This window comes from Nicotiana tabacum, chromosome 6 (assembly GCF_000715075.1).
Source record: "Nicotiana tabacum cultivar K326 chromosome 6, ASM71507v2, whole genome shotgun sequence".
Lineage (NCBI taxonomy): Eukaryota > Viridiplantae > Streptophyta > Magnoliopsida > Solanales > Solanaceae > Nicotiana > Nicotiana tabacum.
In genome coordinates, this window is record NC_134085.1 from 110,267,792 (window position 1) to 110,402,949 (window position 135,158).

The 135,158-nt window shown below is 40.5% G+C and overlaps 2 protein-coding genes, 1 long non-coding RNA gene and 1 other non-coding gene across 9 annotated transcripts; 3 read left to right on the top strand and 1 right to left on the bottom strand.

Moving 5' to 3' along the window:
• Nucleotides 1–48,871: 48,871 nt before the first annotated feature.
• On the top strand, nucleotides 48,872–71,870 carry LOC107819570 (uncharacterized). Of its 5 annotated transcripts, XR_012710626.1 has the most exons (4): nucleotides 48,872–49,374; nucleotides 49,870–50,124; nucleotides 61,892–62,252; nucleotides 71,366–71,870. XR_012710626.1 is itself a non-coding variant. In XM_075255151.1 (2 exons), exon 1 carries the CDS (start codon nucleotides 63,202–63,204, stop codon nucleotides 64,189–64,191), a length of 990 nt encoding a protein of 329 aa, XP_075111252.1. In that variant the 5' UTR covers nucleotides 62,261–63,201; the 3' UTR covers nucleotides 64,192–64,594; nucleotides 71,366–71,870. The 5 variants fall into 5 exon arrangements, 1 of the variants encoding a protein (XP_075111252.1); XR_012710627.1 differs by lacking the exon at nucleotides 61,892–62,252; XR_001655730.2 differs by lacking the exons at nucleotides 61,892–62,252; nucleotides 71,366–71,870 and adding an exon at nucleotides 60,614–60,989.
• A 10,535-nt stretch (nucleotides 71,871–82,405) lies between these two features.
• LOC107819569 (uncharacterized) lies at nucleotides 82,406–85,501 on the top strand. Its single transcript, XR_001655729.2, has 2 exons — nucleotides 82,406–82,830; nucleotides 85,105–85,501. It is a non-coding gene; the product is annotated as an uncharacterized LOC107819569 (long non-coding RNA).
• Nucleotides 85,502–99,060: 13,559 nt separating this feature from the next.
• Nucleotides 99,061–99,165, bottom strand: LOC142182366 (small nucleolar RNA R71). The gene has a single exon (XR_012711202.1). It is a non-coding gene; the product is annotated as a small nucleolar RNA R71 (small nucleolar RNA).
• A 10,567-nt stretch (nucleotides 99,166–109,732) lies between these two features.
• Nucleotides 109,733–112,141, top strand: LOC107825599 (uncharacterized protein At1g28695-like). 2 transcript variants are annotated; one of them, XM_016652476.2, is made up of 3 exons: nucleotides 109,733–110,057; nucleotides 110,146–110,523; nucleotides 111,383–112,141. In XM_016652476.2, exons 1-3 carry the CDS (start codon nucleotides 109,881–109,883, stop codon nucleotides 111,881–111,883), a joined length of 1,056 nt encoding a protein of 351 aa, XP_016507962.1. In that variant the 5' UTR covers nucleotides 109,733–109,880; the 3' UTR covers nucleotides 111,884–112,141. The 2 variants fall into 2 exon arrangements, 1 of the variants encoding a protein (XP_016507962.1); XR_012710144.1 differs by lacking the exons at nucleotides 109,733–110,057; nucleotides 110,146–110,523 and adding an exon at nucleotides 110,540–110,991 and having other exon boundaries at nucleotides 111,383–111,519.
• The last annotated feature ends 23,017 nt before the right edge of the window (nucleotides 112,142–135,158 follow it).

The following is a 135,158-nucleotide window of genomic DNA, read 5'->3' on the forward strand; positions in this document are numbered from 1 at the left end:
GGGAAAAGGATTCATGTGGAGAGTATTTGATCAAAATCTCCTTACGTCATTCCTAAACAAAAGTGAAGGGGGCAAGATTGGAAAGAAGGAAAGACTACACGAAGGTGTCCTTTCCATTATGTTAATCAAGACAGTGGATTGATGTAGAGATTTACAGACTGGTTAAAGACGGATGCCCGTGAATATAATTCAAAGCCATTCATATTTACTGGAATTGATATTCCAAAGTCATTCTTTACCGAGCTTGTGGACCCTACCTCTGATCTTTCAGATGAAGTAAGTTATTAAGTTTGTTTTTTGAATTGGTTTTCAATTGTATTTCCTAAAACTGTAACCTTATGTTTGTTTTAAGTTTTTGTACAGTAATTTGGTAAACTTTAGGCTTATGCATGCTAAAACTGCTGAAGTTGTTGTCACGACCCATAATTCCCACTGTCGGGATCGTGATGGCGCCTAACATTTCACTTGCTAGGCAAGCCAACGTTAGAACAATTTACTTCCTTTAACAGTTTAAGTGATAGCATTAATAACGAACTGAAATAACAAGTATGTTCTAAGTATAAATGCGAAAGTTAAACAACCAAATGTTGATTACAATTCCCTGAACCCGGTATCACAAGTGCGCGAGCTTCTAAAGTAATACACATAAGAGTCTGAAATAAGTACAAGTTGTTTGAATGAAGTTATACAACTAAAAAAAGAAAAGAGGATGGGGACTCCAGGAGCTGCGGGCGCTAAACAGTCGTACCTCAAGTCTCCAATAATGTCCAATCTGAGTACACTAGTATCTGTCACTGGGACCGACTCCAAAATCTGCACAGCTTGCAGAGTGCAATATCAGTACAACCGACCTTATTTACTGGTAAGTGCTGATCCTAATCTCGACGAAGTAGTGACGAGGCTAAAGCGAACCACTTACACTAAAACCTCTATGTAATGTATAATAATGACAGAATAATTCAAATACAATATAGAATTAAATAGCCAAAAGGAAATAATAACCACATCCTAAAAAATAAACCAGTGTCGTCTAGAATTTACCAATTTTACCAGTTCAAACAAAATATCGGAAAAACCACGTAGCTCAAGAAATAGAAACATATAGGTTGTTGCGGCGCGCAACCCGATCCCACCATATATGAATATCAATGTCGTAATTTCACCCTTATTTCACCAAATCAATCCACCCTTATTACACCTATTTCGGCGTGCAATCCGATCCCACCTTATATATATATATATATATCCACCCTTATTCCACCATATCAATCCTCCCTTATTACACCTGTTGCGGCGTGCAGCCCGATCCCACCATATCAAAACCAAACACTCAATGTACGCAGTCAAATCAACAGGCTAAATCACAAGGCCTTTATGATAAATAATTACCAAACTGAACCAAGAAAAGAAAACTCAATCAATATAAAATCTGCACGAATAATACTGCACAGTGAGACCAATCCAGAAAATATGCCTTGAAAGTATCGACAACAACTTAAGCAAATCAAAGGAGACAACGAAGTTACGATAGAACTAATACTTTCAACAAAGAGAAACAATGTCTAATAAGTAGCAATTAGGCATAGTCTATTATAATGTTTAAAGGAGCAACTGAAATACAACTGGAAAGTAAGATGGAGAGCCAAGGCATGAGAACGCCGTGTAGATACCTCAATAATCTCCTAAGTCAGAAACCACGATCAAGCACCATCACTGGATCCAAAAGGTGCCTGAATCTGTACACAAGGTGCAGGGGGTAACGTGAGTATACCAACTCAGTAAGTAAGAAGTGCAACCTTTGGACTGATAGGTAGTGACGAACTCAACCTCATTAAGGATAACAGAAATAATGTACAGAAACATAGGCATGCTTTCAATTAAATAAACAGCTCGAACAGTAAAAGAGAGCAAGTATGAACAGGGTAAAGAAGTGCAACTCTGCTACATCTACATGCCTATGCACATGCTATATGAAATGCACCATGCTGAGTGCCTCATGTGCCTAAAATCTCAATTACTCGTCCACTCAGTATTGTATATGGCTCATACGGCCTTGGGAAGATCCATCTCAGAATATATACTTCTCTCACAGCAGTCACTCAGTACTGAGGAAGGCCGATCCAGCCTATAGAGAAGATCCATCTCCAGATAATAACAATAACAACCTCACAACCACTCGGTACTATATATGGCTTACAAGGCCTAGGGAAGATCCATCCCGGAATATATACACATCACTGACCATCAGTCTCTAGTACCGAGGAACATGCCAATCCAACCTCACAAAGAAGATCCATCTCCATACCAAGGGAATATCCATCCTTGAATATAATCACCGCACTCACTAGGGGTGTATAGACTCCGGAGGGGTTCCTTTCAGCCCAAGCGTTATAAAAGCCAACAAAGGCATAATCAATAATTTTCTACGGCGTGCAGCTCAATTCCATAACTGTCACTCATAATTAGGCTCTCGTCCTCACTCAGTCATCATCTCCAGTCTCTCCCACGGGCTCATAATACCAGGAAAACTAGCCCGGAAGAATGATATGATGTGCAAATAAATAACAACTGAGACTGAGATGTAAATTATATGCATGAACAAGACTGAGTACAGAATATCAATGAAACTAATAAGATGACAGCAAGCAATGACCATTCGGGTCTCAACAGTATTGGCATGAAGCCCTAACATGATAATTAGCATGATTTACAGTTCATTTCCTTAATTATATAATCACAACACAGATATCAACAAAAAAAGGCCAATAATCGGTGCCGTGGAATGAACCAGGCAACAATTCTTATGGTGTACGCCTACTCACCCGTCACTTGGCATTTGCGTCACCTCAATACAAATCATATAGCACAACGTTCGGAGTTTCGAACACTCAAAACCATGTTTGGAAGCATTACTTACCTCAAACCAAGCCAAAGCTCTAACCCACGATGCCCTTGCCTCTCAATCGGCCTCAAAATTCTCCGAAACTAACCAAAATCAGTATATTATCATCAATATACGCTAAAGGAATTAAACCCATACAAAAATTATCAAATTAGATCAAAATCCTGAATTCGCTCAAAACCAGCCCCCCGGGTTCACGCCTAGGAATTCGATAAAAATCACAAAACTAGAAAGCTCATTCACTCACGAGTGTACCCATATCAAATTCACCAAAATCCGACGTCAAATGACCATCCAAATCCCTAAAATTAACTCTCCAATTCTCCTCCACTTATTCCCCAAATTCCCAATTTGGATGTTGAAAAATCAAGACACAATCATGGAATTTAACCAAAATTACGTGAAGAACACTTACCCCAATCATTTCTCTGAAAGCCCTTCAAAAATCGCCTTCTACCGAGCTCCCACTTCCATTTTATGTTATGAACTCGGAACCCTCGTTTGAATCTTTTAAATCTATCCAGATACATATCCATCGCGATCACAGGAAGTACCATCGCGATCGCGAAGAGGAAGAAAAAGATGCCCCTACGCGGTCTCATAATACACTTCGCGATCGCGTTAAGCACCACTAACTGAACTACACGTTTGCGGAACTAACCTCTCGAACGCGAAGAGATAACCACCCTGCCTCAGCTGAGACCCAACATTACGCGAACACATGCTCACCTACGCGAACGCGATGCTCCATCTGCCATACCCTATGTGAATGTGGACCCATGTTTGCGAACTGATCGAAGCCAACCCTAAACCACTATAAAGTGGCAAGAGAGGTCGATGCAGCTTTTACCCGAGAAGGTCGAGATCGAATCCACATGGAGCTAAGATATATTTGGAGTTGGATTCCTATCTAATCTAGCACTGTGTAGTGCTCTTGATTGCACTTCCAATCATTCTTGGTTTGCTTGCTAATTCTAATTTTATACTAATGATGTATGAAATTAATCTAAGTAGATATTTCTGTAGGGTTTTCTAAATTGGTAAAGAGGCACTAGGGAAGTGACTTACTCCTAGGTGAGTATCTAACGAGATCTAGAACTTAGGGCAATAATGTTGTAGTTGGGATCATGATATAGCCAATGCACGTAGCTACTCACTCTATACCTCTCGGTGGTTTGAGTGACTTTGCCCTAATTGGCTTTCTCAAGCCGAATTGGGTGTTCAATTTGTGCAAGCAAAGTTGTCTCAAGTCGGATATTACTATCTCTAGGTTTAACCCTTTAATTGGGGCTATCAATCTCTTGAATGCACCCCAATTCCTTGTTGGCCTGAATTTTCTAGACTTAATCTCTCTTTCTCAAGAAGAGCCTAAGTTAAAAAGGCAAAAATCAGTATTCACAACCACTAATTTAACATTTAAAGCATAAATCAGGCCAAATATCAATCACCCATAAATATTTAAGCCCTAAAATAGAAAATCCATTAAATACCCATTAAATACCCATACTAGGGTTTAGCCACAACCCTAGCTAATGGGTTTAGCTACTCATAATTGAAGAAGAAATCATAGATTGAGATGAAATAGAAGCCATAAAAATTAATTACAAGATAAAAGTCTAAGACTAATTTTTAAACAAGCTCCAAAATTACTCAAAAAAGTAAAAACGGTGGTTTCACGTGCTCAGCTAAACAAAAGATGATCTAAAAATCTAAAAAAGAAGTATTTATACACATGGACAAAAATGCCACTGATGAAGGTACCGCTGACAACAAAAAATGGACCGCTGTAGCGGTGAGGCTACCACGGTCGCATAAAATCAAATTTCGGACTGCGGTCTTCAACTTTCAGCTCAACTTCAGACTCTCTGAATCTTTCCTCCGCTGACCACAATAAAAGGACTGCTGTCGCGGTAGAGGCATCGCTGCCGCACAAAAGCACCACAGGCAGCGGTAACTTGCAATCTCAAAAATGTAGTGCTCTGAACCTTGCCACCGCGGACCGCGAGATCAAGACTGCCTCAACGATGGACCCTCCGCGTCCGCGGTTGATTTTTCGCTGTCAGTGCTTAGTTGACCTAGCTTTGACTTGTGCAGGTTTCACTCCTCTTTGATCTGATTTTGACTTTCTTGTCTCTTTTTAACAAAACACTAAAAACAAGTACAATAAGTTAGTTTTGGGAATACTTATACACACTTTTAATCCCAAACTCAAGCAAAAAAGAGCACAAAATAGATTAGAATCCCTAGTTATCATGAATGCGAAGAAGAAACAAGCAGCCTCAGACCTTTCCCTTACGCGACCACGTCCTTCTCTCCACGATCTCGAAGAAGGACCTTCTGCAACAGAAATACCAGTAAAACTGCCAACTTTTCAAGTCCAAACATGTCCTGTTGAGCATCCGAAACACACCCAAGGCCCTCGGGACCTCAACCAAACATACCAACACATCCCATGGCATCATTCAAACTTAGTCGAGCCTACGAATCACTCAAAACAACACCAAAACACCGAGTCAACCTCGGATTCAAGCCTAAGAACTTACAAATTTTCAAATTCCACAAACGATGCGGAAACCTGTCAAATCACCTCCGAATGGCCTGAAATTTTGCACACACGTCACAAATGAAACTATAAACCTACTCCAATTTCCAGAATTTCATTCCTACCCCAATATTAAGATTTCCACTACCGACCGAAAAATGCCAAATTTTCAATTTTGCCAATTCAAGCCTAATTCTACCACAGACCTCCAAATCACATTCCGGACGCGCCCCCATGTCCAAAATAACCTAAAGGATCTAATCAAATCTTAAAAATCCAAATCCGAGATCGAATACTAAAAAGTCAAATCTTGGTCAAACGTTTCAAATTTAAAACTTCAAGATGAGAATAATTCTTCCATATCTATTCCGATTAACCTAAAAAACCAAAACCGACGATTTACATAAGTCATAATACATCATACGAGGCTAGTCATGCATGAGAACTGGCGAGCAAAATGCAAATGCTCAAAATGACCGGTCGGGTCGTTACATCCTCCCCCACTTAAACATACGTTCGTCCTCGAACGTGTCCATAGTTGTTCCAAAAGCCAAAAAATTGCTGTATAACCTTACCGTGCACATACCCGGGGGTGATCCCACGTCACTCTATCTCATATAGGTACGATATCACAATGTAACTGAAATTTCACAATCCAACCTAGCCCATACTTAGAACTAAATTTCCGCTTCTAAAATTATCTATAAGATCAGAATCTCTCATCTACACACCGAATAAATCTGAACACGCTGTATTAAGCCATAACCACAATTCAAGATGAAAATCACATGATATAACACACAACTCAAATACTCATAGCAATAACTTCTAATCACAACAACTGCCCAAACAACCTAATTCTGGTGATAAACCTCTTATCAAACCAAAGCCTCATTCCAACACTTACGTATACTACCAATGATGAAAGAAACATACATAAATCATACTCACTCCTCCGATCAACCAGCCATGGAGTCCCCTCTCTGTCGGCACGGACCGTAGTAAATCTCTAAGCCGAAATCTAATATTACCTTTCAAACATGCTGAAATCGAATCCTATAGTATTCATTCTAGGTTCAATGACCTCATCTCATCCAACACGACTACTCTGGTGACATGACACATCAATACGATCTGAAGCCACAAACCGTGCAATCCGTGCACCAAAAAGCAACAACCCAAATGTACTCAAATCATGGGAAACTCTCCGATGATGCTGCATTGCCTGAAGATATAGTTGAGAAAATCCTTCCAGAGAATACTCCAATGCTCCTGGACATTGCTGCACCACTGAAGAAAGCTGGAGCTGCTGAGATCGACAAAGGTATACAGTCTGGCAAAACCGTAGTGGAAGTCAAACGTCAAGGTATTATACAAATCACGAATTTATTACATTTGATCCAAGTATATATTTTCAGTTTGAAATTTTACGTACTTTCTTTTCTTTTTTATGCTTTTTGATGATTTAGAACGACTCAATGTTGCGAAAAAAGAAATTGGTGAGCTCATTCGGCTCTATGAAAAAGGAGAAATACATCTATTCACACCCGTTGGTTCACAAACAAGTATGAAGTGTCTTTGTAGTATTTTCAAAATTTAGTCAGTATTATTTAATATTTTTTTTGCATGAAGATAGGCAAATCTGAGGGTAATGCAAGTGGATATGTTGGAATGCAAATAGAATATGTGTTGTAACACTTAGACCAGGTAGTTACTTGCTGCAATTCGATTACAAGGTATTTTTTTCCTAATGTGTGTTTGTATCATTTGTATCAATGTATATATTTTCATTGTTTTTTGCAGATCTCATATGATGCATCACAACTTCTTCCAAATCCTAAGAGAAGGAAAATGTCCAGTTCTCCTAATATTTTGCGTGACACCAGTGATATCCCCAACTTCAAGTTATGTTCATTTTCGTTGGGTAGTAGAGAAGGGACTGGTTCAGAAGGTAATTATGCTGTTGTTGTTGTTGGCGATGAGAGACAAGAACAACATGAACAGTAGGGAGTTGGTCAAGTGTTTGCCGCTATGGCTATGGATATTTCAGCTGCTGGTGAACCGCAACAGTTAGTTGTGACAAAACAACAGTAAGAGCAAGCAAAAAGAAAACCAGCTAAAATAGGGAAAAGGATTCATGTGGAGAGTATTTGGTCAAAATCTCCTTACGTCGTTCCTAAACAAAAGCGAAGGGGGCAAGATTAGAAAGAAGGAAAGACTGCACGAAGGTGTCCCTTCCATTATGTTAACCAAGACAGTGGATTGATGTAGAGATTTACAGACTGGTTGAAGATGGATGCCAGTGAATATAATTCAAAGCCATTCAGCTTTGCTGGAATTGATATTCCAAAGTCATTCTTTACCGAGCTTGTGGACCCTACCTCTGATCTTTCAGAAGAAGTAAGTTATTAAGTTTGTTTTTTGAATTGGTTTTCAACTGTATTTCCTAAAACTTTAACCTTATGTTTGTTTTAAAGTTTTTGTACTGTAATTTGGTAAACTTCAGGCTTATGCATGCTAAAACTGCTGAAGTTGTTGTCACGACCCAGAATTCCCACCATCGGGATCGTGATGGCGCCTAACATTTCACTTGCTAGGCAAGCCAACGTTAGAACAATTTACTATCTTTAACAGTTTAAGTGATAGCATTAATAACGAACTGAAATAACAAGTATGTTCTAAGTATAAATGCGGAAGTTAAACAACCAAATGTTGATTACAATTCCCTGAACATGGTATCACATGTGCACGAGCTTCTAAAGTAATACACATAAGAGTGTGAAATAAGTACAAGCTGTTTGAATGAAGTTATACAACTAAAAAAAGAAAAGAGGATGTGGACTCCAGGAGCTACGGGCGCTGAACAGTCGTACCTCAAGTCTCCAATAATGTCCAATCCGAGTACACTAGTATCCGTCACTGGGACCGACTCCAAAATCTGCACAGTGTGCAGAGTGCAATATCAGTACAACCAACCCTATGTACTGGTAAGTGCCGAGCCTAACCTCGATGAAGTAGTGACGAAGCTAAAGCGAACAACTTACACTAAAACCTGTATGTAATATATAATAATGATAGAATAATTGAAATACAATATAGAATTAAATAGCCAACAGGAAATGAAACCCACATCCTAAAAAATAAACCAGTGTCGTCCAGAATTTAACAATTTTACCAGTTCAAACAAAATATCGGAAAAACAACGTAGCTCAAGAAATAGAAACAGATAGGTTGTTGTGGCGCGCAACCCGATCCCACCAGACAACACATAATCCTCCCTTATTCCACCATAAGAATATAAATAACAGTAAATAATATATTTGTTGCGGCGCGCAACCCGATCCCACCATATATGAATATCAATGTCGTAATTTCACCCTTATTTCACCATATCAATCCACCCTTATTACACCTATTTCGGCGTGCAATCCGATCCCTCCTTATATATATATATATATATAGATAGATCCACCCTTATTCCACCATATCAATCCTCTCTTATTACACCTGTTACGACGTGCAGCCCAATTCCACCATATCAAAACCAAACACTCAATGTACGCAGTCAAATCAATAGTCTAAATCACAAGGCCTTTACGATAAATAATTACCAAACTGAACCAAGAAAAGGAAACCTCAATCAATATAAAATCTGCATGAATAATACTACACAGTGAGACCAATCTAGAAAATATGCCTTGAAAGTACCGACAACAACTTAAGCAAATAAAAGGAGACAACGAAGCTACGATAGAACTAATACTTTCAACAAAGAGAAACAATGTCTAATAAGTAGCAATTAGGCATAGAAATACAAGTAAAACATGTAGTAGTTAAGGTAGGAAAAGGCAATATAAGAAGAACGGGAAGGAAACAAGCAAAACAGATAAATTGGCAGCGCATAGGTACTCGTCACCTCACCTATACGCCGCTCACATGGATTTCACATTGCAAATAAGTCAATGGTTCCTAATCCTTCGAGTCCAAGTTAGACACGACACTTACCTCGCTTCGCGGGTCACTCAATGCTCAATTACTGTGTTTCCTCTAGTATCCACCTCCAAACCACTCGTATCTAGCCACAATTAACTCAATAACATCAATTATTGCTAAAGGAATCAACTACAATGCATAAATTTAGATTTCTCAAACTTTCCCCCAAAAAGTCAAAAATCGACCCCGGGCCCGCTTAGTCAAAACTCGAGGTTCGGACCAAAATCCATTTACCCATTCACCCCCAAAACGGTTATATAATTGGTGTTGGAATCCGACCTCAATTCGAGGCCTAAATTCCAATTTTACAAAAATCCCTAATTCTACCCAAACCCCCAATTTCTACCATGAAAACCCTAGATTTTAGGTTGAAAATTCATGAAATATATTGGGTAATTGAAAGAAAGTAGGTAATCACTTACCAAAAATTTGGGAAAGAAATTCTTGTGGAAGAATCGCCTCAAGGTCTCTTAGTTTTGAAAAATTTGAAAGAATGGACAAATTCCCATTTTGATTATGTTTTAAGTTATAGGCATTAGGCCTTCTTCGTGTTCGCGAAGGGCCTGCCGTGTTCGCGAAAGGTAGTGGTCCAAAAGGCATACGAGTTCGCGAGTCTTACAACGCGTTCGTGAAGGCTTCTCCCCTGGCCTTCGCAAACACGATCCAGTGCTCGCGTTCGCGTAGAAGAATGGTTGTCCCCTTCCCCGAGTCCCTAACGCTACGCGTTCGCGAGATGTCGGCCACATTCGAGAAGGGTAAAACCCCCACTGCTCCGCGTTCGCGACCAAGCTTACGCGTTCGCAAAGAATAAAATCCACCCAGCTCCAGTTCACTCTTGGCGTTCGCGAGAGTACCTTCGTGAATGCGAAGAAGGAAACAAGAAAATACTAAAGTTGAAGAAAAACCAAAATTTTCTAAGTCCAAACCTCCCGTAGCCTATTCGAAACTCTCCCGATCCCTCGGGGCTCCAAACCAAACATGCACACAAGTCCTAAAACATCAAACAAACTTGCTAGTGCAATCAAATCGCCAAAATAACACATAGAACTACGAATTTAGCACCAAATCGAATAACGAACCTATGCCGGGCTCCGAAACCAAAATACGGACCCGATACCAATAAGATCAAACATTAACCAAATTCTTAAAACCATTAGATTTTCAGTCTTTCAATTTTTAACAAAAAATCATATCTCGAGCTAGGGACCTCGGAATTCGATTCCGAGCATACGCCCAGGTCCCATATTTCATTACAAACCCACCAGGATCGTCAAAATACAGCTCCAGGTCTGTTTACCTCCGAAGTCAACTAAAATCAACTTTTAAGGCAAAAATTATTATTTTCATCAACTTTCAACATAAAAGCTCTTCGGAAACACACCCAGATTGCGCACGCAAACTGAGGAGGGTATAAATGAGATTTTTAAGGCTTAAGAGTGTAGAATTGAGTTCTAAAACATAAGATGACCCTTTGGGTCATCACATTCTCCACGTCTAAAACAATTGTTCGTACTCGAACGGACATAGAAAAGTACCTGAGCTGATGAAAAGGTGGGGATATCTGCTCCGCATATCGGACTCGGATTCCTAGGTAGCTGCCTCAACAGGCTAACCTCTCCACTACAATCGAACTGAAGGATACCTCTTCGACCTCAACTAACGAACCTGCTTGTCTAGAATAGCTACCGGCTCCTCCTCGTAGGTCAAATCCTTGTCCAACTGGACAATACTGAAATCTAACACGTGGGATGGATCGCCGTGATACTTCCGAAGCATGGACATATGAAACACTGGATGTACTGCTGATAAAGCTGGTGGAAACGCAAGTCTGTAGGCCATCTCTCCCACTTGCTCAAGGATCTCAAAAGGCCCGATATACCTAGAGCTCAACTTGCCCTTCTTCCCAAACCTCATTACACTCTTCATGGGTGATACCCAAAGCAACGCTCTCTCTCCAACCATGAATGCCACATCATGAACCCTACGGTCGGCATAACTCTTCTGTTGGGACTAAGCTATGCGAAGTCTATCCTGAATGATCTTAACCTTATCCAAGGCATCCTGTACCGAATCTATACCCAATAACCGAGCCTCCCCCGGCTCAAACCATCCCATCGGTGACGGACACCGTCTACCATATAATGCCTCATAGGGAGCCATCTGGATGCTCAACTAATAGCTGTTGTTGTAGGCAAACTCCGCTAGCGGCAAGAACTGATCCCACGATCCTCTAAAGTCTATAACACATGTGCGGAGCATATCCTCCACGATCTGCATAGTACGCTCGAACTGTCCGTCCGTCTAAGGATGAAATGCTATGCTCAACTCAACTCGTGTACCCAACTCACACTGAACTGCCCTCCAGAAGTGCGAGGTAAACTGCGTAACTCGATCAGAAATGATAGACATGGGCACACCATGAACTGAAGGATCTCACGGATATAAATCTCTGCCAACCGCTCTGAAGAATAGGTAACTGCTACGGGAATGAAATGCACTGACTTGGTCAGTCTATCCATAATAACCCAAACTGCATCAACCTTCCTCTTAGTCTGTAGGAGTCCAACAACGAAATCCATAGTGATACGCTCCCAGTTCCACTCAAGAATCTCTAACTTCTGAAGCAAACCACTAGGTCTCTGATACTCGTACTTTACTTGCTGACAATTTAGACACTGAGCTACATGTGAAACTATATCCTTCTTCATCCTCCTCTACCATTAATGTTGCCACAAGTCCTGATACATCTTGGTAGCGCCTGGATGAATGGAATACTGGGAACTGTGGGCCTCCTCTAGAATCAACTCACAGAAGTCCATCCATATTTGGCACACAAACACGAACCTGCATCCTCAAAACTCCATCATATCCAACTATAACCTGCTTGGCATCACTATGTCGCGCTGTGTCCCTAAGGACAAGCAAATGAGGGTCATCATACTGCTGCTCCTTGATGCGCTCAAACAAAAAAGACTGAGCGACTATGCAAGCTAAAATACGACTGGGCTCAAACATCCAACCTCACGAACTGATTGGCTAAGGTCTGAACATCTAATGCAAGCAGTCTCTCACCGACTGGAATGTACACAAGGCTTCCTATACTAGCTAAATTCCTATCAAAGCATCGGCCACCACATTGGCCTTCCCGAGATGATACAAGATGTTGATATCATAGTCTTCCAATAGTTCCAACCACCTCATCTACCTCAAATTGAGGTCGTTTTTCTTGAACAAATAATGCAAACTCCGATGATCCGTGAACACCTCACACGACATGATAGTGCCTCCAAATCTTCAACGCATAAGCAATGATTGCCAGCTCCAAGTCATGAATAGGATAATTCTTCTCGTGAACCTTCAGCTTCCATGAAGCATATATAATAACCTTGCCACCCTGAATCAATACCGCACCAAGTCCAATACGAGATGCGTCATAATATACTATATAAGGCACTGAACTTATAGGCAACACCAACACCGGCGCCGTAGTTAAAGCTGTCTTGAGCTTCTGAAATCTCGCCTCACACTCGTCTGACCATCTGAACGGGGCACCCTTCTGGGTCAACCTGGTCAACGGGGCTACTATAGATGAAAACCCCTCCACAAACCGACGGTAATAACCTGCCAATCCTAAGAAACTATGAATCTCTGTGGCTGAAGTAGGTCTAGGCCAATTTTGATCGGCCTCAATCTTCTTCGGATCCACCTAAATACCCTTTGCTAAAACAACGTGCCCCAAGAAAGCGACCGAGTCCAACCAAAACTCGCATTTTGAAAACTTAGCATGCAACTGGCTGTCTCTCAGCATCTGAAGCACGATCCAAAGATGTTGCTCATGCTTCTCTCGGCTGCGGGAGTAAATCAAGATATCATCAATAAACACAATTACAAAGGAATCCAGGTAAGGCTCTAACACCGGTTCATCAAATCCATAAATTCTACTAGGGCATTTGTCAAGCCAAATGACATCATCAGGAACTCATAATGCCCATATCGAGTCCGAAAAACTGTCTTAGGGAGATCAGACGCCCTAATCCTCAACTGATGGTAGCCAGACCTCAGATCGATCTTTGAAAACACTTTGGCACCCTGAAGCTGATCAAATAATTCATCAATCCTCGGCAATAGATACTTGTTCTTGATAGTGACTTTGTTCAACTGCCGATAACCTATGCACATCCTCATCGATCCATCCTTCTTCTTTACAAACAACACGGACGCACCCCAAGAAGAGACACTAGGTCTAATAAAGCCCTTATCAAGCAAATCTTGCAATTGCTCCTTCAACTCTGGCGGGGCCATACGACATGGCGGAATAGAAATAGGCTGAGTTCCCAGAACCAAATCAATACAGAAGTCAATATCCCTATCAGTGGAATCTCCGGCAGGTCTTCAGGAAATACCTCTGGGAACTCTCGAACAACTGGTTCAAAATCCATTGAAGGAACCTTTGCGCTAGAATCACGAACATAAGCCAAATAAGCTAGACAACCCTTCTCGACCATCCGTCGAGCCTTCATATAAGAGACAACCCTACTGGTAGAATAACCAGGAGTCCCTCTCCACTCTAATCGAGGCAACCCCCGCAAGGCTAAGGTCACTGTCTTGGCATGACAGTCTAAAATATAAGGTGATAGCCAATCTTTCCCCAAAATGACATCAAAATAGACCATATCGAGAAGTAGAAGATCTACACTAGTCTCAAGATCCCCAATAATAACCACAGACGAATGATAGACACGATCTACAATAATAGAATCCCCCACAGGTGTGGACACATATACAGGGGCACTCAAGGAATCACGGGGCACAACCAAATATGAAGCAAAATAAGATGACACATAGGAGTAAGTAGACCCTGGACCAAATAGAATGGAAGCATCTCTACTGCAAACTAAAATAGTACCTGTGATAACTGCGTCAAAAGACTCAGCCTCAGGCCTAGCTGGAAAAGCATAGCATCCGGGCTGAGCCCCACCACTCTAAACCATATCTCTAGGACAACCTCCTGCTGGATGGCCTCCACCTCTAATAGCCTGACCTCCACCTCTAGCGGCCTAACCTCTACCTCTAGCTCCCTAACCCCTACCTCTAGCTGGCTGAGTGGGCGGTGCTGCATCCGATGCCGGAATTATGGAACGAGAACTCTACTATTGTGGTAGAACGCCCAATAATCTCAGACAAGTCCTCCTAATATGCCCATAGCCACCACACTCGAAATATCTATCCTGATAATGTGGCTGCTGAAACTGAGACTGGCCCGAGCTGGGCCAACTGACCATGGCAATAACTCTGAATAGGAGGTACACTAATAGAAGATGGTGGTGCACTGTAAGCTGGCTGCCCAGAATGAGGCACATAAGGACCACGACTCCTTGAAGCACTGTGGGAAGTCTGGAGCGCTGAATGAAATGGCTTAGGAGGATGGCCTCTACTAAAAGTACCTCGACCTCCAGATGAGGCCCCACTGAATCCACCGAAGTGACGCGGCCTCTTGTCAGACCCCTAACCACTCCCCTAAGCTAAAACCATCTCGACTCGCCTAGCAATATTAGTTGCCGCCTGAAAGGAAATCTCGCTCCCAGTCTCCTTAGCCATTTGAAATCTGATAGGCTGGGCAAGTCCCTCAATAAACCTCCTTACCCTCTCTCTCTCGGTAGGAAGCAGAAGGATAACATGACCGACCAGATCCACAAATCGAGTCTCGCACTGAGTGACTGTCATAGAACCCTGTTGCAGACGTTCGAACTGCATCCGGTAGTCCTCTCTCTGAGTGATAGGAAAATACTTCTCAAGAAACAACTGAGAGAACTGGTCCCAAGTAAGAGCCGACGACCCAGCTGGTCTGGCCAACATATAATCCCTCTACCATTTCTTGGCGGAACCCGACAAATAAAATGCAGCAAAGTCGACCCCATTGGTCTCCACTATCCCCATGTTCTGTAACACCTCATGACAATTATCCAGATAGTCCTGGGGATCCTCTGAAGATGTACCACTATAGTGAACTAGAAAAGCTTGGTAAACCTATCCAATCTCCACAAAGCCTCATAAGACATAGCTGATCCGTTACCGGTCTGTGCTGCAACACCCAGCGGAACTTCCCTAACTGGCTGAGCTCCTGGAGTCTGAAGCTGGGGAGCCATTTTCTTTGGAGTGTGAGCAGAGGGAGTCTGGACTCCTCCCCTAGCTCGAGAGATGGCTGGTGCCACAGGAAATGTCCCGGTCTGAGCAACACTCTCCATAAGGCCCACTAGACGGACCAAAGCATCCTGAAGCACTGTGGTGGTTATAAACCCCTTCGGGATCTGAGCTGGTCCGGCAGGAATAGTCTGGGTTGGAACCTCATCATCAAACTCTACCTGAGGCTCCACTACTGGTGCTGCTACTCGAGCTTTGGGCTGAGCCCTGCCTCTGCCTCTGGAACGGCCTCTGCCTCGACCTTTGCCCCTCATAGGAGCTACCACTGGGGGCTCTGGGTGCTACTCAGCTGAAGATGCAGTGCATATTCTCTCCATCTGTGAGAGAACAGAATAGAAGAGTTCAATCAGCAATGATAGAATAAAAATCATACGACAGAGTAGAATAGAAATGAAATTGTTCCTAGCTCCATAGCCTCTGGAAGATAAGTACAAACGTCTCTGTACCGATCCTCCAGACTCTACTAAGTTTGCTCGTGACTCGTAAGACCTATGTAGCCTAGTGCTTTGATACCAACTTGTCACGACCCAAAAATTCCACCGTCGGGATCGTGATGGTGCCTAACATTTCACTTACTAGGCAAGCCAATGTTCGAACAATTTACTTCCTTTACCAGTTTAAGTGATAGCATTAATAACGAACTGAAATAACAGCTATGTTCTAAGTATAAATGCGAAAGTTAAACAACCAAACGTCTATTACAATTCCTTGAACCTGGTGTCACAAGTGCACGAGCTTTTAAAGTAATACACATAAGAGTCTGAAATAAGTACAAGCTGTTTGAATAAAGTTATACAGCTAAAAACATAAAAGAGAATGGGGACTTCAGGAGCTGCGGGCGCTGAACAGCCGTACCTCAAGTCTCCAACAATGTTCAATCCGAGCACGCTAGTATCCGTCACTGGGACCGACTCCAAAATCTGCATAGTGTGCAGAGTGCAGTATCAGTACAACCGACCCCATATAATGGTAAGTGCCAAGCCTAACCTCGACGAAGTAGCGATGAGGCTAAGGAGGTCCACTTACACTAAAACCAGTACGCATTATATAATAATGACATAACAATTTGTAGTACAATACACAATTAAACAGCCAACAAGAATGATAACCACAACCTCGAAAATAAACCAGTGTCGTCCAGAATTTACCAATATTACCAGTTTAAACAAAATATCGGAAAAAGACCGCAATTCAAGAAATAGAAACATATAGGTTGTTGCGGCGCGCAACCCGATCCTACCAGACAACACATAATCCTCTCTTATTCCACCAATATCAATTATAGTAAATAATATATGTATTGCGGCACGCAACCCGAAGGGATATTCGATAGCATTAAAGGCTTTTTCGTTAGCGAAATCTCTTTCTACCGGGAATTCAAAAAGTTTTTTTGTACGCCAAACAAAAATAAATAAGTAATAAAACGTTAAAATAATTTGAATCAACTTGAAAAAAGAATTCAATTATTATCTAATTGAATAATTTAACGATTTCCCTTTCATATTTGATATTGATTAGCTCACCAATCAATACGTAATGGAACTCGCTTCGCTTTTCTGATTGATAGATAAAATAATAGAATTAGGAAATCCTCTATTTACTGAATAATAACTTTTTTATTGACAAAAGAGTAAACATCATTTCTATTCCAAGGTGGGGAGTTTCAGTTTCCCCATCGACCTATTTGCAGAATTCTATTAAAAAAAATCTATATTTCTATTCTATTTCCATATCTATAGAAGAACGTATATAAAAATCTTTACTGAAATTAGTGAAAGTTAAGAACTCATTGAAACTAATTGATTCTATTTTGAAACCTTTTTTTCTAACTCTTTATTTTCTCTGAATTATTATATAGATCCCCATGTATATCTTGCCCTTAACCCAATAGAGAAAATTGCTTAATGAAATTCTGTATGACTGGTTGTCAATTTTGAGCGATGCATAATAGTTTCTTTTCTTTCTATTTTGTCTGCAAAATCCATTTTTTGTTTTAGATTTTTGAAATAAAATAAATAGGAAATAGCTGATTAAATAATGAAAACAAAAAATTTTGGAACTCTATTCCTTAATTGAGTATAGAACGGTTTAGTTACAAGAGTTCAATACGAGGAAAGCATAAAATATAGGAAAGTCCTAGGTTAAATAAAAAAAAACTAAGACTCTAAACTCAAATCTAAAATAATGAACCTTCAACTTCAAATTCCTATTTGAACAACTTTTTATTGTTATTGATCCATTTGAATCATTACGAAACTAAAATAGCTTCCTCAATCTCGACGATTGCTTATTCATAGGCTATTATGAGTTCAAGATAGGCCGCTATGGTGAAATTGGTAGACACGCTGCTCTTAGGAAGCAGTGCTAATGCATCTCGGTTCGAGTCCGAGTGGCGGCATTCAATTCCCGATTTCCTTTTTAGAATTATGTAATTAAGGGACTCTTCTTTTTAAAGATTTTTTTATGATATTTTCAACCTTAGAGCATATATTAACTCACATTTCTTTTTCGATCATTTCAATTGTAATTACAATTCATTTGATAACCCTTTTAGTCGATGAAATCGTAAAACTATACGATTCATCAGAAAAAGGGCATAATAGTTACTTTTTTCTGTATAACAGGATTATTAGTTACTCATTGGATTTCTTCTGGATATTTCCCACTAAGCGGTTTATATGAATCATTAATTTTCCTTTCATGGAGTTTCTCCCTTATTCATTGTAACGACCCAACCGGTCGTTTTGAGCTTTTGCACTTTGATCGCCAGTTCTCGGGCATGACTTGCCCTGTGTAATGTATTATGACTGATGTAGATCGTTGGTTTTGATTTTCAGGAAAATCGGAATGAATTTGAAAGAACAGTCTCAAATGAAAGCTTTGAATTTGAAAGGTTTGACCAAGAGTTGACTTATTTGTATATGAGCTCGGAACGGAATTTTTATGATTTGGTTAGCTTCGTTGGGTGATTTGTGACTTAGGAGCGTAATCAGAATTGGTTTTGGAGGTCCGGAGTAGAACTATGCTTGAATTGGCGATGTTGAGATTTTGGCGATTTCCGGTTGGTAGGTGAGATTTTGATCCAGGAGTCGGAATGGAATTCCGAGAGTTGCAGTAGCTTTGTTATGTCATTTGGGATGTGTGTGTGAAATTTCAGGTCATTCGGTCGTGGTTTGGTTGAGTTTTTGATCGAAAACATATTTCGGAAGTTTTTAGAAAACTTAGGCTTGAATTCGATGAGTTTCGGGTATTTTGATGTTGTTTGAGGTGTTTTAATGATTGGAACAAGTTCAAATGATGTTATGGGTTATGTTGGTAGGTTTGGTTGAGGTCCCGAGGAACTCGGGTATGTTTCGGGAGGTTAAACGGATCAATTTCATGTTTTGAGAACTTCAGAAATTGCAGGTTTCAATTGCAGGCATGTTGGCCTTCGTGCTCGCGAAGGAGATCTCGCGTTTGCGAAGGGCCGAGATTCTTAAGCATTGCATTCTCGAGGGTCCATTCCGCGTTCGTGAAGGTTTGTGAGAGGACTGCATCGCGTTCGCCAGGGTGTATACGCGATCGCGTAGGAGGAATTGGATCTGATGGTCAGTTAGTCATCGCATTTGCGATAGAGCAAACGCGTTCGCGAAGGTCAAGGCTATGGAAGCACTGCGTTCGCAACTGGCATGTCGCGTTCGTGTAGGATGAAATTGGTCAATGCAATTTTTGTGCTACGCATTCGCTGGTGGTTGACCGCGTTCGCGAAGAAGGTAAGTCAGGCCTGGGCAGAATGTTTTTAAGTCGTCTTGTCCGCGATTTTGGGTCTATTTTCACCCATGGCTGCTCGTTTTTGGAGATTTTTGAAGGAAATTAAAGAGGGATTCAAGAGGAACCGACTTAAGGTAAGAATCTTGGTCTTAAAACTCGATTATATTGTGAAATCCACCAAGAAATTCATGGAAAACTAAGCCTAAAATTGAAGAACTAGAGCTTGAGATATTGGACTTTTGATTTGGGATTTGAAGGACCATTTGGGATCGAATTTGAGAACCTTTGATATGTATGAACTCGTGAGGAGATAAGGAATCTAATGATATAAAAATTTCTAAGTTTCGAGAAGTGGGCCTGGGGCTCGGGTTTTGGTAATTTCGGAATTTGTGCTCGATATTGATTGTTTTTGCTTGGGCTTTATTCCCCTAGCATATTGTGATGTATTCGTTCTGATTTTGGATAGATTCGATGTGCGTGGAGGCCGATTTGAGGGGCAAAGGAATCGCGAGCTAGGAATTTTGCCGGTTCGAGGTGAGTAATAATTGTAAATGATGCTCTGAGGGTTTGAAACCCCAGATTGCACATCGTAGTGCTATATTGAGGTGAGATACGCGCTTGATGATGAGCGTGGAGCCGTTTACTATTGGGTATTGTGACTTGGTCCATCCCAATTGATGATTTTACCGCGTATTTGACTGAAACTTGTTTGTTATCATCAAGGTTTGGGCTGATTGCCATATTTGGACTTCGTGCCAACTATTTGAACCCTCCGGGGATTTTTATCACTATTTCCTCACTGTATTGATTTATTACTTGAACTCAGTCCTGTTGTTTTCCATTGTTTTACAACTCAGCCACTTTTACTCAGTTTTGAGACTTATGATATTTCTAAACGATGTTTTGGGCTGAGCACTACTGTTGTATAAATGCCCGAGGGGCTTGTGATTATTTTCTGACTGAGTGCGGCCGAGGGCCAGATGTGAGGATACACTGAGTGATATGAGGCCGAGGGCTTGAGATACATTTATACGCCACGAGGTGGCTTGACTAATATGAGGTCGAGGGCCTAGATTTTATGCCACGAGATGGCTTGATATTGCGCTTGGGCCGTAAGGGGCCCCTCCTGGAGTTTGTACATCCCCAGTGAGCGCGGGTACCCATTGTGATGTGAGATATAGCCCGAGGGGATGATATTGTTCTATGTGATAGCCCGAGGAGCTGGTATTGTTCTATGTGATTTGCCCGAGTGGCTGGTACCTGTTCTATGTGATTACCCGAGGGGCGGAGTTATTGACATTTTGCCCGAGGGGCGAACCTTTATATGTTTACCTTTCATATTTACTTGTCATTTTACTTGTTAAACTATGGTATTTGTGCCCGAGAGGCGGATTTCTATGCTTATCTGCACTAACTGTTTTTGGCATTCATTTGCGTAACTGTTGGAAAAGTCATTTTCAAAAGAAGTAAACTGAGCCAAAATATTCTAAAGAGATTTTACAGCTTCACTGCTTTCTTACTGGTTTTGAACTGCTTCTATACAACATCTCGGTATGCTTTACGTGATTTCTTACCTTCAGTCTTTATTTATTATTATTACTCACTGAGTTGGAGTACTCACTTTACTCCCTGCACCTTGTGTGCAGATTCAGGTATTTATGAACCCGGTAGCGGGTTTTTGGCTGATCAGAGGCAGAGTCATTGGAGTTTAGCAAGGTAGATGCCGACGTTCATAGCACTGCTTCTCTCTCTCTCTCTCTCCATTTCATTGTCTGTATTTGCACACTCTAGGCTTTCAGTTGTATTTATACCCTAGTAGATGCTCGTGACTTGTGACACCTCGGTTAGGGCTGTGTTGGGTTGTATATCCGCTACTCATTATCATTAATTCATGATTAGACTGCCTTTATATTTGTTTAACTGTTTTAAAAAGTGAATTGGGTTTAATTGGCTGGCCTTGTCTTCATGAGAGGCGCCATCACGGCCGGGTTTGGGGTTTGAGTTGTGACATTCATATAATTCTGTATTTCAAAAAAAATTATTTTAATTTTAAGTAAAATAACTGGCCCTAGTGCTATTTTTACCCAAGGCTTTGCTACGTCAGGTATTTTAACTGAAATACACCAATCTGTAATATTAGTACCTGCTCTTCAATCCGAGTGGTTAATAATGCACGTAAGTATGATGATATTGGGCTATGCAGCTCTTTTATGTGGATCATTATTATCAGTAGCACTTCTAGTGATTACATTTCGAAAATAACTGTTAGGTTTTTTATAAGAGCAATGGTTTTTTAAACGAGTCATTTTTCTTGGGTGAAAATGTTTTACAAAATACTTCTTTTTTTTTCTGCTAAAAATTGCTACAGGTCCCAATTGATTCAACAATTGGATTATTGGAGTTATCGGGTTATTAGTTTAGGATTTACTTTTTTAACCATAGGAATCCTTTCGGGAGCGGTATGCGCTAATGAAGCGTGGAGGTCGTATTGGAATTGGGACCCAAAAGAAACTTGGGCATTTATTACTTGGATCGTATTTGCAATTTATTTACATACTTGAACAAATAGAAATTTGCGGGGTGCAAATTCTGCAATTGTAGCGTCTATAGGCTTTCTTATAATTTGGGTATGCTATTTTGGGGTCAATCTTTTAGGAATAGGGTTACATAGTTATGGTTCTTTTCCACTAATATTTAATTGAATTCAAGACAAGTTATTATACACATACACACACACACACATACACACACACCCTTATTCCACCATATCAATCCTCCCTTATTACACCTGTTGCGGCGTGCAAACCGATCCCACCATATCAGAACCAAACACTTAATGTACACAGTCAAATCAACAGGATAAATCACAAGGCTTTTACGATAAATAATTACCAAACTGAACCAAGAAAAGGAAACCTCAATCAACATAAAATCTGCACGAATAATACTACACAGCGAGACCAATCCAAAAAATATGCCTTGAAAGTACCGACAACAACTTAAGTAGATAAATGGAGACAACGAAGCTACGATAGAACTAATACTTTCAACAAAGAGAAACAATGTCTAATAATTAGAAATTAGGCATAGAAATACAAGTAAAGCATGTAGCAGTTAAGGCAGGAAAAGACAATATAAGAAAAACGGGAAGGAAACAGGCAAAATAGATAAATTCGGGCGCTTAGGTACTCGTCACCTCACCTATACGCCGCTCACATGGATTTCACATAGCAAATAAGTCAAGGATTCCTAATCCCTCGAGTCAAAGTTAGACACGACACTTACCTTGCTCCGCGAGCTACTCAATGCTCAATTACCGTTTTTCCTCTAGTATCCACCTCCGAACCACTCGTATCTAGTCACAATTAACTCAATAACATCAATTATTACTAAAGGAATCAACTACAATGCATAAATTTAGGTTTCTAAAACTTTCCCCCCAAAAGTCAAAAATCGATCCCGGGCTTGCTTGGTCAAAACCCGAGGTTTGGACCAAATCTATTTACCCATTCACCCCCGAGCCTAGATATATAATTGGTGTTGGAATCCGACCTCAATTCGATGTCTAAATTTCAATTTTACAAAAATCTCTAATTCTATCCAAAGCCCAAATTTTCACAATGAAAACCCTAGATTTTATGTTGAAAATTCATGAAATATATTGGGTAATTGAAAAAAAAAGTAGGTTAGAATCACTTAACAAATATTTGGGGAAGAAATTCTTGTGGAAAAATCGCCTCTAGGTCTCTTAGTTTTGAAAAATTTGAAAGAATGGCCAAATTCCCGTTTTGATTCTATTTTAAGTCATAGGCGTCAGGCCTTCTTCGTGTTCGCGAAAGGCAGCAGTCTGAAAGGCCTATGTGTTCGCGAGTCCTACTACGTGTTTGCGAAGGCTGCTCCCCCTGACCTCCACATTGGCGAGCCAGTGCTCTCGTTAGCGTAGAAGAACGACTGTACCCTTCCCCAAGTCCCTAACACTACGCGTTTGCGAGATGCCGGTCGCGTTCGTGAAGGGTAAAACCCCCACTGCTCCGCATTTGCGACCGAGCTTACGCATTCGCAAAGAATAAAATCCACCCAGCTCCAGTTCACTCTTCGCGTTCGTGAGAGTACCTTCGCGAACGCGAAGAAGGAAACTAGAAAACACTGAAGCTAAAGAAAAACCAGATTTTTCTAAGTCTAAACCTCCCGTAGCCTTTCCGAAACTCACCCGAGCCCTCGGGGCTCCAAACCAAACATGCACACAAAGCCTAAGACATCATATGAACTTGCTCGCATGAACAAATTGCCAAAATAATACCTAGAACTAAGAATTTAGCACCAAATTGAATGAAATTTTCAAGAAAGCTTTAAAACCTCTATTTTCACAACCGGACCATTCGAATCACCTAAAACCAACTCCGTTTCTCACCAAATGTCACAGACAAGTCTTAAATATCATAATGAACCTGTATCGGGCTCTGAAACCAAAATACAGACCCGATACTAACAAGATCAAACATTAACCAAATTCTTAAAACCATTAGATTTTCAGTCTTTCAATTTTTAACAAAAATTCATATCTCGAGCTAGGGACTTCAGAATTTTATTCCGGGCATACGCCCAGGTCCCATATTTCATTACGGACCCATCAAGACCGTCAAAATATAGATCTGAGTCCATTTACCCAAAATATTGACCGAAGTCAACTAAAATCAATTTTTAAGGCAAAAATTATTATTTTTATCAACTTTCAACATAAAATCTTTCCGGAAACATGCCCAGACTGCGTACGCAAATCGAGGAGGGTAAAAATGAGATTTTTAAGGCTTAGCGCATAATCAAGTTCTAAAACATAAGATGACCCTTTGGGTCATTATAGTTGGTTAGCTTATTTGCTAAAATTTCTGACTAAACATGCTAAAGTTTGCCAAGCAGTCTCTAGTTTTAGTCTGAAGTTTTTTTTTCTAAAGTTTAAATCAAACATGCTGAAGTTTTTTAGGTTATTTCCTAATACTTCATACTTAGTATGCTGAAGTTTTTGTTGTTGTTCATTTGTAGCATATTGAAGTGGGCGTATATTTCTTATGCAAAAAATATTGCCATCACCTTTCAAGTTATCTAAAATCAAGAAATGCAGTAACAAATTTACTTTTTGATAAGTATATGACTATGTTGACTAGTGTTCATCCTTCAGATGAACATAAAGAGAAAATTAGAATAAGGAAGGAAAAGAGAATGCAGGAGAAAAAATGGAAGAGAAAAAGAGCAAATCAAAGAGAAAGCGGACTGTCAAAAAACAAGAAGTTGAGGATTATGAAGAAGAAGAAGTGGAGATTGAGGATCTTACCGAGTTTACCCGGTTTATTGAAGAATCAACTACTGAAAAGGTGGCCAACTATGTAAAAGGCATTGACCTTTCATGTGGTATCACATGGGCATCTGTCAAAAATGTATTCTTTCCATTTCGACTTAAGCCAAGGGAGGGCCAGACATCTACGCACTACTTTCTTGGAATTCTGCACTTTGAAAAAAAAACTATATATGTGTATTATTCCATGAGCAATACACCACATGAGCGTGCAGTTGAACATGTCCAAAATTATGGCCGGTTGATCCTAAACTGTTTCAAATGCTTGAACTTTGGCACACACAATAAAATTTATGGGAAAAATCTTGTGGAAAAATTTGCGATTAAGTGGATGAACACACCCCTACAGGATAACAAGTACGTGTTTGACATATGTTTACCATGCATCTTATGTTTATCATTTTTTCATTTTGTGTTAACTATTCTTCAATTTTTTTTCATGTTCTTTTAGTAGTGTTGATTGTGGTATATTTACTCTTAAGCTCCTTGAGTTCCGGTTGAAGCAAGATGATGTCTTCAAATTCAATCAAAGTGATGTGTTGACATTCAGGAGAGAATTGGCTGCAAATCTTTAGGCTCATGCAAAGTGGAAAGAAGATAGCAGTTATGAAACTCCAGAAGAGCAGCTAGGACATGATTATAGAGAATATGAAGACACTCTATGTGAATTTTTTCGATAGAGAATAACTTTTAAATGAAAAACAATTTTTTTGTTATTTTTTGAAGGATGTAAGTTAAAACAAAATTAGATTTGTGAATATACATTAATTTTTGTGAATTATGTGATGTCTGTCTTTTAAATTTTTGTTCTATTCGCGTTAGTTAGTCTGAAATTGTCTTGGATTATATCAAATACTTTTGTCTCTTTTATCATGAACTTAAGTATGTTTTTGTGAAATTTCAGCATGCTTAGTCTAAATTTTTAGCAAATGAACAAAATAATTTCTGCTTGTTTAGGCTGAAGTTTCAGATAAAACTCATAATTAAAGTGTTGACTGTAGGACAAAAACTGTCACGACCCCAAATCCCCCGGTCGTGTTGGCGCCTATCACAATACTAGGCAAGCCAACCCAACGAGTAACCACAGGAGTTCTTTTTCCATTTTTCTAAAACTGTTTAAGTCTTATATCTTAATAAGAAATACATAAATCACTCAAATGTGCGGAAAATATTACAAAAATATACCAACATAGCCCAAACATCTGGTATCGCAAGTCTAGAGCCTCTAAATACAACTAGTCCGACTGTTTAATACATAACAAGTCTAAAAATACAGAAAACAAGGATAGGAAGGAGGAAAGCAGTGTTGCGGACGTCGTGCAGCTACCTTGCATCTCCGATAAGTTCTGGAAATGTTGGGGACCCTCACTCTGCCGCTCGGGCACCTGGATCTGTACACAAGGTGCAGGAGTAACGTGAGTACGTCAACTCAATAAGTAACTAAAGTAAATAAGGTCCGAGAGCACTGACGAGCAGTTAAAAATCATATATAAGAGTATACAACAGAATATCAAGTCAAACTCAACAGTTTAAAAGCTAGTTTCTTCATAAAACTTCAATTTCAATTGAAATACTTTGAAATCATTTACTTAGCAGTTTTCAACAGAGGCTCATTATAGAGGAAGAGTGAAATCAGCAAAAATGTCACAAAATGGGTGCCTCAGGCAAAGTATCACTCATAAATATAGCCTCTCGGGTAATTCTCTCAGTCACTCGTGACTCAGCTCTCGTCACACAGTACTCACACTCAGCACTCCGCCTCAATAATAACTCATAATAGTAGTAATCATAATAACCGCTGCGGTGTGCAACCCGATCCATAGTTTATAGTCGACTACGCTCACTGGGGGGTGTACAGACTCCGGAGGGGATCCTACAACCCAAGCGTTATATCGCTGCGGCGCGTAGCCCGATCCAATATATATATCACTGCGGCGTGCAGCCCGATCCATATAAGTATCGTTGCGGCGTGCAGCCCGATCCATAATATATATATACACATAATATTATTGCGGCGTGCAACCTGATCCATAATATATATAATCCTCACCATAAGGTCCTCAACCCCCCTCAGTCATTAACCTCACAGCCACTCAGGAATAATAGTGGAAATCAGGGAACTCAACCCAAACAGTTTGCACATTTTTAAGAAGTAGAGTGATAAACCCAAGTTTAAACAATAAACAGGTAAAACATGACTGACGATATGCTTTCAAACAAATAGAGTGGGGAAAATAGTAAAAATGCTCCTAAGGGTCTTAAAGATCGGCACAAGGTCCCAAACATGGCATACAACCCAGAATATAGTATCAATCTCTAAAATAAGTGATATCATAAGATTTCAAATCAAATACGCGGCTTAATAGTCGCTATGGGACGGACCAAGTCACAATCCCTACCGGTGCACGCCCACATGCTCGTCACCTAGAATGTGCGTCACCTCATTTATCAAAACAATACGAAATGTCGGGGTTTGTACCCTCAGTTCCAGATTTACAATGGTTACTTACCTCAAACCAGATGAAATACTACTCCGCAACGCTTTTGCCTCTCGCCTCGGCCTCAACTCACGCCAGATCTACAAAAATCAGAATCATAACATTATAATATGCTAAGGGAACAAAGCCCATGCAAAAATAATTAAATTATACAAAAAATCCCGAAATTGGCCAAACTCGACCCCGGGCCCACATCTCGGAATCCGATAAAATTTACATCAATAGACTCCTTTTCTCCCCACGAGTTCATACATATCAAAAGTACTAAAATTCGACCACAAATGACCCCTCAAACCCTTGCTCAAAGGTCTCCAATCTTAAGCCCTAGGTTCCCAATTTTTAACCCTTAATTTCCATCAATTTACAAGCCAAATCAGTGAAATAACACCATAGAATCGAGTTTAGGGTCCAAAAACCTTACGTCTATGAAATCCCTCTTCAAATAGCTCCCTCAAGCTCAAACTCGCATGCAAATGGTCAAGAATAGCTCAAAAATCACGAAGGATGGAAAATATACTTTCTGACCCAGGGATTCCACACCTGCGGTCCTATTTCTGCTTCTGCGGTCCAACCAACCGCATCTACGGTTTTTACTTAAAGGTCCATTACCGCATCTGCAATCACAATCTCGCACTTGCATTACCGTATGTGCGCTCCTTTAGCCGCTTCTGCGGTTCCAGCTGATCCCCCTCTTGGCCGCATCTGCGACTGCATCTCCGCTTCTGCGAGCCCACACCTGCGGTCCCCTAGCCGCAGGTGCGGTTATGACAACAGACTAGCTTCAGCTGCAACTTCCAAATTCCTAACTTTCCGCTAACCATACGAAATCACCCCGAGGCCCTCGGGGACTCAACCAAAAGCACAACCAAGTCATATACCACTATCCAAACTTATACCAATCTTCAAAACACCTCGAACAATATCGAATCAACCAAAACACCTCGGATTCAAGCCTAAGGTTCCAAAATCTTCCAAATTCCGCTTTGATCAAAAAGTCTATCAAACATCGTCTGAATAACCTGAAATTTTGCACACACATCCTAAATGGCACAACAGACCTATTGCAACTCCCGGAATTCCATTCTGACTCCTATATCTAAATTTCACCTATCGATCGGAGAACGCCAAAATTCAAACTTCGCCAATTCAAGCCTACTTCGCCAATTCAAGCCTAAATCTACTCCGGACCTTCAAAACACATTCCGATCACACTCTTAAGTCCCAAATCATATCCCGAAGCTATCCAAACCATCGGAACTCACATCCGAGCCCTATTTCACATAAGTCAACATTCAATTGACTTTTTCAACTTAAGCTCAATCCAATGAGACTAAGTGTCTCAAACCTCACCAAAACCTTTCCGAACCCGAGCCAACCAACCCGATGACACATAATACCAATAAACATAACAATAAGAAGTAGAACTGGTGGAAATGGAGCGGTAACTCATGAGACGACCGGTCGGGTCGTCACAAAAACTTCATCTTATTTTGGTATGAAGTTTTAGCAAATGAACTAAATAAATTTAGCATTCGCTAGCTTGAAGTTTTAGCTTCAATGTTAAACAAACTATATTACCATAAAGTTTTACCTTCTGCATGTTTACTATAAAGTGTGAGGAAATGAACAAACAAACTTCAGCATGTTCAGTCTGAAGTTTTATCACATGAACTAAATAACTTCGGCATTTTTGTTTTGAAGTTTTTAGGGAAAACTCATTGCTAACCCTCAAGTTGCAGGAAAAAACTTCAGCATATTCAATCTGAAGTTTTTATCACATGAACTAAATAACTTCAGCATTTTTGTTCTGAAGTTTTTAGGGAAAACACATTGCTAACCCTCAGACTGCAGGAGAAAACTTCAGCATGTTCAGTCTGAAGTTTTATCACATAAACTAAATAACTTCAGCATTTTTGTTCTGAAGTTTTTAGGGAAAACTCATTGCTAACCCTCAGACTGCAAGAAAAAACTTTAGCATGTTCAGTCTGAAGTTTTATCACATGAACTAAATAACTTCGGCATTTTTGTTCTGAAGTTTTTAGGGAAAACTCATTGCTAACCCTCAAGTTGCAGGAAAAAACTTCAACATATTCAATCTGAAGTTTTTATCACATGAACTAAATAACTTCAGTATTTTTGTTCTAAAGTTTTTATGGAAAACTCATTGCTAACCCTCAGACTACAGGACAAAACTTCAGCATGTTCCGTCTGAAGTTTTATCACATGAACTAAATAACTTCTGCATTTTTGTTCTGATGTTTTTAGGGAAAACTCATTGCTAACCCTCAAACTGCAAGAAAAAACTTCAGCATGTTTTATCTTGATACTTATCTTTTTTATATTTACTTGCTACTTTTTGTCTTGCATCACCTGCTTCATCTTACATTTAAATTTGTCTGACCTTATAGTAAATGAGCTGAAAATTTACTTTTGCATTTACAGATAATAAATGAAGTATTTTCGATTTGATTATGTGAAAACTTTTCAGGTTGAAGTTATTTTTTTACTATAGAAAAATTGTGGACTTATTAGACTAAAGTTACATTTTTTTTCATTTACCACCTACTTGTTTTCTTTTACCACCTACTTATCTTGTTACATTCAATTTCTCTGAACATAAAAAAGGAAACAAACCTGAAAAGTTACCTTTGCATTTATAGATATTAAATTGATTAGGTGCACTCTTCAGCTACATTAACAATCTCTTCACTTGAAAATTTCTTAGTCATCCATAGACTTCTATCATATTTATTTAAATTTATATTTATCCTTAGCCTTTTAGCTTTTTTAAAGAGATAATGTCTGCTGCTAGCGGAAGTAGGAATGTAACAATGGATGAACTTATGCAGAAGTGGGAGAGCTTAAAGTCTGATTGGAATAGTAACGTACCAATGGCTAATCTTATGTAGACGTGGGATCAAATAAAGGCTGATTGGGAAAGAATCAGACCATAATATTTTGTCGATGAATCATTTCAGAACATGTTGAATGTTGAACGCAGTTGTGAAGGTTATTCAACCTCGTTTGACAAGGTTGTCCAGCAGTTTGGTTGTTTCAAGTTTCCCATCTGGGACGACTATGCCAAGCTGCAAAACAGCTTGAAGAGTCTTCCTTATCTTATGGACAGAGTAATAGTTGAACAAACTCAGTTGCGTGCTAAATTCAACAAGTTGAAGTGCGATCTCATTAGACTTTGTGGTCTTTTGCCCGAGTATCTTATAATTATCTCTGATTCAGATGATGATAAGATATATCGAGAAATTGAGGAGTATTATTCTGATAATGGTGATGATGCTTAGTTTTTATAATCTTTTTTTTATTTTTATTTTCTATGTGTTTTGTTAATGTTTTTTATGGGTCTTTCTTTTGTTTTGCCAAGGTTTTGACTATTGTGGTTTTTTGTCAATGATATGTTGTATTATGTTATATAAATAAAAATCTTGTTTCATTTTTGTGTATAATTGTTTTCAATTTTGAAGGCTGCATTCTCATTTCCCGTTAATAGGCATATATAAGGCTGTAACTATATCTTTTAAGAGTTAGATTTATTTGTGCGGATTTTTTTTGTTCATTTCCTAAAACTTCACGCAAAACATGCTGAAGTCCATTTTTGTAATGATTTCTTTCCAAACTTCAGAGAGAATATGCTGAAGTTATTTAGTTCATTTTCTAAAAGTTCAGTTTAAAGATGCTGAAGTATTGTCCTGTAGTATGAATACTTCATGCAGAAATGTGTAGTTTTTTATTATACATATGTTTTTTTCTCTGTATGTATGTGTGTGTTAAATATATGTATTTCACTTACAGTTTTTCTCACTGAAGTCATTGCGTACTTTTTTAGAATGCAACAAAACCTATAAGCCGCCAACATAAATGAGTGGTTTGTACTTCAAGCAATATATAAAGAGTATTTTTCAATACAAGATCTTATTATTTTATTGCTATGAAAACAATCACAATTCACATATATCATTCAATAATGAAAGTCTAAATTCAGACCAAGGATTATTGAACATTGGAGTATTTTTCAGCGTGTTTCTTGGAATATGGATGAGATGCTGGAGAAGACAAGCAAGTTGTTCTGTTATGCCCAATTTGTTTACAGCGACTGCATTTAGTAGACTTCAATGGTACTGATTCAGTCGCGGGGATATGCCTCTTCTTTTGTCTTCTTCCTTGTAGAATCTCTACGTTTGTGATTTCTGATTCTATATTTTGTGGTACATCTCATGATTTTTGATCTCCCACAGTATTTGCATGTCTTTTATTTGTTTCGAACCATGTTTCCCTTGAATACCATTTTGAACAATAATAAATTTTCTGCAAATATCCCTTATTAATAGTAGCAATTGCGTGTGGACAGCGTAATTCATCAAGTTAGAATTCCAAGCGGTCACAAGTTCTGTTCTTTAAGTCCACAATGAATTCCATTCCTTCACTATTTATTCTAAACAACATTGAATCAAGATTGAATACCTAAGAAGGAATAAAAAAGTAAAAAAACTACATTAGTGTATTATTTCTTCAAAAAGAAAAAGTATGAAGTTTTTTTATATGTAAGCAGTAAATCATGGTAGCAGGTATTAAAAGCTGAAGTGATTATGTATTAGTTAATTACTTCAGAGAAAACACTCTAAAGTAAATTCTGAAGTTAATAAATATACTCACAAACATTTTGCAAGCCAAGTCCATCTTCTTATTCATCTCTTCTTCTGGCCATATTGATATTTTGTTAAAAGTTTCATGTGCTTTTTTTCTTCGTTCGTAAAACTACTCTCCCAACTTTTCTTGGATAAATCTAACATTCTTAAAACAGGAATCACTCTCGCTTTTAGTAACATGGAATTCATTGATTCTACCATGTTTGTTGTCAGCATATTATAACTTCACCGTGGGAACCACGATTGAACCCATCTCTCTGGCAGCTCTTCCATTATGTAATTCTATGCTTTTTTGTCAACACTTTTGATTTGGGACATTAACTGATTAAAATCTTCACGTTTGTATGACCTTGCAGTGCTTTAAAAAAGATTTATTACCGTGTCTTTTGCATGTCTTTGCTTTAAATTCTTCTCACATTGATAGAAGAAGATATCATGGTGAGCTTTAGGATAAATTTTTCTAATCCCATTTGCGATTGATTGGTTTTTATCTGATAAGAAAAATAGTTCACGATGGACTTGAATTGCTTTTCTCATTTCCCCAAAGAACCAATGTATGCCTCATTATTTTCTAAATCTGCTACACCAAACATAGAGGAAAGATTTGATTGTTTGCATCTTTTGATACAACAACAAATAGAACACCACGATATTTTGACTTTAAAAAGGTTGCATCTACTGCAATCACGGGTCTACAGTAGCACCAACCATCTATTGATGCCGCAGGAGAAAAAAACATGTAAGCAAATCTGTACAGGCGAAAGACAAAAAAACAAATCATAAGGTGTTAAGTTTTTCAAATAGGAACATTTAAAACTTCAGACTAATGGTTAGTATTGTTTTGCTTACTGATTCTGCTCATCTCTTTTTATGCTAGTGTACGTCCCTGGATTTCTATGCACCATCATGTGTATATATGACGGAAGTTTCTGGTAGTTCTCTTCCAGTGTCCCCCTTATGCAAGCAATAGCTTTTTGAATAGCGCGCCATATCTTGTGATATCCAATGTTAGTTCCAAATTTCTTTTTCATTTCACTTTCTACAAAGGCTGGTGTAACCTTAATCTTTTTATCCCGAACATGTTCTAAAATTTATTCACTTATAAATCGATGTAACATGCTTCTGATCTAATTTTCTTGCATCAACTGAGCATTTATGGTTGTTATGATATTTTATCACCATCAAAAGTATGGATTTTTTTATCCTGGTAGCATGTATATTCCAACCACATTTATCCACGACACATTTCAGCTCGTATCTCTTTGAAAATGATCTAACAACAGTGAATTCAACTTTTTGATTTATCTCCAAGATGCGAAAAAATTTAGCCATGCATTTCTTGTTCTAAAAAATTGATCCTATTCTTACTTCCTCAGGCAATGCATCATGCCTAAGTAATTTACATGGTGGAGATTCTTTCAGCTTTCTCCTCACTCTTTTTCTTGATTTCTTGGAAGTAGTAGAAGTTTCAAAAATTTCTTCAATTGTATCTGTCACGACCCCAAACACCCTGGTCGTGATGGCACCTACCACAGTACTAGGTCAGCCATAACAACATGAACAATATGAAGATCTTTTGTAAAATTTATTTTTCTAAACAGATTAAATCTCAAATCTTTCATTTTTAAAATATCAAAAGAAATACGCGAAAACAATTATGTAAATACATCAACACAGCCCGAATCTGGTGTCACTAGTCATGAGCCACTAAGTACAACTCAACACAGTCTGCTTAGTACAAAATAAGTCTGAAATATAATGTACTAGGATAGGAAGGAGAAAGGTAGGGCTGTGAATGCCGTGCAACCTTGCTAGTTCCAGAAATACACAGAAGCTGCTAAAAGCTCTCACTCTGATGCTCTGGCACTTAGATCTGCACACAAGGTGCATGGAGTAATATGAGTACGCCAACTCAGTAAGAAACCAAAGAAAATAAAGTCTGAGTGTAGTGACGAGCATTTAAAAATCATATGCATACTTTATCAAGAATCTCAACAGAAATATCAAGTCAAAATCTACAGTTCAATTACCAGATATCTCGTAAAAAATTTCAATTTCAATGAAAATACTTTAAAACATTTATTCAATATTTTTCAATAGAGGATCAGTATAAAAGAAGAGCGAAAACAGAAAATCTCATAAACAAGCCCCTCGGGCAAAGTATCACTCATAAGTATAGCCTCTCGGGCAAGCCTCTCAGTCACTCGTGACTCAGCTCTCATCAATCAGTACTACACTCAGCACTCCGGCTTAATAGATATCTCGTAATAATAACCGCTACGGCGTGCAGCCCGATCCATAATATATAGTCGACTACACTCACTGGGGGTGTATAGACTCCGGAGGGGCTCCTATAGCCCACGCGTCATATCGCTACGACGTGCAGCCCGATCTAACACATATTGTTGCATCGTGCAGCCCGATCCATATATATATAAATATTGCTGCCGCGTGCAGCCCGATCGATAACATATATATAATCCTCACCATTAGGTCCTCAACCTCTCTCAGTCATTAACCTCATGGCCAGTCGGGCATTTCAGTGAAAATCAGGAAAACTCAGTCCAAACAGTTTTCATATATTAATAAGTAGAGTAATGAAACCTGATTAAACAATAAATAGGTAAAACATGACTGAGGATATGCTTTCAAATAAAAATAGTGTGAGTAAAGTAGTAAAATACCCCTAAGGGTCTAAACAGTTCGACACAAAGGCCCCAAACATGGCGTTCAACCCAAGTTAACAGATTCATTTCTAAAACACATGGATATCATATACAGTATATCAAAATATGCAACTAAATAGTCGCCACGGGACGGACCAAGTCACAATTCCTACGGGTGCACGCCCACACGCCCGTCACCTAGCATGTGCGTCACCTCATTTATCAAAAGAGTAGAAAATTCCGGGGTTTCATACCCTCAGGTCTACATTTAAAATCGTTACTTACCTCAAACCGGATAAAATCCTACTCCGTGACGCCCTTGCCTCTCGACTCGGCCTCAACTCGCCTCGAATCTTTCCAAAATTAGAATCATAACATCAATATACGCTAAGAGAACAAAGTCCATGCGAAAATAATCAAATTACATCAAAAATCCCGAAATTGGTCAAACCCGCCCCCAGACCCACGTCCCGAAATCCGATAAAAATCACATTAATAGAATCTTTATCCTCCCATGAGTCCATACATACCAAGAACATCAAAATCGGACCTCAAATGACCCATCAAACCCCCAATTTACACTCTCCAATTTCAAACCCTAATTCTCCAATTTTAGGCTTTAAATCCCACTAATTTCATGTGTAATTAGTTAGAAATCACCATATAATCGAGTATTTAGTTCAAAAACCTTACCTCCAAGTGTTTCCCTTCGAATCCCTCTTCAATCCCTCTCAAAAAGCTTCAAAACCATTCAAAAATGGGGAGAAATGAGCTAAAAATCGCGAAGATGGGTTTTTATACATTTTGCCCAGGCATTTCTTTCTTCGCGAACGCGACCGCCCTCTCGTGTTCGCGTAGACCAAACCATACTGCCTCTCCGCTTTACTCTTTGCAAACACAAACACTGCGACCAGCCCAGACTTTCGCGAACGCGACCCTAACCTCGCGAATGCATAGACCAAGGACCTGGGGGTCCCCAACTGCCTCACTCCTCTTCGCGAAAGAGACTCCACTCACGTGTTCGCTATGGACACTCTGGCTCAGCCTTCGCGAACGTGGGTCCTACATCATGAACGCGAAGAGAAACTCTCCTGCCTCACTCCACATCCCTTCGCGAACGCGAGATCCCTCTTGCGAACGCGAAGAACAAACCTCTACAACAGAAAACCAGCAAAATCTGCAACTCTCAAAACCAAGAATTTGGTCCAATAACCTCCCGAAACTCACCCGAGGCCCTCGGGACTTCAACTAAACATGCCAACACATACCATAACATCATTCAAACTTAGTTGAGCCTTTGAATTACTCAAAACAATACTAAAACACCAAATCAACCTCAGATTCAAGCCTAAGAACTAGAAACTTTCAAATTCCACAAACGACGCCGAAACCTATCAAATCAACTCCGAATGACCTAAAATTTTGCGCACATGTCACAAATGACACTACGGACCTACTCCAATTTCCGGAATTCCATTCCGACCTCTATATCAAGATTTCCACTGCCATCCAAAAAATGCCAAATTTCCAATTTTGCCAATTCAAGTGTAAATCTACCACGGACCTCCAAATTACATTCCGAACACGCTCCTAAGTCCCAAATCACCTAACAAAGCTACCCAAACCATAAAAACCAAATTCCGAGATTGTTTTCTCACAAGTCAACTTCCAATTTACTTTTCCAACTAAATGGCCAACTTAAGAAACTAAGTGTCTCATAACACTCCAAAACTACTCCAAGCCCGAACCAACCCACAAGATACAATGAAAAGTATCTGAACAACACATAAGAAAGCAGAAATGGGGGAAACGAAGCAGTAACTCATGAAACGGCCGTTCGGGTCATTACATACTCCCGCTCTTAAACAAACGTTCGTCCTCGAATGAGTCAAGAAACATACCTGAAGCCTCAAATAGGTGAGGATATCTATTTTGCATCTCCCGCTCGGTCTTCCAAGTAGCCTCCTCCATGGGCCAACCTCTCCATTGCACTTTCACTGAAGCTATATCCTTTGATCTTAACTTTTGAATCTGACGCTCCAAAATAGCCACTGGCTCCATATCATAAGTCAAATCACCGTCTAACTGAATCGTGCTGAAATCCAAAACATGAGACGGATCACCAATATACTTCTGAAGCATAGAAACAAGAAATACCGGATGCACACTCGACAAGCTGGGTGGAAAATCAAGCTCATAAGCCACCTCCCCAATCTTTCGAAGCACCTCAAAAGGCCCAATGAACCGAGGACTCAATTTACCCTTCTTCCTAAATCTCATAACATCCTTAATGGGTGAAACCTTCAATAGAACTTTCTCCCCAACCATGTAGGACACATCACGAACCTTCCTGTCAGCATAACTCTTTTGTCTCGACTGCACTGTACGAAGCCGCCCCTGAATCACCTTCACCTTGTCTAAAGCATCCTGCACCAAGTCTGTACCCAAAAGCCTAGCCTCGCCGGGCTCAAACCAACCAACTGGAGATCTACACCGTCTCCCATATAAAGCCTCATATGGAGCCATCTGAATGCTCGACTAATAACTGTTGTTATATGAAAACTCTGTGGGCGGTAGAAACTGATCTCATGAACCACCAAAATCAATGACACAAGCGCACAACATGTCCTCCAATATCTGAATAGTGCGCTCGGACTACCCGTCCATCTGAGGGTGAAAAGTTGTGCTCAACTCAACCTGAGTACCCAACTCTCTCTTCACGGCTCTCCAAAACTGCAAAGTGAACTGAGTACCTCTATCTGAAATGATAGAAACTAGAACCCCATGCAGGCGAACAATCTCTCGGATATAAATCCCAGCTAACTGCTCCGAAGAATAGGTAGTACACACTGGAATGAAGTGCGCGGACTTGGTCAGACGATCCACAATCACCCAAATAACATCGAACTTCTTCAAAGTCCATGGGAGTCCAACTACGAAATCCATGGTGATCCGCTCCCACTTCCACTCTAGAATATCTAATCGCTGAAGCAAGCCACCCAGTCTCTGATGCTCATATTTCACTTTCTAACAATTGAGACACCGAGCTATAAATCCCATAATGTCCTTCTTCATTCTCCTCCACCAATAGTGCTGTCTCAAATCCTGATACATCTTCGTGGCACCCGGATGGATGGAATACCGCGAGCTATGGGCCTCATCTAGAATCAACTCCTAAAGCCCATCCACATTAGGCACACATATCCAGCCATGCATCCTCAATACTCCATCATCACCAATAGTCACATCTCTGGCATCGTCGTGCTGAACTATGTCCTTAAGGACAAGCAAATAAGGATTATCATACTAGTGCTCTCTGATGCGATCGAACAAGGAATATCGAGAAACCACACAAGCTAAGACCCGACTAGGCTCTGAAATATCCAACCTCACAAACCGATTGGCCAAGGCCTGAACGTTAACTGCAAGAGGTCTCTCCCCAATAGGGATATACACCAAGCTGCCCATACTCACCGCCTTCCTACTCAAGGCATCAACCACTACATTGGCCTTTCCTAGATGGTACAAGATAGTGATATCATAATCCTTTAGAAACTCCAACCATCTTCGCTGCCTCAAATTGATATCTTTTTGCTTGAACAAGTGTTGGAGGCTACAATGATCAGTAAACACCTCACAAGACATGCCATAGAGATAATGCCTACAAATCTTCAACACGTGAACAATGGCAGCCAACTCTAGATCATGAACAGGATAGTTCTTCTCATGGGGCTTTAACTGACGAAAAGCATAGGCAATCACTCTACCCTCGTGCATCAACACACACCCAATACCAACTCTCGAAGAATCACAATACACTATATATGAACCTGAAGTTGATGGCAAAACTAACACTAGAGTTGTGGTCAAGGAAGTCTTGAGCTTCTGAAAGCTCGCCTCACACTCATCCGACCACTTGAATAGAGAACCCTTTTGAGTCAATTTGGTCAAGGGTGATGCAATAGATAAAAACTCCTGAATGAAATGACGGTAATAACCTGCCAACCCAAGAAAGTTGCAAGTCTCTATGGCTGAGGACGGTCTGGGCCAACTCTGAACCGCCTCTATCTTTTTCGGATCAACCTGAATACCCTCACTAGACACCACGTGCCCTAAGAAAGCCACTGAAATCACATTTAGAGAACTTTGTATAAAGCTTCTCCTCCCTCAATCTCTGCAACACAACTCTCAAATACTTTGCGTGCTCCTCCTGACTATGCGAGTATACCAGAATATCATTAATGAATATAATAAAAAACGAGTCAAGATAAGGTCGAAACACGATGTTCATCAAATGCATGAACGCTACTAGGGAATTGGTCAACCCAAAAGACATCACAAGGAACTCATAATGACCATATCGGGTCCTGAAAGCTGTCTTAAGAATATCCGAGTCCCTGATCTTCAACTAGTGATACCCTGAATGGAGATCAATCTTGGAGAACACTCTCACTCCCTGAAGCTGGTCAAATAAATCATCGATACGAGGCAAATGATACTTGTTCTTGATTGTAACTTTATTCAACTGCCTGTAATCAATACACATCCTCATCGTGCCATCCATCTTCTTCACAATTAGAATAGGCGCACCCCAAGGTGACACACTAGGCCGAATTAACCCCTTATCAAGGAGTTCCTGAAACTGCTCCTTCAACTCTTTCAACTCCGCCGGTGCCATACGATACGGTGAATTATAAATGGGCTGAGTGACCGGCACCAAATTAATACCAAAGTCAATATCCCTGTTCGGTGGCATGCTCGGCAGGTCTCCAGGAAACACATCGGGAAAATCCCTCACTACTGGAACAGAATCAGTACTAGGAGTTTCTACACTAAGTCCCTCACAAAGGCTAAGTATGCAAGACAACCTTTCCCAACCATCCGTTGGGCCTTCAAATATGAGATCACCCTACTGGGGATAAAATCAATCGAACCTCGCCACTCAATCTGTGGCACACCTGGCATAGCCAACGTCACTGTCTTAGCATGATAGTCTAAAATAGCAACCAATACATGCCCACTATCACATTAAAGTCCACCATACAAAGCAACAAAAGGTCCACTCGGGTCTCCAGACCCCCAATAGTCACCGCACACGATCGATATACGCAGTCCACAACAATAGTATCGCCTACTGGAGTGGATACACGAATAGATAAAAAAATAAAATAAGAGACTCGTGGGGCGTATCCAAATAACGAGCAAAATATGACGACACATATGAAAAAGTGGAACCAGGATCAAATAATACAGAGACATCTTTGTGGCAAACTGAGACAATACTTGTGATCACGACATCTGAAGCAATAGCATCGAGTCCAGCTGGGAGTGCATAGAAACAGGCCTGACCACCACCGGATCGACCTCCCCTTCTGGGGTGACCCCTAACTGACTGACCCCTACCCCTAGCTGCCTGGGTGGGTGGTGAAGTAACTAGAGCTGAAGTCGAGGGCTGGCTCCTCTACTGAGATGGACCTCCAAGAAGATGAGGATATTGTCTCCTCATCTGTCCGAACTCTCCACACTCATAATAGCTCACTGGTGCGGGGAACGGGGACTGTAGGGAACCCCTAGCACCAGAATGACCAGTAAAAAGACATGGCATGGAAGAACCCTGAACTGATAGAGTAGGATACGAACTCTGGGCTGATAGGGCACTAAGTGATGAATGACCCTGATGAAAACTGTGAGAACCATGGCCCGATGATGCTCCACGATGAACTGGACGAGCCGACTGAGCATGTCTGAATGGACAGCCTCTGCCATGCTAAAACTGGCCTCTCGAAGGAGCACCACCAAAACTACCAGATCCTCGAGACCTCTTGGCCTCCCTCTTATCTCGCTCTTGGTGACGAACTGACTCAATCTCTCGAGTAATATCACCAACATGCTCAAAAGTAGCACCTGACGCCCTCTCTCTGGTCATAAGAATCTGAAGCCGATATATGAGGCCATCCATGAACCTCCTGATCCTCTCTCTATTCGTAGGAACTAACCAAATATCATGATGAGATAACTCTGAAAATCTCATCTCATACTATGTCACAGTCATATCATCCTGATGCAACTGCTCGAACTGCCTGTGCAGCTCCTCTCTGCGAGACGGTGGCACATACTTCTCCAAAAGGAGAGTGGAGAACTGTTTCTAGGTAAGTGGCACTACATCAACAATCCTATGCCTCTCATAAGCCTCCCACCAAGTAAAGGCTACCTCTGAAAACTGGAAGGTAGTGAACGAGACCCCACTAGTCTCCAAAATACCCGCGGTCCGAAGTATCCTTTAACACTTGTCTAAGAAACCCTAGGCATTCTCTCCCTCTGCACCATAGAAAGTCAGAGGCTGAAGTCTACCAAACCTCTCCAATCGACGCTGCTCGTCGTCAGGTATAACTGGTACCACAAAATCCTGAGCTAGTGTAACCGGCTGGGCTGGAGGTGCCCCCGGTGTCTGAAGTCCCTACACAACCAGCTCAAGTGTGCGCGCGGCGGGAGTCTGAGTGCCTCCCCCGGCCTGAGAACTAGTTGCGGCTGTAGTAAGTAAGACCGCTTGAGCCAGGCTAGTGTACACTGAGAGAATCTGGGTCAGGGCCTCCTCAAGGCCTGGAATCACAATAGGCATAACCGTTGCCTGAGTTGGACTTTCATTATTCATATTTTATGTCTTGGGACATAGATATTCTAGATACCCCCTTCTATTATGAATCGCCAAAAGTCTTCCTACTGCTGGAGCATCCGCAATTGGGACCTGATCCTGAACTGGGGCTGCGGGTCGATCTGCAGGTGCTGCCCTAGCTGCTGTGCGGGCTACACCCCTGCCCCTACCACAGCCTCGACTGCGACTTCGGCCTCTAGTGGCCCCAACTGGTGGTATTGGTGGTCGTCCGTCCTGACCGATAGCATGTGTCCTCACCATCTGTGAGAGAATAGAATAACAGAAGTTTAGTACTAGAATCAACAGATTCGCACGACAGGAATTTCAAGAATGTGAAGTTTTCCTAAAGGTTCTGGAGCCTCTAGAGGATAAGTACAGACATCTCCGTACCGATACGCGAGATTCTACTAAACCGGCTCATGACCTGTGAGACCTATGTAACCCAGGCTCTGATACCAACTTGTCACGACCCCAAACACCCCGGTTGTGATGGCGCTTATCACAGTACTAGGCCAGCCAAAACAACACGAACAATATGAAGATCTTTTGTAAAATTTATTTTTCTAAACAAATTAAGTCTCAAATCTTTTATTTTTAAAATATCAAAAGAAATACGAGAAAACAAATACATAAATACATCAACACTGCCCGAATTTGGTGTCACTAGTCATGAGCCACTAAGTACAACTCAACACTGTCTACTTAATATAAAATAAGTCTGAAATATAAAGTACTAGGATAGGAAGGAGAAAGGCAGGGCTGCGAATGCCGTGCAGCTACCTTGCTAACTCTGGAAATACACAGAAGGTGCTGAAAGCTCTCACTCTGATGCTCGGTCGCCTAGATCTGCACATAAGATGCAGGGAGTAATGTAAGTACGTCAACTCAGTAAGTAAACAAAGTAAATAAAGTCTGAGTGCAGTGACGAGCATTTAAAAATCATATGCATACTTATCAAGAATCTCAACAGAAATATTCAATAACCAAATATCTCATAAAAATTTGCAGTTTCAATGAAAATCCTTTAAAACATTTATTCAACATTTTTCAATAGAGGTTCAGTATAAAAGAAGAGTGAAAACAAAAAATCTCATAAACAAGCCCCTCGGGCAAAGTATCACTCATAAGTATAGCCTCTCAAGCAAGCCTCTCAATCATTCGTGACTTAGCTCTCATCAATCAGTACTCACACTCAACACTCCGGCTTAATAGATATCTAGTAATAATAACCGATGCAGCGTGTAGCCCGATCCATAATATATAGTTGACTGTGCTCACTGGGGGAGTACAGACTCCGGATGGGCTCTTACAGTCCAAGCGTCATATCACTGCGACGTGTAGCCCCATCCAATACATATTGCTGTGACATGTAGCCCGATCCATATATATATATATATCGCTGCGGCGTGAATCCCGATCCATAACATTTATATAATCCTCACCATTAGGTCCTCAACCTCTCTTAGTCATTAACTTCATGGCCACTCGGGCATTTCAGTGAAAATCAGGGAAACTCAGCCCAAACAGTTTTCATATATTAAAAAGTAGAGTAATGAAACCGGATTAAACAATAAACATGTAAAACAAGACTGATGATATGCTTTCAAATGAAAACAATGTGAGGAAAGTAGTAAAATACCCCTAAGGGTCTAAATAGTTCGGCACAAAGGCCCCAAACATAGCATTCAGCCCAAGTTAACAGATTCATTTCTAAAACACATGGATATCATATACAGTATATCAAAATATGCAACTATACAGTCGCCACGGGACGGACCAAGTCACAATCTCTACGACCTAGCATATGCGTCACCTCATTTATCAAAATAGTGCAAAATTCTGGGGTTTCATACACTCAGGTCTAGATTTACAATCGCTACTTACCTCAAACTTGATGAAATCCTATTCCGCGATGCCCTTGCCTCTCGACACGGCCTCAACTCGCCTCGAATCTATCCAAAATCAGAATCATAACATCAATATACGCTAAGGGAACAAAGCCCACGCGAAAATACTCAAATTGTATCAAAAAATCCGAAATTGGTCAAACCCGACCCCTGGGCCCATGTCTCGGAATCCGATAAAAATTACATCAATAGAATCCTTATCTTCCCATGAGTCCATACATACTAAGAACATCAAAATCGGACCTCAAATGATCCCTCAACCCCCCCCCCCCCCTCAATTTACACTCTCCAATTTCAAGCCCTAATTTTCCTATTTTAGGCTTTAAATCCCACTAATTTCATGTCAAGTTAGTTAGAAATCACCATAAAATCGAGTATTGAGTTCAAAAACCTTACCTCCAAGGGTTTCCCTTTGAATCCCTCTTCAATCCCTCTCAAAAAGCTTCAAAACCGTTCAAAAATGGGGAGAAATGGGCAAAAAATTGCGAAGATGGGTTTTTATACATTCTGCCCAAGCATTTCCTTCTTAGCGAACGCGACCGCCATCTTGCGTTCGCGTAGACCAAACCATACTGCCTCTCCGCTTTACTCTTCGCAAACACGAACACTGCCACGCGAACGCAATGTTGCTCCAGCCCAGACTTTCGCGAACGTGACCCTAACCTCGCAAACGCGTAGACCAAGGACCTGAGGGTCCCCAAGTGCCTTACTCCTCTTCGCGAACGCGACTCCACTCATACGTTCGCGATGCACACTCTGCCTCACCCTTCGCGAATGCATGACCTATATCGCGAACGTGAAGAGAAACTCTCCTGCCTCACTCCACATCCGTTCGCGAACGCGATATCCCTCTCGCGAACGCGAAGAACAAACCTCTACAATAGAAAACCAGCAAAATCTGCAACTCTCAAAACCAAGAATTTTGTCTGATAACCTCCCAAAACTCACCCGAGGCCCTCGGAACCTCAACGAAACATGCCAACATATCCCATAACATCATTCAAATTTAGCTGAGCCTTCGAATCACTCAAAACAATACTAAAACACCAAATCAACCTCGGATTCAAGCCTAAGAACTTAGAAACTTTCAAATTCTACAAACGATGCCGAAACCTATCAAATCAACTCTGAATGATTTGAAATTTTGCACACACGTCACAAATGACACTACTAACTTACTCCAATTTCCTAAATTCCATTCTGACCTCTATATCAAGATTTCCACTGCCGACCAGAAAACGCCAAATTCTCAATTTCGCCAATTCAAGCCTAAATCTACCACGGACCTCCAAATTACATTTCGAACACGCTCCTAAGTCCCAAATCACCTAACGAAGCTATCCAAACCATAAAAATCAAATTTCAAGATCGGTTACTCACAAGTCAACTTCCGGTTGACTTTTCCAACTAAATGGCCAACTTAAGAGACTAAGTGTCTCATAACACTCCAAAGCTACTCCAAGCCCAAACCAACCAACACGATACGGTGAAATGTGTCTAAACAATGCATAAGAAAGCAGAAATGGGGGAAACAGAGCAATAACTCATGAAACAACCGGGCAGATCGTTATAGTATCTGATATTATCGATATAAATTCTGTATTTTCTTCATCTTCGTTATTGCTTATCATTGTAGAAAGGTAACAAAAAACTTTGTTGGATCGTGTGTTGGTTGTATATTTGCATTATTATCTGTCCTTCTTCTTCTTGATCTTCAATAAATTGGTATGAATTTATTGTAGTGGCAGGTAATTATTGCAGCATTCCATATTCTGAAGCAACTGTAATGTTAGAAGGTTGTTGCTCGTTGTCTAATTCCATTATTGGCTGTTCTAGTTCATGTTTATAATCAGCAAATTGTTCTGAATCTATTGTATGTGCAAGAGATGGTTTGAATGTTGCAGATTCTGAAGCAACTATACTATCAGAAATGAGTTGTATTTTTTCGAGGACAAAATGGCTATTCTTGAAGGCTAAATCAGTTGTTAGCAACTGTATACAGGTGCTGAGTTCTTCATCTGAAGTTATAAGCATCCCTTTGCTTGTTTATAGTTTGATATCAAACCATATTTTTAGTGAATATCTGGTTGAATCAATATCTGTAACTTCACTAATTTTATTCAGGAAAGTATTGAATGATACTTATTTACTAAATAGAACAAGTTTTGTATCGTGATCCAAGTATTTGTAAAGTCCAACTCCCACTGAAGGTAATAACAAGGCAAATCGAACTCATCCTGCAGAATAAAAATTATTTATAGTGAAGTTTTCGAAACAAAGCTCATGAAAAAACTGTTTAATGCAGGACAAAACTTAAGCATGTTTTGGTACGAACTTTTCGCAAATGAACTAAATAACTTTAGCATGTATTAAATAAAATTCATTAGAAAATTACATACTGTAGGAGGAAACTTCAGCACGTTTGCCCTGAAGTTTTGAAATTGAACTAAGTAACTTCATCATTTTTATGGAAGTTCTGGAAAAAACTCATTTTGGTGTGAAGTTTTACCAAATTATGTAAAAATATCAGCTTGTTTAGTATGAAGTTTTAGCAAATAAACTAAATAACTTTAGCATGCATTAGCAAAAATTCACTGAAAATTAAAATAATGCAAGACAAAACCTTCAGCATTTTAGTGCTGAAGTCTTAGAAAATCAACTAAAAAACTTCAGCTTGTTTAGACTGCAAGACAAATACTTCAACAATTTTAGTGTGAAGTTTTAGCAAATCATGTAAAAACTTCAACTTGTTTAGTATGAAGTTTTAGCAAATGAACTAATAACTTCAGCATACATTAGCAAAAATTCATTATAAAATTACTTAATACAGGATAAAAACTTTAGCGTGTTTATCCTGAAGATTTAGCATGTTTGTCCTAAAAACTTTAACATGTTTTGTCCTCGTGACAAAACTGTTGAATGCAGGACAAAATGTTAACATGTTTGTCATGCATTCAACAGTATACATTAACAAGAATTGTTAGCTTGAGCATACAACAACTTCACGTTAAATTAGGTTTAACGTGAAATTTTTTTTGGTACGGTAGCATGAAATTTTAGCTTGTATTTGATTAAAACTTTAGAATTCAACGTGAAACAACTGTATTCTATATCTTTCATGCAAAGTTTCTGAAGATCTATCAGTGAAAATTTCATGTTTATGCAAGTGTGATCTAATTAGCATAAGTGAAAAAATCTATACGTTGATTGAATTAGAACTTGAAAAGTATGATGAATTATGAAAATAATTGCAAAAAAATATATAATGAAGATCAATCAGTATGAGTTGCAATACTTACAATGTATTTTCTAATTTTGAATTCGGAATTTGAATATGGTTCAACTTTCTGGTTTCGTGATTATGGCAGATGTGAGAGGACATCTAAGGAGGGACAGAGTGATGGAGGAGAACGGTAAAATGATTTATGCATGATGCATCTTATATGTTTTGTCAGGGGTATAATGGTCATATTATTACGTATTTTTTGTCAGCTGGCTATCAAATCAATAATTTTTAAAAATATGATACAGATTAAAAGGTGACACAAATATAAGGTACGGCTGCAAATCGCCGGACTCTTTTATACTGTTGTTTATCCTCTGACATTTGTTTCTTCAATGGTTTTAATATTTCCGCTTTGGTGTCAAAAATGAGTAAACCATGTATACGTTTTTAAATCTCAAACGAGATATCTTTAGTCCAAAAGTAATCCACAAATTTCAATGATTCCCATTATGCGCTAGCTTGTGTTAAAAGTATATATAGGAGAAATAAATTGCATCTTTACACCAAAACAGCTTATTCCAAAATACCCTAATCATACATCCAAAATAACCACTGCCAATTATTTAATTGGCTTGATAATTGGTACTGGTGAAAGACATTGTCATATCAAGTTAATTCCTTTATACTGTTGGAGCAAATTCTCTTCATTTCTGATTACCTAGAAGTCATGAGAATATGCAATCACTCTCTAGGTTTCGTTGAAGGCAAGCCTATCCCAAAGCAGCCATGCTAGTTCTGGAACCTTTATTGTTTTATTTGAATCCTAAACATGACACGTGTCTCTCATCAATCAGTTTTGCACTTGATTCTTTGACGTAATACTGTTAGCAAATTAACATGTGACAAGTATTAAACCTGTAATTTGTGACAATATTTTTGCTTAGTACTAGTCAATTTGACTTTGTTGAAGAAAAAAAATAATTAAAAGACGTCTAACGTAAACAGAGAAAAACATACAATATTAAAAAATAGAAATTCAGTTGAGTTACCTTCTGGTGTTATAGAAATGTTAAGTGACTTTTCTGTTACAAATCAAAAAAATATGACTTAATTAGATAATTTAAAATAGTTAAATGATCATTTGAGTAACGGACTCCAATTATTTATGTAAAACATATTTAGCTTTATATAATGCAAAAACAATCCCTTTTTTTGGGATAAACAATTATCAATGTTTTCTAGAACAAATAGATAGTGGTCGTGCTTCTACTTATATGGATCACACTATTCCTTTAGTTCAATTTGTCTACAGTTAATATGATTACTTGTTAATGTTTTCCACAACAACCATTAAAGTGAATCTTTGTAGTTTGTACAATGTAACACCAATCTTATCCTGAGTTTATGTATCTTATACCCCAAACTTCACATCAATATGATTTGATTGTATTTTGGAGTTAATTCTTATTTGGAGGCAAAAATTGATTTGTAAAATTTGCACATGCCACCTATTTTGCAGAATATTGGAGCATGTAGCTAGATTCTCTACTAGCTGTACTTCTGCAATTTTTTCAAACTTCAACTTTTGAAATATCTAGATTGTGAAGAAATTTCGGACCACTAAAGGGGCTAGCATTACAATTATTGGTGAAGCATAATTCGACCACATAGGATACAAAAATGAGTAAAAATGTAGTCAGCTAGTTCCAACAACAAAATAATATGTACGAAAATCTCACATCAAATAGGTAAAAATTCAAGAAGAACTTGGTTAATTAACATGATGATTTAACGTGAGAATGGCTTTGAGTACCGTCAAATGGTTCGTTAGCAGTTAATTTTGGTTCCTGAAAAAAACAAAAAAATAGAGGGTGGAAAAACTTTGATTAGTAAAATTCCCACGAGAGTATATATCTATATATAAAAGAAGAAGCAGAAGAATATAGTAATGCCAAGTGGCATAATCACTGTGAGCACGTGATTTTTGCCCTATACGATAAAATCCCAAAAAATAGATTTTTGTTAATTATTTGACATTTTAGGAATTTTTGTAGAGTTTTATTTAATTGTTTGCATTTTGTGCATGTTTAAGTTTTATTTAAATCATGAAAAATACCAAAATGTCACGCATGGCATTTAGGCCTTATTTTTACATTTTTAGGATTAATTGGTAGTTACTTGTTTTATAAAAATTGAAAATCACAAAAAATGCTTCATTTTCTCTTTTAATTTAGGATTAAGTAGCTTTTATAATTTTTATAATTAGTTAAGTAGTTTAATTTCACATTTTTAGATAATCTAAGATTTTTAATTAAAGAAAAGAAAAAGAAAAACAAAGAGAAAAAGGAAAATAAGAAGAGAATTTGAAAGATGGGGTTTTAATTCAAATTTTGGTTGTTCTTATACCCAAAATCTAGCCCAAACCACTCAAAGCCCAAAAAAAGACTTGCCCGACCCGAACCGACCCAAGACCCGAATCCTTTCTTATTAAACTGACCTAATAACCTAGACTTAAGGAGAACAGACCTTACCCTGAGACCTTAGGAAGGTCTCAGGCTTTAGGATTTCTTCTTCACAGGCTTTAGGAGACCCCTCCATCTCCTCTCCAAACCAACAGCCATGGCTTTAACCTCCTCACCACCAAATCCTTCAGCACACGCTACTTAACTCCCCTTCTTCATCCATCACTTCCTCATAGCCACCAAATCGCCGGAAATCCGACATTCATCAGCTCTCCCTTTCTCTTCAATTATTTTTTTTATCTCATCTCTAACCTTGGAGAAATGAAAATAAAGACCTGACAAGCTTGGAGACCAAAAGCAATAGAAAAATCGAATTTCAAAGAAGATCTGAAAGGGAGTTTGGTCGGTGAAATGTTAAAATTCGACTTCCTTCTTTCTCTGGGCTCGTATGAAGCTGTGAATGGACTGTGTGTTGCTGAACTCGCTATTCCCGATTTGTAAAGTTCTAATCATCTTCATCGCTATCCTTACTTGGTTATTTGGGACTGTATTACTGCCGCTAAGGTACTGTTTCCCATTCTCGTTCTTGTAATTCTCCTTTTGATTCAATGAAAATATGCTTACAATGATGAGGCATTGTATAATTATTTATATCCTTGTTACATTCAGCAGTTCCTGTCATTGTAGTGTATCATGATTTGATTTTATAGCTAAATAGATTAAATATCTATATTTTCAAGTTGTCATTTTTAAGATGGTTCTGGAACCGGATTATTGGTTTGTCTAGTATGCTACCAGAATTTTTGGCTTAAAATATGGTATACAGTGGGAGGCACTTTAGGGATTTGCCCTATGGTTTTGTTTAATTATCAATTCCTTTTTGTAAGTAACTAAGTGTCAAGTTTTTTTTTATTTGAGCTACATGATCCATCTTGATCAAAGTTAGTTTATAATGGACTGAGTTGGACCCTTTAGCATATGAGAATTGGAATGTGAGAAACATGTGGTCTTTGACACAAGCGGAGTGTTGTTGTTAATCAATCTTGTGTACTGTTGCAGTTAACTAAGGAAATGGAAACAAAGACCTGACAAGCTTGGAGACCAAAATCAATAGAAAAATCGAATTTCAAAGAAGATCTGAAAGGGAGTTTGGTCGGTGAAATGTTAAAATTCGACTTCCTTCTTTCTCTGGGCTCGTATGAAGCTGTGAATGGACCGTGTGTTGCTGAACTCGCTATTCCCGATTTGTAAAGTTCTATTCATCTTCATCGCTATCCTTACTTGGTTATTTGGGACTGTATTACTGCCGCTAAGGTACTGTCTCCCATTCTCGTTCTTGTAATTCTCCTTTTGATTCAATAAAAATATGCTTACAATGATGAGGCATTGTATAATTATTTATATCCTTGTTACATTCAGCAGTTCCTGTCATTGTAGTGTATCATGATTTGATTTTATAGCTAAATAGATTAAAGATTTATATTTTCAAGTTGTCATTTTTAAGATGGTTCTGGAACCGGATTATTGGTTTGTCTAGTATGCTACCAGAATTTTTGGCTTAAAATATGGTATACAGTGGGAGGGACTTTAGGGATTTGCCCTATGGTTTTGTTTAATTATCAATTCCTTTTTGTAAGTAACTAAGTGTCAAGTTTTTTTTTATTTGAGCTACATGATCCATCTTGATCAAAGTTAGTTTATAATGGACTGAGTTGGACCCTTTAGCATATGAGAATTGGAATGTGAGAAACATGTGGTCTTTGACACAAGCGGAGTGTTGTTGTTAATCAATCTTGTGTACTGTTGCAGTTAACTAAGGTATTCTGAATAATGAAAAATTTCTTTTCTTGTTTGGTGAAATTTGGTCTTTGACACAAGCGGAGTCGATTCAGCGATGTAATTTGCTCATTTTTTGGAGTTTGAATCTGCTTGTGGCAAACAGAGCATCTTTGTGGTTGCTAACTTGGTAATTGGTGTGACAGCTCTGGCGACTCCGTTGGGGATTATAACCCAGAACTTTTGGTTCAGGCTTCAAGAATTCGAGCTTAGAATAGTTGCTATATTTGGCTTTATTCATTATCTGATTTTTACATGTTTGATCCTAATGTGCTAATTGTCGCTTTTTACCGCTTTGATATTATTTGGATTGTATATAAATTGCTACAAAACCCTCCTCTCTCTGAGTCTTCTAAATCATCTGGCAAGTGTGCACTTCGTGCGACTTCTTTTATATTAGAGTCATATCCCAATTTTAAAACGAGGTTCGGACAAGTTGCAAAGCCAGTGAAGCTTCTGTATTCCCGGTACGCTGACCCCCTCGGCTCGAGCTGTCCGCTCGGGTAAGCCAGGTTTAGAACAATACACCCATGTTTTTAAACCTAGAATAACATAGCCTCATGCCGGGTCCCTAGTAGGTACGTTTGTTTGCATCACGTGCATTTGGCTTTGGAGACTCAACACAGGGGTTGGGTCCGTCTAGGACAGGTGTACCCAAATTAAAAGATCGTCCTGATGTATCTTACGTGCTACTTGCTAATCTGTTTGTTTTGGCTTGCATGTTGACCAGCTTCTAGAATAGGGAAAGAAAATAAAAAAAAAAGAAAAGTAAAGTGTCACGACCCGGATTTCCCACCCTCGGAAGTCGTGATGGCGACTACTAATGAGATCTAGGCAAGCCAATCCTTAACTACTTACTTCATTACTAAATTACTTCTTTTTAACAAATATAAGGCGATAACATGAAAAAATGCGGAACTTTAAATAATTAAGCGGACGATAATAATTAAACATCTAAAATCTGCGTCAATTACAATTATTTAAGTCTCAACCACCCAAAACCTGGTGCCACAGTGTCACAGACGGTCTAAGATTTACTACATACAAAGTTTGAAGAAATAATAATACACTGTTTCTGAATGTAAGGCAAATGAAACAGGAAAGTAGGGATAAAGGGAGACGTCGGGGCTTGCGGACGCCTGCAGGTCTACCTTGGATCTCCACGTGGACTGAAGATAACCTCCACACTACGGTCCAAAAGCTGCTCCGGAATCTGCACATAGTACAGAGTGTAATATCAGTACAACTGACCCCATGTGCTGGTAAGTGTCTAGCCTAACCTCGGCGAAGTAGTGACGAGGCTAGGACTAGACTACCAAATAACCTGTGAAATTCAAATACATATACAACGGAAAGAAATACAGAACTAACCAGTCAATATGGGAGGGGAAGCACGCTGTGGGGGAGATAACAATTCCGAATAAAAAGACATCAAGTAATGAAAGAAACAATATAACTCGGATATCAACAAAGAATCAGAAATCAACAAATGCACGACATCACCCTTCATGCTTTTACTCTCGTTTGACCAAAGAAATCATATAATAAAAATGTACACGGCATCACCCTTCGTACTTTTACTCTCTCCTCACCATATAACCAATAAAATCATCACAGAATGGTACATCGTGCAGCACGACATCACCCTTCATGCTTTACACTCTTTCCTTACAATAATACACGGCATCACCCGTCGTGCTTTACACTCTTTCCTCACAAAACAAACAATGCACGGAATCACCCTTCGTAATTTAACTCTCTTTCTCACCCAAACAACAATCACAAATAACAGGGCAAGGAAATAAAGAAAAATTGCAATAAGAATCCCGGCAAGGGAGCAACAAGTCAACAATTAAATCCCGACAAAGCAACAATATCAATAACATCCACATCCCGGCAAGGGAGATAACAAATAAATCAACAATAGCCTGGCAAGGGCGACAACATAATGACCTCTTCTAATACTCACTTTTACTTCACAATTCACTTCACAACTCGAGCCAATGCTCTAGAGGTTCAATTATCACTTATACCTTCACAATTCATTTCACAACTCGAGCTAATGCTCTAAAAGTTCAATGGTCACTTATACCTTCACAATTCATTATACAACCTGAGCCAACGCTCCTCAATGTTCATTGGTCACAATTTTTTCCACAAACTTTACACAACAATTAGAAACCATCACCAAGGCATGAAAGATACAACAAAGTCATGATAATCACAATATAAAGACTCACGTGCATGCTAGTCACCAACGTATAGATACTCGTCACCATGCCTATACGTCGTACTCAACAATTACCACAGAGCAAGCAAGACTCAACTCCTAATCCCTCAAGCTAAGGTTAGACCAAACACTTACCTCGATGCCACGAACACAGTTCACGGTTCATTTATAGCTTTACTCCTTGATTCCACCACCAATTCGCTCGTAACAAGTTACTTAATTACATCAATAAATGCTAAATGAATCAATTTGAATGCATGAAAATGAATTCTCCAAAGTTTTATCCAAAAAGTCAAATAATCGCCCCGGGCCCACATGGTAAAAACCCGAGGTTCAAACCAAAACCCGTTTACCCATTCTCCCAAGAACTCAAATGTATAATTTGTTTTGAAATCGGACCTCAAATCGAGGTCCAAACCCCCAGTTTTGAAGAAACCTAGGTTCTACCCGAAACACCGAATTTCCCCATGAAAATCATTGATTTTGAGTTAAAATCATGTTAAAAGATGTTAAGGAGTGAAAAAAATGAGTTATAAATCACTTACCAACGTTTTGGGGAAGAAAGGTTGTTTGAAAAATCGCCTCTTATGTTTTTGGGGTTTTGAAAAATGAAAAATAACTGAAAATCTCGTCTAAATATACTCCTCTCAAACTCCCTGCGCGGACCTCACAAAATCAACTGCGACCGCACAGCCTCTCAGATTCACTATGCAGATCGCACAAAATCAACTGCGGCTGCACAATCACCAGTGAACCTGTGCGGACCGCACAAGATCCACTGTGGTCGCACAGCCACCAGTGCGGACAACACAAAACTAGTGCAGACCGCACTAGCAGGTTCAGAGAGCTACAGTTTTTTTGAACCTCCAATAGCCATGTTTAAGCCTAAGACACCCTAGAACCTACCCGAAACTCACCCGAGCCCTCGATACTCCAAACCAAATGTGCATACTAACTTAAAAACATCATATGGACCTACTCGTGCGATCACATCATCAAAATAACATGTAAAATCATGAATTAAACCTCAAAACTCAACATTTTCATCAAGAACTCTCAACGTTCATAACTCTTCAATCGGAAGTCCAACTCACGTCAAATAAACTCCGTTTTCCACCAAATTTCATAGTTATCTTTCAAATACTATAACAAGTTTGTACCGGGCTCCGGAACCAAACTATGGGCCCGATAACAATGGTTTCAAATATTAATTCTTTTCTTTATTCCTTAGATAATTCAGTAAAATAATTTCTTTCAAAAATTAATTTCTAAGGCTTGGGACATCGGAATTCATTTCCGGGCATAAGCCCAAGTCCCATATTTTACTACAGACCTCCCGGGATCGTCAGAACACAGATCCGAGTCCGTTTGCTCAAAATGTTGACCAAAGTCAACCATAATCAAGTTTTTAACTTTAGAATTTCTATTTCTCATATTTTCACATAGAAGGATTTCCCGGATATAGGTTCGGACCACACACGTAAATCAAGGTGGGGTAAAAGGAGTTTTTTAGGTCTCGGAACACTGAATTCACTTGCAACACTATTGATGACCTTTTGGGTCATCACATTCTCCACCTCTAAAACAACCATTCGTCCTCGAACGGACATAAGAAGGAAATACCTGAGTCGGGAAAACGATGGGGATAACAGCTCCGCATATTGGACTCGGACTCCCAGGTCGATGCCTCGGGTGGCTGACCTCTCCACTGAACACGAACAGAAGGAAATTTCTTCGATCTCAGCTGACAAACCTGCCAATCTAGAATAGCCACCGGCTCCTCCTCATAAGACAAGTCCTTGTCCAACTGGACAGTGCTGAAATCTAATACATGGGATGGATCGCCGTGATATTTCTGGAGCATGGACACATGAAACACTGGATGCACAATTGATAAGCTCAGCGGCAATGCAAGTCTATAAGCCACCTCTCCCACTCGATCAAGAATCTCAAATGGGCCAATAAACCTAGGGCTAAGCTTACCCTTCTTCCCAAACCTCATCACGCCCTTCATAGGCGACACTCGAAGTAATACCCGCTCACTGACCATGAATGCCAAATCATGAACCTTGCGGTCGGCATAACTCTTTTGCCTGGACTGAGCTGTACAAAGCCTATCCTGAATAATCCTGACTTTGTCCAAGGCATCCTGAACCAGATTCGTACCCAACAACCGAGCTTTTCCTGGCTCAAACCATCCAACCGGGGACTGACATCGCCTACCATATAAAGCCTCATACGGAGCCATCTGAATACTCGATTGGTAGCTGTTGTTGTAGGCAAACTCTGCTAAGGGAAAAAACTAATCCCACGAGCCTCCAAAGTCAATGACATAATCTCGGAGCATATCCTCCAAAATTTGAATAGTCCGCTCGGACTGCCCGTCTGTTTGAGGATGAAATGTTATGCTCAACTCAACCCGTGTGCCCAACTCTCGCTGAACTGCTCTCCAGAAATGGGAGGTAAACTGCGTACCTTAATCCGAGATGATAGACTCGGGCACACCATGAAGACGAACAATCTCCCAGATATAGATCTCAGCTAACCTCTCGGAAGAGTAGGATACTGCCACAGGAATGAAATGCGCTGACTTGGTCAGCCTATCAACAATAACCCACACTGCATCGAACTTCCTCTGAGTCCGTGGGTGACCAACAACGAAGTCCATAGTGATACGATCTCATTTTCACTTAGGAATCTCAATCTTTTGAAATGAACCACTGGGCCTCTGATGCTCGTACTTAACCTGCTGACAATTCAAACACTGAGCCACATATGCAATGATATCCTTCTTTACTCTCCGCTACCAGTAATGCTGCCACAAATCCTGATACATCTTCGCGGCGCCCAAATGAATAGAGTACCAAGAACTATGGGCCTCCTCTAAAATCAACTCTCAAAGCCCATCCACATTAGACACACAAACTCAACCCTGCAATCTCAAAACTCCATCATCACCTAAGGTAACCTGCTTGGCACCTCCGTGCTGCACCATGTCTCTAAGGACACACAAATGGGGATCATCATACTGTCGATCTCGGATACGCTCCAATAATGAAGAGCGAGCAATTGTGCAAGCTAACATACGGCTGGGCTCAGAAACATCTAACCTTACAAACTAATTGGCCAAAGCCTGAACATCCAAAGCAAGTAGTCTCTCACCGATAGGAAAATAAAGCATCGGCCACCACATCGGCCTTCCCCGGATGATATAAGATAGTGATATCATAATCTTTCAACAACTCCAACCACCTCCTCTGCCTCAAATTCAACTCCTTTTGCTTGAACAAATACTGAAGACTCTTGTGATCCGTGAACACCTCACATGCCACGCCACACAGATAATACCTCTAAATCTTCAACGCGTGAACAATGACTGCCAACTCCAAGTCATGAACCAGATAGTTCTTCTCATGAATCTTCAATTGCCGCGAAGCATAGGCAATGACCTTGCCATCCTACATCAACACTACACCAAGTCCAATACGAGATGCATCACAATAGACTGTATAAGGCCCTGAACCTGTGGGCAAAACCAACACCGGTGCCGAAGTTGGAGCTGTCTTAAGCTTCTGAAAGCTCGCCTCACACTCATCCGACCATCTAAACTGGGCACCCTTCTCGGTCGACCTGGTCATCGGGGCTGCGATAGATGAGAACCCCTCCACGAACCGATAATAGTAGCCTGTCAATCCCAAGAAACTCCGAATCTCTGTAGATGATGCTGGCCTAGGCCAGTTCTTGACTGCCTCAATCTTCTTCGGATCAACCTGAATACCTTCTGCTGATACAACATGACCCAGAAATACAACTAAACTCAGCCAAAACTCACATTTCAAGAACTTAGCATATAATTGACTATCCCTCAAGGTCTGAAGAACCACTCTGAGATGCTGCTCATGCTCCTCTCGGCTGCAGGAATATATCAAAATATCATCAATGAAGACTATCACGAACGAGTCCAACTAAGGCTTGAATACTCGGTTCATCAATTCCATAAAAGCTGCTAGGGCATTCGTCAACCCGAATGATATAACAAGGAACTCATAGTGCCCATACCGAGTGCGGAAAGCTGTCTTAGGGACATCAGATGCCCTAATCCTCAAATGATGGTAGCCAGATCTCAAGTCAATCTTCGAAAATACCTTGGCACCCTGAAGCTGATCAAACAAATCATCAATCCTCGGCAATGGATACTTATTCTTGATTGTAACCTTGTTCAACTGCCAGTAATCAATACACATCCTCATCGATCCATCCTTCTTCTTAACAAACAACGTCGGCGCATCCCAAGGCAAACATTAGGCCTAATGAAACCTTTTTCAAGCAAGTCTTGTAACTGCTCCTTCAACTCTTTCAACTCAGGCGGGGCCATACGATACGGCGGGATAAAAATAGGTTGCGTGCCCGGAGCCAAATCAATGCAAAAGTAAATATACCTATTGGGTGGCATACCCGGCAGGTCTGAAGGAAAAACCTTAGGAAACTCATGAATAACAGGCATAGAATCAATAGAAGGAACCTCAGCACTAGAATCACGAACATATGCCAAATAGGCAAACACCCCTTCTTGACCATACACCGAGCCTTTACATAAGAGATAACACTACGGGTAGAATGACCAGGAGTCCCTCTCCACTCTAAGCGAGGTAAACCCGGCAAGGGTAAGGTCACAGTCTTGGCATGATAGTCCATGATAGCGTGGTAAGGTGATAACCAGTCCATCCCCAATATGACATCGAAATCAACCATGTCCAGAAGCAACAAATCTACATGAGTCTCAAGACCCCAATCAGGACTATACATGAACGATGGACTCGATCTACCACAATAGAATCACCCACCGGTGTAGACACATAAACATGAGCACTCAAAGAATCACTAGGAATGACTAGATACGGTGCAAAATAAGATGACACATACAAGTATGTCGACCCTGGATCAAATAACACTGAAGCATCTCTATCATAAACCAGAACCGTACCTATAACCGCATCAGAAGCCTCAGCCTCGGGCCTAGCTGGAAGCATATAACATCGAGGCTGGGCCCCAGCACCCTGAGCTACATCTCTGGGACAGCCTGCTACTGGCTAGCCTCCACCTCTAGCGGCCTGAGCTCCACCTCCAATACCTCTACCTCCACCTCTAGCACATCTACCCCCACCTCTAGATGGCTGAGCGGGTTGTGGGACACTTGGTGCCTGAACTATGGCACGTGAACCCTGATGCTGAGAGCTACCCGGTGCTCAAGGGCAAAACCTAGCAATGCTCGGCTGCTGAGACTACTGGCCCTGACGACCTGAATGACCACTCCAAAAACTCTGAAGTGGCGGTGCACTGATAGGAGCAGGTGGTGCAGTGTAGGACTGCTGATCAGAATATTGCATCTAAGGACCTCGGCCACCTGAAGTACCGTGAGAAACCTAGAGTGCTGACTTAAAAGGCCTAGGAGGATGGCCTCTACCATACGAATCTCTACCTCCAGACAAGGTACCACTGAATCGACCTGAATGACGAGGCCTTTTATCCGACCCATGACCACCTCCCTGTGACAGAACCATCTCAACTCTCCGGGCCACATTAGTCGCCTTCTGGAAAGATATCTCACTCCCAACCTCCCTAGCCATCTGAAGATGAATCGGGTGAATAAGTCCATCAATGAACCTCTTCGCCCTCTCTCCCTCGGTGGGAAGAATGATAATAGCATGACGAGCCAAGTCGATGAATTTGGTCTCATATTGGGTAACAATCATAGAACCCTACTGGGGGCGCTCAAACATCCTCCGATAGGCCTCTCTCTGAGTGATGGGGAGAAACTTCTCTAGAAATAGCTGCGTAAACTGCTCCTAAGTCAAGGATGGCGATCCGGCTGGTCTATCTAAGCAATAATCTCTCCACCAAGTCTTGGCGGATCCAGATAAGCAAAAAGTAGCAAAATCGACCCCATTGGTCTCAACCATCCCCATGTTCCTAAGAAACTCGTGACAACTGTCTAGATAATCTTGGGGATCCTCGCACCGCTGAAAGTAGTAGTGAAGAGCTTGGTGAACCTATCCAACCTCCACAAAGCATTAGCAGACATAGCTGCTCCATCACCGGTCTGAGCTACCACACTCGGCTGAACTGCTCCAACTGGTTGAACCACTGGAGTCTGAATTTGGGGAGCTACCTGTTCCGGAGTGCGAGTAGCAGGAGTCTGGGCTCCTCCTCCAACCTGAGAGACGGCTGGTGCTACATGAAGCAAGCATGCTCGGGTGACACTCTCCATGAGGCCCACTAGATGGACCAGAGCATCCTGAAGAACTAGGGTAGCAATAAACCCCTCTGGGACCTGAGCTGGGACCACCGGAACTGCTGGGGCTGAAACCTCATTATCAAAGTCAACCTGAGGCTCCGCCACTAGCTGCTACTCGGGGTTGAGCTCTGCCCCTACCTTGTCCTCTAGCACGGCCTCGACGTAGCCCTCTGCCCCACGTGGGAGCTGCTGCTGGGGGCTCGGGGCAGTTGATCAGTGGATGAGGAAGCACGTGTTCTCGCCATCTACGAAAGAACAGAGTAAAAATTCAATTAGCATTGAGAAACCAAACCGCACTATAAGAGAGAATAAATGTGAAGTTGCTCCTAACTCTGTAGCCTCTAGGGATAAATACGGACATCTCCGTACCGATCCCTCAGACTCTACTAAGCTTGTCTATGAACTGTGAGACCCATGTAACCTAGAGCTCTTATACCAACTTGTCATGACCCGGATTTCCCACCCTCGGGAGTAATGATGGCGCCTACTAATGAGAGCTACAAGTCAATCCTTAACTACTTACTTCATTATCAAATTACTTCTTTTTAACAAATATAAGGCGATAACAGGAAAAATTGTGAAACATTAAATAACTAAGCGGAAGATAATAATTAAACATCTAAAATCTATGTCTATTACAATTAATTAAGTCTCAACTACCCAAAACCTGGTGCCACAGTGTCACAGACGGTCTAAGATTTACTACATACAAAGTTTGAAGAAATAATAATACACTGTTTCTGAATGTAAGGAAAATGAAATAGGAAAGTAGGGATAAAGGGAGACGCTAGGGCCTGCGGACGCCTGCAGGTCTACCTTGGATCTCCGCGTGGACTGAAGGTAACCTCCACACTACGTTCCAAAAGCTACTCCGGGATCTGCACATAGTGCAGAGTGTAGTGTCAGCACAACTGACCCTATGTGTTGGTAAGTGTCTAGCCTAACCTCGGAGAAGTAGTGACGAGGCTAGGACCAAACTACCAAATAACCTGTGTAGTTCAAATACATATACATCGGAAAGAAATACATAACTAACCAGTCAATATGGGAGGGCAAGCATGATGTGGGGGAGATAACAATTCCGAATAGAAAGACATCAAGTAATGAAAGAAACAAAATAACTTGGATATCGACAAAGTATGAGAAATCAACAAATGCACGACATCACCCTTCGTGCTTTTACTCTCGTCCTCACCAAAGCAATCATATAATAAAAATGTGCACGACATCACCCTTCATGATTTTACTCTCTTTCCTTACCATATAATCAATAAAATCAGCACGGAATGGTACATCGTGCGGCACGACATCACCCTTCGTGCTTTACACTTGATAGTAGGCTATATAGTTGATATTTACACCTCAATATAACCATACTTTGTTGTTATTTTATAGATAAATTGCCAACAAAATTCTCTAAATAGTGTTCTTTTGTTTAGCAGTGAATATTATATGAGAGGAAGCAACATGGAGTGTTTTGGAGGCGATAATGTGAAGAAAAACACCCACTCGAGAAGTACCCGAACACAAAGAAGCATAAATGGCCTGGCAAGAAGGCCATCGCGACCGCGGTAGATTAACAACGTAAGGTAGAAAGGTCAGCATTCACTGCGGTCGACCGCGGTTGACCGCGACCGCAGTGCACTGTTCACGCTACTGGAAAGTTTGAGGACCAAAGTGTAAAATCGGGAAAACTTTTGTAAAACCCTTATATGCTTTAGAAACTCGCCCAAGATTGTGCTAAGCTGATTTTAGACTACTTTTAGAGGCAAAAACAAGAGTGAGAAGATCAACCAAACATTAAAGTTTTTCTATCTCCTTTTAATTCTTGCAATTTTACATTATGAACAATTTAGTAGATTTCTCTTATTTTGTTATGAGTAGATAAATACTTATCTAGGGTTGATGGAACCAATTGTTGGTTGACGTTTTGACTCAAGTTGTTATAATCGAGCTGGATTTATGATATGATTGTTCAACTACATTTTGTATGGTGATTAATTGAATGGGCCCTTGATTAATCGTGTCTAATTACCTTATATTGCTTGAGAAAGAATATTAGGTTAGATAGCTATTGAACAACACCACTTTTGGGTATTTGAAGAGATTCATTACTTGAACTTAAAAGTGGGTTTAGAGATAACAAACTTTGGTGGGATAATTTAGAGTTGCACACATATTGTCAGCTAGAGTAGTTCGAGAGAATGCTCTAGTAAATTATTGTAGTTGATAACCCATAACTCTTAATCCTCATAGAGTATTACAGCGAGATTATAACAGAAGAGTCAAGACCTAAACTAGCAATTGGGGAAATCACTGCCCTAGACCTTTTTTACCATTGAATTATCTTTGTTTTAGCATAGTGTTGTGTTTTAATAGTAGTTGAAGTAGTTAAACAAAAACCCAATCTTTATTGATCAAAAATCTTGCATCTAGAGATTGATTGAGTTGATAATAACATTGTCGTATAGTGTAATAGATAGGTTAGTTCCCTGAGGATTCGATTCCGGACTTAAAACCGGATTATATTTGCAGCGACCGCTTTGTCCTTTAAAAGGCATAGTTGGGCGATATCAAATTTTGGCGTCGTTGTCAAGGAGCTGACGGTGTTGTTTATTACAACTTAGAAGTAGTGTTAAAATTATTAGTTCAAATCAATTTCCAAAGGTGTTAAACAATTTTCATTGAAATTCTAACGTTTGAACTCTTGTGGAATTTAGGTGTATGCCTAGAAATTCTTCGAGGAATGGAGAACTGCTTGAAGGACTTTCAGACCCCGAGAAAATATTCAGAGGCATTGAACCGTGCCAACAAGAGGATCCAACAATCACAACAACCACACCAGCTTGAAATTGACATGGGTGACGTAGAGAACGTCAACAAAAACATCAGGGATGAGCCAACTGACCCAAACGTCAGAGTGGTGGCACCTCTTGTGCCAGAAGCTACACTTTATGATTGGGCTCAAACCACAGCTGACAATCTGGCAACTACCATAGTTGTGCCTGCAATTCAAATGGAGACATTCCAGATCACCAACAATATGTTGCATCTGCTACAGAATAAAAGATTGTTCTCCAGGTCACATATTGAAGACCCTCAGCAATATTTGAAAAACTTTCTGTCAATTTGTGTGACTCAAAGGCAGCCAAATGTGACCCCAGAAGCTATCAAGCTATTATTGTTCCCATTCTCTGTGACTGGGTAAGCTCAGACTTGGCTGAATTCACTCCCAATCAATTCCATTGTCACCTGGGAGGAATTAGTAAAACAGTTCCTGAATAAGTTCTACCCGCCCAACAAGACTGCAAGGCAGATTGATGAAATATTGCAGTACAAGCAGTAGCCGACTGAGACCTTGCAAGAAACTTGGGAAAGATTTAAAGGGATGCTGGTGAAGTGTCCTCACCATGGCATTCCAGACCAGATGCTTGGCCAGAGATTCTACATGGCGTTAGCTGACAATCTAAAGGCCAATGTGGATGCTTCAGCTGGAGGTGCATTTTTGAGTAAGACATTCACCGAGTGCAAAGTCCTTCTTGACAAGATGTCCCAAAATTCGGGGTGGATGACTAGAGGTACAACACTAGCACCCATAGTGCATTCAGTTCCTCTTGGCCCAAATAATTCGCATGCAGAGAACATGGCCACACTCATGACTCAGATGAGTATTTTGACAAAGAAGATAGACGAGATGGGTACCAAACATGTGCATTTTGTTGACACGACAAATGGAGGACTGTGTACACCCTGTGTTAATCAGTCTTATGTGTGTTCATGGAGCGGAGAAGGTGAAAATCAAGGGGCAAGGGAAGATATGAATTATGTTAACAACTTTGGGGGTCAGAGAAAAGGAGGACAACAGTGGAGACCGGCACCAAATCAGCAATACAAACCCAACATGCCTCAGCCTGGGGGCATGCAAGTTCAAGGCCAAATAGTGCCATACCACCAGAGACAACAGGGCTACCCACAACAGAACTAGCAACAGTTGACATATCAACCACCTCCTCAGCAACAAGATAACAACATGGTAGAGATCAGGGGGATGCTCCAGCAACTCATTGGGACAAATGATAAGATGCAAGAAAAGTTGGCAGTACATGATTCAGCTATAAAGAACATTGAAACTAAGTTAGGGCAGTTGTCTATGGTTTTAAACAACTGCCCTCAGGGAACATTGCCAGCAGACACAAATATTAACCCTAAGGAGCAAAACCCGAATCAGCTAATGGTAGTAAGTCTCCGGAATGGGAGAGATTTAGACAAAGAGCAGGAGGTTGCACAAGCCAGCAAAAAGACTATGTCAGCCACTCCAATTCCACTAGAGGTAGATGAACCATCAAATCTGATTGAAGTGGTGGTTGAACAGGGTCAAGATGAAAAGGGTAAGGCTAAGGTAAATGAACAAGTTGCAGAACAGGTGGTGCCTCTTGTGCCACAAAACCCCAACAGAGAGAAGCCAGCAAGCAGTGCACAAAGGGTGATACCTGCACCATTCCCTCAGAGACTGGTAAAACAAAGGAAGGAATATCAATACAAGAAATTCATAGAGATGCTGCGTCAAATTCAGTTGAATATTCCTTTGAGGGATGCCTTGAGGGAGATGCCAGGTTATGCGAAGATGATGAAAGACATAATGTCACGGAAGTTTGATTTTCAGGACCTATCCACAGTGACTCTGACGCAGACCTGCAGCGCAGTAGTGACCAGACCGATGGCTCAAAAGATGTCCGACCCAGGTAGCTTCACTATTCTATGCACGATTGGGAGTTATGCCTTTGCAAAAGCATTATGTGATTTGGGAGCCAGCATAAATTTGATGCCTCTGGCTGTATATACCAAACTGGGCATTGGCAGAGCTAGACCGATTTCGATGTTACTACAGCTGGCTGACTGCATGGTAAAAAGGCGTACTAGGATTCTTGATAATGTGTTGGTGCAAGTGGGGAAGTTTGTGTTCCCTGCAGACTTTGTTATTTTGGACTGTCAGGTAGATGAGGAGATACCTATCATTTAGGTAGGCCATTTTTGGCCACTGGGAGAGCACTGATCGATTGTGAGACTGAGGAATTAAAAATGAGACTGAACGATGAAGAAGTCATATTCAATGTTCAGCAATCTATGAGGAGACCTAGTGAATATGCTAATTGCTCTCTAGTGGAGGCAGTGGATGTGATCCTTCAAGAAGATGATGTAACCCTGATTGCTAAAGATCCATTAGAGGCATGTCTGAAAAATTTAGAAGAGATGGATGGTGAAGGGTTAGCTGAGTGGGTCATGGCACTTGAAGGCCAAAGATTCTGGAAAAGGGAACCTCAGTTCGAGTCCTTTGAGTTAGAAAAAAGGGCCACACCTCCAGCAAAGCCATCAGTAGAGGAACCACCCAAGCTGGAGCTGAAGCCGCTCCCAGCTCACCTCAGGTACATTTTCTTAGGCCCTGATTCTACTTTGTCTGTTATTATATCATCCGGTTTGCTAGATGTGCAGGTAGAACAGCTCTTACAGGTACTGCAGGAAAGTAAGACTGCCATTGGTTGGACCATGGCAGACATAAAGGGTATCAGCCCAACCTTCTGTATGCAGAAGATTCTCTTGGAAGAAGGGCACAAACCTTCCAGAGAACATCAACGAAGGCTGAACCCGAACATGAAAGAGGTAGTAAAGAAGGAAGTGATCAAATGGTTAGATGTGGGAATCATCTTCCCCATCTCTGATAGCAATTGGGTCAGCCCTGTCCAATGTATGCCAAAAAGGGGGAATGACTATTGTGCAAAATGAGAACAATGAGTTGATCTCAACTCGTACAGTCACGGGATGGCGAATTTGGATGGATTACTGAAAATTGAACACAGTCACCCGGAAGGACCACTTCCCCTTGCCTTTCATTGACCAAATATTGGACAGGCTGGACGGGCGATCGCACTTCTATTTTTTGGATGGATATTCAGGGTACAGTCAGATATCAATAGCCCCCGAAGATAGAGAGAAAACATCCTTCATTGTCCGTATGGCATCTTCGCCTTTCGGAGAATGCCTTTTGGGACCGGCGACATTTCAACGGTGCATGTTAGCCATTTTCACAGACATGGTGGAGGATATTATGGAGGTCTTTATGGATGATTTCTCCGTGGTGTGAAATTCATTCGAGGACTGTCTTCACAACTTAAGAAGAGTGCTCAAAAGATGTGTGGAGACAAATTTAGTGTTGAACTGGGAGAAGTGCCATTTTATGGTACAGGAATGGATAGTCCTGGGGCATCGAGTGTCCAGTAAAGGAATTGTGGTCGATCATGCTAAGGTTGACGTGATTGAAAATTCACCACCGCCCACTTCAGTCAAGGTGGTGAGAAGTTTCCTTGGGCACGCCGGGTTCTACAGGCGATTCATAAAAGATTTCTCCAAAATTGCTAACCCATTATGCAAACTCCTTGAAAAGGATCACCCTTTTGTGTTTTCTAATGATTGCAGGTTGGCATTTGAGGAGCTGAAGAAGCGATTGGTGACTGCACCCATCATTGTTGAACCCAATTGGGAGCAGCCATTTGAGCTCATGTGCGACGCAAGTGACTATGCCATAGGAGCAGTCTTGGGGCAGCGAAAGGATAAACTGATGCACCCGATTTACTATGCAAGCAGAACGCTAAGCGGTGCACAACTCAATTACACCGTGACGGAAAAGGAAATGTTGGTTGTTGTTTTTGCATTCGACAAATTCAGGTCATACTTGATTGGCTCGAAAGTTATTATTTACACTGACCATGCAGCAATTAGGTACCTGATAGAAAAGAAGGAGTCAAAGCCACACTTGATTCGCTGGGTTCTTCTGTTACAAGAATTCGATCTGGAAATACGTGACCGAAAAGGGACAGAGAACCAAGTAACTGACCACCTCTCAAGGTTGGAAGGAGCTGAAAAGAAGGTAGAGGTTGAGGATATAACAGAGACATTCCCGGATGAACAGTTACTGGCAATGACAATGCAGGAGGCACCATGGTATGCTGATATTGCTAATTATTTAGCAAGTGGTATTGTACCTTATGAACTCTCCTCAATACAAAAGAAAAAGTTCTTTCGTGATTGTCGGTATTATTATTGGGATGAACCTCTATTGTTTATAATATATGTAGATAACATGATCTGGCGGTGTATCCCCGAGAAATATCAACATTCTGTTTTGCAGGCTTGCCATACTTCACCATATGGTGGACACTTTGGAGGGACTCGGACAGCAGCTAAGGTGTTGGAGTCAGGCTTGTACTGGCCTACTCTATTCAAGGATGCCCATGCTTGGGTTAAAAGCTGTGATGATTGCCAAAGGACTAGCAACATATCTCGTAGACACGAGATGCCAATGACCACAATTCAAGAGGTGGAGATTTTTGACATGTGGGGGATTGACTTCATGGGGCCATTCGTCAGCTCGTATGGTAACAAGTACATATTGGTAGCAGTTGACTATGTCTCCAAGTGGGTCGAAGCAGTGGCTCTTCCGACCAATGATGCTAAGGGGGTACTAGGCTTTCTAAAGAAGAACATTTTCACACGTTTTGGTACCCCAAGAGCTATACTCAATGATGGCGGAACCCATTTCTGCAATAGAGCATTCGCACGTCTATTGGAAAACTATGGAGTTAGTCATAAAGTGACCACCCCGTACCACCCACAATCGAGCGGGCAAGTTGAAGTGTCCAACATGGAGATTAAAAGTGTCCTCACAAAAACAGTGAATGCAACAAGGACTGACTGGACAAAGAAATTGGATGATGCATTATGGGCGTACCGCACAACCTTCAAAACCCCAATTGGTATGTCACCGTACAAGTTGGTGTTTGGTAAGGCATGCCACCTCCTAGTTGAGCTAGAGCATAAAGCACTTTGGGCATTACGGCAGTTAAACTTAGACATGGAGACAGCAGGGACTAACAGAATCACTGGGTTACATGAACTCGAGGAATTCAGGTTCCAGGCCTTTGAGAGTGCTAGATTATACAAAGAAAGGATAAAATTAATGCATGATAAGCACATCTTGGATCGAAACTTCAAACCCGAAGATCTAGTGTTGTTATATAACTCGAGATTGAGATTGTTCCCAGGTAAGTTAAAGTCCCAATGGTCAGGACCCTTCAGAGTGGTGCAATTGTTCTTAAGTGGAGCTGTAGAGATTGATTCAGAAGATGGGACAAATAGGTTCACAGTAAATGGGCAAAGATTGAAACATTACCTTGGAATGGCTGAAGAAAAAAGGGATAAAGTAGTAATCACTTTGGAAGAGCCCCAGTACGCGAATGAGGAGTGATGATCAAATGCTTGCATCGTGCCGCGATGTTAAATCAGGCGCTGCATGGGAGGTAACCCATGAGTGTTGTTGTTAGTGTGTTAAAAAAAATGCTCCAACACCGCGACCGCGGTGGAAGGCAAACTCTCTGCCTCAAATTCTACATCACACCGCGACCGTGGTGGACCGCAGTAAACCGCGATGAGGGGTGAACTTTCTGCCTCACGATTTTAAACCCACCGCGACCACGGTGGACCGCGGTCGACCGCGGTGGGTACCAGGTATTTTAATTTATTTTTTTTGCATTTTTCTTTTCTCTTTTCTTCCTCTTTTAATTTCAAAACCCCCTTAAACCTAAAATACCCTATCCTCTCCCCCAAATTTTCAATCTCTCCCTCTCTCTAAACCCTAACCACCCAAATACTCTCTACTTCTTCTTCTTCTTCTTCCTCATACTAACATCCCCCACCTCCATTCCTCTCACCCATTCTTCAACTACGGTATGTTCCTCACCTCTTCCCTCTCTTTTCTTTGGTATTGTGTTGTAGTTTATGTAGTTTTATCTTGTGTTGGGATGTAATTGTTGGTATATTCGTTTTCTTCTTGTTTTTGCTTTTAAATTTCGTTTTTGAGTTTGATTGGTGAAGGGGCTGTGCATTGCATGTTTGAAAAAGTGTTTATTGGTGGGTGATTGAATGAAGTGAGTGTGGGGTGTGTTGGTGTGGTAGTATACTTGATTGGGGAGGAGATTTGATGTACCCATGAGGGCTATATGTGTTTGGATAGTGCCCTGCTCACAAGGTGTTTGGGAAATTGCCCCGATGGAGATATAAGGAGCTATTGTTACATGGTTATGGTGAAGTCTGAGTAACCATCCATAATCACATATTTTGCACACTCACTAATAGGCGTTTCGTTGTATGACAGGTACAATGAGTTCTTTCAGGAAGAGACGAAACACCGGATCCTCCACTAGCGGACCGGGAGGCTCCTCACGAGCTAGGAGCCAAGCCAGTGCACCTCAGTTTGATAGCACTCGGTTTGTATCCAAATTAGCGGAGGATAGGTACAACCAGAAAGTACCTAAGAAGTTGCAACCTGAGGTGCACATTGATCGAACGGCTTTGGAGGTGGAATGCCCCAATATGTTTAATGAGCTAAGGCGGTGTCAGCTGGACATCTTCTTCAAGGTACCGGAGGAGGCTAATGTTCAAATAGTAAGGGAGTTCTATGCAAACTTGCCAAAACATGAGAATGGGGTTGTGATGGTGTGCAATACCCCGGTAAACGCATCCCTCGACACCATCTGCAGGGTATACAGGCTGCCAGTGTTCGGTGAATTTGATCCTTATCGTACTTTTAGCGGTACACGGGCCTTGTGGGGAACTCTTCTTGATACTATCTATGTGCCGGACGGAGAACACCTATGGATCAAGCATAGGATTACTCTCAACTCCCACTGTCTGAATTGGGAGGCTAAGTGTTGGCTCACCATTGTCAACAGTCGATTGTTGCCATCTAGCAACACGACAGATGTTAATATACCACAGGCATCAGCAATCCGCTATTTTATGTCCCACGGTGATTTTGATGTGGCCCGGCTCATCCATGAAGAGATGTTCATTAGATCACCTGAGTTGTCCAAGGGCCACTACTTCCGTTCGCTAATCACCCAACTATGCAGTATTGCTAGAGTCCCTGAAGACCCTCGGGTTGATGGGAGATTGCCACTAAAAGCCCCGTTCCAAGCGAAAAAATTGGAATTGGACGAGAGCCGGTGGTGAATGTTGATGACTCTGATGATGATTCAGCTGATGATGATGATGATGATGCTGAGGTAGCTGCGGTTCCTCCTCCTCCGAGAGTTGATGTGGCAGGCCCATCACAGCCATGCCGGAGCACCCGTATGATAGCTTTGGAGCAGGATATGGCTGGGTTGCGTACCTCAGTCACTGATTTGGGTGCATGTGTTGATGCGGTGGCTGAGAGGCAAGTGAAGTCGGAGAAGAAATTCTTGGGCTGGTTCAGAGCGCTGGGACGTGCGTGCAACGTGAACCCAGACACCGTCTCCGATTAGGAGTGAGCCTTCAGGGAAGTTCCTTAACCTCACTGTTCTTTAAATTTTTAAGCCATGGGGACATGTCTCCATTTTATGTGTAGGGTGGGGGATACTTCATTGTATGTTTGTAATTGTAACAATTGAATGTTTGATTTTGTTTGTTTTGTCTTGCTTTGATTGTTTTAATGTTAGAGTAATAGTTCATTAGGAAAGTTAAAATAGTAAGTGACTTGTCCCGACGACGGATCTCTTTCGGCAGGGTTCTTGAGGGACTAAGTCGAGAAAAAAATTGGAATATGGAGACTCTTCCTGATGACGGATCCTTTAGACAATTTTCTTGAGGGAAGTTAGCCTAGAGAAAAGACCAAAAAGATTTTTTTATTTTATTTTAGGTAGTGTAGTAACTCCCCCTTGGTTTTGGGCCACGGTTATTTTCCAAGGGTTTAGCTTGAACCGGGTATAGGTAGTTTTTATTTATTTTTGTACTTTTTAGTTTTTAGAGTAGGACTAATGGGCTACGAGCTAAATTCGAAGGAAAACCCTTAGCGTTGATACACCTTAGCACAAGAGACACTAGAGTATAATGCCTAGCTTCATTTGTTGAATCTTGTTAGAGTGCCTTAAAATTGTCCATTTGTATCGAACTTGAACACTCAAAAGAGAATGTCTTGATAAACCAATCCGGAGTGAGTCATGTGCCACGTGTGTGTGAGTTTTACTGTGTTCCATGTTTCATATTTGATGCCTAGAACTTGCCCTGTGTGTTTGCAAAGCGAAATAGTAGTTTCTTTTAGTTTTAGAAGTGATATAGGCATTTGTTTGTTGATCCAGACATATAAAGTAAACCCACTTGAATGCAATACAGCTCAGTTAACCTCGTTGAGCCTATAAGCCTATGTCTTTGGCAACCACATTGCGAACCTTACCCAATTATTTGAATAGCTTGCCGTTTGAACCCTTTTACCTCCCAATAAGCACTTGAAGGGTAGTGGAAATATACAAAAGCAAAAGTGTGGGATGGTGGTTTGATTTTTGAGTGGAACCATTGAGATAGAGAAAAGGTGTGGAATTTTGAAGCATAAAAGAAAAAGCACCACGAAAAAAAGTAAAAAAATATGGGTTATAAATAATTATAATGGTTGATAAGTGGTGGCTTGTACAAATTGCACCTAATGGATGGGGATGTTTCAAACAAATGAGGTGGAGTGTTTGGTTGGCACAACTATGATCTTTAAGTTTAATGTAATTGTATTAAAAGTGCTTAGAGAGGTTAGTCACTATATCTAAATATATCCTACCCGTCCCTTAGCCTACATTACAACCAAGTAAAGTCCTATTGATCTTAGACTGAATGGGTTCAATTAGTAAAGTATTACACTACGGGCAAGCCTATGGTGCATCTTTGTGGCATGTGAACGTTCTTTCTGAGAGTGAGCGAATTTTGTCTATCTTAGTTTCTACTTGTTCTAATTATCATCATATGTGGAACTACTCTCTTGTGTGATGTGAGGGCATATGATTCACGAAGGAAAGGTAAGTCTCGACTCTTATATAGAGTGGTTTGAGTAAGTGCTGATGTTGCATCGCATAAAATGTTTGACTCTTGAGGTAAAGGTTGTTCACTACTAGGTACAACTTTTGTAAAATGTTCATGATGTGAGTCGTAAGGGAAAAGCTTAGGGAAGGAATTTTGATGGAGTGTGGTGGATTTATCGAGGACTAGCAATGATTTAAGTGTGGGGTTTTGATAGTAGGCTATATAGTTAATATTTACACCTTAATATGACCATATTTTGTTGTTGTTTTATAGATAAATTGCCAACAAAATGCTCTAAATAGTGTTCTTTTGTTTAGCAGGGAATATTATATGAGAGGAAGCAACATGGAGTGTTTTGGAGGTGATAATGTGAAGAAAAACGCCCACTCGAGAAGTACCCGAACACAAAGAAGCATAAATGGCCTGGGCAAGAAGGCCACCATGACTGCAGTAGATTAACAAGGTAAGGCAGAAAGGTCAGCATTCACCGCGGTTGACCGCGGTGCACTATTCACGCTGCTGGAAAGTTTGAGGACCAAAGTGTAAAATCGGGTAAACTTTTGTAAAACCCTTATATGCTTTAGAAACTTGCCCAAGATTGTGCTAAGCTGATTTTAGACTACTTTTGGAGGCAAGAACAAGAGTGAGAAGATCAACCAAACATTAGAGCTTTTCTATCTTCTTTTAATTCTTGCAATTTTACATTATGAACAATTTAGTAGTTTTCTCTTATTTTGTTATGAGTAAATACTTATGTAGGGTTGATGGAACCAATTGTTGGTTGAAGTTTTGACATAAGTTGTTATAATCGAGCCAGATTTATGATATGATTGTTCAACTACATTTTGTATGGTGATTAATTGAATGGGCCCTTGATTAATCATGTCTAATTACCTTATATTGCTTGAGAAAGAATATTAGGTTAGATAGTTGTTGAACAACACCACTTTTGGATAATTGAAGAGATTCATTACTTGAACTTAAAAGTGGGTTTAGAGATAACAAAACTTTGGTGGGATAATTTAGAGTTGCACACATATTGTCAGCTAGAGTAGTTTGAGAGAATGCTCTAGTAAATTATTGTAGTTGATCGAGAGATAATTGCGATAATCCATAACTCTTAATCCTCATAGAGTATTACGACGAGATTATAGCAGAAGAGTCAAGACCTAAACTAGCAATTAGGGAAATCAAAGCCCTAGACCTTTTTTACCATTGAATTATCTTTGTTTTAGCGTACTGTTGTGTTTTAATAGTAGTTGAAGTAGTTAAGCAAAAACCCAATCTTTATTGATCAAAATTCTTGCATCTAGAATTGATTGAGTTGATAATAACATTGCCGTAAAGTGTAATAGATAGGTTAGTTCCCTGAGGATTCGATTTCGGACTTAAAATCGGATTATATTTACAGTGACCGCTTTTCCTCACCATATAATCAATATAATCTACACGGAATGGTACATCGTGCGGCACGGCATCACCCTTCATGCTTTACACTCTTTCCTCACAAAACAAACAATGCACGGCATCACCCTTCGTGCTTTAACTCTCTTCCTCACCCAAACAACAATCACAAACAATAGGGCAAGGAAATAAAGAAAATTTGCAATAAGAATCCCAGCAAGGGAGCAACAAGTCAACAATTAAATTCCGGCAAAGGAACAACATCAATAACATCCACATCCCGGCAAGGGAGATAACAAATAAATCAACAATGGCCCGGAAGAGTGACAACATAATGACCTCTTCTCTTTCTCACTTTTACTTCACAATTCACTTCACAACTCGAGCCAATGCTTTAGAGGTTCAATTATCACTTATGCCTTCACAATTCATTTCACAACTCGAGCCAATGCTCTAAAAGTCCAATTGTCACTTATACCTTCACAATTCGTTATACAACTTGAGCTAACGCTCCTCAATGTTCATAGGTCACAATTCTTTCCACAAACTTTACACAACAATTAGAAATCATCACCAAGGCATGAAAGATACAACAAAGTCATACTAATCACAATATATAGACTCACAGGCATGCTAGACACCAACGTATAGATACTCATCACCATGCCTATACGTCGTACTCAACAATTACCATAGAGCAAGTAAGACTCAACTCCTAATCCCTCAAGCTAAGGTTACACCAAACACTTACCTCGATGCCACGAACACAATTCACGGTCCAATTATAGCTTTACCCCTTGATTCCACCATCAATTTGCTCGTATCTAGTCACAAGTTACTTAACTACATCAATAAATGCTAAATGAATCAATTTGAATACATGAAAATGAATTTTCCAAAGTTTTACCCAAAAAGCCAAAAAATTGCCCCCGGACCCACATGGTCAAAACCCGAGGTTCGAACCAAAACCTGTTTACCCATTCCTCCATGAACTCAAATGTATAATTTGTATTGAAATCGGACCTCAAATCGAGGTCCAAATCCCCAATTTTGAAAAAAACCTAGGTTCTACCCAAAACCACCAATTTCCTCCATGAAAATCATTGATTTTGAGTTGAAATCATGTTAAAAGATGTTAAGGAGTGAAAAAATGAGTTAGAAATCACTTACCAACGTTTTGGAGAAGAAAGGTTGTTTGAAAAATCGCCTCTTATGTTTTCGGGGTTTTGAAAAATGAAAAATAACTGAAAATCCCATCTAAATATACTCCTCTCAGACTCCCTGTCTGGACCGCACAAAATCAACTGCGGCCGCACAGCCTCTCAGACTCACTGTGCGGACCGCACAAAATCAACTGCGGTTGCACAGTCACCAGTGAACCTGTGCGAACCGCACAAGATCCACTGCGGCCGCACAGCCACCAGTGCGGACAGCACAAAACCAGTGCGGACCGCACTAGCAGGTTCAGAGAGTTGCAGTTTTCTAAACCTCCAATAGCCATGTTTAAGCTTAAGACACCCCGGAACCTACCCCGAAACTCACCCGAGCCCTCGAGACTCCAAACCAAATGTGCATACTAACTCAAAAAATATCATATGGACCTACTCGTGCGATCATATCATCAAAATAACATGTAAAATCATGAATTAAACCTCAAGACTCAACATTTTCATCAAGAACTCTCAACGTTCATAACTCTTCAATCAGAAGTCCAACTCACGTCAAATAAACTCCGTTTTTCACCAAATTTCACAGTTATCTTTCAAATACTATAACAAGTTTTTTTCCAGACTCCGGAACCAAAATACGGGCCCGATAACAATGCTTTCAAACATTAATTCTTTTATTTATTTCTTAGATAATTCAGTAAAACAATTTCTTTCAAAAATTAATTTCTAAGGCTTGGGACTTTGGAATTCATTTTCGGGCATAAGCCCAAGTCCCATATTTTATTACGGACCTCCCGGGATCGTCGGAACACAGATCCGGGTCCGTTTGCTCAAAATGTTGACCAAAGTCAACCATAATCAAGTTTTTAACTTTAGAATTTCTATTTCTCATATTTTCACATAGAAGGCTTTTCGGATATAGGTTCGGACCACGCACGTAAATCAAGGTGGGGTAAAAGGAGTTTTTTTAGGCCTCGGAACATTGAATTCACGTGCAACATAAGTGATGACCTTTTGGGTCATCACAAAAAATGAGAGGTAGGTATTTAGAAAATTCTGAAACTCAGTCGAAATTCTGAATTAAAAAAAAGAAGAAAAAAAGTCATTTCAAAATAAGCCAAAATTTTCAAGTGTCATGTTTCCCTTGTTCCATCAGAGCTGACAGAACTACGCGGGTCTGATTCTCACCAGATGTGAGATACATAGGAAAACCTCATCGGTTCGGACTCCAATTTTCAAAAATTCAAAATATATATATATATTTTTTTTTAGTTCCTTCTTTAGAAATTTTTCCTTGGAAAATTCAAAAAAAAAGTTTCTTTTTAAACTCAAAAAAGGGTAGTTTTCTTTTTTCTGAAGTCTTTCAAACGGAAAAATGAAATAAAAAAATCAAAATCCAAAATACGAGTTTCCTTTATTTTGAAATATTTATTTTTCAAAAATTCAAAAAAAAATCAGAAAAAAAAGAATAAAAAAATTCTTTTCCTTCTTTAAAAGTATATCTTTCGTAAATGTCAAAAAAAAATTGAAAATTAAAGTCCAAAAATATTTTGATTTTCTTTAGAATTACTTTTGTGAATAAATAAAACTCAGAAATCCAAAACATTTTTCTTAAAAGTCCCTCTTTCGAAAATTAAGAGGCAACATCCAAAATCCAAAAATATTTTCTTTCTTCTTTAGAAAAAGAGAAAACAAATGAAAATTCAAACAAAAATAATTTCTTTTTACTTTTAGAATTCTCAAAGTTCAAATCAAAAGAAAATGAATTTTTTAGAAGTCTTTCTTTAAAAAACAAAACAAAAATAAAAATAAAAAAAAAAAGATTTCCTTTCTTCTTTTAAATCATTTCTTTCAAAAATTTCAAAAACAAAAGAGTTAGTTTATTTACTATATTCTCGATCTTCCCGAACTACGCAAGATGTTGCGTCTCCGCATATTGGAAATGTAGGATGCATGGTCTAATGGTAGAGAATAAGATGTTGCATCCCTAGGTCAGGTGAGGTTACCAACGCCCCTGTGCCCAACTTGCTCACCCCATGTGGTCACCCTCCAATGCCCTCCGATGATCCTGGCATGCCTTCTGTGGTTCGCCCCCAAGCACCGGCTTCAAGGGCACCACCTCCAATGTTCATCTTTCAGGGTCCATAGCTTCAACCAGAAATGACATATGTGACCCCATACTCTTTCACTCAACCTGCGCAATATGATTTCTCAGTGGAACAAGAAAAGGTTGTTAAAAGTCCCGAGCAAGAGGAAATGGCTCGGAAAATGAAGAGCCTAGAACAAAGCCTGAAAAACATGCAATGTCTGAGTGGCCAAAAGAGTGTCTCATACTCTGACCTCTGTATGTTTCCCCATGTCCACTTGCCAGTTGGCTTCAAGATGCCAAAATTTGAAAAGTACAACGGGCATGGGGACCCGGTCGCTCATCTGAAACGATACTGTAACCAGTTAAGGGGTGTTGGTGGAAAAGAGGACCTGCTAATGGCCTATTTTGGGGAAAGGCTCATCGGAATTGCTTCTGAATGGTATACGAATAAAGAAATTACCCGTTGGCACGTGTGGGACGATATGGCCCAAGATTTTGTCTGCCAGTTCCAATATAATATGGACATCGCTCCCGACAGAAACTCTTTGTCCAATTTGAAAAAGAAAACCGCGAAAAACTTCCGCGAATATGCTGTCAAATGGCGTGAGCAAGCTGCTAGGGTAAAGCCTCCAATGGACGAAATTGAAATGGTCACTGTCTTTCTACAGGCCCAAGAGGCAGACTACTTCCAAAACATGATGTCCGCTACGGGAAAGCCGTTTGCTGAGGCTATCAAAATTGGGGAGATGGTACAAAGTGGGCTAAAAACGGGTCGAATCTTGAGTCATGCTGCTTTGAAAGCCATATCACCAGATGTTCAAAATAAATCAGAGAATTTGATGAATGGAAATGGGAGAGAAGAGGGAACCATGATGGTTTCAAGCTAGAGGGGGGCTCGAAGGTCATTCAGCCAATCATATGTGCCTCATATGGTTCCACCATACTATTATCCCTTTCAAGATGCTATTTATGCCGTGGCACCACCTCTCTATACGGTGATGAACGCGCAACCTTATCCGCAGACACAACATTATCCACAAAATCGAGCTCCACCCCCTCCCAGAAATGCCCATCCTTACCAAGCTCCATATAAGCCTCAACAAAATGATCCCCGATACAATCCTCTCCCAAGAGAGACTTTCAGAAAGAACCAGTTCACCCCTATTGGTGAATCGTATTCAAGCTTGTTCCAAAAGCTAATTAGGCTAGATCTGTTGCAGCCAGTGGCCCCGAACCGACCAAACCCTGAGTCCCCCTTGCACCGAGCTGATGCTAGATGTGAATACCACTGTGGAGCAGTGGGACACAGTATGGAGGACTGTTGGACCCTCAAAAGGGCAGTTGAAGACTTGATTGAAGCTGAAAGAATCGTTTTTCGGGATGAAGAAGCTCCTGATGTGATGAACAATCGGTTGTCTGCCCACAACATCGGGCCAATAGTTGGAATGATTTGTGAAGCTGAGGAATTTGAATCGGCACTGAAGGTCATTGCAGCCATTGCCGATACAGAAAAAAAAAAGCCAAAAAATGGTCGTTAAGCATGAAAGTTCCCTATCAAACAGGAGTCTTAGTAGCCAATCTTGCTATCCTTTCTGCGGCCGGATTATCTCAGGGTGTGATCCGGGTGTTTTACCTTATTGTCTTACTTTCTGATGTAAACCCTTCTATCTTCAAAAATTGAAAAAAAAATCAAAAATCACAAATAAAACAAATCAAGTAAAATTAATATTTTATTGTCCAGGAATGTCTCTTTTCTTAATCTTGTCATTTTTTCTTATTCTCTTTTTAGTTTTGTTAAATGCAGATTTCAATAACATGACATGCTTACGGACTTCATGCCCAGATCTTGAAAGCTGTCAGACCCCAAAATAATAAATCAAGAATTAGATCGCAATGAAGATAATTTTAAGGAAATAAAACAAAGATTCGGAACATCTGAAGGAAAATTGGTTCCATATTGGAAAGATCCATACATGGTAACAAAGGTACTACCAAAGAGAGCGTTGTACCTGGAAAACATCGAAGGAAATGTCCCTGAAACAACTGTCAATGCAAATGCAGTCAAAAGGTACTATGTTAGATCCTCTACATAGCATTAATGTTTTCCGATTGGGATGAAGAAGGCTTTCTTTCTCACTATCCAAATATTCAACCCTTTGCAAACCCTTTGAGCCGGTTACTCCTCTTTGATTACCCTCTTTGGAACCTGAAAGTGTATTGAAAAAAAATTGAAAATTAAAAATGAAATGAAAAATGAAAAAAGAAGAAGAAAAGAGTGATACAAAAAAAGGGGAAGAAAAGAAAAGAAAAAGAAAATGAAGTGAAAAAAAATGAAAAAGGAAGGAAAAAGAAGAAGAAAACAAAACAAAACAAAACAAAACAGAAAAACAAAAGAAAATCAAAAACAAAGTTCCCTAAACTATGTTCGACTTGATTCCGAAAGGATACGTAGGCAGCCTCTCTGGGGTTCAGTCACACCAAAATAAAAATCCAAAGTCCCCCAAAATGTAAAACTAGGGCAGATGTTATAATGGTTCGGCAACGATCCCGCCCAAAAGGTTCCAAAGTTGTAACTCAATCCAAATCTTTTTTTACCCAAACCCTGTTCAAGTCCTTCCGATCAATCGGTGAGAATGTTCAAGGACCGAAGAATGCAGTTGCTTAGATCCGACACAGTCAAAATGAGAGAAATAAAATGAGAGAGTCTTATTGGTGAACACCCACACGGGCACCATGAGGAGACAGTAAGCAAAGAAATCAAAATGAGAGAGTCTTGTTAGTGAAAAATCGCAAAGAACACTATAAGGCGATGGTGAGAAGAGAAATGAGAGATGTCAGCTCATGAAAACCCGCAAAGGGCGCCCCTGATAGAAAAGAGGATCCTCATAGCCATTGGTACCGACAGAGTCCTGGCAAGGTTTCTCGATTTTGAGGCAAAAATTGTGATGAATTTCTGAGAGTCGGACGGTTTACACAGATCAGGCATCTAGTCCAAAAGGCATGCCATGTTCATTGAAGTTCGCATGTACTCCAGATAAGTCCTTCTTTCCTTTCCCCGAAAGGGACACTTCTTATTTTAAACTCATTCTCTATTCCATTGTTTGTTTTCTTTGAATCCCTTTCGGTCTAACATTGTTCCGAAACTAAGACAAAAGAAAGGATGACAAGACTGATTTACATGGTTCTCATTTGGCACGAGCTAATGTGCAGAAAGGCACCCAGCCTCGTCACGGGCATCAAGTCGACCCCGACTAGCCATGGCAGCCGATAGTTCGAAATCAAAACTCTTAAAAAGAGATAATCAAACGGAGCGCCTATAAAGGCAAATGAAGTTGAAAAGGTTGAGTCCCACGTGGCTAACCGTCTCGGCAAAGAGTTGAAAAAAAATCCAAGGTACCCCAAATGCTCTGAATTTGAAGTTGGGAGAAAGAAGCCAGAAAAGAAAGGCCTATGAAGGCGACACAAAGTTGGAAAAGGTAAAATCCCGCGCGACTAGCCGTTGCAGCAAAGTTTGAGGAGCCAAAAGTTCCCCAATGCTCCAAAGTTTAAAAAAATAGAAAAAAAAAGAAATAAAGAAAAGAAGTCAGAAAGGAAAGTCCTACAAAGGCAAAATAAATTCGAAAAGGTTGAGTTCCACCGACCAGCCGTCATGGCAAAATCTAGAAAAAAACAGAGGTTCTCAGGGCCTGAAGTGAAATCAGTCCCCAGGAAACGAGCGGTTGCAATTGAGATCTTCATCAAAGAAGACGGACCGAGATCAAAACAATCAAGGCCACAAAACCAACCACCGTTTCAAACTAACAATTGTTCTTTGTTTGAAAACATGAAACAGGTGCAATCAAAAGTAACCTTGCAAGAAACAGGTGCAACCAAAGAGAAATTGTGCAAGGTCTAGAAACAGCTTTGCAACAATAATCAATCAAAAAGGGAAGTTTCCTCCAAATTCTTTCCTGCATTTTTACTCATTTTCTTAAAATAAAAAAAAACAAAAAAAAATAAAAAAACAAAAAAAGAAGAAGAAGAAGAAGAAGAAGAAAAGTTCAAAATCATGGTAGCCTAGGGTCCCCCATCTCTAGTTACGTTTTTTCCAACATAGGACTTCCACACCCTAGTTGAATTTATTTTTACACATAGGGTCTCCACTCCCTAGTCGCATTTCCAACATAGGGTCTCCACTCCCTAGTTGAGATTTTAGACATAGGCTCTCCACTCCCTAGTCGCCTTTTGCCAACATAGAGTCCTCACTCCCTAGTTGAGATTTTAGATACAGGATCTCCACTCCCTAGTCACCTTTTTCCAACATAGGGTCTTCACTCCCTAGTTGAGATTATTTTAGACATAGGGTCTCCACTCCCTAGTCGCCTTTTGCCAACATAGGGTCTCAACTCCCTAGTTGAGATTATTTTAGACATAGGGTCTCCACTCCCTAGTCCCCTTTTGCCAACATAGGGTCTCCACTCCCTAGTTGAGATTTTAAACATAGGGTCTCCACTCCCTAGTCGCCTTTTGCAAACATAGGGTCTCCACTCCCTAGTTGAGATTATTTTAGACATATGGTCTCCGCTCCCTAGTCGCCTTTTGCCAAAATAGGGTCTCCACTCCCTAGTTGAAATTATTTTAGACATAGGGTCTCCACTCCCTAGTTGAGATTATTTTAGACATAGGCTCTCCACTCCCTAGTCATCTTTTGCCAACATAGGGTCCCCACTCCATAGTTGAGATTTTAGACATAGGGTCTCCACTCCTTAGTCACCTTTTGCCAACATAGGGTCTCCACTCCCTAGTTGAGATTATTTTAGACACAGGGTCTCCACTCCCTAGTCGCTTTTCCAACATAGGGTCTCCATTCCCTAGTTGAGTTTATTTTTAGACATAGGGTCTCCACTCCCTAGTCGTTTTTCCAACATAGGGTCTCCACTCCCTAGTTGAGATTATTTTTAGACATAGGGTCTCCACTCCCTAGTCGTCTTTTGCCAATATAGGGTCTCCACTCCCTAGTCGTCTTTCCAACATAGGTCTCCGCTCCCTAGTTGAGTTTATTTTAGACATAGGGTTTTCACTCCCTAGTTGAGTTTATTTTAGATATAGGGTTTCCACTCCCTAGTCGTTTTTCCAACTTAGGGTTTTCACTCCCTAGTTGAATTTATTTTAGACATAGGGTCTCCACTCCCTAGTCATTTTTCCCACATAGGGTCTCCACTTCCTAGTTGATTTTTCGTATAGATATATGACTCCACTCCCTAATCTCTTTTTCCCAAGGATACACAATCCAGATTTTATTGCTTTCAATAAAGAAATAGTTTAGATTTTGTTGCAATAACTCGCGAAATTTTCCTAGTGAAAACTGGGGCAGAAATTTCGTTCGTTTGTTTGCTTTAGTACCTAAACAGGTTTTCACCCTGAGGCACAAGGTTTGAGATGACCAAAAGAGGAAGTCTCAACCCAAATAAAAGAAAAGAAGAAACAAGGAAAGAAGTTGAACTCAAGGTGCAGAAGCGGAGAAAAGATGCGGACTACTCAAAATTTGATTGAAGTCACAAGCTCTCCAAGTCCCGCCTTGATCCGAAAAGCTGAAGAAGAATGAACTATCGGCTGCAGCCAACAAGCATCAAGATTCAGATCAGAGTCTGCAGGAAGAACCATCCAAGACTCAAGATCAAGATCCAGAAGATTTATAGATAGGAATCTTGTAACTCGTAGTTGATAGAATTAGCTTTTCATCTTTTATTTTGGTGTAATAAGGAGTTCAGCAAGCAGTAGCAGCAACAACAACAGTGAAATCACAGCTTTCTGGTAGTCCCAGCTACCGAAACTTTCAGAACTACACTGACCTGATTCCTTTATAGCCAAGGATATGTAGGCAACCTCTGAAGCAAGGTTTGGTCAGGCTCTTTCCAAAAAATGCTTCTCATGGAATTTCAAACGGGAAAAAATCTCTCATAATTGCTCATTTTATCTTTGCCCGAATACCCATCGTGTTTCCGAGCAAAGAGGGGCAGTTGTAAGCACATGATTTTTGCCCTATACGAAATACTCCTATAAAATCCCAAGAAAATAGATTTTTGTTAATTATTTGACATTTTAGGAATTTTTGTAGAGTTTTATTTAATTGTTTGCATTTTGTGCATGTTTAAGTTTTATTTAAATCATGAAAAATACCAAAATGTCACGCATGGCATTTAGGCCTTATTTTTACATTTTTAAGATTAATTTGTAGTTACTTGTTTTATAAAAATTGAAAATCACAAAAAATGCTTTATTTTTACACTTTTTCCTTTTATTGATTTTTTTCTCTTTTAATTTAGGATTAAGTAGCTTTTATAATTTTTATAATTAGTTAATTAGTTTAATTTCACATTTTTAGATAATCTAGGATTTTAAATTAAAGAAAAGAAAAAGAAAAACAAAGAGAAAAAGGAAAATAAGAAGTGAATTTGAAAGATGGGGTTTTAATTCAAATTTGGGTTGTTCTTATACCCAAAATCTGGCCCAAACCACTCAAAGTTCCAAAAAAAGACCTGCCCGACCCCAATTCTCACCCAGCCCAGATCTGATCCAAAACTTCCCTTGACCCAAGCCTAAACTAACCTACCCGACCCGGATCCCCATTAAAACCTAATAACCTAAACAAAAGCTGGAGCAGATCTTATGGAGAGACCCCTGTGAACGGCGCCCTTAGTTCATCTTCTTCAACTTCATTTCTTTAAAAACCAATAGCCATGGCTTCACCCTCCTCACCACCAAATCCTTCAGCACACGCCACTTAACTCCCCTTCTTCATCTATCACTTCCTCACAGCTACCAAATCACTGGAAATCTGGCATTCATCAGCTCCCCCTTTCTCTTCGATTTTTTTTATCTCATCTCTAACCTTGGAAAAATGGAAACAAAGACCTGACAAGCTTGGAGACCAAAAGCACTAGAAAAACCGAATTTCAAAGAAGATCTGAAAAGGAGTTTGGTCGCTGAAATGTTAAAATTCGACTTCCTCCTTTCTCTGGGCTCGTATGAAGTTGTGAATGGACTGTGTGTTGCTGAACTTCCTGTTCCCAATTTATAAAGTTCTATTCATCTTCATCGCTATCTTTACTTGGTTATTTGGGACTGTATTACTGCCGCTAAGGTACTATCTCCTTTTCTCGTTCTTGTAATTCTCCTTTTGATTCAATGAAAATATGCTTACAATGATGAGGGAGTGTATAATTATATATTTCCTTGTTACATTCAGCAGTTCCTGTTATTGTAGTGTATCATGATTTGATTTTATAGCTAAATAGATTAAAGGTCTCTATTTTCAAGCTGTCATTTTTAAGATGGTTCTGGAACCAGATTATTGGTTTGTCTAGTATGCTACCAGAATTTTTGGCTTAAAATATGGTATACAGTGGGAGGGACTTTAGAGATTTTCCCTCTAGTTTTGTTTAATTATCAATTCCTTTGTGTAAGTAATTAAGTGTCAAGTTATTTTTTTATCTGAGCTACATGATCCATCTTGATCAAAGTTAGTTTATAATGGACTGAGTTGGACCCTTTAGCATATGAGAATTGGAATGTGAGAAACATGTGGTCTTTGACACAAGCGGAGTGTTGCTGTTAACCAATCTTGTGTACTGTTGCTGTTAATCAAGGTATTCTGAATAATGGAAAATTTATTTTCTTTTTTTGGTAAAATTTGGTCTTTGACACAAGCGGGGTCGATTCAGCGATGTAATTTGCTCATTTTTTGGAGTTTGAATCTGCTTGTGACAAACAGAGCATTTTTGTGGTTGCTAACTTGGTAATTGCTGTGGCAATCACATTTCAACAAGTGACATATTTTGGACAAATCTCCAAAAAATTGGAGTTTAAAATTATTTGAAACTAGAAAACAGGCCAAAAAAAGGCTCCAGAAAATGGTTCATTTTTTTACTGCACTTCAAAATTGCTCTTGAAAGCAAAAATAACTACTAGAATTATTTGAAACTAGTCATGATACCTGAAGTGAAGCTACTCAAGGCCTCAAATCACCAAACGACATGCTAGAGCTCAAAACGACCAGTCTGGTCTTTACTCTCTCTCTCTCTCTCTTTATATATATATATAAAGAGAGAGAGAAACTACTATATTAGGAAGAAACTGTTATCCATTCGATTTGAATTTTTAATTTTTTTATTTTTTCTTTTCTTTTTTTCTTTTTTTCTTTTTTTCTTTTAAAACAATTTTAGAACTTCAACTTGAAAGTACTCCATAATTTGAATGGGTAGTTTTTTTAATATATTTTCGTTTTTTATTATAGATAATTATAAGATATTTATATTTATTAATTCAAATAGAGTAACCAATTAATTAAAATTTAAGATTCAAAATATTTTTTAGTTAGAAAGGTAGTTTATTTTGTCTTAACAAAATCACGTGGTCTTTTGTAGTTATGCCACTTAGCTTAATGAGTTTGCATTTTTCTTCTACTTTTAATTATAGATAGATTTTTATTTTTTTATTTTAAAATAATTTTAGAACTTCAACTTGAAAGTACTCCATAATTTGAATGGGTATTTTTTTTATACATATTTTCGTTTTTTATTATAGATAATTATAAGATATTTATATTTATTAATTCAAATAAAGTAACCAATTAATTCAAAATTAAAATTCAAAATATTTTTTTAGTTAGAAAGGTAGTTTATTTTGTCTTAACAATACTACTTGGCCTTTTGTAGTTATGCCACTTGGCTTAATGAGATTGCTTTTTTTTCTACTTTTAATTATAGATAGAAGACTAGAAAATAGGTAAAAACAAAAAGAAGGTGCCAAAAAACGGTTCATTTTTTACTGCACTCTAAAATTTCTCTTCAAAAGCCAAAATAACTGCTAGAATTTAAAAAAAAACCCCTCTTGAAACCGCTGAGATCCTAAAACCAAAGCCCCCAAACTTTCTTTCTTTCTGCTTTTTTTTTCTTTGCTTATTCTCAATTTATATTCTTGTATCCCAATCTATCTTTCTTTCTGCTTTTTTCTCTTTGCTTATTCTCAATTTATATTTTTGTATTATTTGAAAAATTCTTCTTCCTTTTTCTTGGCAAGAGGTTTTATAAATGTTTAAATGGACTGAATTGCTTAGATTTTTTTTTTAATTCCAAGGTCTTAAACTAACTATGTTAAAATGCAATGATTGAAACTTAGAATGGGTCAAACTCTGAGAGCACAACCCAGAAGGTATTTTTTTCATATTTTTTTGGTAAGACAAATCTCACTTGATTATTGACATTGTATTTGTATTGTATGGATATAGAACATTTGCTTTCATCGTCATATTAGTACCCTGAAAGTTAGAGAATTTTACTGTTATTTTAGCTGCTAAAGAGTTTTGCTACAATTGGTTTTCTATTGCGTTTTGATATAAAGTTTGAACCGGTGTCAGGCGAAACACATCTTGAGAGTACAAAAATCTTTGCTAGGAAGTTGGCTTATCGTTACAGCGCAAGGACCAACCAAACTCTTGAAGAGCGCGAAGCACGCCAATCATTCATTTAAAAAGTTCATGGGAAAAGTTCTTCTGCATAGTTCATTACTAATAAGGTTTTCTGGCATGTTAGATCAACAATGTCTTGATTCAACTTTATGCCAAAAGAGGGGATGCAGTCATTAATCTTGCTTGCGGGAAGGTAGTTCTTGCCTATTGTGTATCTCAATTATCTGGCAGTACGACCTGTTAATTTATTTAGGTGGTAATAAACAAGTCGCATTGTTCAAATGTCTTTCTATTTAAACCATGGTGATGATCTTATTAAATGAGATAAAGCAAAGATTGGATATGATGTTGGGATTGATATTGCCGATAGTCAGGTAAGTTCCCGCTGGATGAATATAATATTTTTGTGGATTTTTTTTGCACTTGCCGCTTCAAGTCTGAGCTTTCTTTCAGCAAGCTATTTATATTTTATTGAACTATTTATATGACTTTCTAGAAGGCTGTCACGGTCCTAAACCCGGACCCGGTCGTGATAGCGCCTCTCATGAAGACAAGGCCAGCCGACACATACCCATTTTAATTTTAAGCAATTAAAATATTATATTAAGTCTTAAACATGATAAAATCTCAAAATAAGCAGTGAACAGTACAATTTGCGGAATTAAAACCAACACAACCCGATACCGAGGTGTCATCAGTCATGAGCATCTATCAATATACTACAAGTCTGAAGAGTCTACAAAGCTATTACAGAATCACTAACAAGAGAAAAGAAATGAGATAAAGGGGAGAAGCATGAGGCTGCGGACACCGAGCAGCTACCTCGTGAACTCCCAAATCTGCCGGGAGCTCTCAACCCTTGCAAGCAGGATCAGCAGCGCCTGAATCTGCACACAGGGTGCAGGGAGTAAAGTGATTACTTCAACTCAGTGAGTAATAATCATAAATAAAGACTGAGAAATAAGAAAACCACATAATGCACATTACAGGCTATAAGGAAGCAGTAAAAGCCAGTAAAAGTCATGAAACAGTGAAATTATGCAAAGTCACTTTAGTTCAGTTTAAGCTTCTTAAAATTCCTTTTTAAATAGTTAAGCAAGTAAAAGGCAGGCAACTAGAAAAGATAAACACATAAAGGATCGCCCCTCGGGCACAATGTCAACAAAATTCGCCCGTCGGGCAATATCATAGAACAACACAAGTCCCTCGGGCTATATCTCACATCACAATAGGTATCTGCGCTCACTGGGGGTGTGCAGATTCCTACAGGGGCCCATTACGGCCCAAGCGCAATATAAATCCATCTCGTGGCATAATCACTAGGCTCTCGGCCTCATATCGACAAGCCACCTCGTGGCGTACAAATCTCAGGCCCTCGGCCTCATGATCATAATCAGTGTTTCCTCACAACATAGGCCTTCGGCCTTACTCAGTCAGAATCTCACAAGCCACTCGGGCAACAGTAAAACATGGTGCTCACCCAAAATATCATTTAAGTGTTAAAACAGAGTAAACATGGCTGAGTTATGAAAATAGTAGAACATAGCATGACTGAGTTCAAGTATAAAGTCAAAACAGTGAAGAAATATCAGTAAAAATCCCCTAAGGGTTCAAATAGTTGGCACGAGGCCCAAATATGGCATTCAACCCAAAATATAATGATAACAAATAGTTTTCAGTCAAATACGGGGTAAAATAGTCATTCAGGACGGATTAAGTCACAATCCCCAATAGTGCACGACCTCACACTCGTCATCTAGCATGTGCGTCACCTCAATATAGCACAATGATGTGCAATCCGGGGTTTCATACCCTCAGGACAATACTTACAATCATTACTCACCTCTACCCGGTCCAAATCTCTAGCTCGCGATGCCTTTTCTCCTCGAATCGGCCTCCTGATGCTCCAAATATAACCAAAATCAGTGCAAAACCATCAAAATATGCTAAGGGAACCAAGCCCACTCGAAAGAAATCAAATTACAACACAAATCTCGAAACTGGCCAAACCCGGCCCCCGGGACCACGTCTCGGATTCCGATAAAAATCACATCAATGGACTCTTTATCACTCCCCGAGTTCATTCATACCAAAAGCATCAAAATCCAACCACAAAACGACCCCTCAAATACCAAATTCTAGGTCTCCAACTACAAGCCCTAGTTCTTCAATTTTAGGCTTAATTTCCATGATTAATTAGGTATAATTCACATTAGAATCGAGTATTAAGTCCATGAATCTTACCTCCAAGTGTTTCCCCTTGAATCCCTCTTCAATCCTCTTCAAAAAGCTCCAAACTCGCTCAAAAATGGTGGAAGTTAACTCCAAAATCGCTCAAAAATGGTGGAAGTTAACCCCAAAATCGCGGACAAGATGACTATTTAAACATTCTGCCCAAGCCTCAATTCCTTCTTCGCGAACGAGATCAACGCCTCGCGTTCATGAAGCACAAATTAACTTTGACCAAAAATCCTCTTACGCGAACGCGACCTGACTCTCGCGAACGCGATGGTTCCTCAGCCTAACCCTTCACGAACGCGCTCCCTCTCTCGCGAACGCGATGAACAAAACAATCTTCAAACCCAGCTTCTCAATTCCCTCTACGCGAACGCGACTCCACCTCGCGAATGCGATGCACCTCATTTCAGCCCTTCGTGAACGCGGAGCCTTCCTCGCAAACGCGAAGGCTAAATCATCTGCCTCCTCAACTAACCCTTCGCGAATGTGAGGGCCTACTCGCGAATGCGAAGGCCATTTCTCTACAACATTGATCAACAATTTTCTGCAACTCCCAACATCTAGAACTGATCCGATTGACCACCCGAAACTCCCCCGAGGCCCCCGGGACCTTAACCAAACATGCCAAAATATCCCATAACATCATTTAAACTTGTTCCATCCTTCGGAATGCTCGAAACAACATCAAAACACCAAATTCGCATCGGATTCAAGCCTAAGAATTTCAAAATCTTCTAAATTACGCTTTTGATAAAAAAAAACCCAACCAAATCACGTCCGAATGACCTGAAATTTTGGACACACATTCCAAATGACACAACGGAGCTACTGCAACTCTCAGAATTCCATTCTGACCCTTATATCAAAATCTCACCTATCAATCGGAAAGCGCCAAAAATCCAATTTCGCCAATTCAAGCCTAAATCTACTCCGGACCTCCAAAACACATTCCAATCATGCTTATAAGTCCCAAATCACCACCCAAAGCTATCCGAACCATCGGAACTCACATCTGAGCCCTCTAACACATAAGTCAACATCCAGTTGTTTTTTCTAACTTAGCTTTCTTAAAAGAGACTAAGTGTCTCAAACCTTACCAAATCCTTTCCGATCCCGAGCAAACCAACACGATCACTCATAGAACCGATAAACAAAGCAATAAGAAGCAGAAATTGGAGAAATAGAGCGGCAACTCATGAGACGACTGGCCGGGTTGTCATATTCCCCCTCTTAAACAAACATTCATCCTCGAACGTGTCAAGAAACATACTTGAAGCCTCAAACAGGTGAGGATATCTGCTCCGCATCTCTCGCTCGGTCTCCCAGTAACTTCCTCCATGGGCCGACCTTTCCACTGCTCTTTTACTGAAGCTATATCTTTTGATCTCAACTTTTGAACCAGATGCTCCAAAATAGTTGTTGGCTCCACATCATAAGTTAAATCACCATCCAACGGAACCGTGCTGAAATCCAAAACATGAGACGGATCCCTAATATACTTCCAGAGCATAGAAACATGAAATACCGGATGCACACTTAACAAGCTGGGTGGAAAAGCAAGCTTATAAGTCACCTCCCCAATCCTCCGAAGCACCTCAAAAGGTCCAATTAACAGATGACTCAATTTAACCTTCTTCCCAAACCTCATAACACCCTTCATGGGTGAAACCTTCAACAGAACCTTCTCACCAACCATGTAGGACGCATCTCAAACCTTCCTATCAGCATAACTCTTTTGCCTCGACTGCGCTGTACGAAGCCTCTCCTGAATACCTTCACCTTTTCTAAAGCATCCTGCACCAAGTCTGTCCCCAATAGCCTAGCCTCACCCAACTCAAACCAACCAACTGGAGATCTACACTGCCTTCCATACAAAGCCTCATTTGGAACCATCTGAATACTCGACTGGTAGCTGTTGTTATAAGCAAACTCTGCAAGTGGTAGAAACTAATCCCATGACCCTCCAAAATCAATGACACAAGCATGCAACATGTCCTCCAATATCTGAATAATGCGCACGGACTGCCCGCCCGTCTGAGGGTGAAAGGTTGTGCTTAAATCAACCTGAGTACCCAACTTTCGCTGCACAAACCTCCAAAACTGCGAAGTAAACTGAGTGCCCTTATCAGAAATGATGGAAACTGGGACACCATGCAAATGAATAATCTCCCGGATATAGATCTCTGTCAGCCACTCTGAAGAATAGGTAGTACACAGAGGAATGAAAGTGCGCGGACTTGGTCAGCTAATCCACAATCACCCAAATAGCATCGAACTTCTTCAAAGTCTGTGGGAGCCCAACTACAAAGTCCATGGTGATCCGCTCCCACTTTCACTCCGGAATATTCATCCGCTGAAGCAAGCCACCCGGCCTCTGATGCTCATATTTCACCTACTGACAATTGAATTACCGAGCTACAAATCCCATAATATCCTTCTTCATTCTTCTCTACCAATAATGCTGTCTCAAATCCTGATACATCTTCAGAACCGGATGAATGGAATACCGCGAGCTATGAGCCTCCTCCAGAATCAACTCTCGAAGTCCATCTACATTGGGCACACATATCCAGCCCTACAACCTCAACACCCCATCATCACCAACGGTCACATCTCTAGCATCATCGTGCTGAACTTTGTCCTTAAGGACGAGAAAATACGGATCATCATATTGGTGCTCTCTGATGCGATCATATAAGGAAGACCGAGAGACCACACAAGCCAATACCCGATAGGGCTCCGAAATATCTAACTTTACAAACCGATTGATCAAGGCCTGAACATCAACTGCAAAAGGTCTCTCCCCAACTGGAATATATGCCAAACTCCCCATAATCACTGCCTTTCGGCTCAAAGCATGGGCCACCACATTACCCTTCCCCAGATGGTACAATATAGTGATATCATAATCCTTTAACAACTCAAACTACCTCCGCTGCCTCAAATTAAGATCCTTCTACTTGAACAAGTGCTGGAGGCTATGATGATCAGTAAACACCTCACAGGACACACCATATAAGTAATGCCTCCAAATCTTCAACGCGTGAACTATGCCAGCCAACTCCAAATCATGAACGGGGTAGTTCTTCTCATGGGGCTTCAACTGACAAGAAGCATAAGCAATAACTCTACCCTCGTGCATCAAAACACACCCAATACCAACTCTCGAAGCATCACAATACACGATATATGAACCTGAAGCTGATGGCAAAACTAACACTAGAGCTGTGGTTAAGGCTATCTTGAGCTTCTAAAAGCTCTCCTCACACTCATCCGACCATACAAATGAAGCACCCTTCTAAGTCAACTTGGTCAAGTGTGATGCGATAAATGAAAATCCCTGAACAAACTGGCGATAATAGCTTGCCAAACCAAGAAAGCTGCCAATCTCTGTGGCTAAGGACAGTCTGGGCCAACTCTGAACTGCCTCTATCTTCTTCGGATCAACCTGAATACCCTCACTGGACACCACGTGTCCCAAGAAATACACTGAACTAAGCCTAAACTCACACTTGGAGAATTTTGAATAAAGCTTCTCCTCCCTCAATCTCTGCAACACAAGTCTCAAATGATCTGCGTGCTCGTCCTGACTATGCGAATACACATGAATATCATCAATGAAGATTATGACAAACGAGTCGAGATATGGCCGGAACACGCTGTTCATCAAATGCATGAACGCTGCTGGGGTATTGGTCAGCCCAAAAGACATCACCAAGAACTCATAATGACCATATCGGGTCCTGAAAGCCGTCTTAAGAATATTCGAGTCCCTGATCTTCAACTGGTGATAACCTGAACGAAGATCAATCTTGGAGAGCACTCTCGCTCCCTGAAGCTGGTCAAATAAATCATCAATGTGAGGCAAAGGATACTTGTTCTTAACTGTTACTTTGTTCAATTACCTATAATCAATGCACATCCTCATAGTGCCATCCTTCTTCTTCACAAATAGAACCAGCACGCCCCAAGGTGACACACTAGGCCAGATGAATCCTTATCAAGGAGTTCCCGAAGCTGGTATTTTAAGTCCTTCAACTCCACTGGTGCCATATGATGTGGCAAAATAGAAATGGGCTGAGTGCCCGGCACCAGGTCAATACCAAAGTTAATATCTCTGTCCGGTGGCATGCCCGGTAGGTCTGCAGGAAATACATCGGAAAAATCCCTCACAATTTGAACAAAATCAATACTGGGAGTCTCTGCACCGACATCCCTCACAAAGGCTAGATACGACAGACAACCCTTCCCAACCATACACTAGGCCTACAAAAATGAGACTACCCTACTAGGAACATGATCAGTCAAACCTCGCCACTCAATCCATGGCACACCCGGTATAGCCACTGTGACTGTCTTAGCATGACAGTCCAGAATAGCACGACACGAAGATAGCCAATCCATGCCCAAAATAACATTGAAATCCACCATACACAATAATAAAAGATCCACTCGGGTCTCCAGACCCCCAATAGTCACCACACACGACCGGTACACACGGTCTACACTAATAGTATCACCCACTGGAGTAGATACATGAACAAGTGAAATAAGAGACTCACGAGGCGTACCCAAATAACGAGCAAAGCATGATAACACATAAGAAAAGGTGGAACTGGGATCAAATAATACAGAAACATCTCTATGGCAGACTGAAACAATACCTGTAATAACAGCATCGAAAGCAATAACATCGAGTCTAGATGGAAGTGTATAGAACCGGGTCTGACCGCCACCTAATCGACCTCCCCCTCTAGGGCGACTCCTAGTTGACTGACCTCCACCCCTAGCAGGCTGGGCGGGTGGTGGTGAAGTAATTGGCACTGAAGCCGATGGTTGACTCCTCTGCAAGATGAACTCGCAAGACGACGAGGATACTACCTCCACATATGACCTATCTCTCCACACTCATAGCAACTCCCAGGTGCTGGAGAAGGGGATTGAAGGGAACCCCTAGCACTGGAATGACTAGCAGATGCACCTGGCATAGAAGAGCCCGGAACTGATGGAGCATAGGACAAACGTTGAGTTGGAAGGGCACTAAGTGATGACTAGCCCTGATGAGAAATGTGAGAACCATGACCCGATGACACCTCACGATAACCTAGGCGAGCTGGCTGAGCATGCCTAAATGGATGGCCTTTGCCGTGCTGAAACTGACCTCTCGAAGGAGCACTGCCATAACTACCAGATCCTCAAGGCCTCTTGTTCTCTCTCTCATCTTGCTCTTGGCGACGAACTGACTCAATCTCACGAGCAATGTCTACAACCTCCTCGAAAGTAGCATCAGTCACCCTCTCTTTAGTCATGAGAATACTAAGCTAATACGTGAGGCTATCAACAAACCTCCTAATCCTCTCTCTATCTGTCGAAACCAACCAAATCGCATGGCGAGCTAACTCAGAGAACCTCATCTCATACTGCGTCACAGTCATCTCTCCCTGATACAACCACTTAAACTACCTGCACAGCTCCTCCCTGCGAGACTGCGGTACATACTTCTCCAGAAAGAGAACGGAGAACTGCTGCCAGGAAAGGGGTGATGCACCAACAGACCTACACCTCTCAAAAGCCTCCTAGCAAGTGAAGGCAGCTCTAGAAAACTGATAAGTAGTGAAGGCGACCCCGCTGGTCTCCAGAATACCCGTTGTACGAAGCATCCTCTGACACTTATCCAAGAAACCCTGGGCATCCTCGCCCTCTGCACCACTGAAGGTCGGAGGCTAAAGTCTACCAAACCTCTTCAACCTACGCTGCTCATCCTATGGCATGGCAGGAACTACATAGTCCTGAGCAGTTGCAACCGGCTGGGCTGGATGCTCCCCCAGTGTCTGAAGTCCCTGCACGACCTGATTAGGTATGCGAGCGGCGGGAGTCTGAGTGCCTCCCCCGGCCTGAGAAGTAGTTGCGACTGTAGTAACTGAGACCGCCTGAGCTAGGATAGTGCAAACTGATAGAATCTGAGCCAAGGCCTCCTGAAGACCCAGAATCATAATGGGCACAGGTACCTGAGCTGGTGCTGCTAGAGCTGCCACATCTGGGACTTGATCCTGAACTGGGGCGGCTGGTAGATCTGCAGGTGCTGCCCAAGCTGCTGTGCGGGACATACCCCTGCCCCTACCGTGACCACGACCGCGTCCTCGGCCTCTAGTGACCATAGCTGGTGGTACTAGTGGTTATCCATCCTGACCAGTAGCGCGTGTCCTCACCATCTGTGAGAGAATAGAATAACAGAAGTTTAGTACTCGGATCAACAAATTCGCACAACAAGAATTTCAAGAATATGAAGTTTTCCTAAAGGTTCTGCAGCCTCTTGAGGATAAATACAGACGTCTCTGTACTGATCCGCGAGACTCTACTAAACCTGTTCATGACTCGTGAGACCTATGTAACCTAGGCTTTGATATCAACTTGTCACGTCCCTAAACACGGACCCGGTTGTGATGGCGCCTCTCGTGAAGACAAGGCCAGCTGATACATTCCCATTTGAATTTTAAGCAATTAAAATAATAAGTATTAAGTCTTAAACATAATAAAATCTCAAAATAAGCAGTGAACAATACAATTTGCGGAATTAAAACCAACACAGCCCGATATCGGGGTGACCAGTCAAGAGCATCTATCAATATACTACAAGTCTGAAGAGTCTACAAAGCTATTACAGAATCACTAACAAGATAAAGGAAATGAGATAAAGGGGAGAAGCACGGGGCTACGGACGCCGAGCAGCTACCTCGTGAACTCCGAAATCTGCCGGGAGCTCTAAACCTTCGCAAGCAGGATCAGTAGCGCATGAATCTGCACATGGGGTGCAGGGAGTAAAGTGAGTACTCCAACTCAGTGAGTAATAATCATAAATAAAGACTGAGAAATAAGAAAACCACGTAAGGCATATTACAAGCTATAAGGAAGTAGTAAAAGCCAGTAAAAGTCATGAAACAGTGAAATTATGCAAAGTCACTTTAGTTCAGTTTAAGCTTCTTAAAATCCTTTTTTAAACAGTTAAGCAAGTAAAAAAGGCAGGCAACTAGAAAATATAAACACATAAAGGATCGCCCCTCGGGCACAATGTCAGTAGAATCCGCCCCTCGGGCAATATCATAGAGCAACACCAGCCCCTCGGGCTATATCTCACATCACAATGGGTACCTGCGCTCACTAGGAGTGCACAGACTCCTGGAGGGGCCCCTTACGGCCCAAACGCAATATCAAGTCATCTCGTGGCATAATCACTAGGCTCTCGGCCTCATATCGACAAGCCATTTCGTGGTGGACAAATCTCAAGCCCTCGACCTCATGATCATAATCAGTGTTTCCTCACAACATAGGCCCTCGGCCTTACTCAGTCAGAATCTCACAAGCTACTCGGGCAATAGTAAAACATGGTGCTTAGCCCAAAATATCATTTAAAATATCATTTAAGTGTTAACGCAGAGTAAACATGGCTGAGTTATGAAAACAGTAGAACATAGCTTGACTAAGTTCAAGTATAAAGTTAAAACAGTGAGGAAATATCAGTAAAAATCCCTTAAGGGTTCAAATAATTAGCAGAGGCCCAAATATGGCGTTCAACCCAAAACATGATGATAGCAAATAGTTTTCAGTCAAATACGTGGTAAAATAATCATTCGGGACGGACTAAGTCACAATTCTCAATAGTGTACGACCCCACGCTCGTTATCTAGCGTGTGCGTCACCTCTATATAGCACAACGATGTGCAATTCGGAGTTTCATACCCTCGGGACAACATTTACAATCATTACTCACCTCTACCCGGTCCAAATCTCTAGCTCGTGATGCCTTTGCCCCTCGAATCGGCCTCCGGATGCTCCAAATCTAACCAAAATCAATGGAAAATCATAAAGTATGCTAAGAAAACAAAGCCCACTCGAAAGAAATCAAATTACAATACAAATACCGAAATTGACCAAACCCGACCCCTAGGCCCATGTCTCGGATTCCGATAAAAATCACATCAATGGACTCCTTATCACTCCCCGAGTTCATTCATACCAAAAGCACCAAAATCTAACCACAAACGACCCCTTAAATCCCAAATTCTAGGTCTCCAACTACAAGCCCTAGTTCTTCAATTTTAGGCTTAATTTCCATGATTAATTAGGTAGAATTCACATTAGAATCGAGTATTAAGTCCATGAATCTTACCTCCAAGTGTTTCCCCTTGAATCCCTCTTCAATCCTCTTCAAAAAGCTCCAAAATCGATCAAAAATGGTGGAAGTTAACCCGAAAATTGCGGACAAGATGACTATTTAAACATTCTGCGCAGGTCTCAATTCCTTCTTCGCAAACGCGGTCAACGCCTCGCGTTCGCGAAGCGCAAATTAACTTTGAACAAAAATCCTCTTACACGAACGCGAACTGAACCTCGCGAACGCGATGGTTCCTCAACCTAACCCTTCGCGAACGCACTCCCTCTCTCGTGAACGAGATGAACAAAACAATCTTCAAACCCAGCTGCTCAATTCCCCCTATGTGAACGTGACTCTACCTCGCGAACGCGATGCACCTTATTCCAGCCCTTCGCGAACGCGGAGCCTTCCTCGCGAATGCGAAGGCTAAATATCTGCCTCATCAACTAACCCTTCGCGAACGCGAAGGCCATTTCTCTGCAACACTGATCAACAATTTTCTGCAATTTTCACAATATGAAATGGTCCGATTGACCACCCGAAACTCACCCGAGGCCCCCGGGACCTCAACCAAACATGCCAACATATCCCATAACATCATTCAAACTTGTTCCAACCTTCGGAATGCTCGAAACAACATCAAAACACCAAATTCGCATCGGATTCAAGCCTAAGAATTCTAAAATCTTCTAAATTACTCTTTTGATAAAAAACCCAACCAAATCACGTCCGAATGACCTGAAATTTTGCACACACATCCCAAATGACACAACGGTAGCTACTGCAACTCTCAAAATTCCATTCTGACCCTTATATCAAAATCTCACCTATCAACCGGAAAGCGCCAGAAATCCAATTTCGCCAATTCAAGCCTAAATCTACGCCGGACCTCCAAAATACGTTCTGATTACGCTCCTAAGTCCCAAATCACCACCCGAAGCTATCCAAACCATTGGAATTCACATCCGAGCCCTCTAACATATAAATCAAGATCCAGTTGACTTTTCTAACTTAGCTTCCTCACAAGAGACTAAGTGTCTCAAACCTTACCAAATCCTTTTCGAACCCGAGCCAACCAACCCGATCACTCATAGAACCGATAAACAAAGCAATAAGAAGCAGAAATGGGGGAAATAAAGTGGCAACTCATGAGACGACTGACCAGGTCGTCACAAAGACGTGCCATCTATTATTTGATCAATTATAATGTGGAAAGATGTTTTAACCATTATTTAGATGTTCTGTTGTTCAGCATTATTAAATATTATTCATTGAACTTTTGAACGCTACTATGCTATTAGCAGTAGGAATGGTGCTTTCATTGAAGTTTAATGGGGTTGGTTTAAGGTGGGATTTTGCATCCCATCTTTAACTCATAAAGGAGTTGAAAAAGACAAGTAAAGGAGAACAACCTGTTTTCGTTCCAATTTTGTGATTCCGTAATGATTTGGTGCCACTAAATTGCATGTAGTCAGTCAGATTTCACTCATTATAATTTATATTGATCAGTTCATGTTTCTATTTATTGATTAAAGTGATTGTTTTTTCAACAACCTTTCTTACTTTTAGTAAAAGATGACCATCTATTATGGTTTGATAAAAAATTTGTGATTATTTGATGTATAGGAGAAAGAATTGTGTGTTGCTAGCTGATGTTTATCTTAAAGTATATATATTTTTATGTATATCGCCTCATATCTTACTCTTGTTTCGTGAATTTGGGATGTTAAATGCTATGAATTATATTGATTTGAAGTGTTTTTACTTGTAGGAATGATTCGGGAGCAATTTGGGGCAAAACGTGAAAGATTTGAAGCTAAAACGAACAAAATCGGGAAAGGAAGCAGTTGGGCGCCACAGGCAGCGCTTGGCGCCACCTGTGGTGCTGAAAACAGTAGGCTCAAAAATTGGGGTGCTATGGAGGGCGCCGGGCTGGGCACCGGTGACGTGAAATGTGTCCTATTTTGCCCGGGACAAGTTTATTTCGGCCCTAGACCTACCCAACTGATATAAAAGCAAGACTAAACCTATTTTTGAGGGAGGAGACGCCACTTTGGAGTAGAGATACACACGGGATCGTGAGGAAGCGAAGAATTCTTAGTTTTCTTCATCTTTTTCTAGTATTTCCAATTGATTCAACACTTATGCAATTGTTTGATTACATCATGAGTGGCTAAACACCCATTGTTCTGGGGTTGTGATTTATCCATGAATATTGTTGTTTTATATTAGCTTGACCTTGATTATAATTCACCAATATATGGTTGTTTCTTCAATTCTGTGTTTAATTACTTAATTGTCTGGCCAACAGTTAGGTTCTATTTACTATCTATGCTATGCTTGGGAAAGCCGTGTTTAGATTAGAGAAGAATTGAAGAGAGCATGATCTTAACTTTTAGGGGGAGCAGATTTGTGGTTAGGATAAGAATATACCTAGTCACCGTGCTTAATTAAATATCTTGATCTTAATGCGTTCTTAATAGATTGATTTCATAGTAATATAGGCGTTAATCTATTGAGAATAGGTGAGTAGTACTTCGGGAGAAGGCTATGAGAGCATTTATCGATTAATTAGCAACCATGAGTGAATTATATGAAAGGGAGAGTTAATTAGAACACAATACGATTGGTGAATCGATCACAACTCTGGAATATTTGTCTCTACTGAATACACAACAATCAACTCGTTACTTGATAACTTAGTTATTATTTAGAATTGTAATATAATATAATCATATTATTGGACTTTTATTTTAGTTGGATTGAATAACAATTTTAGTGATTTAGTGAGTAGTTTACACAAGTCTCTGTGGGTTCGACACTCAACTTATCATTATATTACTTGTCGACCACGTATACTTGCGTGTGCGTTTGGGAGCAACAAGTTTTGGCGCCGTTGCCGGGGACTTGAATATTAAGTACTTGCTAGTTTTTGCTTTAATTGTTTATTTAGTATAGTCTAACGTTACTTGATTGTTGCTCAGATCTCAGGAACTTTGATTGAATGCGTAGGGTCAGAAGCCAGGACCGACTTCAAGGCTTTGATCCTGAACCTGAGAGAACATTTCATAGGAGGTTGAGGGATGCAAGGGACACGAATAATATTCAGGCACTTGTTCAATTTCCTGTGGACATGGCAGAGGAGCAACCCATGGCTGTTCAGGAGGTGGTGACGCCCAACATTGCTAATGTCACCTCCAGTATAGTGAAGCCCAGGATCACTGGGCACTTTGATCTGAAACAGAGCATGATCCAGTTACTTCATGCAAACGGGCAATTTATGGGTCTTCCACACGAGGATCCACAATAGTATATTCTGAACTTCTTGGAGATTAGTGATACTTATATCACTAACGGGGTCACTCCAGATTACGTGAGGCTCACACTTTTTCCATTCTCTCTATTGGGTGAGGCTAAGCGATGGCTAAAGGCAAAACCAGCTAACTCCATCACATCATGGAATGATTTGGCAAGAAAATTTCTGGCAAGGTTCTTTCCTTCAGGCAAAACTGCAAAGATCAGAAGTGAGATAGTGGCCTTCAAACAGAAAGTGGGAGAATCTTTATACTCAGCTTGGGAAAGGTTCAAGGGGCTACTCAGAGACTGTCCTCATCACAATTAGATGAATGAAGTGTTAGCTCACACTTTCATAGAAGGGCTACATGCTGAAACAAAGATCGTGGTAGATGCTGCAGCTGGGGGTCAAGTGTTGGAGAAAAGCTTTGACGAGATATATGCATTATTGAACAAATTCTCCAAGAGCAATCCGGATTGGCAAGGAGAGATGGGCAGACACATAATGCAAAGTCTGTAGGGGTTCTTGAGTTAGATGTCGTCTCAGCATTATCAGCGCAGATTTCTACACTAACCAATCAAGTCAACCAGATGAACTTGAGTATCAACAAGCAACAAGCCCAACCAGTGCAACAAGTTCAAATATTTTGTGAAGTATGTGGAGAGGGTCACATGAGCAATCTATGCCCAGCAAATCCAGAGTCTGTATATTTTGTGGGTAATGCAAATCGAGGCCAAACAAATCAGTATGAGGACACTTACAATCCCAACTAGAGGAACCACCCAAACTTCTCTTGGGGTGGAAACCAGGGCACTCAGAATCAATACAGGCCTCAAGCACCTCAACAACAATATAAACCACCTTAGGTTGAACAACAAGCGAGTCCTACAAGTCACCTTGAAGATATGTTGAAAAAAGTGATGGCTGAACAGCAAGCCCTCCCCACAATAGTGAGAAATTTGGAGCGTCAAATGGGACAGCTTGCCAGTGCTTAAAACACTAGACTAGCTGGAGCTCTTCCAAGTGATACTGAGCCCAATCCTAAATCTCAAGTCAATGCAGTTACCTTGAGAAATGGAAGAGCACTAGAAGAAGTTCCAAAGAAAAGGAAGAATACAGATCATCCTGAAGGAGAATTAGCTCCCAAGACAGTAATTGAGACTAGGCCACCGCCTCCGTTTCCACAAAGACTGTAGAAGCAAAAAGATGATGCCAAGTACAAGAAACTCCTAGATATTTTGAGCCAAGTGAGCATGAATCTGCCTTTGGTGGAAATTTTGCAGGAAGTGCCTAAGTATGCAAGGTATCTCAAAGATATTGTGGCAAACAAACGAAGACATGCAGAGTTTGAAACAGTTGCACTTACTGAAGAGTGTAGTGCCAGAGTTCAGAGTAAATTTCCTCCTAAGTTGAAGGATCCTGGGAGTTTCACAATTCCTTTGTCTCTTGGAAAACAAGAAGTTGGTAGAGACTTGTGTGATTTAGGGGCCAGTATAAATTTGATGCCATCCTCTTTGTTCAAGCAACTCGGATTGGGGGCGCTTAGACCTACTACGATCACTTTACAGCTAGCAGATAGGTCACTAGTCATGCCCGAAGGAATTATTGAGGATGTGTTAGTTCGAGTGGGAAAGTTTATTCTTCCTGCTGATTTTATTGTTCTTGATTACGAGGCAGATAAGGAAGTGCCCATTATTTTGGGGCGACCATTCTTAGCTACTGGTGGAGCAATTATTGATGTGAGAGCAGGGAAGTTAAAAATGAGAGTTGACGATGAGGAGGTCACTTTTAATGTGTACAAAGTACTTAAGCTTCCTAAGCATTATGAGGACTTGTGCATGATTAATGTGGTAGAATCGAAGGGGATAAAGCAGAGTCCTTATGTGAATTATAGTGATCCAGATGGGACAACTGAGTTAAAGGAGGTCGTGTTTCCAGTTGAGCGTGTAAAGATGATTTCGAAAATAGCCAGAGATGAAAGAGGATACCTTCTGAGAGCACGCAAAAAGGCTAGAATTCATGGGAGAAAGAAGAAGAGAAAGCGCCCAACTTGAGCAGAGTAGCAGAGTTGTGCCACGACTATAAATAAGGTGTTTGTTGGGAGGCAACCCAACCTGTGTATCTTTTATCTATTGATTACTTCTTTTTATTGTGTTTTGTATTGTTTTTTTTATTTTTGCAGAGTAGGGGAAGTCTGAGTACCCAAAGTTGAAGTTGAGGAGCATGTTTGATCTTAAGTGTGGGGTCGTCCCAGCCGTTAATATTGAGGATCATGTCCGAGCTAGGTCTGAGAGGGTCTCAGGGAGTATTTCTCACCCTTGTTTTAATATTTCTCTATGATCATGCATCGAGGACTATGCATAATATAAGTGTGGGGTGGGGAAACTACTTTCTGGAGTATAATTGTCTTTCTTTTATAACTCGTAGTAGACATAGTCTAGGTTCAAAAAAAAAGTTGAAAAAGCTCGGTCTGTTCCCGACGATGGATCTTTTGGACAATTTTCTTGAGGAATTAAAGTCCGATTTAAAAACACCAAAAAGATTTTTTTTATGTGTCATTTTATTTTCTTAGAATAGCTAGGTAGTATTCCTTGGTTTTTTTTGGGCACCTGTTCTTTTCCAAGGATGTAGCTTGAACCGGGCACTTTTAATTTCTTTTTAGGAGTAGTTTAGGAAGGAACTGAGTTGTTCTGAGATACTCACTGGCATGGTTGATGTTGGCACATTAGTCTATGACATACATTCTGTTTTCCCGTGTATATGGTTTGAATTGTAAAGCCTAAGTAAAGTAAATAGCCTATTTTGTGACGCATTTTCTCAGTTGTTTGACTTGTATGCCGCATAGTGCAATGTTGCTTAAATTTCTCATTTATTTGTGCTTGCTTGACTTGAGAGTTGAACAGAACCGTCTTGATTGAGTCATGTGCAACGTGTGTGTGAGGATTCGTGATTTTCTGTGCTATCCTGTGTAGTCTAGAACTTGCCCCGTGTGTTAATTGAAGCGAAATTGTGAGTTGTTCTAATCTAGGAGATGACGTAGGCATTTTCTTGCTTGATCATAGATGTGCTTGTCACATAAAAGTAAAATTTTCTGTTGCTAGCCCCTTTGAGCCTATAGACCTTTCTTTTGGCACCCACATACAAGCCATACCCCTATTTTGTTCTTAATTTGATATTGATTGAACCTTTACCTCCTAAGGCACTTAGTCGCTAAAAGAAGCAAGGTGAGATATTGGGGAGTAGCTTTCGAGTGGAAACATGGAAGGGCTCGTTGGTGCACTAAAGTTGAAATCAAAAGTCACTAGCCGATGAACTTTAATGTATGGAGTGTGTGAAGAAAAAAAGAGAGAGAAAGGAAAAGAAAAATTGCAAGAAAAGAGAAAAAAGAAAATATGATAGTTCAAATAATGTAGAAAAATACACACCTCCAATTCTTATTGATTTGTGCTAGTGACAAAATAGAGAAGTGCTTAAGTGAAAAGAGGGCTATGTTGTATATGGCAAGTGATTTGGTTGAGAAGAATATGTGCTTGAAGTGTAAATGTAGTGTATTAAAGTGCTTACGAGGGTGAGTTACTATTTCTAAATATATCCTACCCGTCCCTTAGCCTACATTACAACCTAAAAGTCCTAATTGATCCTAGATTTGGCTAGCTTAAATTAGTGGAGATATACACTACGGGCAAGCTTATGGAACGACCACGGGATGCATATGAATTCTTTGTGAGAGTGAGCGAATTTTGTTCAATTGTGTGATGTCCTTAAATTATGTTCAAAAGCATATTTGAATGTGTGGATCAATTTATATTCACTCTCGATTTGTTGGTGAGGGCACATGATCTCATGAATGATTGGTAATGTTGTAAACTTTCTTGTTGGGTAAGTGCATAAATTAAGGGTACTTAGTGGTTGCAAGTCGGCTTGTGAGGTTGGGTGGTGACAATTAGGTTATTGGAAATTATTGAATTGAAATATTATACTTCGGCATGCTTAAACGGGAAGAATGTGAAATTTTGTGTGGTCACGCTTGTGTGTCGGTATTTATCATAGTCAAGGGTATAGTGTGTAGTTAAAGGTTAAAGTGCTCCTCTATACTTGATACTTGTACGTAGTTGGGGGTTTATTAGATAGTCCTATTGCTTGAGGACGAGCAAGAGCCTAAGTGTGGGGTGTTGATGTTTAGCTTAAAGTATATATATTTTTATGTATATCGCCTCATATCTTACTCTTGTTTCGTGAATTTGGGATGTTAAATGCTATGAATTATATTAATTTGAAGTGTTTTTACTTGTAGGAATGATTCGGGAGCAATTTGGGGCAAAACGTGAAAGATTTGAAGCTAAAACGAACAAAATCGGGAAAGGAAACAGTTGGGCTGAAAACAGTAGGCTCAAAAATTGGGGCGCTATGGAGGGCGCCTGGTGCCGGGCTGGGCGCCGGGGACGTGAAATGTGTCATATTTTGCCCGGGACAAGTTTATTTCGGCCCTAGACCTACCCAACTGATATAAAAGCAAGACTAAACCTATTTTTGAGGGAGGAGACACCACTTTGGAGTAGAGATACACACGGGATCGTGAGGAAGCGAAGAATTCTCAGTTTTCTTCATCTTTTTATAGTATTTCCAATTGATTCAACACTTATGCAATTGTTTGATTACATCATGAGTAGCTAAACACCCATTGTTCTGGGGTTGTGATTTAGCCATGAATATTGTTGTTTTATATTAGCTTGACCTTGATTATAATTCACCAATATATGGTTGTTTCTTCAATTCTGCGTTCAATTGCTTAATTGTCTGGCCAGCAGTTAGGTTCTATTTACTATCTATGTTATGCTTGGGAAAGCCGTGTTTAGATTAGAGAAGAATTGAAGAGAGCATGATCTTAACTTTTAGGGGGAGCAGATTTGTGGTTAGGATAGGAATATACCTAGTCACCGTGCTTAATTAAATATCGTGATCTTAATGCGTTCTTAATAGATTGATTTCATAGGAATATAGGCGTTAATCTATTGAGAATAGGTGAGTAGTACTTCGGGAGAAGGCTATGAGAGCATTTATCGATTAATTAGCAACCATGAGTGAATTATATGAAAGGGAGAGTTAATTAGAACACAATACGATTGGTGAATCGATCACAACTTTGGAATATTTGTCTCTACTGAATATACAACAATCAACTCGTTACTTGATAACTTAGTTATTATTTAGAATTGTAGTATAATATAATCATATTATTGGACTTTAATTTTAGTTGGATTGAATAACAATTTTAGTGATTTAGTGAGTAGTTTACACAAGTCTCTGTGGGTTCGACACTCAACTTATCATTATATTACTTGTCGACCACGTATACTTACGTGTGCGTTTGGGAGCAACACTAGCCATACTTTAATTTACAATATATTCATACTTCAGAATTACTATGCATACATGTTTGTTGCTTTCAAGTTGACTTTTCTATGAAATGACTCTTCCTGAAGAATTATATACTATAATATTAGTTGGGTATTTCAAATAAATGTCCTCAATAAGAAAAAGATAATTTAAATACTAAAACAATATTAATTTTGAATATTATAAATAAGATATAAATACCAATATACTACCATTAGTTTCTTTTAATATTAATAGCGCATCACGCAGATACTAATACTAGTACTTTCTAAAGAAAAGAGACACTTTTGTGTGTGAAGTAAAAACTTATTCATACCGGACGTTTGCAGCAATTCAGTAGATGCATAATATGTGTTTGCAAATCTGACGTTAGGTAACCTCATTTAGGGCAACTAACATAGTCTCTTCAGTGGCGGATGTAGAGCATAGTTACTGGGTTTTCGGGAACCCAGTAACTTTTGCATAGACCCTGTATTTTTATAAATTTTTTTATTAAATATCAATAAATATATAAGTGTGAACCCAGTTATTATTGTATATTAATTTGATATTATAATAGGAACCCATAAACTTCCAATTCTGGATCCGCCTATGCGTCTCTTTAGACTTCTCATACCTTGTCATTTGTTTTGATTGGCGTAGATGATTAGATTTATTAATTTTAAGTGAAAAGAAAACGATCCTAAATTTACAAGTTTTGAGCAATAGACGAGAAAAGAAGCCGAAAGACTAATAATTAAATACACCAGCTTCTCGATCAACATAATTTCAATGTTGTGGAAAATTATCGGTCAATACTCCATACTAATGGTTTGACTTTTCTAGTCGAACTTATTTGGAGTGATATTTAAGCTCAACTTTGAAAACAGATAACTAATAGAGAGAGGATGGATTTTTGTTCTTTAATTTTTTCTAAATATTCTTTTTAAGGGAGGTTTTTGGCTCTCTCTTTCTATATAGTATATTTTTGGATAGATAGTGAAGTTGTAGCTATATATTAGACGGCAACCTTAATGTCAAGATATATGTGAGAGTATGTTGTAAATAATCAAGCATTCTCTAACTCATTAAGTACTAAAGGATTAATAATCAGCATTTATTTGACCAAAGAAATATAATGAAACACCGATGGGTTTCCTGGCTGACAACCTTAGACAAGCCAATACATGTCAAATCTCATATTGTGCTTTGTTGGAATTGCTTGGATTGGTTTCTTCTTCTGAATTCCAAACAATAGAGCACCAACTCGTACATGGCACAAAAGAAATTCAAAATTTGAGTTCTAAATTGTGATGGGCCTTCACCCTTGATGGAGTAGTTGAAATTACAGAAGTCTGATATCTTCAATATCATCATTTATATTTTGACCTCATTAAGAAAAATTTATATTTTCTAGCTTTCATCATATTTTTTGCTTCTCCTCCTCCTTCCTCTTTTTTCTTTTGTTTTTGGCATCTTCTTCTTTTATTATTCTCATTATTCTCATTATTATTATTATTATTATTATTATTATTATTATTATTATTATTATTATTATTATTATTATTATTATTATTATTATTATTATTATTATTATTAGCTTCGAACTAAAATTAAATAATAATAAAACTTGTGATGTAGAAAATTAAAGATTCATTACTTATTTATGGTTAGAATTGAGTGGGTAATGTTCCATTGAGCTTATTATCTATCTTTAATGATTCAGATTAATTTGATTGAAGAAATTGAAAAACACCATTGTTGATTTTTGTTTGAGCTTGAAAAAATCTTGTTGATCAATCTAACTATTAAAAATTGCTAAAAATGATATTAAAAGTTTGTATATCAATTTTGGAGTAATTTGGCGTTTATTTGAATCTAATTTAAAGCAAAATATTATGGTAAAATTATTGCACAATAGTTATGGCGACGGTCAGAAATTATGGTCAGTTATGTCAATTTTTGCCAAGAGTTTTGCAATATTAGGTATAACGATTGGTTTCTAGTAACTGTTAGGATCGAAAAAATTAGGTGTCATGCGGAAGTTAGCAAAACAAACTTTGAACGACGATAAATCATATAATAAAATAGGAATCTACCAAAAGAGACACAAACATTTAACGTGGTTCGGTCAACTGACCTACGTCCACGGCGGAGATGAGCAATCCATTATATAAATGAGAGTACAAAATATCGAGAGAACAACCTCACGAAGAGGCAAACACAAGTGACACACTAACACTTGTCTCGTGAAGTTCTCCCCCTAAACACGACTCTCAAACCCCATATAGCTACATTGTGGATGCTGCTGAATGAAAATGAATGATTTCCAATTTATAGAAGTCCAAACCTTTTCCTACAAGATAAAGGACTAGCCAAACATGGAAGAATTATAATTTCCTTCTACAAAAAGGAAAGCTCAATTATGGTAAATATGTTGTCTTTTCCTTTGAAAGATATGAAAATCAAATATGGTAAGAAAATCAGGACGACACCCAAGAGTAACCAGTTATGGCAATACAGAAATTCTGATCGTCACCATAAGACATAAAATTCTGGCAAGTGTGCTTCAAAATTCTGACCGAAGGCTATTTTGTTCAAGCTCCTTTTAATGGGGTCCAAATTTCAATAGTGGCACCAAATGATTCTCCCGATGGAGTATACCCTTTGATGGGCTAATGCGTCCTGTGATTAGCGGTAACAGGCCCAGATTGTGACTGGACATTTTCAACTAAAACCACAAGAATGATATTGAAACAAATTGAAAAGTATTGCATAATAAGGGTTGAAAACGTCTGAATTTTAAAATGATTTTCGTCCGTAAAAATTAGGAACTGTTCAATCTCTTAGCGCCTTGGTGGGAAACATTCTTCAAAGAGAAAACCCTATCTGGATTACAAGGTAGCAAGACTTTTGAAATATATTTTCCTTGAGGTTAACATATTTCAGAAGAAAAAAAAGAACTTTTTACTTGAGAAAAACAATTGTTTAATGTGTAAATTCATTTCGAAATTTTGAATCGTGGATTTCGCAGGGATATATATGTGGAAGATGTGGTTAAGGTAGTGGTGAAATTGACAGAGATAATGGCTTAGATAGACCAAATCAGCAATTTTTTAATTAATTTTAGGTTAAACATACTTAAACAAATACAATACAGATTTGCTTTTTCTTGTTCGGAGAAAAAATAAGGTTTCTTTCTCTTGTTTCTGATTGCTCGCTAAAGTAACAAGGCTTTAATGCAGGCGGGCATAGAAAATATGCAAACTCTTATTCTCGTACCGTCAGACTTGACGGCAATTAAATGATTTTTTTTGTTTGAAATTTCATTTAATTAGAATATAAAAATTAAATAAAAAGTTAGAGAGAGGAAGCAAGTATATGAGAGTTTGGTCATAGACGTATTGTTTGAAAGACATCAAGTTCGTTTTTGCTCGTACTATGAGGATACATCGGTATATATTTTCAGTAAGAGTGTTTTTTCCTGAAAATAAAATAAAATACAGCTTCTGCTTTTGTTTATAAAAAGAATTTTTTTTATATTACTTTTCACCGTATACAGCATTCCTTACGTACGGTACTAGTCTATCAATGGTGATTTTTAATCATTGACTAAATCCATGCTATGCCCCCATGGTTAAGGGTTCCCTATACTTGGAATACTTTGATAAATGTTAGTAATTCTTATTAAGGGCATTTTTGTTCTGAAAATAATCACGTATAGCTTTAGCTCCTATTTCTGATTAAAAAACGACTACATATTTGACTTCTTCACTAGAATAGAAAATTAACTTATGATATTACTCACATTTTTTTAAACAAAAGCTTGGCGAAACATCATAGCTCTCCAAAATAAGCTTTTTTTAAGGAAAAATAAACACTTCTAATTCGTCAAAAGCTTAATTAAATAAATTTGTATAATTCGTAATACGTGCCACTGGGAGTTGGGACTAATTAGGATGAGGCCGCTCAGCACACCTTACTAAGAGGGTGTTTGGAAAACCAGCTTTTAAGCCACTTTTTATTATATGGAGTGTTTGGCCAAAAAGAAAAGCTGCTTAAAAAAATTAAAATGTGCTTAAAAAAAGCCAAAAGCAACAATACAAGTTGGTTGATCCCAACCTTTTCGATTTTGGCTTAAAAGCCATTTTGGTTTGACCAATAAAATTACTCTTTTGTTCATTACTCCCTCCGTTTCAATTTATGTGAACTTATTTTTTTTTTAGTCCGTGCCAAAAAGAATGACCCATTTCCTTATTTAGAAATAATTTACCTTTACACAATGATTTATAGTCACACAAAATATATGTGCCTCATTTTACACCACAAGATCAAAAGTCTTCTCTCTTTTCTTAAATTTCGTGCCCAGTCAAATGAGTTCACATAAATTGAAACTGAGGGAGCATGACTTTTCATAATATCAAACTTATCCTCAGTCAAGGAAACCCCAAAATATTTTCTTCTCCTATTTTCTTCACATATGAAGGACCCGTTCCTCATCTTTCATCTTCGTTTCTACTTCATCTTTCATTTTCTGCACTTTCCTCAAGTATCATTTTCTGATCCACTTGCGTTACTTTCTACCAATTCTACTTGACTATATAGTATCTTTCTTCTACTTTATAAAAATTATCTAAAGTAATCACATAAATTGAAATTAAATTAAAATATAAATTATTTTTTATTTGCATTAATTTATAATTAAATATATTATAGTAATCAACTCCTTTATAATATTAACAGCTTTAAGGATATTTTTGTCTTTTTAATAGAAAAAAGTGCTTACCAGCACTTGTTTACCAAACACTTCAACAACTTTTTTAAGTTTTAGCACTTTTATCCAAACAGGTAACTGCTTATTTATAAAACAAGCTCCAACACTTAAAAGCTACTTTTAAGCCCTTGTACTTAGAAGCCACTTTTTTAAGCCAATCTAAACGGGCTCTAAATCTATGCTATACTCCCCTAACCCAAATAGTTTAAGTTAATAATTGATTTTTAGCACTATATTTAAATATTTATACATATTTTAGGTTTCTGCCTACATCGTGATTTAAATGTTTTTATGTTTAGTAATGGAAGCAAATTATCTCTACTACTTGGCCATGCCCTTTGGGCTTTGACACTAACATTTATATAAATAAAATAATTAATGAGAAAAAACTTTCAATCCCCACATAGAATATTTTGTTTAATTGTTTTCCTACTAGAAGAAAGTTAAGGTCGTTTATCTTTTGGCAGAACGTAACATTCTATATTCTTTTATAACATTTAAAAAATGCAATAATTCTACCAGACGGTATATACTTTTCACAAGCTTTTGAAATATCTTATTAAAACTTTATTTAGAAACAAATAAAGTATATTTCAAAAAACAAATTATTAGTACACCAAATTTGAAAATTCTTTACAAAAATTTGTCAAAGAATGAATTTCGTAGGTAATTAGGATTCCCGACTAGTTAAGTAGTTGAACAATTCAAATAGAAGTACAAAACCAATGGTAACCAAGTAGAATTGTAGTTGGAGTTTAGAAGAGTCACACAACTAGTCATCCCCTTTTAACACTGAACAATTTTATGAAATATTTCCTCTTCCTCTAACAACATTAATTCTCTATTTCGTTAACTAATTTGGATCGCCACTCAAAACTATAGTGCAGATCATGGATTTGAAGAATACGAATTTAAAAAATCTCATCAATGAATACTATCATTATATTGTGTATACACTTGTAACTTTAGTTTTATTATCTATGCTCCTCTTAAGCTCTTCCGGTAATTACAGCAGTAATTTTGCTTTATTTCCTATGCGAAACTCCGTTTGTCAACCTTCAAAAACAGTAAGTAATCATGCTTATTCTTTAATTATTTTTTAGTTGATTCTGATTTTCAGTTCCCAATTAATTTTATTTTGTATACGTATTCCAGTTTAACATGAAAATATATGGAGATAAGCTAGAAGAAGCATTAGCGGGAGCTGCGACGAAGGACAAGACGGTAATTATTGCAATTGTAAATAAAGCATATGTGGAGGGAGATAAGCCGATGCTGGATATTTTTTTGGATGGTTTTTGGCTCGGAAAAAGCACTGCGAAATTAATCAAACACTTGTTGATCGTTGCGATGGATCAAACGTCGTATAGAAGGTGTAAGTTTTTGGGGCTCCATTGCTACAAGCTCCAAACGGAGGGTGTTGATTTCGTCGGAGAGAAATTGTATATGTCTGAAGATTTTATAAAGATGATGTGGCGAAGAACCCGGTTCTTAGGCGACGTTTTAAAACGTGGTTATAACTTCATATTCACGGTACGTCTCATTAATCATTATATACACATCGGTTGGATGGCTTTTTGGTTGAAAACTATACCTAACAACCTTCCTTTTTCTTTGCATTTAAGTTATTATAGATAACGATAGTACAAAATTTTTTATCTCATAACTTCACATCATAAAAAGTGAGATTAGTACATGGGAGAAAAAATTATTTGTGGCGAGACTCTATGAGTGAGTTGGAGCAACTGGGATCATACTCGCCCGAGCCAAACTAGTATACACGCTCAAACTCTGAGCCAAAGTCTCCTGAAATCCAGGTTTCGCAATAGGTCCCTTCGGAGCCTGAGCTGGTCCCACCGGTTCAACAAAATTTAGAAATCTGCTCCTCGCCGAGAGCTACTGGTGGCTCCATAGTGGCTGCTCTAATTGGGCCTCTAACCGCGGGCGTGCTCCACCGCCTATCTCTGCCTTGGGGTACTATCGCTTGTCCAGCTGTACTAGGTAGGTTACCCAATACAATATATTAAAAGATATTGATATTGTAAAAAATCTATTTTCTTAAGTGTTAAGGAACATCAGTTCTTTAATTTCATAGTGTTGGTGTATTAATGTTAGCACTTGTCTTATGTGTTCGCAATGAGAGAAAGCTTTCACTTGATTGGCATGACTAAACTAACATTGTTTTTCCCAATTTAATTAGTAATTATTCCCTCCGTCTCAATTTATGTGATGGTGAGAGAAAGCTTTCACTTGAGCATATTAGCTTTATTTTGGTGCCATATTTGTAAAAATTATATTAATACAGTCCCATATATATGTTGTGTAAATAAAGGTATCGTTCATTCAAGCTAAATTAGCTGAGTATTGTTTTAATTCGTTCGTGCTGGAACAGGACACTGATGTGTTATGGCTAAGAAATCCATTCCCAAAGTTGAGCCACAACAAAACCATAGACTTGCAGATGAGTACAGACAATTTCAACGGCAACCAATGGTCCGAGGCCAATCTCATTAACACAGGCTTTTACATGATCAGATCAAACAACAAAACCATAGCATTGTTTGATGCGTGGTACGCGAAGAAAGACAATTCTACTGGATTAAAAGAACAAGACGTTCTGCAAAACCTAATGCACGGAGGAGAATTTCGAAAGTTAGGGCTTAAAGTGAGGTTCTTAGACACTGTTTATTTCAGTGGGTTTTGCCAAAACAGTAAGGATGTTAGAGCCGTAGTGACTGTGCACTCCAACTGTTGCAGAAGAATTAGTGCTAAAATGGCTGATTTGATAGCAGTGATTCATGATTGGAAGAGGTTTATGAGCTCCCCTGCCAATGAAACATCCAAGTTTCAGTGGACGCCTCATGATCACTGTCGCAACTCGTGGAAAAATTAAGGATTATATGATACTTTTATGTTGAGAAATTTAGTTGTTACGGTTATAAAATGTATTCAAATATATATTTTTGTGATTTTGTAGCAAGGCAGTGTATAATTTGTATGTGCATAATTAGATGAAGTATTTTCACATACTTTAAGTACTGCAATAGCATAGTGTCACATTTGTTTTTGTTCACATTCTCGACTCTAGTCCCCTGGAATTCTGCTTCGTGATTATGTAAGAAAAAATAGTAACAATAAACAGCAACTTTAATTCCTCTGCGTCATGATTTCATCCTAATTCTTCGTCTTCTTCTTTTTTTCTGCTGGGGGCAGGCCAAAAAGTTCCTAGAACGCATCTTAAGATTCTTCAGTGAATCATTGGATTTACAAGCTTTGCCTGATCTTATTAGTTTATTTAAGAGAGATTTGCACAAAAGTACAGTTTAACACACTATGATGCACTTACGTAGCAACATTTTTAAGTTTACAGTGCATAGCTTAATTTTAACGGTGTTTATGTATAGGTCCAAATTTGGCAACCACGATAACGGATAAGCAAGACATAGGACGGGGTCGACCATGACACAACATGGTCGTTGCGATAAAGGTCGACAACTAAAAGCGAGCAATTGAGATGAAATAATAACGACAACTTGAACTTAGAGAGAGGCAGGAAGAATATACCTTTGGATATTCTCTGCGCTGTACCTTTTAGGGTTTTTTGGGGAATGTCCCTTATAAATAGGAGGAGACAATGAACAATTAGAGGATCTCCCCTTTTGAGAACTAAGATACACATTGTAAAGTCAAGAGAGAGATATACGAAGGAATTGTCTTATTCACTTTATTCAAGCATATGTTATTCGATCTTTGTCCATAAATTCATATCAATGGTGTACCTTTTCACGTCATCAGAAGGAAGAGACACCCAATTACACAATCATTGGTTGACAATTCCTTCATACTATAACCATTGTCGTTTCTTGCATTCATTGCACGTTTATGATATTGCATTGTTCGTCCATCATAGTATACTGAACGCACTAATTAATACTTTTTGTATTCTTCCCACTACACAAGAATCTCGTTCTATTTGGTCTGGAATTTATTAAGCTCAACTAGGATTCACCTCATTAATTCGTTATTAATTGGTTTAGCATTTATTTGCTCAAACAATTTGGCGCCGTCTGTGGAGAGATTTTAGTTGAAACAATAGTTCTTTCTAGATCATAAAAAAAGGAAAACACATTTCTTCCACGTTTCGCACAAACTAACGATGGCAGGAAAAGGAGATGCAAGACTGAAAGCGATAGCAGCCGTCACTACCAACATTCTGAACACCATCAACGAAGATGGCAGGGGAGACGACGAGAATGCGACACCAAACGGTACTCCCAGGCGAAGTATTTCACCTCCCTCTCACGAAAGGGTGACGACTTCACGCGAAAAGGGAGCCTCCACATCCACAGCTGAGGAAGCACCCCCAACAGTGAAGAAACTATTAGAAGATTGGTTGACAAGCGCTCTAAACAATATACTCGACAGACCTGCCCAAAGGGAAAATGGCAACACCGTGCAAGCAGATATCGCAACAACTACTGGCGAGCAGCCCCTTCCTCAAATAGGTAACACTTACCCCACTATGGATGCAGGTAATGATGCGCTCGCAGCTGTCCTAAAGAAATTGGAAGAAATGGAAAACAAAAACAAGGCGCTCTGCGACCAGATGAAAGAACACCAAGAAAGGGTCGACAAAATACCAGGTGCCCCAAAGTTACTACCAAAACGAGACGTTGGTCGATTCATCGAGCAACCGTACATCGAAGAAGCGGCTCCATACGCCATTTAAAACCTTCAAAATGCCACCGTACCTGAAGATATACAATGGTACTACAAATCCAGAAGATCATACCGTCCACTACTCTACAGCGGTGAAGGGAAATGATCTCTTGAAAGAGCAAGTACCATCGGTGCTACTGAAAAAGTTCGGCGAAACCCTAACAGGAGGAGCCCTAACCTGGTATTCACAACTGCTGGCGCGGTCAATAACAACTTTCGAGGAAATGGCCGACAAGTTTGTCACCGCCCATGCAGGGGCTAAAAAGGCGGAAACCAGGGTGAAGGACATATTCGCCGTTAGGAAATTGCCTAGTGAGGGACTCAGGGACTTCCTTGCCCGGTTTAATAGGGTAAGAATGAGCCTACTGAATGTATCAGAAGGGATGGCGATAGCGGCCTTCCAGAACAGGCTGAGCAGGAACGGGTCAAGATTAACCAGAAAACTGTTAAGCAGGCTCATGAAATACCTTCCCACCACCTAGGAAGAAATCCACAATGCCTATTGCACCAAGGTGAGAACTGACGAGGACGACCTTAACGGTCCAATCCAACGGCTAACATCGGTTCAAGCAGAATTGAGAAGGGATCATCGTAACGACGGTCGAAGGGATCAGTCGGGCCCCCGTCTCAGCCGAGAAAGACATCAACCCTACGTTAGAATAGCCATCCTTCCATCTCCTCGACATATGGAAGGGCCTCCCAGGCCGCACACAGGGATAACGAAACGAAAGAGGTATGCCTCCACTCTTGTCCGCTCACAACTTTTGTGTTTCCCCTTTAGAAATAGTGTACGCACTAGAGAAGCTCGACATGAAGGTGAAATGGCCGCAAAAAATAAAATCCGACCCAAATACTCAGAAGTCGAACGCCCTCTATGAATTTCACCAGGAACGAGGTCACAAAACCGAGGATTGCATAGGTCTATGACAAGAGGAAGTAATATTAAACCAAGGGCACTTGAAAGAACTAATGAGCGATCGCAGACGAGCCAACTTCGCCCATGGAAGCGAACTGCCGCAGGGATCTCTATAGCCGCCCTCTCCAGCTTGCACCATCCAAATGATCATCAGTGGAGGTGACTAAACAACGATCAACCATGTTAAGTTCACCACCACACATAAATTGAAACGGTCGATCACCCACAAATGGTATGACGATTTCGGAGACAGTATCATCTTCGATAAGTCGGATACCGAGGGTTTGACTTTTCCTCATTTTGATGCTCTTGTTATTACTTTACGAATTTTAGATACCGATGTAAGAAGAATAATGGTAGATGACAGAAGTGACGCGTGTATCATCCACCCTCGAGTCCTCGCACAAATGAGACTCGAAAACAAGATAATATCGCGCTACATAACACTAACAGACTTTAACAATACAGTTGAGCGAACCTCCGGGGAGATAACGCTACCCGTTCTGGCCGGGGGCGTCACCTTGGAAACAACATTCTATGTCATGAACCAAGACACAACTTACAACGCCATCATAGGGCAGCCCTGGATGCACGCCATGAGGGCCATCCCGTCAAGCCTCTACCAGGTAATCAAGTTCCCTACTCCATGGGGAATATTCAGTATCAGGGGCGAATAATGCACCGCCCAAGAATGTTATCGCATCACCCATGATTACACATACACCTAACAGATGAAGGGAGCGGACGTAGAGGCATAGTAATTACCGCAGTCGGGGACTAGGCTCAACCTACAAATAGACAACATCAAGGACCCCGACATCATAGAAGCAGCTGAATCAACGGTAGAAGATATCGATCTCGTTCAACTAAGCAACAACGACCGTAGCAAAAAGGCTTACATCGGGCATAAACTCTCAGAACCAGGTTAATTTCACAAGTTTTTAATTGACAACGTTGATTTGTTTGCTTTCTCCCTTGCAGATATGCCGGGCATCTCAAAAGACATAGCCACGCACAAGCTGAACGTCGACCCACTTTATCCGCCAACATGGCAAATAAGAAGGAAATTCAATGTCGTAATCAACGAGGCCGTAAGTGACAAAGTGGAGAAGTTCCTCGTCAATGGTTCCATTCGAGAATCAAAATACCCCTAATGGGTCGCTAATGTGGTCATGGTAAAAAAGAAAAATGAAAAATGGTGGATGTGCGTAGATTTCACAGACCTAAATAAGGCATGCCCGAAAGACTCCTTCCCATTGCCGCACATCGACCAGATCATCGATGCCACAGCAGGACACGAGTTGCTAAGCTTCTTGGATGCCTACTCAGGCTACAACCAAATCCTCATGGAGGAAGAGGATCAAGAAAAAACCTACCTTCATCACTAATTTGGGAACGTATTGCTACATGACATGCCGTTTGGGTTGAAAAATGCGGGGGAAACGTACCAAAGGTTGGTCACCAAGATGTTCAAAGATCAACTCGGCAAAACAATGGAAGCCTACATCGATGACGTGCTTGTTAAATCAAATAGAAAAGAAGACCACATCAATCACCCGAAGGAAGCCTTCGGTATACTAAGGCGGTACGACATGAAGCTAAACCCCCAAAAATGCACCTTCGACGTAACCTCGGGCAAATTTCTCGGTTTCTTGGTATCACAAACAGGCATATAGGTCAACCTAGATCAAATCAAAGCCATTGAAGGGATACCTGAGGTACTGACCAGCAAGAAACGGGTGCAAAAATTGACTGGCCGCATAGCCGCTCTGTCAAGATTCATCTTGCGGTTATCCGACAGATGCCACAAATTCTTCAACGTGCTGAAAAAAAGATAACGAGCTCCAGTGGAATTCAGAATGCGTTGATGCCTTGAGAGAACTAAATGCGTATTTGTCCTCGCCCCCATTACTCGCCAAAGTAGAGCCCGACGAGCGCCTTCTAGTATATTTGGCCATCTTAGAAGTCGCGGTAAGTGCGGTGCTGGTCCGCGAGAACAAAGGTACGCAATCTCCGATTTATTATATTAGCAAAACCCTAGTCGACGCCGAAATGAGGTACCCCTACCTCGAGAAGTTGGCCTTAGCATTGGTTATAACTTTATGAAAGCTTAGACCCTATTTTTACTGCCACCCCATATCGGTGGTGATGACTTTCCCTCTGCGGAGCATCCTACATAAACCCGAATTTTCGGGAAGACTGGCCAAGTGGGCCATCGAACTAAGCCAACATGATATAGCATATTAGCCGCGAACAATGATAAAATCGCAGGTACTCACCAACTTCGTCGCCGATTTCAGTGCCAAAATAATGCCTGAGGTCGAGCAGGAAGCTTCTCGTACCTCCCTTGGGCAACCCAACCTTTAGGTTCTTTACACCGATGGCGCATCCTATGCGTCAGGATTGGGATTAGGACTCGTACTCGAGGTCCCAACAAGGGAAGTTATCTGCTAGTCCATACGGTGCCCCGATATGACTAACAATGAGGCCGAGTATGAGGCCGTAATTGCAGGGTTAAAGCTAGCTCTCAAGTATGGAGCACGACTAGTCGTCCTCAGATGCAACTCACAAATCGTCGTCAACCAAGTCACAGGGACTTTCCAAGTCAAACAACAAAGGCTACAAAAGTACCATGCAGAAATTCACAAACTACTACCGGAATTCGATGAATGCCGACTCGACTAGATACCCCGAGCACAAAACATCAAGGCGGACGACCTCGCCAAACTAGCAGCTGCCACTAAAAATATAACTAAAGAGAACGTGGTCACCCTCCTCCACTCGTCAATAGACCAACTCGAGGTACATTCCATAAATTTGACTTGGGATTGGCGCAACCGCATCATGACATATTTACAGGAGGGAACACTCCCGCAAGACAAAAGGAAGCCAAAAAGCTTCGAATGCAGGCGGCCAGGTACATCATCATAAATCACGACCTGTATAAGAGAACGTTCTGGGGCCCCTTGGTGAAATGCCTAGGGCCGAGTCAGACCAGGAGCATCCTCGAAGAAGTAAACAAAGGCCACTATCGTGCCCATACAGGCAATCGAGCCCTCATCAAATGACTCATTCGGGCAGGGTATTACTGGCCCACTATGAAAAAGGAAGCCGCAGATTATGTCAAGAGATGCGAGCAGTGCCAAAAGTATGCGCCTATGATACATCAAGAGGGCGAACACCTCCACTCTGTCACCTCACCATGGCCGTTCATCAAATGGGGAATGGACATCGTCGGACCCCTCCCAGCGGGGCAAGGTAAGACACGTTTCCTTTTAGTTTTAACTGACTACTTTTCCAAATGGGTAGAAGCAGGTGTGTTCGCCCAAATACGCAAGCAGGAAGTCATCATGTTCATATGGAGGAATATCATATGCTGCTTCGACATCCCCAAATAGATCAACTGCGATAACGGATCCCAGTTCACCTGGAAAAAGATGATCGAGTTCTTCGAAAAATGGCGCACCATACGAATACTCTCCACGCCATATCATCCAGCTGGGAGTCAAGCTGAATCCTCCAACAAAACCATATTGAATATCTTAAAGAAAAATCTTGAGGACGCGAAAGGGCTATGGCCGGAGTTGCTACCAGAGGTATTATGGGCCTACCGGACCACGCCAAAAACAAGCATCAGCGAAATGCCATAATCATTAGTATACGGAACTGACACTTTGATACATGTTGAGGCCGGAGAACCTAGCCTGAGATATTCCAATGAAAGAGGACCAAACAACGATGAGAACAGAAGACAAGACTTCGACGAGGAAGAATAATGAAGAGACATGGCTTACGTAAGGATGGTAGCCCATAAACAACAAGCGGAAAGGTAGTACAACAAGAAGGCCAAAATATGACCACTCAAAGTCGGAGACTATGTATGTTCTCAAGGCCAAAACACAAGCAACCAAAGACCCAAGAGAAGGCAAACTGGGAACCAATTGGGATGGGCCGTACAAAATCACAGCGGCAGCAAGCAAATGAGCATTCCAACTAGAAATAATTGAAGGAAAACTACTACGAAACAACTGGAATGTCGCCCACCTCAAATACTTCAACTTCTAAAAAAGGACACCCCTCAAGTCGTGCTCTTTTTCCCTCACCCGGGTTTTGTCCCAATTGGGTTTTCTCGGAGAGGTTTTTAACGAGGCGGCGAGGGGGACGTCTTGAAGTTCAAAGCATAATTCATCACCCCGCCTGCCGACGACCTCTCCAGGCCGAACGATGAAGGGACTAGATATATGGAAACTTCTCCAACATATGTATGAAATAGACATGTATAGTACTCCAATAAATAGAATAAAGCAGCATTTTGTACTACATCAAGTTAACATTTCGACCCTAACTCAAAATAACACCTCTACGGCCAAAGGCCATTGCCAAAAGAAAACATTTGACCTCGCTCGAATTACAACAGGTTAACATTTCGACCCTAACTCAAAATAACACCTCTACGGCCAAAGGCCATCGCCAAAAGAAAACATTCGACCTCGCTCGAATTACAACAGGTTAGCATTTCGACCCTAACTCGAAATAACACCTCTACGGCCAAAGGCCATCGCCAAAAGAAGACATTCGACCTTGCTCGAATTACAATAGGTTAACATTTCGACCCTAACTCGAAATAACACCTCTATGGACAAAGGCCATTGCCAAAAGAAAACATTCGACCTTGCTCGAATTATAACAGGTTAACATTTCGACCCTAACTCGAAATAACACCTCTACGGCCAAAGGCCTTCGCCAAAAGAAAACATTCGACCTCGCTCGAATTACAACAGGTTAACATTTCGACCCTAACTCGAAATAACACATTTACGACCAAAGGCCATCGCCAAAAGAAAACGTTCGACCTCGCTTGAATTACAACAGGTTAACATTTCGACCCTAACTCAAAATAACACATCTACGACCAAAGGCCATCGCCAAAAGAATTCATTCGACCTTGCTCGAATTAATTTACATTCAACCTCACTCGAATCACTTAAACACTCGATCTCGCCCGGATTACCAAGGCCTACAATCGACTATGCCAAAACAATTATACACAGGCTACGAGAAAGACGACAACTCCCTCACAGCAAATAAATAACAATCTGAAAGTGCACAACAAAAAGATAATCATTCCATTACAACTGTTGTATTACAAAAACTTTTTACAAAGGGCTCAAAGACACCATCACAAAAACAGCAAAGCAAAACAAAATAAGTACAACAGCCCTACGTCGCGTCATCCCCCGTAGCATACTCTTTATTATACCAAGAATCGGAGGCAAGCCTGTCCGCATCATCATCATCGACGTCATCCCTGCCGGGCATACCAGGATCATAGCCGCAGGCTTCACGGGCTGCAGTGCTTTAACATGAACATCCTCGAGCTCTGCCTTGGACACCTTCCCGTTAGCCTACAGGGACTTGTACATGTCAAGTTGGGCCTCGACATGGACCCACATCTCATACAACTCCTGCGGCACGACAGGATCAACTAAAGTACGAGACGTGGAGGGTTGCGACTGTTACCGCACCTCCTCTGCCTTCAAAGCGACAACCTGTTCGTTCAACATGGACAAATCCGCCTCCAAATCTTGGATCCATTCCTCCAACCTTGCTACTTTGAGCGTCGACATATCCACCTCATTGTCACGCTCAGACCTACAAACGTAAAGGGCATCCTCCAGAGCTGCTACCTCAGAAATGGCAGTCACCCTGCCCTTTTCAGCACGAGCCAATTCATCAGCCTTAACGCCCAGTTCGTCCAGTTCGTCCCTTAGATCGATGGCCTTCACCTCTCTTCAACCAAGCTCAGTTGTCAAGATAGCCACCCGCGCTTGAAGGTCGTCATTCTCGGCCATCACCCCCTTGCTAACCTCAAACTCCTCATCCTTAGCCTTAAGAAACACCTCAAGTTCACTACATCGGCCAATGGCCTTCACCAGGTCTTCATCCTGTTCTTTCAGCTCTTTAACCTTCTACGCCAACTCCTTCTCCTTCTACTTGAGCCCATCACAGAATAGCTGAAAATTGCTATCTTGAGTGAAAACATCGGCCAATGCACGATGTTTGGTGCGGTACTCTTTGTACTTAGAGGCCACATTCCCAAAAATGACCGTCTTTCGCCTATCCCTCCTATCGCGCTCCATCTCCATGATGAAAGTCTGACATGCAGAGAAAAAATGTCAGCTTAAGAAGATTACGCGTCCAAAACAAATCTGAAAACAAAAATAAGAGAGAAAACACTTGCCCGCAAAGCGATGCCGGAAATACTCCACGATAGTTCCACATCACTCATCGCCTGAAGCGCTGTGCTCTCGGAAGCAGCGCATAAAGGGGCAAATGCCGACGCTGCCTGCTCGGACTTCGCCAAAAGGTCGTAATCCACGGGAATGACTATGTGTCGGTTAGGACCCTCCGTCCTCACTTCTACGTGGGTATGTCGCTCCGATAAAGCTTGCATGTCTTCAGGATCGATGTCCGAGCCTAAACCATCGCCCTCCGCATGCACTACTCCATCTCCTCCCGCAGTAGATGATGCGCCGCCTTCAGCTGATCGTACAAGACCCTCTCCTTGGCATACCTCTTCGATCCTAGGGAACCTCCCCGCCAAAATGGCGTCTGCCATGAAAACGGCCCCTGTATCTGACCTAGGAGAAGACGCCATTATCGAAGCAATAATTTTTCTCTTTTCAAGATCGGTGGCGACGACCTTCCCAAGTTCTCCCCTTCACCGCTTTCTCGACGGTGATTCATCCCCGTTGGAAGATTCATTTACGAGATGGTAGGTAGGTTGGGAAGAGATCTCATCACGTACAGTGACGTTTTGAGGAGGGTCCCTTGCTGGTACAGTCCGAGTATGACCTCCACGAATGGACTCAGCTAAAGTAAATTGCATCCCTACTGATGTAACGGCCTGGCGAAATGCTGGGGCTAGAGCCTTCTTTTTGGAAATCCATTGGCCTGTCATCACCAAAAGGTCGACGACAGCATACAACCAAAGGTCGGAGCAAAACAAACACTTACCAGACGGAACCTTCGGACAAAGCATTTGAGGAAGGTGGCCCAATCTCGAATCCCCACCATGTGAGGTAACACGCGAGCTACCCAATCCTCAATACTGACGACGGGAAAGGGTGCACGTCTCTCAGCTATACAGAAAATACGCAGGTAAATAAGAATCAAAGAAAACGAAAGTAGATAACAAGCGTACATCACCGTCACGTGCGGTTATGATTCCACTGCTCTGGAAATCCAGCGGGATCCGCCACCAAGTGCTCTATTTTGTTGAAAAAAGTACTTGCGCCAAAACTTCCTGCTCGCCCTGTCATCAGTTCCCACCGCCAATCCCCTGGTCCCACAATGTCGCAGATGTATCATGGTACCCCTATGAAAGCTCGGGGAAAATAAATGCAAAAGGTGGTGAATGCAAACCTCACACCAACCAACTCCGCATACTTCGTCAGCACTGGAAAGATTTTATACAAGTACGGAGATAGCTGTGTCGGGAAGACTTTGTAAAACCAATAGAACTCCTCTGCCAGCGGAAGAAGAGGGAGGGTATGACCAATCACGAAAGGATACACGTAAAAATCACAATATCTCGGTCTGTGGATCTCCACGATGTCCCTCCCAACCGAAATCATTTCGACATGAGGAGGAATGTTGTACGTATACCAAAGTTCATTTATCTGAAACGGCCCGATTTCAGAGATCATCGAAGCAAGAGAAGGGGTAGGCTCCTTGTGGAAATCGTTCCTGTACATAAGGTTTCTGGGGAGTATCTCTTCTACGGTAGGGAAACTGTCGCCCTCCGCAGCTACAATATCCTTGCCACCTAAAGGAGGGGCCACTGATAACGGAGTGGTGTCGGAAACTTCATTGTGTGCATGAGAAGTTCAGGGCATCTTGATAATAGAGGGTGTGCTAGTAAAACATGGAAGAAGGAACGATGAATGAACGGGAAGACGAGAAACACAATCACATGAACAGAGCTGGGAATTGAGAAAAATGGTCAAAGGAGAGTAACGTATACAGAAGGAAGGAAATGGCAAAAAATTTCTGAAAAAATGAAACCCTCACCTATTTATAGGGATAAATGGCGCGACAATCGAAGCGGAAGACTGTCAATGGTGCTAAAATCAAAGCAACAAGCATTCAGACGCTGTCTCGGGAAGATGCTCAATGATGACGCACGTGGGAATGACATCACATCTTGATAACCACGTCAATCAGGATTCCGCAGGATGCGTCGCTCTCCCGATCCTAGTCAACCCGACATAATTTAGTGGCCAAATTCTCCCACAATGGAAACGAACGATGACCGCTTATCGAGGACATGCAAGGCTAAACAAGCGGGGGGGCAATTGTATAGGTACAAATTTGGCAACCACGATAACGGATAAGCAAGGCATAGGACGGGGTCGACCATGACACAACGACCGATGGTCGTTGCGATAAAGGCCGACGACCAAAAGTGGGAAGCTGAGATGAAATAATAACGATAACTTGAACTTAGAGAGAGGCAGGAAGAATATTCCATTGGATATTCTCTGCGTTGTACCTTTTAGGATTTTTTTGGGAATGTCCCTTATGAATAGGATGAGACAATGAACAATTAGAGGATCTGCTCTTTTGAGAACTAAGATACACATTGTAAAGTCAAGAGAGAGATATACGAAGGAATTGTCTTATTCACTTTATTCAAGCATATGTTATTCGATCTTTGTCCATAAATTCATATCAATAGTGTACCTTTTCACGTCATTAGAAGGAAGAGACACATAATCACACAATCATTAGGTGACAGTTCCTTCATACTATAACCATTATCGTTTCTTGCATTCATTGCATTTTTCGTCCATCATAGTATACTGAACGCACTAATTAATGCTTTTGTATTCTTCCCACTACACAAGAATCTCGTTCTATTTGGTTTGGAATTTATTAAGCTCAACTAGGATTTACATTTGTTATTAATTGGTTTAACATTTATTTGCTCAAACAGTTTATACATCCATTAAATAATATTATATACTTATTATTGTATTATAATGTTGTATAATAATGTATACACAAAAATCAGATTTTGTTTCTTACAAATTTAACTCATGAAAAACAGCATTAAATAAAATTTCATTTCGAATAAGGTCACTTTAATTGGAAAAACTCCCTTTTATACCCCTCGGGTGGTGAAAAGGAGGTGTGACAGTTGTTACTCGTATTATTCAGCAGGCACAGACTATCATCTCTTGCTACCTGATTACTATCTTTATGTTTTTTTTACCTAAAGTGCACTAGTTGATTCTAAATCATGCCTTATGCGTGCACTACCGTCACATGCCTATGGCCAATGAGGCTTTGGACCTACTATTTGGATGGTTTTAGACTTTACTCAGGTTTCTCAAAATGATAAATCTAAGCGACATTCAAAACATGTAGGAATGCACATAAAGACAATAAATGGCTCAAGTTGGCCTCCACATGTAAGCAATAAATACACGCAAACAGGTGGGGCAACAGACAAATTTCAGAATTAGGACGAAGTGGAGTCCTTAAATCCTATAGCCATGGCTTCTATGTGATTATGAATTTTAAGGGTACGGGCAGTGTTGCTTTCTTAGGTGTCATGACCTGGACTTCCGACCTTCGGGAGTCGTGATGATGCCTACTCGTGAAAGTTAGGCAAGCCGAGTATTATATATCTTATTACCCTTTTTCTTAACCTTTTAACAATTTTAAATCAACATACGATGAACAACAGAATAATAATAATAATTAAAGATGCGCGGAAGATGAAATCTGATAACTTAGCCAAACACTAGTACGAAAATTACAAAATACATCACTACCCAGAACTGGTGTCACAATATCACGGACCATCTACGAATACTACAAGCAGTTGTCTGGAAAGAAAGATACAATCTGTCTCTGAAGTAAATGAAAACAGAATATAAGGATAGAAGGTGACGCCAAGGCCTATGGACATCTGCAGGACTACCTCGGGTTTCCGTTGGACTGAAGGCAGCAACCACTCTAAGGTCCAAAAGCTCCGGCACCGAGATCTGCATACTTTACAGAGTGTAGTATTAGCACAACTGACCCCATTTGCTGGTATGTCTCGAGCCTAAACTCGGTGAAGTAGTGACGAGGCTAGGACAAGACTACCAAATAAACCTGTGCAGTTTAAAGTATATACGACAAGTAATAATAACAGAAACTAGCAGTTAAAGATGTGGAGCGGAACACGCTGCGGGGGAATATCAAGTACCAACAGTAACTTAGGAGAAAAGCATAAAGAAAATTTTAAAGTTCGCATCAGTAAGAATAAGAAAACAGTAACAAATCAATATCCGCTTTTATTCTTTATTGTTGCGGCACGCAACCCGATCCAAATCATATAACACTGTTGCGGCGTGCAACCCGATCCAAATCATATATCATTGTTGCGGCGTGCAACCCGATCCAATCATATCTTACTGTTGGTGCATGTAACCCGACCCCTCGTTTCCTCTCTTATAACTCCATGTTACGGTGTGCAACCCGATCCAAATCATATATCACTGTTGTGGCATGCAACCCGATCCAAATATACAATTCAACACAAATCACAAAAGAATCATGGTAAGGGAACAATAAGGAAACAACAATATCCCGGCAAGGGAATCAACAATGAGAATAAACACATCCCGGCAAGGGAACCAACAATAAGAATTAAATAAGTCCCAGCAAGGGAAACAACAATAAGAATTAAATACGTCCCGGCAAGGGAATCAGCTATAACCAAACTTGTACCAACATTTAACTTCACAAATGAAACCTCAACTGGAACTAATACTCAACAATAAACAAATACCACGAGAATAATCATAATTCTTGACCAACACGGAGAATCAACAACTTAGGCATTTGTAGTACTTATTAAGAACACAACGATTATAATTTAAGACTCATGGGCATGCTTGGCAATGACGTATAGGTACTCGTCACCATACCTATACATCGTACACTACACTATGACATAGCAAATAAAGCACAATGCCTACTCCCTCAAGCTAAGGTTAGACCAAATACTTACCTCGAACTTCCACGACCAACTCAAGCCTCAAACACCGCTTTTCCTTTAGAATTCGCCTCCAAATTACTTGTATCTATCCCAAATTAATTTAACAATATCAATAAATGCTAAAGAATTTAACCCTAATTCTAAATTATAGATTTTCTATCATTCTTCCCAAAAAGTCAAAAATTGACCCCGGGCGCGCTTGGTCAAAACTCGAGGTTCGGACCAAAACCCGATCACCCATTCACCCACGAGCCCAAATATGCAATTAGTGTCGAAATTCGACCCCAAAACAAGGTCTAAATTCCAATTATTCAAAAAGCCCTGACTCTACCCAACTTACTAATTTCTACCATGAAAACTCTTATTTTTATTAAAAAGTGATGAAAATAGTTGGGTAATTGAAAGAGTAAGGTTTAGAATTGATTACCAACACTCTGGGGATGAATTAGTGTGAAGCAAATCTCCTCTATGTCTTGGGAGTTCGAAAATATGGAGTAAATAGGTTCTGCCCATTTTTTTACTGTTTTCTAAAGACTGGGCAGGCCTTATCACGTTCGCGATAGGCTTGCCGCGTTCGCGATGGGTCAGGCCCAAATGGCCTTCGCGTTCACGTTGGGTGGCTCGTGTTCGTGGATCTTTAGCTCCTCAGGCCTTCGCGTTCGTAGTCAAGGAGCCGCATTCGCGTAGAACAAATTGAACTCCCTCTCCTAGGCCCACTAACCCTATGCGTTCGCGTGAGCCTAAACGCGTTCGCGAAGGGTAACTCCTCCCAAAGCTTTGCGTTCGCGTCCTGAGCTCCGCATTTGCTATGAACAAACTGAAACCTGAGGGAATTGCCTTACGCATTCGCGAGCGAAGCCACGCGAAGAAGAAAATCACTGAGCACCTGAGACAGCAAAACCTGCAACTTTTCTAAGTGTAAAAACATCCCGTGGCCTATCCAAAACTCACCCGAGCCCTCGAGGTTCCAAACCAGACATGCACACTAACTCAAAAACATCATATGGACTTACTCGTGCAATCAAATTGCCAAATTAACACCTTTAACAATGAATTTAGCATCAAAATCAAAGAAGAATCTCCAGAACTCTTAAGTTCAACTTTTAACAACCGAGGGTCCGATTCACGTCATATCAAGTCCGTTTATTACCAAATTTTACAAGCTCGACTTAAATACCATATAAGACCTGTACCGGGATCCGTAACCAAAGTATGGGCACGATACCATCAAATTCAAATATATTTAAATTTCCAAAAACTCTTATAATTTCAGTTAAGCAATTTTCTTCAAAAATTCATTTCTCGGGCTTGGGACCTCGGAATTCAATTCCGGGCATACGTCCAAGTCCCATATTTTTCTACGGACCCTCCGGGACCTGAAATCATGGATCCAGCTCTGTTTACACAAATTGTTGACCAAAGTCAACTTAAATTAAATTTTAAAGGCCAAATTAGCATTTTCATCAAATTTTCACATAAAAGCATTCTGGATATACGCCCAGACTGCGCATGCAAATCGAGGTGAGATAACATGAGGTTTTAAGGCCTCAGAACAAAGAATTTACTTGTAAATCAAGTGATGACCTTATCGGTCATCACATCCTCTACCTCTAAAACAACTATTCGTCCTCGAACGGACATAGAAAAGAAGTACCTGAGTCGGGGAAAAGATGGAGATATCGGCTCCGCATATCGGACTCAGACTCCGAGGTAGCTATCTCGGTAGGCTGACCTCTCCATTGAACACGAATAGAAGGGTAACTCTTCGATCTCAACTAACGAACATGCCGGTCCAGAATGGATACCGGCTCCTCCTTATAGGTCAGATCCTTGACCACTTGGACAGTGTTGAAGTCTAACACGTGGGATGGATCGATGTGATACTTCCGAAGCATAGAAACATGAAACAGTGGGTGCACATCTGATAAACTTGGCGGTAGCGAAAGTTTGTAAGCCACCTCTCCCACTCGATCAAGAATCTCAAAAGGACCAATGAACCTAGGGCTTAGCGTGCCCTTCTTCCCAAATCTTGTCACGCCCTTCATGGGCGACACCCGGATCATCACCCGCTCTCCGACCATAAATGCCACATCACGAACCTTGCGGTCGGCATAACTTTTCTGCCTGGACTGAGCTGTATGAAGCCTGTCCTAAATGATCTTCACCTTGTCCAAGGCATCCTAAACTGAATCTGTACCTAACAACCGAGCCTCTCCCGGCTCAAACCATCCAACTGGCGACCGACACCGCCTACCATATAGTGACTCAAAGGGAGCCATCTGAATGCTTGACTGGTAGCTGTTGTTGTAGGCAAACTTTGCTAAAAGAAAGAACTGATCCCACGAACCTCTTAAGTCCATACCATAATCTCGGAGCATATCCTCCAAAATCTAAATAGTACGCTCGGACTGTCCGTCAGTCTGGGGATGAAATAATATGCTCAACTCGACCCGTATGCCCAACTCATGCTGAACTGCCCTCTAGAAATGTGAGGTAAACTACGTACCTAGGTCAGAAATGATAGACATGGGCACACCATAAAGACGAACAATCTCCCGGATATAGATCTCCTCTAACCTCTCGGAAGAATAGGAGACTTCCACATGAATGAAATGCGCTGACTTAGTCAGCCTATCAACAACAACCCACACTGCATCGAACTTCCTCTGAGTCCGTGGGAGTCCAACAATAATATCCATAATGATACGCTCCCACTTCCACTCAGGAAGCTCAATCCTCTGAAACAAACCATCAGGTCTCTGATGCTCGTATTTTACCTGCTAATAGTTGAAGCACCGAGCCACATACACAACAATATCCTTCTTCATCCGCCTCCACCAGTAATGCTGTCGCAAGTCCTGATACATCTTAGTAGTGCTCGGGTGAATAGAATATCGGGAACTATGGGTCTCCTCTAGAATCAACTCATAAAGTCCATCCATATTAGACACACAAATACGACCCTGCATCCTTAGAACTCCGTCATCTCCAACTATAACCTGCTTGGCACCTCCATGCTGCACTGTGTCTCTAAGGACAAGCAAATGAGGATCATCATACTGCCGATCTCGGATACGCACAAAAAATGAAGAACGAGCGACTGTGCAAGCTAGAACACAGTTGGGCTAAAAAACATCCAACCTCACGAACTGATTGGAAAAAGCCTAAACATCCAAAGCAAGCGGCCTCTCACCGACTGGAATATACGCCAGGCTGCCCATACTGGTTGACTTCCTACTCAATACATCGACCACCACATGGGCCTCTCTAGGATGATACAAGATGGTGTATCATAGTCTTTCAATAGCTCCAACCACCTCCTCTGCCTCAAATTTACCTCCTTCTGCTTGAACATTGCAAACTCTTGTGATCCGTGAACACCTCATATGTAACGAAATACAAATAATGCCTCCAAATCTTCAGCGCGTGAACAATGGCTGCTAACTCCAAATCATGAACTGGATACTTTTTCTCGTGGATCTTCAACTGTCACAAGGCATAAGCAATAACCTTGCCATCCTGCATCAACATCGCGCCAAGTCCAATACGTGACACATCACAATACACTGTATATGGCCCTGAACCTGTGGGGAAAACCAACACTGGTGTCGTAGTCAAATCTATCTTGAGATTTTGAAAGCTCGCCTCACACTCGTCCGACCATCTGAACTGGGCACCCTTCTGGGTCAACCTGGTCATCGGGGCTGCAATTGATGAAAACCCCTCTACAAACCGACGGTAATAACCCGCCAAACCTAAGAAACTCTGGATCTCTATAGCTGATGTAGGTCTAGGACAGTCCTTGACTGCCGCAATCTTCTTAGGATCCACCTGAATACCCTCTGCTGATACGACATGACCCAAGAATGCAACCAAACTCAATCAAAACTCACACTTCAAAAACTTGGCATACAACTGACTATCCCTCACAGTCTAAAGAATGACTCGAAGATGCTGCTCGTGCTCCTCTCGGCTACGGGAATAGATCAAAATATCATAAATGAAGACAATCACGAAGGAATCCAAATAAGGCTTGAACACTGGGTTCATTAAATCCATGAAAGTTGTTGGGGCATTTGTCAACCCAAATGACATCATTAAGAACTCATAATGCCTGTACCGAGTGCGAAAGCTATCTTAGGGACATCAGACGCCCTAATCCTCAACTGATGGTAGCCAGATCTCAAATAAATCTTCGAAAACACCCTGGCACCTTGAAGCTTATCAAACAAATCATCAATCTTCGGCAATGGATACTTATTCTTGATTGTGACCTTGTTCAACTGCAGATAATCTATACATATCCTCATCGATCTGTCCTTCTTCTTAACAAACAGCACTGGCGCACCGCAAGGCGAGACACTAGGTCTAATGACGCCCTTATCAACCAAGTCTTGCAACTGTTCTTTCAATTCTTTCAACTCTGGTGGGGCTATACGATACGGCGGAATAGAAATGGGTTGAGTGCCTAGAGCCAAATCAATTCAAAAGTCAATATCCCTGTCGGGCGGCATACCTGGCAGGTCTACAGGAAACATCTCTAGAAACTTAAGTACAACAGGCACAAAATCCATAGAAGGAACCTCAGCACTAGAATCACGAACATATGCCAAGTAGGCCAAACATCCCTTCTCAATCATACACACAACCTTCATATATGAGATAACTCTACGGGTGGAATAACCAGGAGTCCCTCTCCACTCTAAATGAGGTAAACCCGGCAAAGCTAAGGTCACAGTCTTGGAATGACAGTACAAGATAGCGTGGTAGGGTGATAACCAGTCCATCCCCAATATGACATCAAAATCAACCATATCCAAAAGTAATATATCTACTCAGGTCTCAAAACCTCCAATCACAACTATACAAGAACGATGGACATAATCCAACACAATAAAATAACCCACCTGTGTCGACACATATACAGGAGCACTCAAAGAATCACTAGGCATGACCAAATACGGGGCAAAATAAGATGACACATAAGAGTATGTAGACCCTGGATCAAATAGAACCGAAACATCTCTACTACATACAAGAACGGTACCTGTGATAACTACATCGGAGGCCTCAGCCTCGGGCCTGGCTGGAAGAGCATAACATCGGGGCTGGGCCCCACCACTCTGAGCTATGTCCCTGGGACGGCCTCCTACTGGCTGGCTTCCACCTCTAGCGGCCTGACCTCCACCTCTAATACCTATACCTCCACCTTTACCCTCACCCTAGCTGGCTGAGTAGGCGGTGGAACACCTGGTGCCTGAACCATAGCAAGGGAACCTTGCTACTGCGACTGACCACCCACCAATCTCGGACAAGCCCTCCGGATATGACCATACTCACTGCACTCAAGGCATCCACCTGAGTGCTGCGGCTAAGGGAACTAAGACTGACCCTGGCAAGCCGGGTGACCATGAGAATAGCTCTAAATAGGAGGTGCTGTGATAGGAGCTGATGGTGTACAGTAGGACTGCTGATTAGAATACTGCATATGAGAACGAAGGCCACCTGAAGCACCATGAGAAGTCTAAAGTGCTGAATGAAACGGCCTGGTAGGATGGCCCCGACCAAAAGAATCCCTACCTACAGATGAGGCACCACTGAACTTGCCTGAATGATGGGGCCTCTTGTCAGACCCTTGACCACTACCCTGTGATAGAACCATCTCAACTCTCCTGGCCACATTGGCCACATCCTGAAAAGAAATCTTGTTCCCAGTGTTCTTAGCCATCAGCAATCGAATCGGCTGAGCGAGTCCCTCAATGAACGTCCTCTCCCTATCTTTCTCGGTAGCAAGTATGATAAGAGCATGACAGGCCAAAGCAATGAATCTGGCCTCGTATTGAGTGACAGTCATATAGCTCTACTAGAGACGCTCAAACTGCCTCCGATAGTCCTCCCTCTGAGTGGTAGGAACACACTTCTCCAGAAATAGTTGAGAGAACTGATCCCAAGTCAAGGCAGGCAACCCAACTAACCTAGCCAAACAATAATCTCTCTACCAAGTCTTGGCAGAACTTGACAGACGAAAAGCAACAAAGTCGACCCCATTGGTCTCCACTATCCCGTTCCGAAGAACCTCATGACAACTGTCTAAATAATCCTGGGGATCCTCTGAAGATGTACCACCATAAGTAGTAGTGAACAGCTTGGTGAACCTGTCCAATTCCACAAAGCATCGACAAACATAGCTGCTTCATTCCCAATCTGAGCTACTATACTCGGCTGAACTGCTCCAACTGGCTGAGCTACTGGAGTCTGAAACTAGGGATCCATCTGCTCTGGAGTGTGGGTTGCGGGAGTCTATGCTCCTCCCCCAGCCTGAGAGACGGCAGGTGTTACAGGAAGTAAGCCTACCTGGGTGACACTCTCCATAAGGCTTACTAGACGAGCTAGGGCATCTTGGAGTACAGGGTAGCAATGAACCCTTTTCGGACCTGAGTTGGGCCTACCGGAACTGTCTGGGCCGAAACCTCATCATCAAACTCTACTAGAGGCTCTACTGCTGGTGTTGTTGCTCTAGGTTGAGCCATGCCCCTGCCTCGGCCCCTAGTACGACCTCAGCCTCGTCCTCTGCCCCTCGTGGGAATTGCTGCTGGGGGCTCTGGCTTTTAGTCAGTGAATAAAGAAGCATGTGTTCTTGCTATCTGCAAAAGAATAGAGTAGAAATTCAATTAGCATTGAGAAACCAAACCGCACGACAGATGAATAGAAGTGAAACTGTTCCTAACTCTACAGCCTTTAGAGATAAGCACAGACATCTCCGTACCGATCCCTCAGACTCTACAGAGCTTGTCCGTGAATTTTGAGACCTAAGCAACCTAGAGCTCTGATACCAACTTGTCACGACACGGACTTCCCACCCTCGGGAGTCGTGATAGCGCCTACTCGTGAAAGCTAGGCAAACCGAGTATTATATATCTTATTACCTTTTTCTTAACCTTTTAACAATTTTAAATCTACACACGATTAACAACGAAATAATAATAATAATAATAATTAAAGAAGTGCGGAAGACGAAATTTGATAACTTAGCAAAACACTAGTACAAAAATTACAAAATACATCTTTACCTAGAACTGGTGTCAAAATATCACGGACCATCTACGAATACTACAAACAGTTGTCTGGAAAGAAAGATACAATCTGTCTCTGAAGTAAATGAAAGCAGAATATAAGGATAGAAGGTGACGCCAAGGCCTATGGACATCTGCAGGACTACCTCGGGTCTCCGCTTGACTAAAGGCAGCAACCGCTCTAAGGTCCAAAAGCTCCAGCATCGAGATCTGCACACAGTGCAGAGTGTAGTATCAGCACAACCCAATGTGCTGGTAAGTATCGAGCCTAACCTCGGCGAAGTAGTTACAAGGCTAGGACAAGACTACCAAATAAACCTATGCAATTTAAAGCTTATACAACAAGAAATAATAACGGAAACTAGCAGTTAAAGATGAGGAGGGGAACATACTGCAGGGGAATATCAAGTACCAATAGTAACTCAGGAGAAAAGCATAAAAAACATATTAAAGTTAGCATCAGTTAGAATAAGGAAACAGTAACAAATCCATATCCATTTTTATTCTTTATTGTTGCGGCGCACAACCCGATCCAAATCATATAACACTGTTGCAGTGTGCAACCCGATCCAATCATATCTCACTATTGCGGCGTGCAACCCGACCCCTCTGTCCTCCCTTATTACTCCATGTTGCGGCGTGCAACCCGATCCAAATCATATAACACTATTGCGGCGTGCAACCCATTCCAAATCATATATCACTGTTGTGGCGTGCAACCCGACCCCTCCTGTCCTCCCTTATTACTCCATGTTGCGGCGTGCAAACTGATCTAAATCATATATCACTGTTGCAGTGTGCAACCCGATCCAAATATACAATTCAATACCAATCACAAAAAAATCTCGGCAAGGGAACAATAAGGAAACACCAATCTCCCAGCAAGCAAATCAATAATAAGAATAAACACATCCCGGCGAGGGAACCAACAATAAGAATTAAATACGTCCCGACAAGGGAATCAGCTATAACCAAACTTGTACCAACATTTAACTTCACAAATGAAACCTCAACTGGAACCAATACTCAACAATAAACAAATACCATGAGAATAATCATAATTCTTGCCCAACATGGAGAATCAACAACTTAGGCATTTGTAGTACTTATTAAGAACACAACGATTACAATTTAAGATTCATGGGCACGCTTGACAACGACGTATAGGTACTCATCACCACACCTATACGTCGTACACAACACTAGCATAGAGCAAATAAAGCACAATGCCTATTATTTCAAGCTAAGGTTATACCAAACACTTACCTCGAACTTCCACGGCCAACTCAAGCCTCAAACACCGCTTTTCCTTTAGAATTCGCCTCCAAATTACTTGTATCTAGCCCAAATTAATTTAACAACATCAATAAATGCGAAAGAATTCAACCCCAATGCTAAATTATAGATTTTCTATCATTCTTCCCAAAAAGTGAAAAATCGACCCCGGGCGCGCTTGGTCAAAACTCAAGGTTCGGACCAAAATCCGATCACTCATTCACCCACAAGCCCAAATATGCAATTAGAGCCTGTTTGGCTTAGCTGATTTAGAGTAGCTGATAAGCATTAGGTACTGAAAAGCACTTTTAAGTGCTGAAATTGATTTAAAAAATAAGAAGTTATGTGTTTGGATAAAGGTGCTGAAATTAATAATATACTGCTGGAGAACTGGGTATACGAAGAGTTTTATTTTAAAAAGAAGTATTTTAGGGATAGAATAGTAAATATTTTGGTCAAACTTAAAGTGCTTATAAGTTGAAATTTGATAAGTTGGGGGAGACCAATTTATGGCTTTTGGCTTATAAGCACATAACTTATAAGCGCTTTTAATTTTACCAAATGCGTAGATAAGCCAAAAAGTACTTATTAGCCAGTTTGACCAGCTTATAAGCTTAGCCAAACACCCTCTTAGTTTCAAAATCCGACCCCAAAATGAGGTCTAAATTCCGATTATTCAAAAAGCTCTAACTCTACCCAATTTCTTAATTTCTACCATGAAAACTCTTGATTTTTGATTAAAAAGTGATAAAAATAGTTGGATAATTGAAAGAGTAAGGTTTAGAATTGATTACCAACACATTGGGGATGAATTTGTGTGAAGAAAATCGCCTCTAAGTCTTGGAGTTCGAAAATATGGAGTAAATGGGTTCTGCCCGTTTTTGTTATTATTTTAAAAGACTGGGCAGGCATTCATCGCATTCGCGATAGGACTGCAACATTCGCGATGGGTCAGGCCCAAATGGCCTTCGTGTTCGCATTGGGTGGCCCACGTTCACGGAGCTTTAGCTCCTCAAGCCTTCGCATTCGCGGTCAAGGGGCCGCGTTCGCGTAGAACAAATTGAACTCCCTCCCCTAGGCCCACTAACCCTATGCGTTCATGTGAGCTTGAACGCGTTTGCGAAGGGTA

Bases quoted from the DNA above. Each gene is read 5' to 3' on its own strand.
- LOC107825599 (XM_016652476.2), top strand. From the start codon at position 109,881: ATGGATTTGAAGAATACGAATTTAAAAAATCTCATCAATGAATACTAT. The intron at 110,058-110,145 runs GTAAGTAATCAT...TACGTATTCCAG, and splicing joins TTTGTCAACCTTCAAAAACA to TTTAACATGAAAATATATGG. The intron at 110,524-111,382 runs GTACGTCTCATT...GTGCTGGAACAG, and splicing joins GTTATAACTTCATATTCACG to GACACTGATGTGTTATGGCT.
- LOC107819570 (XM_075255151.1), top strand. From the start codon at position 63,202: ATGGTAGAGATCAGGGGGATGCTCCAGCAACTCATTGGGACAAATGAT.